Raw genomic sequence first — 124,909 nt, 5'->3', positions numbered from 1 at the left:
TCGACTCTTTGCTACCGTGCAAGGAGTGCAAATATCAACCATCTGGCTGGAGTAGTGAGAAGAGAACAACTGTTCCAGCACCAAACTGATGCCTGGCGGGGGTGGAGAGGGGAGTGAAGTGGAGTCACCAGAATGCCATGCCCCACCATGAGGGCATGCACTGATCAATAAGTTCAATCCATTACAGGGCTGATTTAAAAAAATACTTTGCAGAAGGTGGTGGCTTGGCACACGTTTGCTGGGAGTCTGTTCCCGGCATGAAAGGGTGAGGCTCAGGAGGCATGCAGTGGGCATTAGGCAAAAAAGGTGTGCAGCATCAGATGAGCAAAGGGAGCTGGGCTGGCAAGCTGTAAGAGAAGATCAGGGTAGACTTGTTAATACAACTTTGGAATCTTAAAAATCCACCTGTTCAGCATGGGATTTTCTGCCCTGAAAGATGAATTCTAGTAAATAGAGCAGAAGAAAGTAACTTACTTCCTGTAGGGCAGCTGGTATTTTAGCCTGATTCATATATCTGCCATGATAGTAGCTCACCACCTTGTGCAGTAACACAAAGGTAGGGAGACATCTCATCATGCTAACTGTATTGTCACTAACAGTATGATAAGAGTCAGCTGAGCCCCTGGAGCTTTGGGGAGAGGTTTGAAAATAGGAAAAGAAACTTTAATGCATGAAAACAGAGGAAGCCAGGCCAAACTGCCAAGAAATTGGGGGAGATGGACAAGGCTAGAGATTTTTGCCCTTTGACTTTCACTGGCGTCCATGAGAACTATATGGCTAAATCTCTGAATACAGCTCTTAAAACTGCACCCCTTGTTCGTTTCATGCCAGATGGCAGTGTATACATTCTCTTAATTACTCCCAGCCAGTGAGCTGTTCCATGTTACTCTGATCTTTTCTGATTGTCATCACAGAGTAAGCTATTTGTAAAGGCAGAGAGTTGTCTCATCTAGCAAAAGCTAATATCCTGAAAGGCTTCAAATGGTCCAAACATATCACAGAGTGACAGCTTAAAAAAAAACTTGGGGAAAACAATTGTCAAGATTTTTAAGCTAACAACTTCATATAATGTAGTACATTTAGGGTCAGTTTCTATGTTATGTTCTGGCCCCTTTGCACCACCTGCACAAAATACAAAGTCTGGATTTAATTCTCCAGCAGTGGAACTCCCCTCTGCTGTAAAGCTAGCTGGACCTGCCTCCTGTGCCATGTGCCGCTAGCACCAGGGCTCCACTACATTACACTGCTCCTCCACTCATGTAACGTCTGACAGCAGTGGTGTGAGCTAGGGCAGTCATTATGCTGATATAAATCATCTTGGGATCGAGCCAGTGCAGACCTATTTGGATTCTGGGTCACCCGCCCATGGCTAAAAGCCCCTCCCTCAGCCTAAGGGGAGGAGCTATTGAGCCAGGACAAGCAAGTGCAGAGCCAGGGAGGTATAACTGGCTCCTTGACAGCCCCCTCCTCCTTTGTTGTGTAGAGATTGACACATGGGAGACTATAATCCTATGAGTTGAATGCCTGAATTTGTCCTCTAGGTGTTCCACTTGCCCTGCAGCCTTTGGCAGAGACCTGAACACAATCCAGGAGCATAGCTAGTGATTTGAAATGTGTACACACGCTGCGGGGTCTATTTTCTTCCTCCACCACAGTATAAATACAAAAAGGCCTGATGAAGAAAATCCTTTGCTACAAATACGACAATGGTTGTCTCATAGGAAATGGTGTGCTGTCAGAGGCAGATGTGTGCCATGTAGATTAAAGATAAAGTCAACTGAAACCCCTGACATGCTGGGGGGATCAGCCTAAAAGTGAGAGGGCAGCTCAGCTCCAGGCCCATTTAGTTGGCAGTTGCAGCAGAAGCCAAGAACAAGTGGGCTAGTTAAACTGAGTGTCAGCTGTGGTGTTTGAGCTCACTAGTGATTGCATTTAGGCCACCAAACTGCTGTCCAGTGCTGACAATGTTGGATCACTACTGACCGGATCTGAACCAGAGACCTGGAATCACATGTGTAATTGAGAAGCAGGCTCCAGGTACAGCTAGGTTTATAGATGAGGAAAAAAAGTAAATCTTATGATTATCAAACCTCAGAAGAAGATTTAGAGGGGACTTCATGGAAATAATTATGTGTATGAAGTCTGCAGTGACTACCACTCAGTACCATCTTTTTACCATATCCCATAGAACAAGGAGAAGGAGTTCCCTCCAAATCTACAGGAATATTTATGACAAATAAAAGGAAATACGGCTTCACGCATCGCTGAATTTAGTCACAGGCAATCAGAATTCAGTACAGCAGTGGAATTTAAAGAGAAGTTGAATAATGTAACACCCAATACTATGTGTAGTTATACTGAGTAGGAAGGAGAGTAACCACATTTCATGCTTCGTGAGGGAAGCTGAGTGCTATGTGTCTGGAGGGTATCTTCCCCTCACCTCCTTCCCCACCCTGCCCAACGACAGTGCTGCACAAATAATCAGGTGAATTATGGGCTGTTTTTTTTTCCACATTCTGCTAGAGCATCTGGTATAAACCAGGGCTAGAAATAGGAGAGAGAATAGGATGGCCCATTGGTCTTCTATAACACAGAAAATCTTGTTTTCCTGTGTATGTTTATAACAAGGTGGCTTGCCCTGGTGCTGGAGAGCTTGAGACCTGCCAACCCTGATTACGAAGCTCCCTCAGAGGGGAATCAGGCAATTTCCTATAAAGAGCGGAAGGTGGCTGCAATAAGGGAGGGGGCTGGAGTGAGAGAAGCTTCCACAGGGAAGATGTTGAGAGCAGGGGAATTACTTCAGCTCGAAAGGGCTGGGAGAAGCCTGCTAAGGCAGGGACTCTGACCAGAGTGGGGGAGCTGCTGGAGGGAAGACTTTTTGTGTTTGGTTTTGAACTTTAAATGAATAACAGCCCTCCTTAGGTTTGATTTGTAAGTGGAGTGGAAAAGCCTGTGTAGAGTTTATTTGGGGATCCAAGAAGGGAAACTGAGGTGAGGGGCTGAATGCAGGGCTGCCCTGAGGCTACCAGAGGGCACTACCAAGTGACCACTCATCTACAGCGATGTATAACAAATAGGTGAAAAGGCATTTCAAAGAAAAATGTCCCAGCACATTTGAAAAAAGCTCTGCTCCCTTATGAGGTTCCTGGCTACTTCACTGTGGGGACTGCTGGATGGGAGACAGAGAGCTAATATGGAGCTGCTGCACATCCCTTTCTCCACCCCACACTACCCTCGTGAACTGTCCCTAAGCAAAGGACACCCTGACTCAGTTTGACTTGAATGGATAAAGCAAGGCAAGTTTTGCCTTTTTTTAAAAAAAGTGATATGATGCTTTGGTTTTAAAAACATCCTTCCTCCTGTCTTAAGAGACACCCACAAGTCACCCTTCCCCTTCTTTTCCCAAGGAGAGTAAGGCTCTTCCCTAGCTCAGCCACTCCGTGCTCCCCACCTGAGCTTGTGTGGCTGGAGTATGAAACGAACACCCACCAGAAGGGAGAAGTAAGGGAATCTCTGCTCACTGAGCTTGGAAGGAGACCCTAGAACCCCAAGAGGGAGAGAGGATGCTGACCAGGTAGTGAGAAGAGCAGGGAGTCCCTATGTGCCCAGGAGATGATGAGCCCTGCCTGACAGTGAGTGACCAGTGAAGTCTGTCTTTATAAACTACCGTATATATGTTTTCTGCAAAGAAGGGAAGTCGGAGAAGAAACTTCCATTCACCAGTTTGTCATTGATGCTGGCTCGTGACCTAGGCTGGCTCAGTGATCAATAGGGACTCTATGATGTAATGGAGGGTTGTGACATCAGGGGGCTGCTGGTTGGCTTGCCAGCAGGGGGTGCTTGTCGAGCCAATCATCCCTCACTCATTTAAGTAACACTCAGAATTAAGGTCATGCTGCTGCGCCTCAGACACCCTTGCATGAAAGTTTAAGATTTAAGGACCCAAAACAAGAATTGGGGGGGGAGGTTCTGTGTGGAGGAGGATTCTCCAAGCTGTCCTTCCCACATCGCTCCCCTCCATGCCATTAATTGAAGATGTCTGACAGGAGGGATTCAGAAAAAGAAAAACTCAGTACGCTTTCTGATGTGGCACAATTCAATTATGCCTTGAATCAGTTTCAGACACTGATTGGAAAAACAGTAGCCCAGAAGAGGGAGGAAAGATTAGGGATGTACATTAAAGATCAGGGTAAGAACCACTGTCTTTCTGATTGAAAAATTGTGTGATTTTGGAGTGGAGGCTGGGTGGCTACATGGGAGGGGACAGGATTCTACAGAAGACCCAAACTGGCATACAAGCCAGGGTTTGCCTTCCCCACTTTTAAGGGAAATATACAGATTGCGCTAAAAAAATATTTTTCCTAGCAAGCTAAAACCGACAGCAGTCTTATTATGGGCAGATTTTGTTACTGTGCCCTTTGCCCATCAAAACTTATTCTGGCTGGTGGCATCGCCTCCTGGTGATTCTCCATAATGTACTTAATTAATCTTTATGTAATGCTTTGTTTTTGAAGGAACCATGAATATGAACCAATTAATTGTGCAAGTCAATCAATCTCCATTATAATAAGTAACTCAACCTCAAGCAGCTTTTGGAGCACAAAAAATTCAGCTTTATCACAAAACTTCCTTTAGCCAGGACTGGGTGGAAAGTTAGCAGAATGCTGTCTTAACATCTCTAGGAGTGAGCCAGAATAGGGGAAGGAAAGTTTCTATGCCATACAAGTTGCCTCTCTCCCTGCAGATTTTCTAGGCTGCACTCTTTGGTTGTAAATTACTTGCCAACCCATGAGATTTTTGGAAATTAAGAAGGTTAAACAATTTTTGGCAGGGACGCTATAATAAATACAAGAAGAAAAATGGGAGCTTGAACATTAGTGATGCTGAAGGTAAAATAAGGACAGGAAACAGATGTGGTATCATAGAAATGTAGAGCTGAAATAGACCTCAAGAGGTCATTTAATCCAGTCACCTGTGCTGAGGACCAAGGAAACCTAGACCATCCCTGACAGCTGTCTGTCTAACCCAGTGTTTCTCAACCTGGGGGTTTAGAGGGGTCGCAAGTGCAGAGCTGGTATTGGGGGTGGCAAGAAAGGCAATTGCCTGGAGCCACAGGGGCGCCATGAAACTAAGTTACATGCCTCAGCCCCGTGGGGGTGGGACTCAGGCTTCAGGGGTACAGTAGTTTGGAAAGGTTAAGAACCACTGGTCTAACCTGTTCTCAAAAATCTCCAATTACAGAGATTCCATAGCCTCCCTTGGAAGCCTATTCCTGAGATTAATTACCCTTATCGTTAGAAAGTTTTTTATATTATATAATCTAAATCTTCTTTGCTGTAGATTAAGCCCATTACTTCTTGTCCTACCTTCAGTGGACATGGAGAATAATTCACCACCATCCTTTTTATAACAGCCTTTAACATATTTAAAGAGTGTTATCAAGTCCCCCCCTTTCTCAGTCTTCTTTCCTTAAGGATGAACAAGTCCAATTTTTGTTGTTTTTTAAACCTTTCCTCAAAGGTCAGGTTTTCTAAAGCTTTTATCATTTTTGTTGTTCTCTTGTCATCTATTTCTAATTTGTCCACATCTTTCCTAAAGTGTAGCACCCAGAATTAGACATAGTATGCCACGTTAGGCCTCACTAGTGCTGAGTACAGCAGGAAAATTGCCTTCCATGTCTTACATATGGCATTTCTGTTGATACACCCCAGAATGATATTAGCCTTTTTTGCAACTGCATAACATTGTTGACTCATATTCAATTTGTGATCCACTATAAATCCCAGATCCTTTTCAGGCGTACTACTGCCTACCCAGTTATTCCCCATTTTATAATTGGGCATTTGATTTTTCCTTCCTAAATTTGGTATTTTGTGCTTGTCTTTACTGAATTTCATCTTGTTGAATTCAGACCAATTCTCCAATTTGTCAAGGTAGTTTTGAATTCTTGTCCTCCAAAGTGCTTGTGACCCTTCCCAGCTTGGTGGTGTCATCTGCAAATTTTATAATCACACTCCCTACTCCATTTTTCCAAATCATTAATGAAAATATTGGTTAGTACTGGACCCAGGACTGACCTTGCGGCATCCCACTAGATATGCCCTTCCAGTTTGACAGCGAACCATTGGTAACTACCTCTTTGAGTACAGTCTTTAAATGACTTGTACATCCATCTTATTGTATTTTCAACTAGACCACATTTCCCTCGTTCACTTATGAAAATGTCATGTGTCAAAAGCCTTCCTAAAATCAAGATCTATCTCATCTACTGCCTTCTCCCATCCACTGGGACAGTAACCTTGTCAAGGAAGGAAATATGAAGAGAAACAACCATTCTCTAGTGTTCAACTTTTTTTTTTTTCTTCTTATTCTTGTCCCAATACAGATGAAATAGATTATGATAAGTTCTATGAGACAGTACAAAATCTCTTTGGTCCAGAAGTGAAGGATCAAGATGTTAAGACCTTTTTCAGGAAGATTAGCAACAACCCTGATGGAAGGATAGAATGGTGTGAGGTAAGGTGGGTTTTGTGTGTGCATGTGTGAGTGAGTGAGAGAGAAAAATGCCAGGTTAATTTATGCAAGTATGTAATCACTGATGCCATGGAATGAGAGTGGATTAATGGGGAATGCACATAATCAGAGTGACATTTCCATGTCATTCATTACTGCTTTTATAATTCTTTCATCTGCTAAAGGACAAAACACTTTTTTAAAAAAAGTATATGGCTTAGATGGAAAATTAGCTGAAGGTATTGTTCTGGTAGGTTTAGCGAATAAGGGATAGGTAAAATGAGGACTGGTTTAGGGCATCTTGTTTGTACTAATACAAACCTTTATCCAGGGTTCATAAAACCCAATAATAAATACAATTTTAACAAGCTGAGAAGGAAAGAGGAAGTATTTATTATTAATTTGGTAAAATACATTTACAGCCAACAGTCTTTTTTGCCTTTGGAAGAATGTCCCTAATGAAAACATGCACATTTCAGGTGAGGGGAAGGGAGCTGAATCTGTCCCTTGGAATTTTTCCCCTGTAAAATCTGCTATCACTTGAGGAGTTATTAAATATATCAGGGTCAGTTTCTCCAAAATGCTGAGCACCTGCTGCAAGATACTGACCAGCTAGCTCTCACTGATTGGGAGGGGTCAGGATCAGTTCTTTGCAAGTTTTGACCCTTTTGGTGTGGTGTGTAGGGGTACACTCATCATTGTTCAGGGTAGAATTTAACTGAGAAATACCGTGCTCCTAGGGGCAAAAATTAAGGCCAGGCTCTGGCTTCAAAAAAAATCTGGCTTCAATGGGAGTGGTACCTGTGTATGAGAATGCAAGGTGGGCCCACACTGACGTCCCTGAATGAGGATGTTAGTGCCCAAATGCCACTTGTAAAGGACTGGCCAGTTCTTGAGGGCCACCGCTGTTGATGCTAATCTGAGTGTTCAGAGGCAGATGTTTACGTTTCCTTTTAAGACACGTAGTTGAAAACAGGTTTACTGGGCCAAATTCGACCCTCTTTATAAACATATGAAAACCCTTTGGCATTGGAGGCGGCAGCTGTGGGGAGCCAGTTGCAGCTCCCCGACTCAGGGCCACACAGCCCCAGCTGTCTCTGTGCAGCCCTAATGTATACGCTGATGTGAAGCTTTTCAAGGACTTTATCCCAGTGAAGGATCAAGCATAGTGGATCTCCACTCAGCCCTGCCCTTCTCTTCTCTGTCCCACCCATGCTTTGTCCCTGATGTACCCCTTTCTTCCCCATTGTTGGAAGAGGGCAACTGGTGCAGGAGGTGATGGAGCTGTTTCCATCAGCTTTCTGCTGAGAGTTTTCCTGTGAGGAGAAAATTCTCCACTGACTATCTCCAGCCAATTTAAGGCCACTTAGCATGTCTTACTTGGCACAAAGTAGCCTTAGGGCTTGTCTACACTTAAACATGCTACAGCAGCACAGCTGCACCGCTGAAACACTTTAGTGTAGATACTACCTATGCTGATGGAAGGGGTTCTCACATCGGCATAGGTAATCCACCTACCTGAGAGTTGGTAGCTAGTTCAACAGAAGATTTCTTCCATCGACCTACCACTGGCTACACGAGACTTAGGTTGGCTTAACAACGCTTGCTCGGGGTGTGGATTTTTCACATTCCTGACCAATGTAGTTAAATCAACCTAATTTTCCAATTCCAGAGTGGTAGCCATGTTAGTCTGTATACAGCAAAAACAACGAGAGTCCTGTAGCACCTTAAAGACTAACACATTTCTGCGGGCATAAGCTTTCGTGGGCTGCAACTAACGTAGTGGGTTGCAGCCCATGAAAGCTTATGCCCGCAGAAATGTGTTAGTCTTTAAGGTGCTACAGGACTCTCGTAATGTTCTAGTGTGGACCAGGCCATAGTGGACTGCAGAATCCAGCGCTCTGACTCTAATAGGTTTGCATGACTGTATCTAAGGGCAAAATTTGGCTCACATTGTGTGTGCAATTCACAAAATCAGTCCCAGTGTTTGAGCAAATAGAGATGGCTCTTCAACCCCATCATGTATGATCATCCTGTTCCTCCATTTCAAATTCTCTGTGGTATCTGTCCATATAAAGACATGCCACTGTAGTGCTGATGAAAAAGATAAATTGGGAATGGATCACATGAAGACTGGGTGAGTTACAGTTGTGATATTTGTTCTGTTTGTGGTACAACAATAAGTCAGCTGAGTTTACGAACTAAACACCTTGGGCCATTGAAGTCAATGGTGCTACACTGTTTGAGACTTGCAGAGGAGCTAGCTTCTTGTCTGCTGGTCTTATTGAACCAAGACACGAGTCCATTGCATAGACACACACAGACACATATCACGTGTGCATCCTAATTGGCCAAATTCAAAAGCTCTGGTTTTTAAATGTCCGGTTTGCTTTCTTGTGTTGGGAGAGACTGCAGAGCTAGGATGCTATTCCTTTCCGAACTGCTATCCTCAAGCAGAGTTTCAGACGCTAGATTTTATACAATACAGCTTGATGTGATGTGTAGAGCTTGAAGCTGAAAGGCCTGAGTTCTATTCTTGACTCTTTCACTGACTTGCATTGTGCCCTTGGGCAAGTTGGCAAGCTTCATGAGCTCTGTAGCTCAGGTCTCCCATTTATGAAATGGGGATAAATCCTCCTTTAGTTACCTTAGGGGTGTCAGGAGGATTCATTAACTCTTATAGCAGGGATGAATTTGACTCTATAATTTGTAAATGGAAAGTATTATAGAAGTGGTGGCATTTTAACTGAAAAGTGCTTAATCATTTAATTGTAATGGTTATTACTGAGCCTATAGCAAAGTAGTATATGATTCTAAATAAAAATATGCATGGAAAATAGCTTTACAAGCAGCCATTCTGTGTAGGATGTCTAGCTTTTATGCTGCTGCAGCCAATCTATACCAACTGTACCCAGGACATCCTTTTACCATAAGATTTTTATCTTCCACTTGGACAACTACCAGACATGGGCATTAGGGACCTGATAATCTCCAGCAGTACAATGCCTTTCCTTGGATTGCACTGTCAACATTGGCTATATAGCCGCAGACTGCCCTTGTAGCCCAGAGCGACAGTGTTAAAAACTAAACCATATTATAAATTCAAGAGGCAGACTTCCTAGGAACCACTTTACTTTTGGGAACATCAAATGATGTTTAGTGACCTCTGAGCTACCTAGCTTTTAGCCTTTGATAAATTATTTGAAGATGTTCTGTATGCATTTCTATCTACCACCTTAGTGGCAATGCATTTGGTCCTGAGAGTCTGATAAAGAGCTTCCTACTTAGATTGATTCTATCACTGCCTGTCTTAAATATAAAATGATTTTGGTCAAAATTTTCTAGGTGCTTTTTTGTTTTTTGGGGGTTTTTTTTGGTGTTTTGTTTTGGCTGTCATTGACAAAAAATGGAAAAAAATACAGAAATATTTGGGGGGAAAAGAAACATTTAAATTTTTTTCTACAAAAAATAATGAGCATTTTTCAACCAGCTCTAACAGTAAGTGCTTGGGAAAGAATCCGGGTAGAAGTTGTCTAGAGAACTCTCTTCTTACCACTGAGAAGTATCAAAGGAGTGGAAAGGACTGGTTAGCATCTGGAAATAACCATTAGCAGGGGACAGCAGCCTGGTGGCATGACATAGAGTCATAGAGTTTAAGGCCAGAAGGGACCATTAGATCATTTGGTCTGACTTTCTGTATAACTCAGGCCATTACATTTCCCTTAGCTACCTCTGTATTGAGCTCGTCCTCCACAGTTATCCCTCTGCTGTACACCATAGTAGCTGGTGGCAGTGGGGAATAGTACTTCCTGTTCCAGAAAAGCACAGGCTCTGTACCATTCCAGCTGGAGGAGAATCTCTATTGTCTTTTGACAATAGAAGGTCTGTAACACAGTTGAGCCATTCCCAGTCCATCCCAGTAAAGGACAGCGGTATGCATAATACTTGCCAGTTCATTACAAGATATTGGGATTACCAAAGAAGCATGAGAATGTGACAAACTTGGGATAATTAATCAAAACTGTGTCCAATTGCAACCTGGGATAGAGGGTGTGACCCGTCCATGCCTAGGATAGCCCACCTGGAAATGCCAAGGTCAGGGCAGGCTGCAAAAAATAAAGCAGATTCTCCCAAACTAGGGCTAATACTGCCATTAGATTCACCAACCAGTCACAAACAGTTCTCCTGATTCCCCACACTGGTCACCAAGAAGCTAAAACAAAAAAATTACACAGCCCCCTTTACTACATTTCAGTCTCCAGTCTCCAATCAGCAACTAGGTTCAGTAAAGAGATAAGTTATTTAAAACTCTATTCCCTTTACCAAAATGTCCTCCTGACCCCAAAGGTCAATCACATTGCCAGGTCAATGTAAGTTTGGATCTTATCCAAAATACCACGCTGTCAGCCAATTCTTTAGTAACTAAAACTAAAGGTTTATTATAAAAGGAAAGAAACAAATGATAAGAAATGTGAAATGGTCAAAGCAATCAGATACATGCAAATGACTTTAAAAGTCCATATATATCAGATCTTCAGCAGAATTGTGGAGTTTGCAGGCTTGTACAGTCACTCTGCTGTACCTCCAGTACCTGGATGTGTCTTGGTCCTTTCTTTCACAGCTTCAGTTGCAGATGTGTTTATACAGAGGTAGGAAGCAGGAATGAAGACCATATGGGGAGGATGCAGTTCCCTTTTATAACCCTTTGTCATGTGGCTTGTCTCAAACACAGCCATGCAGCACATGGCATGGAAAAGCCTCAGAGTCTCCTGTCCCTACATGCCCTGGTGACTCATAAGGTGTAGCCCCTGGGTTCTGTCACTACCTTTGAGTTCCCTTGATGGGCCATTAAGCAGGCTTAGTGCTGCTGCCATAATCTGCGATGTCACCCAGAAACACAGCACAAGTGTTTGGATACAGCTGCATCATACATATTGAGAACTCAGTACAACACTGATACATACATATAATGTGCTTATCAATCTTAGCAAATTATAACCTTTCCATCGGTATCTGACATGGCATATCTCATACGAATTATTGTAATTTTGCAATAATGATATCAATAATATTATCAATTTACATTCCACCCAGTGTCACAGAGGGGAGGGTATATTTTATTGTGATTGCTGGTCACTATGCAGTTTATAGCTGCTTACTTGATCAGGGATACTCTGAAAGAGCATCTGGCCCTCTGGCTGCAGTTGAAGCAAGAGTACAAAAACCCTTGCTGGATGCAGATTTTAAACATCTATGCTACCCAATTAGTGTGCCACCAGCACAACTGCTGTCTGAAGGTCCCAGACCTACAAGCATTCCTCAGGAACATTATAGTTAATGCCAGCATTTGAATTCATTGTGTGAGAGCAGACATTCATAAAAAACTACCAACTGGAGAACACAGGATCTGGTGACTTGTATATTTGTACCTAGGATTCTTAAGATTCCTGTTAATCTGGGGTAAAGTAGTATAATGTAAAATTGAATTAACAGCTCATTTCATAGACAGCACTTGGAGATGGAGATCACAAATTGTACAGGATACTGTGGGAGGAAAATTTGAGATTTTAAAATGTCTCCACTCTTAAAAGAAGGTTTATTTTTCCTTGCAAGAAATTATGTGCTGACTAATAATACAGAATAGCTAGAAAGTCACCCCAGCAATCAACTATGAAAGTGGCTATTTGTAATTATGTGATAACTGGAAATTGAAGGAATTAGAGAAATGAAAGTCCTCTTGGTGCTATTTCATCCAGGTTCAGCCATAAGCAGCATTCTTTGAAATATAACACTGCACTGAAAAGCTGCAGTGAAGTCTAGCCTGAAATCTGCTGATAATGTGAATGATACGCTATCTGTACACCTTGGAGGACTTTATAAATGATAGCGCATACCAGGACAATAATGTAGGAAAAGTATCATGTGGAGACTGGGTAAAAAATGGAAGCAAGAGTATTACCATTGTAATGACCTTCAGTTTATTGTCTGAGCCCAACCCTCCTTATGTCCACTGTAACCCATTCTTAACTGAGTTAAGCCAAACTAGAGTTATAGCCAAAGGAATCCACAGTCATTTTTGATCTCTCATCATCATGTTTAAAATGATAGGACCAACTCATAAACATTTCTCGGTTGATTTAAACAGGTTGGATACGGCTTTAGTAGGGTCCAATGATTTGGGCATCGTTCCAACATTATTAGGCATAGGAGGTATTGTTTGTTTTGTTTTGATTGACATCAGCTGTTTAGGGATGGCTGTAAGGCAGGTAATTCTGGAGAGAGGCAGTGTTCTCTAGTGATTAGAGAAGGGGACTGGAAACCACAACTCTTGGGTTCTCCTCCTAGTTCTACCACTGGCTTGCTCTGTGACCTTTCACAACCCTGGCTCCTGTTCTGTCTCCACTCTGTCCACCTCCCACACCTTTCACAGTCACCCCTCCATCCTTTTGCACTCTCCCCTTCAAGTCTCACATCCACCCCCAGCTTTCTCCTCTTCCTTCTATAGCTGCTTCGTCTCTTTCTCCCTGCAGGTTCTGGCTCTCAGTGAAATATGGATGGCCCTCTGTTGCCATCCAGGGACACAGGGACCATCACTCTTTGCATCCTCTCTCTCAGCAGTGATTTCACTGTGACAGGATCCCCAGGGTACAACCTGGAACTGTGGGACCACTGTGCCCTCTTAACTCACCAGCCTGGGCTGGCTTTCACAAAGCTATGTCAGTGACAAGCAGCCAACCCCTCCAGGCATTGTGATCACTCAGCCATCAGCAGGTGGAACCCCACACCCAGGAAAATTGCATGAATGCTCTCTAAGCCACTCGTGAATAATAATACAGCGAGAGGCACCAGCAGATCACCCCAGCCTTGCACCCCAGAAATAGACCATCTTGCATTGCTCAAGACTCCCTGGGGCAGTGCAAGCTCATTAATTAGTTTACCACTTCGTCAAAGGAAAGTGGACATGCACCAGCCTTTGTAATCTGAACCGAGATTTTCTGAGCACTTCAACCAAAAATACACTGTTTTAGGTAAAATATAAAAAAGATAGATTTTAACTGATTATAAGTAATAAGCATGGAGATCAAAGTTGATTACATAAGAAATAAAAATAAATTCTACTGACTCAGCAAGATTTGAATCAAGCAGTCTCTTGCCCCAATAGATGTTACAGGGAGCTCACAATTCTTGATACACAGGCTGGATTCCCTTCCCAGTCTGGGACCAATCTCCCCAGCTCAAAGTCTTTGTCTTCCAGACATTCTTCCAGGTGTTGTGATGGAGGAGGAGAGAGGTAAGTGATGATGTCACTGCCCCTCTTTTATACTTTCATCTAGCTGCTAGAAAGATCATTGCTTTAGCATGGGGGTTAGGCCGCCCCCATTGCGGATCTGCGCTCTCTGAGGATTCTCTGGGAGAGTTGATTCATCTTGACGGGCCATCAGCATCTGTATGGCCAGCGATAGTTGTTCCTTTGTTGCCAGTGAAAGGCTGGCTGTGGGTGTTCCCCCTCATGCCTATTTCAGTACAAAACATATAGCAATACTTCATAACTTCACATACAATGATAGTATACACAATCGTACAGGATAGCAATGTTCAGTGGATCAAGACATTTTAAATGATACCTCACAAGGCATACTTTGTACCAAACATATCATAATCATATCACAGTGGTGAATATGGGAGTTCAGGGTGCTACTTTGAGGTATAGAGTGTCACATTTACACATTCAGATAGTCTCTACTATCAATGACTCTCCAGTCTACCGCTGCACTTCTAATCTGTCTCTGACATCCCCTCCTGGTTGCATTCCCATCAGCTTCAATTTTGCCTTGACAAAACAGAGCACCTTCCCTCCCAACTCCTTCCTTTCTCAGTCTCTGACAACCTCACCATCCTCCCTGTCACTCAAGCCTACAGTCTGGGATTCTGTCTTTGACTCCTACTCTCCCTCAGGTTGAGGGGTAGAAGTGGAGAATTGGCACTTGAAACCCCTCATTTGAACAGTAGTGAATGTGTACACAAATTGTATGTGTGAGGTTTGTCCCTCTTTGTATGTCACTTGCAAGCACTTTGAGGTGGGCATTGGGTGTTTGTATGTGTTTGGACAGCATCTTACCACAAATCCTAATCTACACTAATATTTGTTGCCATGCTAGCATGGGTAAGGCTACTACGGGGATGTCTACATGTGCTGTAAGCAGACCTTGGACTGCAATGTAGATGTAGCTAAAAGGGGGCCCAGCTGGGATTGGGACCTCTGAGAGCTACTGCCATATAAATATTAAATAAATCAACACATTCAGTTATAGCTCTTCAGCCTGAAACAAGTCTTTCCATGTTTCCTGGAAAGGTTGTACTCCAGTACTGGAAATAATCAAGGGATTTAATCAATTTTTAAAAGTGGCAAGAATCAACCATTTGTGCTGTTTTAGCATCGGTTTATTTATAAGAATTATTGGCAATGCTAAGGTTGATTTACTTCAGAGAGCAAGGGAAGACAGTGATGCTATGACATTGCAAAAGGACTCAAGAGGGTGTGACTGCCAAGTATCACTTAAGAAAACCTTTCAGGTAAAAGGAACTTTAATTCATGGGTAGTTACAAGAAAGAGAGACAACTGCAGAGCAGCAGTAAGAGGAGTCAGAAGGAAGAATGTAAAGGGCTGTGTCTGACAGTTGATTTCAGTGTCATTAAGAGTGTGAATGACTGAGGTTACAGCTATGGCATGAAAGATGAGTGCTCTGAAGCAGCCCTGCAGGAATATGCAGAACGTTCTGTACGTGGCACTGAAGGACATAAATTGGAATTGTCGGGATGGATAATTGATGTAATAAAAAAGAAATAGGTGAGGGAAAGGTGCAAAGATGTGACTAGCATCCTAATAGACTAGTGAGAGAAATTAAATGACGAGACTCTGACGGGGTATATGACCTATTTTGGTCCTGAGAGACCCTGTGGATGCTAAAGTAGAGCCAAGACTTCAAATCCCATTTTTTTCCTCTCAAATTCAGAGATTTTTCAAACCAGACAGGAAGGGATTAGGTGGCTAGGTAGCAGAGACAGCTGGGTCTTCTTAGCCTACCAGGTCCTGGTGACATGCATAATGAGGAGAGGAGGGAAAGAGAAACAAGCTTTGCAGCACAATGAGATTGGAGTCACTGCATGAGGAAAGAGCTGCCCTGCTTCTGGACCCAGAGCATGGAGGGCTTTTCATTTTGGAGCCTCTTCTGACCCTGGAATAGAGAGGAACTAGAACTTTTGTTTCTGTTTCGGGGGTGCACTGCGCAGACAACCAAAGCAGGGCACCCACCTTGCCACACATGTCTGTGTAATGTATAAAACAACCTTGTTTCAAGGTCTTCCCTCTTCTCCTATGCCCCTGTTTCCATATAAAGTTGTACTGGGGAAAACCTCAAGGCTTCAAGATTGTGTGTTGCAAATCCAGAAGTTCAAATGTGTATTTCATCCTCTTTGACCAAAAATAGTTCTGGAGGTCTTAAAAGATTAGATTTTCTCACAAGGATACTAAGTAATATATTTCTAATTGTTTCACTACTTCCTCCAATCCGATCCTGTACCAGGAAGTGCAGAAGTGGGAAAATATAAAAGAAATGTAAGACTTTTGCATGTAAAATATCAATCAGAGTGCTACACTCTCTTTTGCATTTTAATTGAATTATTATTTGCAGTAGCTAGGTGCTTTCCAAACACTTCAGAAGAGCACAGAATCTAAGAACGAACAAGTAGACAGTGGTCAGAGGAAGAGGAATAACAGTAGGTGATTTGATAGAAAAGATGTTAAATAATACTGAGCAGAGTCAGGTGAATGTTTATCTTTATGCTTATCTACGTTTATCTATATTCAAGTATTTCAACATTTTTTTTCTTTTTCTTAGATCTTTGGCTATTTTATAGTAGAAGGTGATGCCCTTGCTTCCCAGCTAGATGAAGAAAACATGGTTTTCCTGGTGTCCCGAAGACAGCGGATTACAAAAGCAGGTGTCATCTTTAGTGCTAATTCCAAAATAAAAAAATCCCTGTATACTCTAGTGCTATATTATGCACACTTTATTGAGGATTAAATGATGAGGTCACATGGCTGTTTGTTTGTTATGTACACTTCTTGTTCTACCATGTTCCTAATATACCCCCTTTTTTAATCTTAGACCCCCATCACTGTCCTATTTGTATATGAAGATTTCTCACCTAACTCAGTGAGCACACAGGCCTTGCCTATTCACCCACTTTCTTAAATTCTTCCTGTTTTCTTCTTTTATGATTATTATTTTTAAATGAGTAGATCACTTGACTCAAAGTACCTCTTAACAAACCTCTTCTACTCCCCTCATCCCCATATTCCTCTGCAGCTTGCTGTATGGAACCAGCCCCACCCAAGATATTAACATATGAAAACTCAGTATGATTATTTAGAGCCAGTATAGAATAGTTTGCATTCTGATCCGTTACATCTCTGAACTCAGTCCCTTTATATTTTGGAGGGGGAAAGTGTTCCTAGCACCTTGTTCTTGATTATGTATTTTGCCTAATTTCCCTAAATTTTTATATGTGAGATAAAGAAAAATGTTATTACACTGGCAGGTGTCAAGAGACGAGACGTGATTAAGTGTATCGCAAAGGTGCCACAGCTGGATTTCATGGTAACAGCATCTCAGAAAGGAACCTTAACTATTTTCAACAGTCAGGTAATTTTGATTTATGCTAGCTTTTTCTTTATCCCCCTGGTTAGTATATATTATGAACTGAAAAAGTATAAAACAGAAGTGCATACTTGTATGTAGAATCTACCTGTCTCTTTAACAAAGTTAATTTTGCTATAATTTTTTAAGTGCTGAGGGAAATAGTTACTGAATATATTTTCAGTGAATCTTGCCTGTTTTCAAGCTTCCAATACTTGTCTGGAAGCATAGACACTTCACATTTCAAAAGGTGGTTCCTCTGGAAGTGTCTGGCTTTTTTCCAAAAACTGAGGTGGGCTTTTTTTATTTTTTTTTTTTATTTTTACAAAAAACACAATTAACTGCAGAACTCATTGCTGTCTATGTAATAGAGACCAAGGAATCCAAAAAGAATTGGCCACTTATATGGCTACTTGAAAATATCCAAAGCAAGTTTAGTAAGTTTGAAGGCTTGTTTGCAAGAAATAAATCCTTGTGCTTCAGGGCATTTACCAACCTCTTGAAGCTTTCCCTATAAACTGACAATTCCATTATTGTCTACTTTGGGATTATGTAACAGTGCAGGGCTTCTCCCCCGACCCCACAGCTGTCAGCCAGGTGCTGCCACACCCAGTCTCAAGCAGGTTTTTTTTTTTTTTTCACAAGCAAGTAAACGAACAGCAAGCAGTCTTTTAACTTGCTCTTTGCTCTCAGGCTTCAGAGTCACCTCTCCCAAGGGTCTCTAGTGCACTGCTCCTGGCAGCTCCCTGGTTCTAGTCAGCTTGGCCCCTTCCTGGAGCAGTAGCCCCAGGGCTGTCTCCTTGAGCACCTGGTTTCTTGCTTCAGGGACTGCTCACAGGGCTTAGCTCCCTTCCACCGTGGCATTCCTCCCCCAGGCACAGCCTGTCCCCATTGCTGCCTGGCCTCCAGCAGCCCTTTATAGCCCAGGTGTAACCCATACCTTTTAACTAATTGGATTGGGCTCGCCTGCTCTGACACCAGGGGATTGGGCCCAGTATACTCACCAGGACCAGATACCCTATGAGAGGTTTCCTTTCATTTCTCCTGCAGCATCTTCTATTGGCGGCCAGCTGAGACTGGATACTGGACTACCTGGGCCCTTGAGTCCTCCAAAAATTCACTCTTGGTTGATTTAATAGAGAATCAGATGCCAGGGGTCCTGTGATCCCATATCTGCCAGACTGGCCTTACTTCTTAGCACTTTCTCTATTATCATCAGGAAATTATGCATCGGTCGTGTACTAAAACAGAAAAGGTGTAGCTGTCACAGCATATTTCTGTCACTGAGCAACTTAACTTATCCTGATGTCTAAATGCTTTCATGGAATTAACCTCTTGACTGCATGTTGGAAGAGTCACTCATCTGAGGTGAAATTACATGCAGAAACTCCAGGTAGATGTGCTTTGTACAGGGAACTCCACAGGGACCTGCAGCCAAATCACAGGCCTGCGTCACAGCTGCTCCAAAGCCACTTCTCTAGGCTGTGGGCTACCAGAACATCTGCAGCCCCTCTTTATCCGGTTATGCAGGTGTTTTGTGTCTGTGCACTGCTATACGCAGTCCTCTCTTCAGGGAACCCACTTCTGCAGTGTGTGCGGGCACCTCCTCACCCCCAACCATGGGTAACACAGGGCTTATGTGGGTATGGAGGGTGTATTGTGAAATTCACCCAGATGTGCAGTATTTGATATTTGGGGCCAAATCCAGTGCTGGTGTAAAAAGACACAGCTCCACTCAAGTGAATAGAGTTATGTCAGGGTGGAATTTCCACCTTTTGAGAAATTTCTGGTATCAAAGACCTAGGAACTTTGAAGGGTTAGAAAAGTGTGTTTGCTTAGTTCTCTCCAGTCACCAGCTTAGCAGCAGTTCAGACTCTAAATGCTATTAAAGAGACGTGTGCTAACGAGTCTCAGACACTCTATGAATGGTTAAAGACATATACTCTAGCCAGGCTATAAAGTACAGTGACCATAAATCACACATCTGAGCAGATTGTCACTTCCGTGATTGTAATGCAACCAGTCGATCACAAAGTTGTAAAAATGCAGCTAGGTTTTAAAGCAGCAATAACACTCTCCAGGGGTTTCAACTAATTAGGGCATAATGCTCATGAAAGGAGTGAACTAGGCAACCAAAGACTCACGTGGGTAATTAAATGCCAAAGCAAAACTGAGGCATTTGGTAACAACTGAAATAATTTATTTGAAAGCCCCGTCCTCTGTCCTCAGGAACATTATCCCTTTTAGACATCAAGGCAAAATAATTCCACAAAGCACAGCAATAAAAATAAAATTTTCTCTGTGCTGTTCAGAAAGTTCTGTGCTGCTGCCTCCTCCGAGTTTCCATTGACGTCATTTTGACATCAGTGTCTCTATTTCATTTCCAGAGTTTAAATGATTTTACATCTTGCTGTTTGAAGCTGTGCATGGAGATTTTGAGTCATGCTGTTTGGAAAAGGATGAAGGCATTACAGTAGTTAGCACCTTGCTATATCAAGACAGTGGGTCACACTCTGATTTCACTTACTATGGATTTAAACCTGTCTAATTCCATTGACTTCATGGGAATAGGTCTGAGCTTACCCCAGTCCCAGTGGATGTCTACACTGCTGTCGGAGATGTGATTGCAGCACCTGTACGCATACACACACACTAGCTTTAATCTAGCTAGTGAGAGTCCCAATAGCCATCAAATCACAACAGCACGGGCTTCAGCACAGGCTGTACAAACCCACTTGTGACCCTGAGTACTTACCACATGGCTAGCCTGCTGACTGCAGCCCATGCTGCCATGGTTTCTCTGCTATCAGTACTCAGGCTAGCTGGATCAAAGCTAGCTCATGTATGTCTACATGCACTGCAATCATATTTCCAATTGCAGTGTAGATAGACAGCAAGTGGGAGCAGAATTCGTCTCTTTAGCTGTGAAATCAGTTGGTCTGAATCCAGTTACTAGAAGAGGCGCCCACATCAAAGCCAACAACAGAGTTAGCACTTTTTCAGCAGCCTTGGTCCAGAGACCAAAGATTGAAAAGTAATGGACTCTACTGTCTTATCTTTAGGTGTTTCCTTCAGGGCAGCTCTGCAGCATATTGGCATATGATAGGAGGACGATTGCATCGTAGCTACCCTTATGGGACTTGAACGTGGCTTATAGACAGAACTAGTCTCCTGGGTTGTCAGTTCACAAGCACTACATTCATGAATAGATCCGTGTTTATTTTATTTTAAGGTTCTGTTTATGCATGATGAGACACTTGAACAGGTGCTGGCTTTTGGATGCATGTATTTCCCACTCGAGTCAGTGGCAGCCATGAGCATGAATCCATGGACAATGCTAGATCTGACGTGAGTGGTGAATTTTTGGATCTTAATCACGCCCCTTTTGGGTGCTTGTCTAAGAGGAAACATACCTCCTGGTATAATAGACTTGAGGACAAATTCTGCACCTGGTACTGGTGTAAATCCAACATGCCTCCATCCAAATCATTACACTGGTGTGCATAAGTTTGATTTAGTGGTCTCCTGACACCACTTACACAAAGTGGCCTTCAGGAGTCAAATTTGACTAAGTGGGATCTTGTAGCCCTTCCAGGTCAATTCCTTCAAAAAGCGTGTTCTCCTCATGTAGATTTTTTGGGAGACTAGGGTCTGGAACTGAGAATAATTGGAAGCCAGGAGAGGTGGAAATGGCCATAAAGAGAAAAATTGTTTTACAAATAAAAATAAAAATAGTAAAGAGGATTCTAGTCATCCCACAGCATATCTGAGTGGAAAATAATTGATTTCCAGCAAATTATTACTTTGACAGCTGCATGTGTCATTTATATTAAACATTCTGAATGATTGATTCATACTGGATCGGTTAGGACAGCTTTCAGCATCATTGTTTAACTTATCAAGTGACAAACTTCCATCATCCAAATGTACTGTGTAAATTGTTCACGTATAATTATCTTCCAAAATAAATACAGTGTAGAGGCTTTTCTAAAGACTAAGTGCTGTAATGTAAATCCCGCACAGTGTCCCGCATGTCTGCAGCTATGAAAGTTCAAAGTAGAGGCAAAGGAAAATTAATTATTAATTTCTAAACCAGAAAATTGCTCTCTGAAGGCAAAATTTTGCTTCTTTCTGAGATGTATTTTGGCTCTCAGGCTGGCAGCATTTGCCTGAAGCACTCTGGATTGGCAGCAAATGTTGATCCTCCTGGGAAAGGGCTAAATTTAAAGCAGAACTCATTATCCATTCCATTACATATAAGGGAGGGGCTTTCTTCAGAGGGAGGATCTAGGGTGTGGGCTGATAAAGAACTATAGGAGCAGCCATGCCTGGACAGAATCCTGGAGGTGAAATCCGTGTTTAATTTTTTTGTTTTGTTAATAAAGCAAAACCTCAGGAAGCGAGTGGAATTTATTTTAGGGACGACTTGAAAAGGCAGCTTCCTGTTCAGTCTCTCACTGTAGCCAATGAGTGTTCCCTCCTTGCACCTCCAAAGGCAAAATTTGATCCTCGATTTTCTATGTCTGACTGAAGCTGCCAGTAGAGGGTTCTGAATACATCTGAGATGGAGCAGTGGCAAATGGGTGATGGTGAGCTTCTGGTTGGAGGAAGTGGTTGGCTGCGTGTGGGGTTGCAGGAGAGAAAAGGTTGGTCCAGGATTCTCATTCTTGCGAGCTAAATGTTTCTATGTATAAAGAAAGAAACTAACAGATCTTCTTGGGAGCCAGGTTGCAGCAGCCTTGCATCAGGACAAGACTTACCATGAATGCCGTTATAAAAATGGACATATTGCACTTCTCTCTGTCCCACAAGGATCTCAGAGTGTATTTAAAACATTAAATAAGCCTCACAACAACCTTGTGAGATAGATGGCAGTTATTGTTTCCCATTGTACAGATACCGCATCTCTCTCTTTGTTGCTCTAAGTCACTGGCAGGGTGAACAATTGAAGCCAATAGTCCTAACTCTAAGTCTCCCCCATTCAGATGAAGAGAAACAAATCTCTATAACTTGAAGTCTTTAAATCAAAATTTGAGGACTTCAGTAACTCAGACAGGAGTGGATGAGTAGAGTTCTGTGGCCTGAGATGTGCAGGATGTTGGACTAGATGATCATGATGGTCCCTTCTGGTATATGAGACACCGTTATTCCATTTGGTTCCAGATCCTTGAAGAAGCACAGTGACTAACTCGCTGTCTGTGATGATTGTTGAGCTGACTGTGCTCAGATTTTTAATTTCATTGCCAGCTACTGATTATCTTTTTTTGTTTTTTGTTTTATTTTCAGATGAGGGTTCTAACAAGCACAAACATTGCAGTAAGTTCATTTTATTTCTTTCTAATTAGAAAAACTTTTCAATTAAAAATCAACAGTTAATGAAGTGAAATAATTAGAAAGTAAACATTATTCTAGCACTCCTCCTATCCTTGAGTCTCTTGCATAATTTTGCATAGTGCTGCGTGATGGGTCAGACAAGTTCAATTTTTTCCTTTCAATTACAGAGAAGCTTGGGTTTTTGGTTCCCCTGGTGGAAGGATGCCTAAGATAAGTACTTCTTCCACCAAATTCCTCTTCCCTCCCACTCCCTATACATCTTTCCATCATCTTTTCTGGAGCTGCAGGGTAAGAGGTGACATTCAGTTGACACTTTACAATTTTAGTAAGGAAAATGTGGCAGGCTGAGTAGGGAAATACAATTCTACAGATTCCTAATTGGATCATATGGCTGATTGACTGACATACATGAATACCCTCGAAGGCTAAATTTTACCCTGAGAATAGCACTGCAGATCTTCAGAAAGGACATTACCTCCAGTGATTTGAGGACCAGAGTGTGTCATCAGTCTGAACAGCTGACGTGACCCCGTGCTGCAGTTCTGTTCCTCAGGGCCAGTGCATTTATGCTGATGGATACCCCCAAGGATGTGTCATTTAAGAGAAAAGAAAGATATTTTAGGCCATACGCCCAACTTCTCCAATTACCACGCACCTAAAAAGGCAGCTCTTTTGCCAGATTGTGCATCAAAACTTTCCAACAGATGTTGCAAGGACTAACTTGACCTCTGTAGTCACTGCAGGGATGTATTTTAAAATAGACACACAACTGTGAAGAGAAAGTAGAAACAGCCTACTATGCACAAGTAGGTGTGTATTATTTTCCTCAGGATGTGGAAAACCAGCTATGGCTTGTGTTATCTGTTACTGTTTGAGCATTGACACACTCCTAACTTAATGGTTAGCTGCATTAATATCCTTATATCAGATCCCCATATAACTGTGAAGTTTTTATAGACATTGATAGAAGTGGTCAAAACAGTTTGTCAGTGAAGTGGAAATTGCACTAGATGTCTGGCTGTGCCAAGCCACAAGCTAGCATTAACGTGTCACAACCAAAACATGGGTTGCATGTCTTGCATAAATCCTATGCTTGTCTGACATGGGCCTCAAATTTCTGTATGCCCCAGTGCTTTTTACTGAAGGAGTCCCCTGTGACAGTAAACGTGATTTGAAGGAAGGTCCAACATACAGTAGGCACAAGGTCCACTTTGACTCTTTTTAAATGTAACAAGTCTGGAAAATATTGTTTAGGAAAGGAAATACTACATCATGGCAGGTTTTTGTTTGTTTTGTTTAAGTTGTGAATCTGGTTTTCCTAAACAAGGACGAATTGCTTTCAGTATTGTTGGAAATGTTTAGGATGATTTTGTTGCCTGCTGGTTGGAGAACATAATCAAAGAACCCATTCAGTATTTTGCAGTGATGAGGTACTTTGTCATGTAGAACTGGCCTTAGTGTCAAACCTTTGTTTTGGTTTAAAGTTGTGCTGGCACAGCTATGTTAGTTATGTGAAAAAAATCACTCTCTTTCCTGATTTAGCTGTGCTGGCAAATGCCCCCATGTAGATGCAGTTTATACGGGCAAAAGAGTCCTTTTGCCAGTACAGTTTATGCCATTTGGGGAGGTGGTTTAAGTATCCCGGTGTAAGCGGTTTCTCCAGTAGGAGGCTTTGTCAGTATAGCTATACTAGCAAAGTCTTTGTAGTATAAACTAGCCCTAATCTTTAATCTCTGGGATTAGCTATTGGTCACTGCCTTTTGAATACAAATATTAACAATAACTTTTAACAACTTCTCTTTGTTTTGAGTTTAATAAACCAACAAGATTTAAGGAGCTAAAGTTAAGGGGTAAACCCCTTTAAGCTTTTTCCTCCTCCTCGGCGACATCAGTGGCAGGCTGGTTCCCGAAGCAACAACTTGGCTGAGCAACGGCTGTGTAGCCTTGGCCCTCCACTTCAGCAATGCCTCATGCGGCTCCATCTATCAGGTGTGGCGACACGCTTGTGCCTACCCCTCTCTTTTGTGGGCCACTCCCGCAGAACCCCAGAGCGAGCCTACAGCTCCTCCCTCTGTCCTCCCACAGAGGAGAGAGCAGCTTGGTAGCCTGCTCCCTCGTGGCTTGCAGGTGCAGACATGCTTGGTCCTACTCTGCAAGGACAAGATCCAGGTTAGGTGTTGGGGAATGTACCGGGTGGTGCCAGAGACTGGGGATGGGGAGCCATCCTAATGTTGTGTTGGGCAACAGGTAGCTGTTGCCTCCAGGACAGGGCCCTTGGTGCATCCTCCAAAACCCCTGGGTGTCTCCTCCAGAGATGGCACCGCAGGGTACTGTTTCCAGACTGCCTCTCCCTGGGGACAAGGGCCCACCCTTTGCAGTGGTGGCAGTCAGCCACTGAGAACTGCTCTCAGATGTTGGAGCACCTCCTTGACCAGTGAACGGTCCCTCCCTTCTACCCTTCATCTCCCATCCTAGGGACCGGATGTTTTTATTTATTTAAGTAGGTATGTTAGACAGTCCTCCCCTCATTATCCAGCCTGCCCTCCTCTTGCCTTTCTACTGACTGACTGACGCACTGCAAATTGAACTCAAAATGGCCACTAGTGGACTTCCTGTTCTGGGCTGGAAAAGGTCAGAATGATTGGTTTCAACATTATTGAAATGAAATGTTTTGATAGTTCATTCTTCAAAAAGACTTTGAGATTTTGACTTTTTCTCCTAAATCAGGATGAAAGAAAATTTCAATATCCTGATATTCCTGATAATCCAGAAATTCCATTTTCCAGGCAGCTCAATTATGTGCTGTTCTAAAATGAGTCATTTTGGAACTCCTTGGGAACCAAAGATAGGTTTTAAAAAATAAAGAATGCTTATTAAAATTGTAGTTTTCCTTTCAATCGTCTGTATCTGAACTCTTAGTAAAATTCAAGGGCCAAATCCTCAGCTGGTGTACATCTATGCATCTCCAAGAATGTTAGGAGTGCTATGACAAATTACACCACTAAGTCATAGCCCCCAGCAGCTAAATTAGTGTTCAAATGAAGAGCTGTGAAGAATGTGTTGCTGTATCGCCTGATTAATTTCTGGATAGTTGCTAGATAAAGCTATCTTTGCTTTGCAAGGCTTATATTTCTGTTCCCAGATCTTCAGAAACTGCATGGTAGAATTAACAATCCATTCTTCTCTGTCTGAAATTAAGACATTTTCAGCTGATTTAATATGGTCTCTGATGCCACTTTTAGATTATCTATCAAGCTGTACCTTTTATGCAAATGAAATGAGACTGGATGCCGAGTTAAGAGAGAAATATGCACTCTCCGAACTCTCCATCTGCTGATGGATAATTCTCAGCAGCAGTACTCTTGCTACTGTACTGTAGAATAACACTTTATACTTCTTCCAATCAGAGTTCTCATAGCATTCTAAAAAAACTGAGATTCATGAAACCATGATTGATAGGAAAGGAATTATCCCATTTAAATGACAGGAAAGTCAAGGATCAGAGAGGGTGTGAGTTTGACCAATATAACACAGCAATTGTGTGGCAGAGCCAGGAATAAAAGCCAAGTCTCCTGGAATACCTGTACAATCTGAACCTTTCCAAATACCTGATAATGAAAGAGAACATTAATTATCAGTAGATCCTTTCCTGTTTTGCTTTATGATTTTATGGAAAATAGGTCTTGACAAACAAACCTGATTTGATTCTTTGATGAGATTACATATTTGGTTAATAACGATAACTACCTAGATGTAATATATCTTGACTTTTGTATGGCACTTGACTTAGTACTGCCCAACACGCTGATTAAAACATTAGCACTATCCAATAGCAATAAAATGCATTGTTAAATGGCTTAAAAACTAGCTAATTAACAGGTCTTAAAGTAGTGGTAAATTAAGAATCTTCACTGAATGAGCATGTTTCTAGTAGGGTTCCACAGGGATCTGTACTAGGCCTGATGCTATTCATCTTTTTCATCAATAATCTTGAAGTAGATATAAAATCACTGATGATGAAATCTGTAGATGACACAAAGATTGGGTGGAGTGGTAAATAATGATCAGGACAGGGCAATCACACAGAGTGATCTGGAATGCTTGGTAAACTGGGCCCCTTCAAACAAAATGCATTTTAATACAGCCAAGTGCAGACTTGTACATCTAGTCACAAGGAATGCAGGCCATACCTACAGAACGGAGGACTGCATCCTGGAAAGCAGTGAGTCTGAAAAGAATATAGGGGTCACGGTGCCCAAATAATTCAACCTGTGTAAACAGGGGAGTAGTAAGTAGGAGTAGGGAGATGAATTTATCTCTGTATCTGGTGTTGATCCGGTAAGACCAACACTAGAATATTGCATGCAGTTCTGGTGTTCATATTTTGAAAAAGATGTTGAAAAATTGGAGAGGGTGCAGAAAAGAGCCACAGATTATTTGAGGACTAGAGAAAATGCCTTAAATTGAAAGACCTAAAGAAATAAATATGTTTATCTTCCTTGAAAGAGGATTGAGAGGTAACTTGATTATGGTTTATAAGTACCTTCATGGGGAGAATATACTGGTCACTAAAGGCCTCTAATCTAGCAGAGAAAGGCATAACAAGAATCAGTGGCTGGAAACTGAAGCCAGACAAATTGAAATTAGAAATAAGGCACAGATTTTTAACAGTGAAGCTGATAAAAGATTGGAACAAATACCATGTAGATCTGTTGGTGAAAATTGAAGATTCAGCGACACCAAAACATTGCACGAACTTGTGTCTATTTTGCTGATAAAACAAACAAAGAAAAAGGTTCTGGAAAAATTGAAAGATTTTGTTTTGACATTTTAAAATGAAAATTTTCAGTTTGAAACGACTTTATTTCAAAACATTTTTTAAATTAAAAAATGTTTAAAAATGGTTGAAATTGAATATACTTTGTTGAAACAAAACATTTAGTTTGATCTGAAACAAAACCTGTTTTGACTCTTTGATTCACCCAAAAATTGAAAAGTTTTCAATCTAACCCAAAATGATTTTTTTCTGACTTTTTGAAATTGCCAACCTACTGCAATCTGTTATTCATCAGGAGAAACGGTGGATTCTCTATCTCTTGATGTCTTCAAATCAAGATTGAATGCCCTTCTGGAAGATCTGCTTCAGTCAGACACAAGTTATTGGGCTTAATATGGGATAACTGGATGAAATTATATGGCCTGTGTTATACAGGAGGTCAGACTAGATGATCTAAGGTCTCTTCTGACCAAAAAGTCTTTGAATCTGCGATTTATGACTTTGCCAAAAAAATGGGAAACTTCATTACAGTTGATTGCATATACTGAAGGTAGAACACGCACCACATTATCATGCAAAGTTTAGTGATTTTCCATAGTAATTGGTGATTTCTAAATGACTTTCAGTGTAAAAATAAAATATCAAAATAAAAGCTATCAGTTTACTCAGCTGTCACCTCTGAATGAACACACTATGAATATGCTGACATCTCACAGTGCAACGAGATAGCACATTTGGCTATTGTACTACTTCTCATTATTCCTGAGGGGCAAATTTTTCTGTTAAATATGTGTACGTATGTCATGTAGATTAGTGGCTGCATTGCACGCATGCACACACACACAGGAGTGTATAATCTGGCCCTGATTTTTGAAATCAGTAGTCTGCTTGCTCTTATCTTATTTCTGCTCACTCTTGTCACTCTTTTGCACTCCTCTGCACTAACCATCTTGTTCAGGAATTCATTTGCACCAAGATGAGAAACGACTTGAGACTTCATCTTGCTGCTTGGTTGAATGAGAGCAGAGGTGGGTGTAAGCAGGAGATAGCGTGGGCAGCTCTGCTGTAGCATCATGGAGCCATGGATGGGGAACTGAGTGGGAGAAGGGGACTGGCACAGAAGCAGAGAACTGGAGAGGTTTGGGTGGAGTGGTGAATATTGTATTCAAGGCATGGCCTGGTAATGAGGGAAGAGGGATCAAGGGCTGTCTATTGTAATGAGACTGGAGGGGAAAGGTTAGCAAGAGGGAGGTGTGAGAGTGAGAGTGAGGCAGAAGCTCCAGGGAACTATGGCAGGATGTAGAGGCGGAGCTAAGATACAGGACCAGCTTAGGTTTGACATCCACTTGCAGGAGTAAGAAAGTGGTGCTAGAGGGTGGGGTGAGGGTATGAGACAGAGAGAGTCAAAGGGAGTAGTGGACGCGGTTAGGCTGGTCTGGCAGCTGCCTCTCACTGAAGGATTTCAGTGTCAGTAGGAGTGCTGCCTCAAAGCCACTCATTTATAGCAAGAGTTTTGCCATGAGTTAGAACTCATGCTGTTGCTTGATGGTGTAGTGACCACTGAATGCATTATGTGCTGTCCTAAATGAAGTCTGGCACATTACGAGGTAGGATGACTGTGAGGGACACATATTGGACACCATCCAGCCATCATGTTTTAGGTCTTCCAGTGGTCTCTTCCATCCTGCTCTCACTGGGTCAAAGTCGAAGATGATTCTCACTGGAAAGCTGGTAGGTATTCAGAGCAGATGACCATACCACTTTAGAGTGTTTTGGGTGATGGTTTGAGAAAGTTGGACCTATTTAGTTAAGAAGCAGATCTCTTCATTTGACCTGAATTCATGCCATTTGATGTTTTTGATCATTCAGAGATGCTTGGTCTGAATTGTGTGAAACTATTCAATCTTGACAGTAAGGGGCCATGTTTGAGTCCCATAGATCAAATATTGACCCCAAAAGCATTATATATTCTCAGCTTTCTTCTCATTTATGAAGGTGTCCAGTTTGCAAAAGACATTCTTGATGAAGTGCCCCATGTCTGACTATGCTTTTAGGTGAAATAATTGACAATCTTGACTGGATGGTCACATGCTAAGATGCTAGAGCCCACAGTGTGTTTGAAATTGCTAACTGGAAGAATTTTGGTTTTATTCCAATTAATTGGCTGACTTTTGCTGCTAAGCTTTCAAGGGCTTCAAGTGCTACAACTAGCTTGTTCATTGATTTAAAAACTAGAACTTTGCTGTCAGCAAAATTGACGTCGGTAAGGTTCTTGTCAAAGCATATGACTAAAATACACTTACTGAGTGTCAACATAGTCTAAGACTGCAATGAAGAGTTCTGGGGCAGCAACACATTCTTGTTGAACATCTGACCTAATTCGGAAGAAGTTGATTCTTTTCCCATTTACAAGAATGCAGCTTGAGGAGTCGTCATATATGAGATGGAACATTCCACAGAGCTTGTCAGGAAGACCTGCAAGTTTCAAGATCATCCAAAGCGATTCCCTGTCAACAGAGTCAAATGCAGCCTTGATATCCAGAAATGTGAATGAGGGGACACCTGAATTCTCATGCCTTCTCAATAAGCTGACACATTGTGAAGATTTGTTCTGTCATGGTATGGCTGGGAGTGAAGACCATTTGTTGTAGTCTTCTCTTGGTCCTTATGATATAAGCAGGTTGGGCCAACAAGACTGAAGCAAAAAAACTTTCCCCAGGACAGATAGAGTAATGCCACAATAGTTACAACAGTCTTTTTTGCTGCCTTTACATTTCCAAAGCAGTAAAATTATGCTTTTTTCACCAGTTGGACAGGATTGACTCTGTTCTCCAGGTAATAATGAACAGCATCTGCAGCCACAAAAGAATAGCTGGTCCAATACTTTTTCCACGGATGCCTGCCACATAGCTATAGATAATCTCTACTGCCAGGAGGTTTACCTGCATGAGCTACTTTTCAGTATGTAAAGCTAATCTGTCAACTTGCTGAAGCCTTCTTCAGGGCTTGGTATGATTAGTTTCCGAGTACTCGTAAATCCTAGGCTTTTTAATAGAAGTTATGTTGACTGTGTTATGTTTCTTGTGTTTGGGGCTTTCATTTTGGGCCATATCACCTTTCAAAGTGTACAGCACTGTGTGTTCTTGTTTATCTTTATTGGCAGTGCTGATGCTTTTGTTCTTACAAATCCCTCCATGAAGTTGGTCTTGGCTATTTCATGGAAGGAATACCTCTCTCTCTCTCTCTCTCTCTCGGAAGGAAACTTTCTCTGTCATGTGTGTGCAATGACTTTCCACCTAGAGTATAATGGTCACTTCTAGCCTTAATATTCATGAATCCCTGCAGTAACCAGTAATTTCAGTGGAGTTATGAAAGGTGAATTTGGTACAGATAATTTTAAAATGTGAATCCTCAACTCATATGTGTTAAAAAAAAAAAATTGTTCTTACAGTGCTCTTTCCAGGGCCCACTTGTTTCTGTGAATTTCTCCATGGCAAATTTCTTCCTGACAGACAATTTTTAATAAATTGATGCAGCACACATCTTTGTATCCATTTTTGCTGTTCCATTATGCAAAAATGAATCTGCATATAAATAACATTTTAAGGCAATAAGGGGCACATTTGGAGTTCAGATTGTTTTGTTAACACTTGCTATCTGATGTTGTATACACAAATAGCAGATGACGTGTGTTATGACTGAATTTTTCTGATACTTTTTTTAGACGGTCAGTCAGTAACAGCTTATCTCTTCAAAACAGGGAAATCTTAAAGGAGAAATGATGTCTTGGTTGGTGTCCTTGGTCAAAATTCCTTTCTGTTGTACCAGGGACTGTGCACCAATTTTCTGTCTGTCTGCCTTCTTCCACCCACCCAGAGTGGTTGCATTGCAGTGGGCTATGAAATGATTCCTGGAGATGGACAGGGGGTGCTTTGTGTGAATGTATGTTTAGATATACACTAGTATATATCGTTCTTGTGATGCCTATTGGAGTCTTCAGAAATGATAGGCGCTATGTCAATATAAAATCATTATAGTTCATTAGGAATAATCTTGATGTGCTTTTAGTATAACAATATTTTTACTAAAGGAAAAATATACTTGTGTGTGTGTGTGTGTGTGTGTGTGCATGCTTGCTCGCTCACTCAAACAAGGCAATTAATTCACAAAAGGAGGAGGATTTGGAAGGCTATGGCCTATGTATTACTCTGTGTTCTGAACTATCATATTCCCCTACACTCCCAAAAAACCCATCACTTTCTCTCTCTCTCTCTCTCTCTCTCAACCATCAAACCTACTGCTATGAAATGGCTCTTAAATTTGTCAGCTGTGGCCGTGTCTTTCTCCTTGTTAGACTAAGTAATGCTCAGTCCTCAGATAAACATCTTGGCTTATATAATAAAATGGATGGACTGTTGCCCACACTGTACTGTAGCCAAGAAAGCTCTGCCTAATATTACTTAGTATCAACTCTTTGCAGGCCTTCCCCTTTACTGAATGATTATGGAGACTTAAGTCTGGTTGCAAATAGTTTTGTTCTCTGCCTAACTGGGGGAAAGGATCCTGAGGTCTCAGAACTGGGTCCTGTTTCACTGCTAGTCCATTAGGGGATTAATAGTCATAGACCTTGTAACGCAGAAGGGTTTCACTGAGGTGCTGCAGAGTATTAAGCTAAATTTATATAGCAATGCAGGGATGCATATTCCTTATAGCATTTGCCTAGGGACTACTGCTGCCAAGTTCTATTTTGAGAGTATCTAGTTTTCTGGTTAAGAGTTTAGTGCTGAAATCTACATTCAGCAGCTGTTTAGTAGTTCTGCATCTTAGGTAGGAGTAAAAAATGAAGAGGGTTACATGAAGATATCAGAATAGCCTAATAAAAATGGAGTTAAACTTTTCCTTTCTTAGTCAAGTGGGGAGAATAAAATGGTAGGTGTTGACAAATTCACACAGTTTAAGTCAATACTCAGTATGCAATTTGAGAATCTAACTACTCCTAGATTCAATATTTCAGGTGTGGGTAGTTTAATGAGTATTTCCAGATTTTCTGACAGTAAAAGCTCTAAATTCTGCTTATTTTTGCTAGTGTAAATCTGAAATAAGTCCACTGACACTAGGTCTTCACAGGTGTAAATTGGAGCAGAATTCAGCTGTAAGATTTTTAGAACAAGACTTCAATTCCTGTTTCTGGAAGCTTTCTTTTTTTAAATCTTAGATCTGAATTTTTCTGACTTTCTAACATCTTTATTTTACAGTAGTAGGATATTTGTTTTAAATGATCCACTTACAAACTTAAAGGCAATGTTGCAATAGAATTGACTTGGAACAGTACATATGTAGTGTAACTCTTGAAATTTCTATAACCCCTTGGGATTTTGCACATACAGTACTTAGCTGTAAGTATTATAAGTAGGAATAAACAAGCTCTTTACCTTTCACTTTTCTTTTCTTTCAAACAAACAAACAAACAGAAGTGAAGGGAAGATAGCTATCTAATCTGAGTGGGTTTAAGTTGCTTTCAATCTTCATTGCCTTTGCATAAATCCTGTTCTTCTCTCCCCATCATGATTACTAGGCTGAGACTTAGCGAAAAGTGAATCTAATATTTCTCCCTTGTTCTGTAATGTCAACTCTCCTCTGCCTTTGGGACTTTGATGCGAAAATGGTAGGTGCCTTCTAAAAACCATAGGGAAAGAGAGGGAGCACCCTCAAAACGTGCTACCCCTACATTTGGAGAAGAAAATCTTCAAGAAAAACCTGAAATGTTTTTATTTATGGTCTGGATTTTGAGTGTGCAGGAGCTGACTGTGATAGTTTCTATTTAATCAAAATTTGTCACTCTCCCCCACACCATAGCTGCACAGATCAGCAATTTCCCTTGCTGAACAGCACTGGAGACCATTCTTGTCCCTTGTAATGTTTTAGCTGCTTGTCCACCACCTTCCTGATTCCATAAAGCATAGATTTTTGCCTTCCAAAACTGTACCTTTCTCCCTTCCTGAAATGGCAGGGTAGTTTTTCCTCATTAAACTGATCCCCTCTTATTTCCAAATGGTGAAGCAAACAATAAACTGAGTTTACACCTTATGGTAGGACTGGATTCCAGCTCTTCAGCTTTATTAGTCACTTCCCAAAGCGAGAGCATCTGACCCTCAGAAACAAATAAACAGAAGGCAGTGTGCCACCCCATGTTCAGTGCCTCTTATAGACTAACTGTACCACTACCCAATTACTAAGACCAGAGTGTTGGCCGTGGGAACTAATGCCTCCCATGCTGTGTGTTACTCATACAACATTAGCTACACCACTCAACATACACTCCATTATACACTCGGCTATTCTGTACTTCTCAGCTTAATCCTCTGATTCCTTCCACCTGCATAATGATGCAGAACCTCTAAATGTCCTCTCAGCATGGGTTTCGATCCTAAACTCTAAACCACAAACGGGACACTCATATATGGCTGCCCTGCTCTGAGAAAGACAAGGTGAGTGAGGTAATATCTTTAACTGGACCAATGTCTGTTGGCAAGAGAGACGAGAAGAGCTCTATGTGAGCTTGAAAGCTTCTCTCTCTCTAGTTGGTCCAATAAAAAATATTACCTCACCCACCTTGTCTCTCTAATATACTGGAACCAACACAACTACAACAACACTGCCCTGCTTTTGTAACTCAGTACAATTGGGGGTCCCAGCTAATTTATGTAACCCCAAATTTATGGGCCAATTGTTTCTTTTGTTCTTGAGCAAAAAGCAGTTGCTTCCAGTTGTGATGTCTGTCAGCTTTGGTCTAGTTATTAGGCAGATACAGGGTCCATGGTTATTACATAATCGTACCCTGTAGCCCTAGGTGCGGTATGTCACAGACAAATCTGTGAAAGAACACAGTTTTGCCTGAACCATGGCTACCTTCTGACATACCCCAGGGAAAGAGATTTGTTCCCTGGATATAACCTGCACAACTTGCATAATGCTTGAAATCTCCAATGAATCGTTAGTTGGCCATTACCACAAGAGAGTTCCCTTCCTCTAACATCTTCCCAATTCTCATCCTTCTCAAACTGGCCTCTGTAGAATCAGATCCTTAGGCTTCCTCTGTGACTTTAGCTTAGCTGAACTCCCCTCCATAACTGACTGCCAGTGACTTGCCTCAGTTTAAGACAAGAGCTACAGCCAACAGCAGCAGCTAAGTCCACCTCTCTTTTAATATTTAATATTTATCCATATTTAGCCCTCTATAAATTTTTCAAGCAGTCAACGAAATCTGAAACTGATTCTCTGCCTTTCTTGTGTCTGAGAAGCAGACAAACAACTTTTGCAGCAGTTTACTCTTCCTAGATTTGTAATGTATTTGAAATGTCTAACAACTGCTGGTGTAATTCAGAGTGACAGGTCACTTTACAAAGGAAAATACTTCTTGCCTTCTAAGTGCAGGAGCACCATCCTCTGCTTCTTGTCTGACTGCACTTGCTTTACAATCAAATTACTTGACCTTTATTCACACGAAACACGTGCTTTTCAACCTTTTGCAATGATGGGGCCAGGAACCTTCATATGCAACAAAAAAGAAAGCTGGATATGTGATTGAAAGGTCCGGTCAGGAAAGAATATCTGCTTGTCTCTGCCATCTCTGTCCTGTCTTTTATTTATAATCACATACTGACACAAGCTGCTGATAGCTGGGCATAACCCTCTCATTGCCCATGTTGTTCTGGAAGCTGAAGGTATTTATACACTCAGTAAAATACCCACAGTACATCTGTGGCTGGTCCAGGTCAGCTGACTCGAGCGCATGGGCCTCGGGTTCCTGGGCTATAAAATTGCAGTGTAGATGTTTGCACTCAGGCTGGAGCTAGGATTCTGAGATTGCACAAGAGGTGTGGGTCTCAGAGCCTTGGCTCCAGTCCAAGCCCAAATGTCTACATGGCAATTTTATTGCCCCGCAGTGCAAGCCTGAGTCAGCTGACCCAGACGCTGAGACTTGGTGCCCTGGTTTTTATTGCAGTGCAAACAACCCCAGCGGCATGCACGAGTGGGAGCAAGCTGGGGCATGGGCTGCCAAATAATCATCCGGGGCACAGAACTCCTCCCGGACCCATGGCCGTGGCAGGAGCTGATAGTTTCTCTAGTCCCAGGCCTTGGCAGGGGCCCCTCCATGAGGAGTCACATTTAAATTCCTGTGCATGTTCCTGCATACCTCTATTGTCTACACAGAACCTGGGTTTTTTAAATCTTTTCTAAGCAACACTCAGTAATTAAGTTTTAGTTGCTTTATCAGGCAGTATGGCATGTTGGATAGGGTAGTGGAATAGGTATATGGAGATCTATGTTCTATTCCCAGTTCTGCTACTTGCTATGTGGACTTGGGAAAAGCCTCTACATTCTCTGTGCCTATACCACCCATCTGTGAAATGGTGTTATGTTAATGATACTTACTCACTTTTGTAAATAATTTTAAGGTCTGCAGATAAAAAATGCAAAGTAGTATTATCTTGTTGAAGTTCCTATGTTGAAGTCTGAGCAACATAGCAATCATTTCCCTTTAAATTGCACAAAATCGGTGGGAAGAGAATTATATCTCTTCTGAATTACCAAATACTTGTGAATTCCAACATAAAGTGAACAGTGATTTAACAAAAGTAAAGGCATTCATAACCTCTGTCTCTTGCTCTTACCCACAGACAAAGGGTGCATAGATTATATGCTTTGTAAAGAAAAACTCCATATTTCTTAATAACAAAAATAGCTATAGAAAGCTCTAATATATTCCCATGCGACATCCCTCTTATTTCTTAATAAATGGTCTAACTCTGAATGCTAAAAAACAGTCAAGATTGCATTCAATCAGAGGTAAAAATGAATACATAGATCTAAGATGCTACTAAAAATTCCTCTTTCAACTCCACTGAATACAAATGACTCATAATTTATTAGATTTCTCATTCTTACTCTACGTAAGGTGCATACACCAGCTGATTGTGATTGTAAAACAAATGTAAAATTGTATTATCAGCTACTTTACATTAGCAGGTGGAAAGGAGTCTGAAATCTGTATGAACACACTGTAGAGTAGGAACCAGAACTAAAAATATTTTTCTTTTGGGTAATGGAGTGAGTAATGTCTGGTAAAACATGCTCTGGAAAAATAGCCTCTACACTTTGTGTCAGTCTAAATATCCATTTCTGAGCCAGTGGCATAAACAACATGTATAAATGTCTGACTATCTTTTTATATCACCAAGGATGTTATATCTTTTCCATAAAAAGGGAAGTAGGGATAGAATTTCAAAGTGGTGTATCAAATATTTTAGCTACAGGAGATGACAACTTCTGATTGCCAAAAATTCTTAACATTCTAATTTAAGTGATTTAGGGACACACATCCCATTGATTTTGGAATTTGTGCACCTAAGTCATTCATGCTTTTTTAAAATTCCACCCCAGAATTAATTATCCTGGACAACAATGTGTAACGTATTTGTCTCCATCTCTTTAGTATTATAAGACTTCTTCCACTGAGCAGTGGATTGGGGTAACATCTTCTTAAACATCAGGTTTCTCATCCCCTGATTGAGTTAGGAAGGTCCAATTACCTAGAGATTGAGTGTCCCAAGAGAATGTAAATGAACAGAATTTCTCGCAGGAGGGAGACAATTGATTTAGAAGTAATCAGATAATGCCTAGCTAGTGTTATTCAAATCATGAGAATTCTCCTGTCGCCCTAGCTACCGCCTCTTGGGGAGGTGGATTAGCTACCCAGATGGGGAACATCAACAGGAGAACCCTCCTATCGGCGGGTATTGTCTTCACTGAAACACTGCACCAGCGCAACTGCGCTACTGCAACGTTTTAGGTGTAGATATGCCTGTAGTTATAGTGTATGTTCTTTCTTTTACTTTTCCTAGATACGCTTAAATGCAACTGTAAGCTACTCAGCAATTTCACCAGCCAGAGAAGAGAAATAAGGCTTCAGGCATTCTTTTAAGGCCCTTTCTTTGGGGCTTTTATGGCCCACACAACAATTGCAATATGAAAAGCAAATAAATTGAAAAACACTGGTCAATAATTCCCAGAGGCTTTCTCTGCTCATGATGGGAGAAGACACACCTTTCTTCTTAGTTCTCCTTTGATTCAGCTTCCCTTTTCTTTTATACTGTGCCTTGAGCAGTCATCTGACAGTCTGTTAACACTTTACAGGCTGCAGTGCCTTTACCTTGTCACAGCAGCCCAGGCTCAGTACTATAAATATTGAATAATAAACCTAACCTTAAAGGAGATACTTTCTTTACCTGTTAATGTAGTAGTTGGCTAGGGTACTGGAGTAGGCTGTAAGAGATCTGGGTTCTAGTACCAGCTCAGCCACTGGATCAGTTTGGGCAAGTCACTTCATTTCCCCATGCCTCAGTTTCCTCATCTGTAAAATGGAGATACTGATACCTCCTTTGTAAAGTGCTGTGTGATCTGCTGATTAAAAGAGCTGTATATGAGCCAGGTATTATTTATTATAAATGTCTACAATGACCCCACATACACATGCTATTCCCGGGTAACAAGACCTTCTGTGAAAATTATCAAACAATAATTAGAACCTGTGAAACATCAATATTTCCCAGTGCTGGTGGTAATCCATTTCTGAGCATTACTGATGTTTTATATTTAAACATCAGTAATGCTCAGAAATGGGTTACCACTAGCGCATGCACACACACACATTTAATAGCTGATCTTTGGTAGGCAGGTTGAAGGATAAACATTCTCCATCCACAAGGTCTGAAGGTTGAATCAGAAGCAGTAGCACTTTTCAGGAAAGTGGAAAGGGAAGAAGATCCCTCAGGCATATTCAAAGCTACATCACTCTGACAGGTGTTGGTTGAATCCTTTAAAATAACAGCAAAATCAAATAATCTGACCAGCAGTGGAAATTGGGGAGCTAGCAGCAACAGAATTAAGAGCTTTCACAGAACCCTTGGTGCTGATCTTATGCATCTTCTTCCTAAGTCAATTCTTGGATAGGGACTGTTTCCTCAGAAACATGAGTCCCAGCAGTAGCAGCAGCTGCCTACCAAACACTTCCAGTGCAATTAACATTTTCTAGAGGTTGTCCCAAATCCATGTTATAGGTCAGGTGCTCAGCTAGTTCAAATCAGCAGAGCTCCCTTTGAAGCCAGTGGGAACTATGCTGAATAACACCAGCCAAGGATCTGACCTGATGTTTTTCAAGTGCTGTTGTTTGCATTGGGACTGGTACAATGGTAGACTTGCTTGACATGTGATGGAGATGGAAATGGAAAGGTGTACTGAATATCTATCTAGCTACTGGTTTCACATGTAAGGAGGCTTCTGTGGAATATATATGTGTGTGAGAGAGTGGCCTCACATGCCCATAGCTCATTTTCATTGGCATCCTCTGTGCTGTTATGCAAGGAGTCTCTGCACAGCTGGCTTCCACACCTCTTAAGAGGTGCACATCCCCATCTTTCCTCTTCTGTTGCAAAACAGAATTGCACTGGTTCCACCTCCAGAGGGACCTCTGCAACACCAAAGGGGGATGATTGATTTGCCCCCAGATAAAAAAATGTATGAACCTATTAACCTACTCCATAATGGTCACTGGCCCTCATTACCAAACCACTGCACAATCTTCAATTTCTAGCCCAGAACTGCAACAACAGGTCAAACAGAAGTCATTGGCAAGACTACATTACACAGGCTTGGTCTACACTGGTGGCAAATTCGGCAGCAGTTGATGGGAGACACACAAACTACATAGAGTAGCTTGCGAAGTAGCTTGTGTATCTCCCGTCAACTTCCTAACTTCTACTTACCACAGCATTCCCACTGTGCTACGCGAACTGGATGCAGCGTTAATCTTTTTGTGGGGCTGGATTAATGCACTGACTTCCAGATCAACTGAGCGGGTCTCCATTGCCACTCAATCGATCCTGCAGAATCAATCTGGTGGCACCAATGGAGAGTCTACTGACACTCTCTCTGGTTTTAACAAATTTACAAGCTGTAAATTCTTCACTTTCATGAAATCAAATGTCAAGAAACTTTAAAATAGTGGGCCCATATCCTATGATTATTTGTATTATCGTAGCACCTAGGAGTCCTACTCATGGACCAAATCTTTTAACTATCCCTTTTCTATTATCAGGATAGTTCCTGGGTTACTGGATGTGATTACCTTACTCAGCTCAAACGGGTTGTTGCTGTAACTGAAAGGACTGTTATCGTCTGGGATTATAAATCACAAGGCAGCTGCCAGGTACTGTTTTGGATCGTGCAAAATGAAAACCTAAAGAAAGAAAGAAAGAAAACCTAACATACTAAAAAGTCCTCTGTGTTCACATTTTACAATCCTGTTCCAACTGTCCGGTAGGGTGAATTCCATTGAAGGGCAATGAGTTCCTGCAGAATATTTAGTAAATAAATAAATAAAATGACCTTCCCTCTGGGACAAGTGGAATTTTTAAGGCTGCAGGACTAGTGGACAAGTCTTCAAAAGAAGTTTAATGCAGGCTTTTGGAGTACCTTGATAGTATGATGGATCTACTAAGCAGGGGACTACAACTCCTATCAGCCCCTTACTCATTACTCATCCTCTTCCTCCTGGTCAGTAGTCAGTCTATATCTGATACAGAATCCTGGCCTGCTACTAGCAGCTCTGCAATCTACTGTGTACAAGAAGTACATGCCATGGTGTTAGCAGTGGGATTAGTGCCAGGGGAGAACAAGAAACAGAAGGAAACAGCAATAAAGGTTGCAAACAGAAGGAAAAAAAATCAATAAAGGCTGCAGGATCTCATCAACATGCCACTCTTCAATGCCCCCAGAGAACTTCAGCTTTGACAACCTTCACAGTGGACAGACTGGAAGCAGTATTCTACAAGATTTTGAATTTCTACAAAGCTCCACCAGGAAACCGGAGATATTCAGGTATCTTCTTTAATTTATGCTATGGGGAAGCAGAAAGAGTATATATTAAAATCCTTTGACTGTACTGAAGACAGTCACAAAGACTATGAAACTGTTCTGGCTATGTTTGATGAATACTTTATACCTCAGAGAAATATGGTTTGTGAAAGAGCATATTTTCACCAGAGAATTCAAAACTCAGGGACAGTGTTGAATGTTTTAAGAGCTCTGCATGCATTGGCTGAAAACTGTGCTCTTGGAATTGCAAAACATGAAAATATCAGAGATAGGCTGGTTACTGGGTTAAGATAAAAATATTTCATAGCAGCTACTATTAAAAACAAACCTAGCCCTATCCACAATTATACAGATAGCAAAGCAAATCTGTCAAACAGCAGAAAAAAGGCAAAAGCAACTTGAAAAAATTGAATGTAGCTTAAAATCTGTGAACGTGAAGGCTAAAAGTCAATATTATAATACCTCTGAGGCAAGGAGAGAAAACTCTCAGCCTAAGAGGGACAAATTCCAGTCAAACTCCAAACCTTTCAGCCTACTTACACAAGATGTAGAAAAATTCATAGCCCAACAGAGTGCCAACAGGGTGCAAGCTATAATAAATGCACAAAATATGGTCATTTTGAAGATGTTTACCTCACCAAAGCAGACAGGGAGTTGACTCATATTACAGACAATCAAGAGCCATTGTTTCTAGGTCTATCATATGTGATGACGCACAGCTTGCCTGGAGAGTGAAACTGAATATTCATGGAAAAGGCTATTGACTTTAAAAATAACTCAGGAGCAGACATCACAGTCATCTCAGAAGGGATTTACAATCATCTTCAACCCTCCTTGAGCTGAAATCACCTGACACAGCTCTAAGTAGCTTTGGAGGTATTCTGAACTGCATGGGCCAGTTCACCATAGAACAACTTACAAAGACAGAAGCTTTGCATTCAGAGTGTATATGATAAAAGAATCACACTCCAACAGCCTTCTCACCTGCAGTTTGGCAGCCATTATGGGCCTAGTGAAAAAGGTGGAAGAACTCAGGGGAATATTTGGTGATATTGGACTTTTGAAAGATGATCAAGTACAAATAAAGAGACAATGATGAACCATATGTATCCATACACCTCACAGGATTCCTATTTCATTACTTAATAAGGTGGAAACCTAGTTAAAGAGAAAAGAACAGATTGGCATAATTGAGAAGATCTCTGAGCCAACAGCATGGTGTGCTCCAGTGGTACCAGCTACAAAGAAAAATGGAAAAATATGAATCTGTGAGGATCTTAAAAGATTTAATGAAGCAGTTGTGAGAAATATATCCTCCGAACACTGTATGATATCCTCCCCAAAGTGAAGGGAGCTATAGTATTCACCAAAATGGATGCCACACCCTTTGGGAGATTTTGCGTTTGAAGATTACCTTTTGTTGTGTTCTTCCATCAAAGACCCATTTGTGTTAGTTAACAGTTCTCTCATGTTTTCTTTAGAAAATGTGGTTGTCTTGAACAATATTTTGATATATGGGTCTTTGATTTCTGAGAACTGGATTGGATCTGTATACACTGATAACAGATCATAAACCATTTGTAACCCTCATCAATGGAAAAGACCTGGATCAAGCACTTCTGAGATGCCAATGTATACTGATAAGGTTAATGTGATTCAACCCAATTACTAAATACATTCCTGGGAAAAATCTGGTAGTAGCAGATACTGTGCAATGGACCCCAGAATTGCACTCAACTACTTGGGAGCTCGAAGATGATACAGAGATGCTGTAGATATGCATACACCAGTGTCAGAAAAAAAGACTACACAAGCTACAAAAAGCAATTCAATAGGCATGCAACTTCAAGGAAGTCTAACTTCCATTAGGGCCAGCTGGCCCAAGTATCTAAAGCACATTAAGGAAGTGACAGTAGACTTGGGGTACGTGGACAATTAGGCGAGTCAAATGGATTTATGATTAAAGATGATTGCATCGTAATTCCAAACTATGGGAGGAGAAATCCTAAACCTCATCCATGAAGGACATCAAGGATTAACTAAATGCTAAAAGCAGGCCAACAAGTCAGTGTGCTGTCTAGGCATCAGCAAGGACATAAACAATAAGGTAAACATTGCAGAACTAACAGACCACCACAGCACAAAGAAACCTTAACAACAATACCCCTACTGGTTAGACCTCGGAAAAGATTAGCTGCATATTTATGTGAATTCAGAGGACATCATTACCTGGTTGTTGTGGTCTATTTTTCAAGGTATATAAAAATAATGTATTTGAAAGACATAACATGTTGCAATGTTATCGAGAAATTGAAGTGAACTTTTGCTCATTTAGGTATTCCAGAACAACTGATGATGGACAATGGATTCACTGCAGCAGAATTTAAATATATCAGAATGAAATATGATTTTTATCATATTACTAGCAGCCCACACTACCCACAAGTGAATGGAGAGGCTGAGAGAGCTATACAGACAGCCAGGTCGCAACACCACTCACTCAGATTTGGCCTATCATGACGGAGGGGCAGCTAGGCTAAATCTGAGTAGAGTTGTGGTCCCATGTGCCAGATTGCGATGCCTGGAGCAGGAAGTCAGGCCCAACCCCATGTGACAGGAGATACCACTGTGGGGTGAATTCAGGGTGGGCTCACTCTCCAAAAAACCCCTTAGGGCCTCAGATTAAGGTGAGGTGGGTAGGTAGTCTCAGTTTCAGATTTTGCTCCAGGCCACCAAAACCTCTGTGCAGCACTGCAAATTTATCCCTTTGCAAAATGGACAACAGTTCTATCCCCAAACCCCCAGGGGGATATATAGGGAGGTGCTGTGCCTCAGTTCCATCTTGGTACTACCTGGCAGCATGGCTCCCACCCACCCCTACCCTCAAGTGTGTTTCGCCCATGCAGAGAGGGCCACAGAACAATTAATTCTTAGAGAACATGAACAGTGTTACAGGTAGGCATGGCAAGGACATTATCTATTGAATATCAAAGTGAGGCAATAATGCCAATGAACAGTAGAATCCAGATCATCCAAAATCCCACTATAGAACCTGCCCCAGACTCATCCCCAATCTAACAGGCTTCCAGCATGTCTCCCACTTCTGCTGACTCCCTGTCTCTTGACTTCTGATAATGTACCCTTCACATTTTTCCTATACAAAGAAACAACAAGCTTTTAAACAAACAAGAGCCTAATTCACAATGTACTGGCACACCATACACTTCATACCATTTAGCATGGTGAATCTGCCCCGTTATATTTATCATTAATATTTCCTAAACCCAACAAAACATCTTTAATAGTCAGGTGTTGGAGACTTTGGGTGAAATCCAGTCTCCAGTGAAGTCCATGGCAAAACTCCCTTCATTTCCCAGTCTATGGTATCAGGAAACAACTGGAATGACAAGACTGTGAAAACCCTGGACAAGAATTAAATGTTGGTATAAATGGATGAGTATGGTAGAGACTATGCTCAGTTACTCTAAGGGCTTGTATGCAGTATCAAATAAACTCTTTACTGTATTTCACAGGATAATTGCTTTATCATCAAACCAATGGAACATTGTCTGCTCTGTGTTTGTACGGTGAATTTAGGAGATCAGCTGGCTAAGGATGACATCCTGATGGGAGATGATGGTGGTCATGTCAATCTTTTCACAGTGACCAGTGATGACTTTGGACTAAAACAATCCAAAGCCAAAAAGAAATCACAATTGCAGATCCTGGACTCCAGGAAATTCAAGAAGTAAGTTGTTTGTTGTAAAATACTATCATGTTAGCAGTTTTCATCACATAATGGAACTCTGGTTGTCTATGACCTTTGCTTCTAAATGTGCTTAAAAATGGATCATGCCTAACATAATGAAAACAGCTTTTAAAAAACTGAGTCTGATTTTCTAGCTGTTGTGTAAAGGCAACTCCATTGTTCTCAGTGGGAGATCTGCACACAGCTACAGAATAAAAACCAGTGGGCCCAATTCACCTCTGCTTTAGTTCAATTTTATCCTGGTGTAACTCCATTGTCCTCTGTTAGATGGAATCTGAACTGCCCAGTTGTGTGCCGCAAGCCCTATTCTGTACTCATCTGAAAGAAATGTGTCATTATGTGTAGTATCAGGAGCCTGTGGCTTTGGAGCTGGTGGCTCTAGGGTTTCTCACCACTCTTCCTATGAATTGCAAGTGTTCATGGCGTTCATTTTTAATGACAACCCTGGAATCCCTATTTAGCTGTTCATTTATTACAATATACACTGCATGTCTTATACAATAACCACTTAATTTTTCTCCCCAGTATTAAACGAAAACTCCATGATGACTGGGTTGTGAAGGTTAAGTTTTTCTCTGCCCTGAATTGTTTTGGATCCTGTTCCTTAGACAGTGTTCATTCATTCGTTTTGGATGACTTAAAGAGACTAGAAGACAATATGTAAGTAGAGCCATGTATGGCACAGTGGAACACAAACGCTTTATTGAAAAAGAGCCACATGGGAGATTAGTACATTTTAAAATTCTACATTTACAGTATCCATGTCCTTTGTAAAAGATGGCTAATTAAAACTATGATACAATTGGAATCAGTCATGCAAAGCTCTCCAGAATGAACCCTCGTAAAAGTATATTGGTTTTTGCTCATTAACTTTTAAATGCCAAGGACCATCCATATGTTATTTTATTTCATGTAACCTTTAAAAATAAATTCTGTTAGCAAGAGCTGTCTGCTTTGGGTTCTCATCAGTAGGCAAAGTTACCAAGCAAACAAAACAATTGGATGATGTACCTGAACTGCTGTAATAACATATTTTGTAGAATAATACTTTCCTACATAAAGTAGGAATGTACTCATTATGAAAATACATATGAATATATGAAAAAAAAGATGAGGAATTAAATATTTTTGTGGTGTTGTTTAACGTGCAGTTGAACTTATAAAAGAAAATCACTAATGAAGCTATACAAGCCATGGTTAAATCGGCTCTACTATTTCGACAGATACCAGACTGTGATTTTGGGGAAAGTGAGTTATTACAAAATTAAGAAATGAAAAATATGGACATACAAAATTTGACATGAGTAGAAACTATAAATAATATTTTTCATTCAAAGATCTCTAAACATTATAAAGATTATATCAGCTTCATAGCCTCTTTGTCAGGTACAATTTTAAAGTCAGAAGCAACAGTTATGATCATATAGTCTTACCTGCTAATTCCTGCATCAAACCCATATCTTCTTGTTTTATGAGTATTCTGTATATTTTTTAGATGAGAGAAAGTAAAATGTAGAATGGCCAAATCAACCAAAGTCACTCACTGGGTCACTAGCAGAGCCTGGAAATGCTATTTGAAGTTGTTAAGATATTTAGAAAATTGGAAATAAACCCAAGAAAGATGAGAAGGGACGGGGGAGAGAAAGTGCCAAAAATGTAGTTAGAGGTGAATGAACCACCACTGCATACTGTGTTATATATCATTTAAATGCAAAGGTTCCTTTAGGTTTTTTTCATTAAACATGTGTTATACATGTGTCTCCAGCTGTTAGAAGAAGTACATTTCTCTAAGGAGCTTCAGACAGGAGCTAGATGAAATTATATTTAAACATTTGCAGAATACATAAACGTTAAAATGAAATTGATAACTCTGTATAAGTAATTGTGGCTCAAACATGTAATTACATGATGCAAACAAAATGTCTATCCTAATTAACTATGGAACCACTGTTCCTATTTGGTTTGGGAAGAGAGCTTGGTGATCAGTGTAGGTTTTAGTTATCTTAATCCTTATGGAACGGTGCAGTTTCTAGGTGGCTAATGCCTGGAAAGTGGTTGTCTTCTTTCTTTACAAATGGGCTAAGAAGGGGAATGTATGGTGGGGATTAGATAGGCTTCCTGGTTGCAAGGATGTGGGATGGATCTGGAATCACATCTGGAGTGAGTGGTACCAGACTCCTAGTTGCAGACCATCCTCATTCCTCTAGGAGAAGGTTGGAATCACTCCTTGAAGAATCAAGGAAGGATTATTTAAAAAAAAAAAAAAAAAAACCTCTCTATTTTAACAATTAAAAAAGAAAGAAACTGCAAAATCCTACAATAAACAATTTGTAGCTCAGGTAAGGAGTTGTCTGCTATTTTACTCCAGAACCAAGCATTCAGACTCTTCTAATAGATTGTAATCCTGCAATGAGCTCCACACACTCACATGGGATCTGACTGCTCAGAGCTTATTGCAGGATTTGGGATTTAGAGTTTACTGCTACACCCAGACCTCTGTTATTGGTGACACTACCTAAACTGCACTTAAAAAAGCCTCTCTTAGCTCTTTGTTTTAACCATTTTAATAGGAAATTGTCTTCCCAAAACAATTAAATTCTTCCTTTCTATTAGCAAAAACCAGCCAGCCACCCAACATATATCCCCAAAAAGCTCTCGTGCTGCACAAAGAACTTATTTTTAATACAAAAATTTCTTTAGGAAGACTACATTCTTTATTTTAGCAAATCACAAGAGCCATACCTGAAACCAAATGGCTACCCAGTTACTAAACTATGTTTCCCAAAGGTCTTAAGTTCAAAACTCATGCTTCCCTTCTAGGTATAAAAGTCTCCCTTCTTTCAGTGTTTTCTTGGAGTCCAGAACTCCTTGTTAGGAGGGAGTAAGGTAAGTCCAGCATTAGTTGATCTTACTATTGATGTGTAAGCAAACTGATAATTTGCAAACAGCTGGTAATAATATAAGGTGCCTTTAGAAACATGAAAGTCATTGCATTATACATAATCTCTCTGGGTTGCATAACAACATTAATTTATAGTCACTCTCTTCTATACTCCTGCCCAGAAAGTACAACCTATTTCTTTTGAACTCAAAAGTCATCCTATAGGGTCAGAATCTTTAAACATATCTTCTTCAAATTTACCCCTGGCCCAAGTTAATGTTTCATGGTCCATGATTATTCTAAGCCATTCAAAAATAAATGGAAAAGTCTGATAGCCAGAATACAAAGGAAAAAAATATTCACACCTGTTGACTTCTGTACACGCTGGACATAGTGGCCAGAAGCATTATTTCCTGTCTTGCCTTAACTAGGCATTTGTTGGATTCAGATTTTTAAGAAAACATTCACACTGTAGCAATCTGCATGGCACTTGGAGGGAGGAGTTTGGAGAAGACACAATGAAGCCAGTCTGTGGTACTAGGTACTCCCTGTGTTATATATATAGAAATACTTTAGTACTGTGGAAAATAACCAGTTAAATATGGTATGATACTGTCTGTCTGTTTTGGCCAAGAGTGTCCACCACAGACAGTCTCTTGTTCACATCCATACTGATTTTCATATCAGTTCAACCTGTGTGTCTGGATAAAACAGTCCTTGCTAACCACAGCACAGTATCAAATGTTTAGGAAAACAAATTGGAATTGCTAGAAATTCTTTAAAGACCCTGATCAAATAATGTGTTAATAATTACAGACCTGTCAGGGAGTTTTCTGTCCCAAGAGGAGTTAATGCATTCACATACTGCGGAAAAGCAAATATCATTGTTACTGGAGGTAAGTAAAATGTTTATATTATATATGAAGACCCAGTGATGTTTGTCAATATTCTCCATCAAAAAGATTCTTTGGTTGTATTTATATTCACTAAATAAACTCTAATAATAATCATTTTAACAGGTTGGTAGTTATAATAAGTACTTAAATTGTAAACTCTTGGAGACAGGGACTTTGTTAAATGAGTGTACAGTACCTAGTACAACGGGGCCATGGTACCTGATTAGCAAAGTGGTGTGTGCTCAGTCTGGATTTGATTCACACATTGAGAGAGAGATAGCGCGCTCTCTCACTCGCTCTCTCTCTCTCTCTATATATATATATATACACACACACACCCTCACCTTCTCCCAGTCACTATTCCTTATGACCTCAGGATTGCATCTGCATCCTTCCACAGTGACTCCTCTCCTGCTGACCTGAGAAATGCTCCCAGACCTGTTCTTCATGGTTTCCTTTTGCCACCCTTTCTGACCCAAGAATCATAGGCACCAACCACTGATGTGACTCCCCCAGTTTCCTCTTAATTTCTATGTCCCCTTAAACAAGGCTGCAGGACTAATGCATTCTCCAGTCCATTTCTTCCCCAACCCCCAACCTTATTTTACGGTGTTGTTTCATTGCCTCGAACTACTCCTTCCACTCTGCTCTGTCTGCCACTGCTCCCCCGCAGACCCTATCTGCTTCATCCCACTGTGGCTCCCTGTCTCTCTTGTCCAGCTTTCTTGGTGTCAAGGTTAAGCTCATCCATAGGGTATGCCTACATACTGAAAAGGGTGCTTTTTACAATCCATCTAATGAAAATGTACTTTGCTGATGGGAGAGAGCTCTCCTGTCTGCATAATAAATCCACCTCCGTAAGAGGCAGTAGCTATGTCGGCATAGCGCTGTCCACACCGGTGCTGAGGTCGGTGTAAGTTATGTCACTCAGGGGGTGGCTTATTCACACTCCTGAATGACGTAAGTTATACCGAACTAAGTGGTAGTGGAGACCTGGCCTTAAACTCTAATTAGAGGTGTGCAAAGAACTGATTTTGTTGTTCAGTGGCCAAACTGAAAAATTAAAGAAAAACAAAACAGATTGACCTAGGACATTGGGCCTAATCTATTAAAAGTATCAGGAGTATCTAACATCCACCTAGAGCAAACAGGTCTCATCAATGCACCCGTCTGTATTTTATTTATCTTGGAAGTGTGAAGAGCTGAGCTGAACTGAACCTACTGGTGTACAAACCATTGGTTCCCTGGAGTCTAGGTATTTCCAAGCTAATGTTTGGATATCTGATACTTCCCCTCCCACCTCATCCTTTCTTATGATTGTGCTTAATCCCCATGAATTGCATGCCAGGGTCTTTGCTCCTAGAAGCATAACTAGACCATAGAGAGAACTAATCATTCTTCCCAGGATTTCTATAACTCTGCTGTAGCAGCAGGGTTAGCAAATATCTCTTTGATGCCAAGGATCAGTACAGCAGTAGTTCACAAAAAGGGGAGATAACAACCTAAAAAAACAATAAACACCAATCTTCTTATTTAACATAAGCAAAAAAAAAAAAAAAACTGTAACTGACCAATTGAAAATAAACAGTAAAGAAAACCTCTGCACTTAAGCAAACACAACAAAACTGAATGTATTTTATTGATGGGCTGTTCTATGACACTTGCTCTTCATGGTAATATCTGACTGCATAATAGACATCAATGATTTTAGCCTTGTGCAACTCTCTGTTTTAGGGGCCCTGGATACACATAGCACTTCTTCCTCCCTTCCCTTCATCTGCTATCACTTTCAGAGCATAAAGAGAAGAGGTGTTAGAAAGCCCCATTCCCGTTCACCTTCAGAAATGTCAGGGGAGGGGCACTCTTCCTGCTCCGAGACAGTCCACTGTCTCCCATCCACTGTCACTTTAAAGCATTTATTTTTCCACATTTCCATTTTTCCTAAGGTACACACAGTTGGGGTGCTCTTTGCTCCCTCTGTGACACCTGATCGACTGTGCCACTCACTGAAGGCTGACAGCAGCCAGACTCCCTCCTGTTCTCCTCCTGCAATCTGAGAGCTCCACTTCTGAGCATGTCATAAACAAGGCCTCTTGTGCTCTATGGCAGGGTGGACCGAAAACCTATGACAAGGTCCCTGGTTCTGCAGCTTGCTGGGACTTCAGCTGCAGAACTCAATAAACTCAAAACTGGAAGTTTTAAGGAAATCAACATAAGCAGCTTGCTTTTCAGGGAAGGATGATCTTGTGGTTAGGTATTGGCTTTGTCCTTGGGAAAGTGCGGTTCAACTCCCAGTTCTGCCACAGACTGACTGTGTGGCCTCTAGTCAAGTCACTTAGGGCCAGATTTTCAAAAGAACTATTAAATTAACTTGTACGGGGTAATTTCTGCGATGCAGATAGACAAAGAGAGAGGGAGTTATAAAGGGACAAATGGCAACTATTTGCCTAACTCCCATTGATCATCAGTGGGAGAGGGGCTTCTAACTGCCATTTGCGCTTTTCAAAATCTCTGGAAATGCTATTAGCTATTCGCGAATTCCCACTGAGAACAATGAGAGCTTCTGGGCACTTGATGTGCTTCATGGGAGCTGAGCTCTCTTTAAAATCTGGCACCAGCTGCAGAGGCTTTGGAAAATTTGACCCTTAGTCTCTCTCTGTCTCTGTTTCCTATCTGTAAAATGGGCAGCATGCTTTCTTTCTCTGATCCATTGTCTGCCTTGTCTATTTAGACCATGAGCACTTCAGGACCGGAATTTATATACGGGTGGCCAAAACCTCATACAATGAGACCCTAGTCTAGGTTGGTGCTTCTAGCCACTACCATAAAACAAACAATGATTTGCGGTGTTTTGATAGTCAGATCCATTTATTTTATAGTTCTCTCAGATTTCCACTATACTGCAAACATTGGTCTTGCAATCGCATAGCTCCACCAGAGAAGTCCCTAGGGAAGGATGCTGGTGTTTTGACAGATGGGAGGATAGATGCTGATGTTTGGCATTCAAAAAAAGGGAGGAAGGTGACATTGGTACTAGGAAGCAGTGACATCTCCTCTTTCCTTCCCCATTTTGGGCAGGGGCAGAGACCAGTTTAAATTCAGTGGTAAGGACTGACTTCCTCCCCAGTAACCCTTGAAAACAACTAGCTGCCCCATTGCATCCTGCATCACTATGTCACTGCATCAACAATAGTGGATAAGCCAAATAGCTTGATGTTTCTGATACCACAACTAGAAGTGAAATAGCTAACGTAGACTTTTGAACTGTTGTTTTAGGGCTTCAGAGTTAGCCCATTGAGATGGATGGGATCAGTTCCTTTTGCTCTGAGACCTTTTGTTTCAGGGTGTTTGCACACCGAGTCAGCCATCGCTGCATCAGCTTATACTTGCTTCACATTTTGTGCCTGAAGACAAGAGACTTAACTTCTCAAAAATGAAATCCTAGATTGTGGAGCACAGCTAAGTGGTGACTTAAAGGAAAGGGGCAATTGCAGTCATTTGTGGGACCGCATCATTGCATTATATGCCAGTGTTTATTATTACCAACAGCTAAGATCTGACTGTTCCCTGATGAACCAGGAAAAATGACCAGATTTATCCCTTCATGTATCTCCAAACTGGACCTACTAATTTAATGATAAATACTGCTTTCCACATGCACAACACCTTTTATCTGAAAATAATTTACAAAGTTACATTACCTTCTCCATTTTAACAGGTGGCTTCCTTTTGCCTCATTTTCCTTACCCAAAACTGCATACTGTCCAAATCAAGAACTGATCCCTGTTCTCCTCACCTTCTAGTCCCTGACTCTAAGGCAGTGAGAGACTAAAGAAAGGATCAGTATGATGTAACAAACCCAAACTGGCCTAATTTAAGATCTGAAAAGCCACAGCTGAAAGACCTCAGCATTAACAACACTGATTCATTACCAGATGACAGATTTTTTTTCCCTTTTGATTTTTTGTGGGCCAGAATATCTGTCTTCTGTGATTTGCATTTTATTGGGTTACAGCTGTTAGGAGACTTATAACATATATTTTACTGAAAACTTTAAACCAGTTTATCTTTAAAATTGTGTGTCTTCTCATCCAGATTGTTTTGTATAATTTAGCAATTTGGTGCATTATTTCAAACAATGCCAAAATGAATGCTTTGGAATACTCCAATAGAGCTGGAACTATATTTGTGTAGGTTGACAAGCATTGACCCTGCTGTGAAAGGATTATATGCATTCTGTTGACTCACTGAGGCAGATGATTTATTACCCCACCTGGCTATAAAAGGGGAAAGGAGTCCCTCTCCAGAGGGAGGGAGAATACGGTAGTCTACAGGGAAGAACCTTGAGAAGATTTGAGCTGACTTTTATCCTTTTGTTTTCTTTGTTAATAAAACCAAATCCAGGCAGAGAGTGAGTGTGCATTGTAGTTCTCTATGGGCTGTTTGTAGAGCAGGTTGAGAGATACTATTGACTGTCTATTAGATACAGGTCTCTAGGACTTAAAGTATGTAACAAATAAAGTTGCAGGGAACATTACTGACTTGCTTCTGAGGTTTGTGTGAATGTCCTCTGGTTTTGATCCATGTGTTCTTGCCCACTGAGTTTTGCTTTAAGTTTGGAGCAAATAAAAAAATCAAAGCAAAACAGTGATAACTGTCAAGTTGTAATTTGTTTCATACAAAAAACAAAACAAAACTAGGTCTTAAGCTATTCAGTGAGGATATGTTGATATTTATGTGGTGTTAAGAGCTTCTCAGTATTTAACTGTTGATCATAAAGCCACAAATTTGGCCAATGATTTTGATGCCAAACCATAAATATATTCATGGTGGTTTGAAATTGGGCCCAGGTTCTCTTAAAAGGCTTGGGGGAAAAATAGCAAATCTTTCAATGCAGCTGGAAAAGCTTTGTGTTTGTATCAGAACCAAAACTCAAGTGTTCTTGGTGTTGCTTCGTGTTTTTCTGGAAATGTTTGAAATAATTAGCAGCAAAAGATTACTATATAATAAAAGATGACCAAATTTCAGAAGTGGCTTCCTGAATTATTGCAAATATCACATTTGCACAGATGGGCACAAAAGGCTCGATTCTCATTTACACCACCCCTTTGCACCCCTCTGGCAATATAAGAGGGCTTAAAGAATGAGTCAAGTACACTTTAAGCAGTGTAAAGCAGTCTTCCTGTAACTAAGACTCAAGCCCTTGATATGAAACATACAATGACTTATTCAGGATTTGTGTTTGTAGTCTAGGTAAACACTTGAAAATTCAGTTGTCTATTGAGAATCTATTTTGTGATATTCTGTAAGTGAGAGACACAGAATGGATCATGGATATCTTCTATTCACAGGTGATGATAAAGTTCTCCGTTTATGGCATCCCAATATAAACACCAAGCCAGTGGGGAAGCTGTTGGGACACTTGTTTAGTATCATGGAGATTGCCACAAATGAAAAAGATCAGCACATTATTAGCCTTTCCACTGCAAAGGTAAAGTATGGTGACTTAACCTCATGCAAACCACTGTTGTGAACGCTTGTAAAAGTTACATTTTGAGTTACCTCTGCTGATGTTATTAGGTTTTAATTATTACCACATTTTATTAGTTGTTTACATTATATACAATATACTGTAACTCTTATAATTGCTTCATAAAGGACTTTCCTGCAACAAAATAAGTATCTATATTTAAAATAGTCAAATTATTTTATACTGAGAACCAAGGCTGACATGGATTTATGCATATTTCTGTGTACATTGACAGATGGTTTGTTGGCTTTTTTTAGTTTCATTCTTATATGCTGATGGTAAGAGAAGATAATTACTGCATTAGATTTAACATTCTGATAACTGAGGTATTAATGTGCCACAAGTGAAAACTGCAACACAACTGTTCCACATATCTTTATTCAGAGATGATTATGCATATTACAGGCATGTAGAAGCTTCTTCCACCCTCCTTCCTTCTTTTTGATGGTTTATTACATTCACTTATTGCATTTGTCTTAATTAGACTGTCAGTTCTTCAGGTCAGGCCCCATCTTTTCCTCTCTGTGCACAATGCCTAGCACAGCATGGCCCTGCTCCAAAATGCAAGATAAAAACAAATAGGATCAGTAATATGAATTTAAGTGGAACCTAAGCACCTGCTTACAGTGAAACATGAGCATAAATGCTTTGCTGAATGGGGATGGACTTTTACGCACTTGCTTAATTAATCAGTGATTAATCCCATTAGCTTCATTGAGACTACTCGGGGGAGTAAAAGTTGCATGATCAGACCAGATCCCTTAGTTTATCCCAGTTTATTCAAAAGCCATAAGTGTAATCTAAAAATGAAGTTCTATATTGGAATTATCTAATGAAAATCTCCTCTCCTGTGTGTGATTTCTGGGGTGCCACAATGCTGGCTATTTTGGCATCAGTAAAGAGTGAAGTGCAGCTAGAAAATCCCAGTTTTATGGCCAAGAATGGAGTGAATGGTAGAAAAAGCTGTTTGACTTTTTATTTCATAATCTAGACCAAGGGTAGTCAATTATTTTTGTCAAGGTCCAAATTTTTTGGTCAAGGTGTAGTCAAGGTTCAGACTCCAGAGAAAATAATAAAAAAACTAATGATAAGTAAATAAAGATTTTGGGGGTCCATTCAGAAGCATCTGGCAGACTGGATTTGGCCCACAGACTACCCCGATGTAGACAAACTAAAAATAAAATTGTAAATAAACAAGGCAAAGGCCAGAAACAGAGGTGAGAAGAACAGTATTATTCTTATTTTAAAGGGTTCTGTAAGAGTTCATGGTGCTTTGATATTTTAAAAATGTACTAAGAAAAATCTCTGCCCTTCAGCTTTTACCATCTATAAGCATGAATAGGTAAAACCTAGTTTATTGAATTTCCACTGCAATGTGCTATACTACATTATTTCAAATTTAGTCAATCTCATTGAGCTCAGTGAGGCTGAAGAGTTGGATCAGAGCTTTTCTTTCTTCTACGAAAGATTACAAATCTTTTTTCAATGTGCCTGTGCTATTCCTCTAACTGAAACTATAATCATCCACTTGTGACATAATAATTTTCACAACCAATTATTCTGCCTGATGAGGAATAAGAAACAGAATACAATCAGGACAAAAGTTCTTCTTTTCATGTAATTCCTAAAAGAATAAAATAAAGGAGACATTTGCAGATATTTATAGTATTCTTGATCCTGCAAAGTCTTACACACCTCAAAGCTAAAATTCAGCCAGCGCTGTCTGGAGTGGAGCCCGGTATATATTTTCAAACCCACATGAGCTCTGAGCCCTGGTGCTTCCCGTGGGGCTGAAGCCTCGACACCTGGGACTCTGAGAAATAGTCTGTGAGAATTTAAGCCCTGACATACATGCTTAACTTTATTCACTCTTAGTAGTCCAATATATGCTTGCACCACATACAATTAAGCACTCAGAATTTCCATCCACGGGGAAACTCTGATATTTCAACTTTTGCTTTTGTTGTAAGTTGGGATGAGAAGTTGAGACCAAAATTTTTGTCTCAACAAAATATTCTGAAAAAATTCTTCAATATGGAAATGTTTCATTCTCCATTTTCAATCAACACAAAACATTTTGACATTCTGAATCAAAATATTTTCATTTTGTTTGTTGAATGGACCTGAAATGCTTAGTTTTGAGTCAGTTGAACATTAAACTGCATTCCCCTGTTATTGTACAAGTGACTCATGGGAGTTATAGTTTAGGTTGCCTGGGTCCCCCATTCTCTCCTGTGGGCCTGGTTGGACTATGCCTCCCATGATGCCCCTGCAGCTATATAACTTCCATGATGCACCACACAGCTTGGTCAGAGGAGAATTCATATTACATCATGGGAGATGTAATATTCCCAGGAGCCCAGTCCATAGGTGAGAAAGGTGGCTCAAAGCACAATTACCACATGGCAATGTGCCACTATAGGGAAATGCAATTTAATATTGAGCTGATTCAGAATGAAGGGTTTCAGATCAGTTCAACAAACCAAAATATTCCAGTTTGGATTGAACCCCACTGAAATGAAATAATTTGTTTCATTTTGTCCAATGGAAAATCAAAATTTTGGCAAAATTGGAATTTTCCTATGAAAGATTGTGATTTTGTGGAAATTACATTTTCTGTTGGAAAATAATTTTGATGGAAAATTCCCAACCAGCTCTAATTCTTAGCCTGTGTGTATTGATCTGTTAATTAGCAATGGAATGAGAAAAAATAAAGAATACATCACTAGTCACCACTTGGTGTAAAGGCAAGATTTAAAGGAAATCTCTTGAAAGGGATTAATGGAGCAAAGTATTGATTAAGTGGAAAACAGACCTTCTCTTTGATGTCAAACATTACATGCTGGCTAAACAAGTTTGAACTCTCAAAGGAAAAAGCCATCAAAAATATCAAAAGTAAAAATGTTAGGCTTGTTCCCGCTTTCATTGGAAGTTTACTGATTGACTTCAAAGGGAGCAGGATTGGGCCTTTTCAGTATAATTCTTGGAGATTTAGTAAGATGATGCAAAATCAGACACAATAGGCTTCAAATGTTATATCTTTGTCTGAACCAATCAAGCCTCTCTTCCACAAACCCTAGGTTGTGCCAGCATAAAAACCTAGAGTCAAGACTTAGAGATCCCATTACTTTCCTCTACTGACAGCAAATGACATTGCGACTGTCCTGTTTCCAGCCATATATTCTAAAAAGAGCAAGCTTGTTCTTTAATGTGTACTTGATTACTGCCCTTCAGCTTGATTAATGTGATTACTTTTGTCTTCTGGGCTTGTTTCCCTGGATATTTTTCCTTTGAAAAGAAATGAGACCCTGTCTCCTGACCTCCATTGTGATACAGTCCTTAGCTCAAACAAAAGTGAGCCATAAGAGGTATCTTAGAATCTCACTTATATTGATTCCCCATTCTAAAGACTTATTTCAATATAGAAAGGAGAATCAGTCTCCTTCTGAAGAGATTACATCTGGAAGGATGAAATTCATCTATCTCTGCCTCTTTGCATAGACTAACACGCAAAGGTTACAGATTTTCACACAGTATTCAGAAAGTCTAACAAGGGGAAAGCTAGTGAAATCTGAAAGTGAGAGGCAACCGTGACCCTTACTCCTCCCTAACGTAAAGAAACGTGAGAAAGTTCAGAATTCACATGGGAGGCACCAGGTTTTCTCTTAGAAGAAAAAATAATACTATTCAAAAATTAATACTGTTTATTTTCCCTTTACGTTATGTTGCTTTCTTTTTTGTGAAGCCCCTTCTCCCCCCAAATGGTTGGTGTCTCACTCAGTCTGCCAAAATTGCCTGGGCTTTGGCTACCCTGAGCAGCCTGCACTGCCTCTCACTTCTGGTGCAACAAGGTATTTCCTTTGAGCACTTCTATAAGGACATTAGTTCCTTCCTCCTGCAATTACAAATCTTTCTCTATTTTTTCCCTCTCCAACTTTGTACACTGCCTTTTGATTAATAGCATTTTATTATTTCTAAATCAGCTGAGTGAAATCCTGGCACCACTGAGTTTTGCCATTGGCTTTACTGGGACCAGATTGTCACCCCTTCAGATGACAAATATCAAATTTTGTCTGGAGTTTCATACATAGTTGTACATATTCCAGTCTCCCTACCTCTGAAGTTGAGGTAGATTGAGTTTGCTAGTGTCTAAAGCTGCATGCCTTTTAGTTTCTACAGCTATTAAAACCAACAATGATGAGGCAGCCTTGGAATCTGCCGTCAGCTGCCATCTGCCTTTTTTTTGTCAGAGACATTTGAGGAAAACATTTCTCCAGTGCACTAGCCTCAGGCTTTTCTTTATGACATTTCTTTGAAGCCTCTTTTTACACAGCACATACATTCTTTCATATAAAGTTAATAACTCCAGAGTAGGCCAAGAAAAATAGCCCATGAAATAACAAATAAGTCTGTGCTGATGGACACATGGGAAAGAATGGCCTTCAAACATGGAGCTGGTGAGACATTCAAAACTTTGGACCCAGTTCTATACTTTCAGGCTGAAATGCTGCATGGCCAATAATAAAACGTTCATTGTAATATGGACTTCAGAAAGGTTTTGGGTTAAACTTAATTTGGGGATATCAGGAGAAATCATTCATTTTCCTTAGTATTTCCCCAGCACTGTCACTCCATCAGCTACCTGCAGCAATATCTCTTGAGCATTTACCAATCTGCTTGCACCTCTCCCATAAGCTTTTGGTGCCTCCTACACTCCGACTGCCTGGTAATGGTCTTTGGGCACTTAGTTGCACTGTGGTGACTCTCCTCAGCAGGGTCATTTCATGTTAGGACAAAAAAAGGAAGAGGGAAACAGCCCTCTCTGTTATCCTCCTATGACAATGTCTGGCAGACAGATAAAAGGTGGCTTGGTTGCTTTGTAGCTGGGAGCAAACTGTGTTTTAACTCTGTCCTCAAAAAACGTAGCCCATTCTGCCCCAGGCATTAGTGTCCTTTGGGACGATGGTTCGTTTTAGTATACACTACAAGACTGAAGCATGTTTTATCTATGTTGGGAGCAACCATTTTATAACTCAGCTTCCTAGGTTGCTGTTTGTACAGTGTAAACTGTAAATTCTACGGTGCAGGGAATGCATCCTACTCTTTTGTAAAATCTATTGGATTTTTTTCAACTTCTCCGAGAGATCACCTGTTCTTTTTAAGCTTTTTAGACTTGTATCACAAGACCTAAGTTTATCCATTTAGAAAGACTGGGGATTAGTCAGATGTGTCGCTAGCACATTATTTCTCTATTAGAGTTTTCCTTCAGTTCTTCCAAAAGGAAAAATCTAACCACTCATTCATACCTCAGTTCAGCTGCAGTACTATTTCATGACACTGTCTTAGGCTTTGATCCATATAATACTTACATGTATTTTAATTTTATGTACAAGTAATCTCACTGATGCTAATGGGACTACTCAAATGCATATTGTTATGCACATGTGTGAGTTTTCAGGATCAATGCCTTCCACAGTAGATAAAGTTCCCACCTAACAAATGATATGGAAAGGGAGACAAGTTTTCAAGGCTGAATTTCCAAGTTATTAACAATTGTATTGAATGACTAGGTAATTCATAGGTGGTCAAAATGAGATTGCTGGATCAAAGCTAGCCTGAATTTGTATAATGTGGTCTGCATCTGCTCCATGTTCAATGCAGAGATGCAATCCATAGAAACTACAAATCCCAGCATGCAATGCTCCAGGATCCTGGTTTAGTTTTCTAGTCTCTATGGAGTGTAATTCTGTATTAAAGATGAGTGGATGCAATCTGCTCTGTTTAGAGAAAATTAGGTGCCTGGATTCCGAATGTTGTCAATGTAATCCCCAGGGATAGTTGTGATAGAGATAATTACTAGAGGACATCTGTCTTAAGAAAAATTTAATGAAAGTAAATCAACAGCAGGCAAGATGTTTTGTTTTTAATTTTTAAAGCTACACACCTAGTTCTGCCAAAAGCCTGAGGGCTTTTGGGTAGGCAGTTATTTCTGATAGAAGATTTGGGAGGTTGCTGTATCCTACTGCTAATTAAATGAAAGCCGTTCTCTGATGTTAAAATTGTACCTGACAGTGAATGAGACTTTTTTTTTTTCCTTGCTAACTTTCTCCAAAGGCTGTTTTCTTGGATTTGTGTAATCTGTATAGCCTTGCCATCCACTGATCTTTAATTCACTTGGATATTTTATTATTCCAGGATCATTGTACCTTAAGACAAAGCAACTGAGGGATTTTTGTGTAGGATAAATAATGTTAAATATGATTGTGCTTTTTGTTTGCCAATTGGTGACTCACATTCTGGGGATAATTTATCCACCAGCATAATTAAAATGGTGATAAATTTCCCCTTAGTTAAATTTTGAAAAGATGTAAGGTTTGGGGGGTAGGAGGTTGAGAGAGACTTAAGGGACAATCCAGATATATTTTGTTCTATACAAAAACAAAAAATACAAATCGTAAGGCCATTGATATCGTAAGGATGTGGCGGGTCCACTTTTTTGACAGTCCAACTGAATGCCAAGTGATGGCTCTTGTTCATTGGCCTGTGAATACAAATCAGAATTAATCACATAGGTATGTGTGACAATGAAAATGTATTCTAGAAATTCTTCATAAGTAAAATTTGAGTGAAATACAAATTAATGCAATGTATGTGTAACCCATTAATGGTTTTAGCTCAACTGAGAGAGGTTCAAGCTTTTAGTGCTGCAAGTACAAGGTTCAACCTTTGCTGTTAGCTCACGTGGGGTCACTTTTATATAGGCAGAAACTATTAATTAGGTGTATATAGAAATGTCATTAGATAAATATATGAAGAGCTTCTTCATTCCTTTCATAGCTTGCTCTTGAGCAGGAGATAGGAAACGAGATTCCATTCGGTTTATGATCAATTCTTCTGTCAGGACGATGGAGATTTCCTCCTCTTCCCACAGAAGAAGCAGGGGTTTTGTTCCAGTAAACCAGTGGATCCCTAAGATTAAGAAGATTGGTAATGGTAATATAGGTGTTGGACTTCAGATCACAAATTCTATCTAGAGGCTATCTTTAGAGCTGGTGGAAACTCAGAATTTCTATTCTGAAAGAAGAGCTGACATCTTGAAATTTCCTTTCATCCTGAATCAGAATAAAAAAATGAAATTTCCCACAATACAAAATGTCCACACAAAAAATCATTTCAGAAATATTGAAATGACCTTACCAAAATCTTTCATATTGATAAGATCAAAACACTTTGTTTTCATAAGTCTGAAGTCCTTTGTTTTCACTGTCATTTCAACCTACAATACATTTTAATTTTATTATACTATAATACAATATAACATTAAAATTGAAATGATAAAGTCAAAACAAAATGCTTTAAAGTGCCCTAACTGCTGGGTTAGAGGGTCGCTCTCTCTTGTCTGAGCCCAATTAAAATCAATTGGAATATCACCAAGAGGACAAGCTGAGACAGAGATTGACTCTATAGCCCAGTGGCTAAAGTATTCCCTGGGGATGTGGGAGACCTGCAGGCAGGTCTACACTACAAATTTACATTGGCGCAGTTGTGTTGATGCAGCTGTGCTCCTGTAGCACTTCTAGTGAAGATGTTCTAAGCTGATGGTAGAGAGCTCTCCCATCAGCTTAATAACTCCACCTCCGTGAGAGGCGGTAGCTATATCGGTGGGAGAAGCTCTGACAAGCACCATCTACACAAGGGGTGTGGATTATTCACACACTGAGCAACTTAGTTTACTGAAGGAAGTATATAGTGTAGACCAAACCTAAGTTCAAGTCCCTGCACCAAAGGAAGCAGAAGAGGGACTTAAAAATAGATTTCCCACATCCCAAGTGAGTCCCTGCTCTACCTTCTTTGGTGCAGGGTCTTGAAACGTAGTGTTCTATGTCCCACGTGGGTGCCCTAACCATTAGGATATTCTTGCATGGCCTCATGCTCTCTTGGGGGGTTTTTTTTTGGGGGGGGGGGTAACATTTTCTTTTTTCAAAAGGTCTTGATTTCCCTCTGCATTGAACCAGAAACAAACTCACGATTTTTTACAAAGTGGAGTTTTTGTTTTCCAACTGTAACATGCCCTTCTGTAACATGGCTCTCTCCAGCCTATTCCTGCAGTAGTGCAACCTGAGAATTCCGGTACTGATGGAGTTTAATTTAGTGCAGGAATTGTTAGTGTGAAGGAAACTGCTGGAAATCTGCTAACAGAGCATTAACCTTGTACCTGTGTTCATGCTTGGCTTGACGTCTCATAAGACACTGCAGATATAGACTGAATAAATATTGGATTTTAAACAGATTTCATTTAGTCTTAGCCACCAAGGAAAAGCTTCCATATATAGTGCAAAGAAGGAAAGGAGTTGACAGCTTGAAGTTCTGAGAATGTTTTCAGCAGTTTACTTAAATTAAATGGATCAAATGGAAACTAAATTAAACTATCCCAAATTAAGCAGCTCCAGTAGTGTTAAAATCATAAATGTATCTTCACTCCTTATTTACATTACCACAGCAACTTGGAATCCCAGTCATAGACCAGAACCCTATTGGGCTAGTCTTTGTACAAACGCAGGACAAATAGATAGCTCCTGCCCCAAAGAGCTTACAATCTGAATACATTTTAATTTAAATTCATACATTGTCGGTCACTGTCACATCTGTTTATGCATAGAATGTGTATTGCTCGGTGCCTGGTCTGTTTTATAAATCTTATGTGGCAAACAGAGAGAAAAGAATCCAGGCATGTAGTTTGGCACAGCTTTGCTTGAGTGGCAGTTACTGCTCAAGAGTGGCCCAGGGCTAGAATATCTGTGGGGATCAGGATAGAAAAGAGGTTGAGTGGCACAACTGGCTTGGGGAAGCTTGCACAGCAGCTGCAGGCAGGGGCGTGCATAGAATAAAAATGTGACCACCTTTGGAGAGTCACTTTCTGGGCCCCGCACAACTGGAGGAGGTGGCCTCCCTCCCTCCCTCAGTGTCCGATGGAGCTCGCTCTCCCCCTGGGGCCAGAGGAGCTGTTATCTCCCGTCCTGGCCTGGGGCAAGAGGACCTTGCTCTCCCCACCCTGGCCGCAGAGGAGTTCTGTGCCCCTGCCTTCTCGTGCGCATGCCCCGGCTGCAGGCATCATGTCAGGCTACAAGTAGTGCTGTAAAGTCTTCACTTTCATGAGCAATAAATTGGCCCACAAAATTAAAATGCAAAACTAATAAACAGACTTATTATTAAAAATACATTTCTCCCTGCTCTTGTCTCGTATTCAATACGACTGCAGGAAATATGGAAATGCTTTTGTAAAAAGTCAGATTAGTGCAGCAAATACATGCCTCTGTAGCAATTCTGTCCCTTTTGGGCAGATGTAAGGCTATCTTTAACATGTGGCTTATCATCCATCTGTGCCTCACATAAAAGCTATGTTATGGATAATGCAGAAGTGCCTGAGATGTCATGCTATTTCAGGGCTATGCTGCTGTACAGTTTACAGTCTGGAGATAGACTCAGAATCAGGTTTGAGTATCCAAAAATTTGCTGAATGATTTTCAAAAAAATCTTGGGAATGAGATATATTTACTGATATGTGGGAGGGAACATTTATCACAGTTCCAGGTTGGTTGCTTCATTTACAGTAGTAATTAATACAGAAAAAATTAAAATAAACCAAAATACTGCACCATCACTCAATGGAAAATTAGTGACCATTCACAGCCTACACACTACAGTAATAATCTTTGTACAAAATATCCCCCGTGAGGATCATTTGAAAATTAATAACTCACTGGTCAATAATATCCTGGTGACATGTATGTAGCAACATTATATGTAAAGTTATGAACATAAACTGAACTTCTGACTGAAATGTGTTTACCAGACAAGTCTGGGGAGGGGGTAAACCTGTTTCTCTTTATTTCTCTTGTAACCAGTTCTGACTCTAACATCTTGCACTTGTTTTCACTTACAATCTTTCTCTTTGTAGCTAAATAAACTTGTTTTATTCTTTAGAATCATAGAAGATTAGGGTTGGAAGGGACCTCAGAAAGTCATTTAATCCAACCCCCTGCTCAAAGCAGGACCAACCCCAACTAAATCATCCCAGCCAGGGCTTTCAAGCCGGGCCTTAAAAACCTCTAAGGATGGAGATTCCACCACCTTCTTAGGTAACTCATTCCAGTGCTTCACCACCGTCCTTGTGAAACGTTTTTCCTAATATCCAACCTAGACCTCCCCCACTGCAACTTGAGACCATTGCTCCTAGTTCTGTCATCTGCTACCACTGAGAACAGCCTAGCTCCATCCTCCCTGGAACCCACTTTCAGGTAGTTGAAGGCTGCTATCAAATCCCCCCTCATTGTTCTCTTTAATCAAAACTAATCCAGTGTTTGCATTTGAAGGGAATTGTTTGCTACTTTAATTGAAGTTACCAAACTATTGTGTATATTGACCCCTTACAGGAACAATGGACCTCTAATATATGAACTGTCCAGGAGAGGCCTGGACAGTGCAGAACACGTTTTTAAGGAAAATCCAAGACTGAGAGTGTGTTTGGGTCACCCTGCAAGTGGTAACCAAGGCTGATGGAAGCCTGAGTGTTGACTGGAGCGTTGCTTGCAAGCTGCCACTATAAATGGATACTAAGGGTGTGACCTGCATGCTGTTAGGCTGTTTGTGAGGGGCCCAGGTTGGAAGCTACAGCAGAAAAGCATTGTGAGGCACCCAAGGTTGCAAGACTGGTGGTGACACAACCCCTCCAGAATGTGATAATGAGCAGTAGCGATTTGTGCTACAATGGAAAAGCAAGTTTACAAAATCATTAACTGTAATAGTCTGAACCTCCCAAAACTGGGACATGAAACTAGTGTAGCCAGTTGTGTTTGGGAATTCGAAGACCTAATCTCATATCAAAAGGGAAACCATGGCTATGTCTACACTTCGATCTGGGGATGTAATTCCCACCTCAAGGAGTCCTACTTGCGCTAGCTAAAAATAGAATGTAGCCATGGCAGCGCTTGGAGCTAGTTGCCCTGACTGCATGCCAGTCAGCTGGTGTAGATAGTATAACTCCATCCTCAGCAGGTGTAGAGGGGGGATAACTCCATTGATTTCAAATGTGCACAAACACAACCATGCAAATGCAGGTGCAATTGCCTCTTTGTTTTGTGAACAGTTGCCTCTGTTGTACACGTATTTATTTGTACTCATGTGCATATGGCTTATCAGTTCAGATATTTAGTTGCAGGTGTGTGTTGCAGGTGCAGTTTAGGCCTGTTTCTCTCTGACATTGGGATGAGGGGGAGCTGGCTTTCTTAACAGTGGAAGTAATATAACTTTTTTATCCAACAGCAGGGGCTGCAGAGTGCCATTTAAAGTTCAGGGGTCCACGTGGGAGTCATGGTTGGGTTCTGCCCCTGGGGGTGGATGGCCTGACATGGGGTGGGGTAGAGTGGATTGGAGAGATCACTCCTCTCTGTGACTCCTGTCCCACGAGGTTGGCCCAGCTCCCGGCTCCAGCCTGTTGGCACTCACCATAGCATGGAGGTAGGCCTTCCCTTCTGATGCCCTATGCCCTTCTTGGATCTAGAGCAGCTATATTGCCTGACCAAGCTGGGCCATGAGGGGCCAAAAAGTTGTCAGGCTATGACTTGGGTGCCCTGCTCTAGTCTGTGTCCTGTGCTCAATATAATTTTCACTTTTAAAAAAACCTGATAAACTTCATGTGCATTTGGCATGAAAAACATTACCCATCTGGCAACTCGTTCTACAGGAAGCTTCCTTTATGCAGAGACTCATTTCTTAATTGTCATGTACAGTGTGTACAGCTTGATATGAGAGGTGGCCTGAGATTCAATGGAGTGAGCACAAGCCAGGAGCTCCTGAGTTCTAATCCTGACTATTGATGATGTTAAACCCTCTGTGTTCTTGGGCAAGAATCTCATCCTCCCTGCTTCAGTTTCCCATTTTTAAATATGGGGATAAAAAAGAAATGTCGCTAGCATACCCTCTCCTGGCTGTTATGCAGCTGGAATGATTTGTATGTAGACCTTAAAGTTGAAAAGTGCTATAAAAACGTAGTGTATCATTATTGCTTCGTTTTAATTACTTTAATGGTAGCAACATAGATTTCAGTCTTCACACAACAGGACCAGTTTATTTCATTGGTTGTTTGTTTTGTTTGAAAGTCCAGCTTTGCTTACTTTTTGGTGTGTTGCTGATAGGACTGGATTCAAAGTGACCTCTTCTCACACTGATCAACTCTGTTCACATGACTTGACTGCATTAGACAGATGGTTCCAATAGCACAGCTAACTCAGCAGGTCACTCGTGTCTGCACAGAATTCCTTGGTGGGGAGGGAGCCAAGGGGGTTGGGAGGGCTTGAACTGAGGACTATATAGCTTGTCAGTAAACTCAAGTCTCCAGTGTAAAGAGGCTTACTGAATACAGCAGTCCTTAAACAGGCTATCTCTCCAGGTGGAGGAATGACTTATATTTACAGAGGAACCTTGCTAAATCATGGTAACTGGAACATAAATTGCAAGTACTAAATTTTGCATGTAAAAATATCATGGATGCTGCATCAGATAATGTACTTTTATTTTGACAAGTGTAGTTCAGCTTGAATTTATGATGATTCTCCATATTGTACCAGTGAATTCACTGAAGTATAACACAAGGCCTTATGACACCATATGTTGTTGCTTTGCTAAGAAGGGACGTGAGAAGGGTGTGGGTGTGGGTGTGGTGTAGAGAGTTTCGTTCTAATTAAGTGCCTAAGCACCACACCCATCACTCTGGTATCTGAGCACCTTTTGATGATAGTTATTGAGTCTGCACATTAGCAAAATGAGAACTAGCAATATTCTCCTTTACTTGCTGATGCTGTTAAATAACAGTCGTACAAACTGTGTTCACAAAACTTCTGGTTGTGGTGGAAGATCCTTCTGACAGGCTAGGTATGCACACTTTCCAAAAAACCTCTGGCAATATTTCCTCTGGCAATTCCCTTCACTTGCACTGTACCTAAAAGGAGCTCAGTGGAAGGTATAACTTATTTCCCTCCTATTGTACACTAGTTTAAGAATCAGAAAAATAGCTCTAGTATATAAATACTAATTGGAGAAGGTAATTTGGAATGTCTAACCATCAACTTGCCAACAGCTGCACTTCCCTGAGGCCACAGGCAAGGTTAATAGGACTTTTCATCCTTCTTAAGTAGACATGCAACCTGATATCAAGGGGAATAGGTGAACCTCTGTTTTTAAGCTCTTCTTCAAAAGATGCAACACTGTAAAGATCCTCGTGTCAAAAGTTTGGAAACAAGGGGCACAGCGTTTTAGCAAACTGAAGATGGAAGACATTTCTCTCCACTATTGCTAAGTAAGTATTGAGAATTAGTGATGAGTCAAGAAAGATGTGGGCACTAATCAGATCACAAGTTATTACCATTAATGTTGAGGAAGTTTCTTTCATGGAGGGGCAGTATTGTCTTGGGCTAGAATCTCAATGTGTTTCCTTATTCTTCTTAGCATCCCTTCAGTGTCAGTTTGAGCCAGCTGCCTTCCAGACCGGTGCTGATTTGTTGCAGGCATCCTGGCTTATTTGTGACTGGGACTCTGTTTATCAGGTCTGCAGAGGGGAAATATACATGTGGTTCACCAGTATATTGTTTTAAATGGTTTTCAGTAGATTTCTTTAGATCCAATAGGAAGCCCCAGCCAATGAGCAATAAGTTAAATAAACCATAGCCAGTGGTTTCCATACAAATAGTATAATTGCACTGCGTTAGGATGCTCTTTTGAGTTCAAACTCAAGTGGTAGTTCAGTCTAAAACTATGGAAGATTTCACTAATTAGTCCATAATATGGGTAGCTTGTTGTTTAAACCCTCTTTTTTGTGATATGCTCCCACAATATGTTGAAATCCAGCAATCTGACATTTCAGGCTATTAAAAGGATTTCTTGAATGAAAGGATTACAACTGTCCATCTCAAACAAACTGTTCAAAATAATGTGTATTGAATTCTCTTAGCACAAAAATAAAACTGGTTTTCTGTCTCTTTAACAGAATGTTTTCTATAAATTCAACAGATTGCTAGATTTGTAAATAATTGGTATAGGTGCCTTTTGGCACAGGAGTTTGGCATTTCCATGGCAGCAGGACCGGAAAGGCCACAGAACTTGGTGTAGTACGTAAACTTTCATCTGAAGCTTTTTTTCCTAGCCCACGTGGTTGTGAAAACTTAATAGGGAACTGTGTAAACTGATGCAGTGGTGGCTGCAGACAGGTGGAGTAGGGTCAATTGCCTCCATTTAGTTCTGTGGTTTTACTGGGAAATCTAATAGTGGCCACTGAAATGCCAACTCATGTGACAAAAGACATTGATACCAATAGGCTTTTGGCTTTATTATTACAGGCGTAGGAGCCCCAATCATGATCTAGGACCCCATTGTACTAGTCGTACACACACAGAAGAAAAATATGGTCACTGTCCCAAAGATTACGATCTAAGGCTAGATACTTCTTGTGGTGTCTCGAGTACAGGAACTACATGTGTAGCTACTCACTGCTGGGAAAGGTAGGCTGTGTTCACACTTGTCACTGTACTGTGACAGAGTAAAAGGCTCTGGCAGTGGGATATTGCACTGCTAAAAATAGCAGTGTAGATGTGGGAAGCATTGCTTGGGTGTGTAGAGAGCCCATATTGGGTTTATACCCTTTGGGGTTCAGGCATCTAGGCATTCTCTCGCCTAAGCTGTGTCTCACTATCTACACTATTTATACCCATGATAGCTGGGCATGAGGTGTCTGTACTCTGCACACCACCAAAAGAGTAGATTACCTTATCTAATTCCCATATTTTATTTGTCAAGTTTTTCACTATAAGCATATGAGTCATCTGCAGCAACTTTCCTCCGCAAGTTTTCCTAAGGTTTATCACAATACGCTATATATAATATGCAAACTCACATGTAACTATTGGAAATGTTGCAATCTCTTTCGCAGTAGATTGGCTTAGACGTATGAATGTCTGAAGCACCTTTAAAGATGGCATTAGCCCAGTTTCATGTGCAGCCTTTTTGGATTGCTCAGTTTATGGTTTCTTGAAAATGGCTGCAACATTTTTTCTCTTGATTTATGTATGGAATTCCCAATATTAATAGAATTTGAGCGTTACCAAGAACAGAATGAGAGAGAGAAAGTTTTACAGTGTCTGAGTTTATATCTGGCCTTTTAAATCTAAAATAAAATGGAATGTAAAACAAAATGGCTTATCCAAGGCTGAAGCAACCTCCTAGGACACTTACTAAAAACCTCTTTATGGAAGGAAGATTCTGACAATACATATATATTTCTAGAAGAAATGCCACGTCAGGTTTCAGAATTACAGCTGAGTGATAGCCCCTGCTGCTTCAGGATATACTGGTAGATAATGATCCATGATGTGAGTTAGGCATTGTAAACCAAAGGTGAGAACACACAGTAGAAAGGTTATTAATCTGCCTGTATAGCCCCCAGCACAGTAGAACACATTTCTAAAAATATTAATAATTTTCTTAAAATTGCTAGGGTTTTTTAAATGTGTCCAGTCCTGCTGCGTCTGAAAGCTATGGCAAATATTCCAATTGACTTGAGTGGAAGCATGATTAGGCCTAGACTTAATTATAGAGAGGTGATACTGTTTCCATAATTAAAGGCCTTGATTCTTCAATATACAATGCATGGGTGTAGCAGTCCATTTGCACTTTGTAGGAATGGGGCTATGGTTGCAATCACGTTCCCATTGAATTCCCTTTTAAGACCAGAACCAAGTCTGTATGCTTTCAAATACATGAGGTTTATTTATTGGTAGCAAGTATATTAAAAAAACTGATGAAGTATTTGGGGATTCAAATGCCTTAAATGACTGACAATTTTATTTTGTGCAAATGTGTATAATGCTTCTGGCTCTCTTTATCTACCCGGCAATCTCCTAATCCCACAAACTACACACATACAGCTAGATTTTGACACTGGTGGTTGTAGAAGTCAGTTTTCAGGAGCAAGAATTGTCAAAAGTTTCAGAAATTAACGTAAGTAAATTCTGCAGGATACTCTGTAACAGTGACCAGAGAATGTAGCTGACACCCACACACCAGGAATGGCTCTGTAAGCCTGAAGCTTCACCCCTAAACCAATCATCCAGCCCCTCAGCAGTCAGTAGCTCAGTCCCAGGAGGTCTGCACTGGGGCTGTCTGGTGCTGGGAGATAAAATACCTCTTTCTGAGCTGGCTGTGCTCCTGCATCCTGTAGGCTCCTCCTGACCTCTTATTCCCTTGTGGCAACTGCTTCCTGCAGTCTCTGTCTGCCTATAAATTGATCTTCTGTGATTTCAGGAATGGACAGCAGTGACAAATGGACGCATGGGCCCAAACCCCAAGCGCAGTGTGTAATCCTGTCGTGAGTGGGCCGTACCTGCCCATGTCAGATACCTGAGGGCATTTCTCTTTTTCTTACACTTTGCCAACTCTTGTACAACTGGCCATGCCAATGTAGTCTCACTGAATTCACTTCTGCTCCCCTTCACTCACAATTTACCCACCATCTCCCAACTCTTCTAAACCCTGGAACAACTCCCACATCATGCCCTGCCTGTACCAGTGTGACTAGTACCCCCTGCTGCTGTACCCCCCCACCACACTAACCCTGTAACAACCCAGTGCCAACCCCCATGGAAAGCAGAATCCATCCCAGTGTGTGCAGAACCTCAGGTGCTCTGGTGGAGAATGGCTAGGAAACTGAGTACTTTATCATCTTGATTAACATTAGTATTTCATGGCTTTGGTCTGTTTTCACTCAAACCTTAATGTTATTGAAGTCCAGTCCCCTCTGACTAACTGCCTTTGATGCTGAGCTTGCTTTGTGATGCCACAGTGCATGCCATGTGAGATTGTCAAACGTCTCCTGAAAAGCTGAATGGAGCTGGTGCATGCCTGCCTGAGAGGATTAGTGCTGATACTTACTCTAACCTACTTTGAAGTCAAATGCCTTTGTTTTAAGGATGTATTTATAATGTAGTCATTAGATTGTCCCAAAATATAAGGGCAGTTGAGCTGTAAGCATGATGTTAAATTAACTAAAAATGTAATCCAGGATTGTTACTGAATGATGTTACATCATTAAATTTAATCAAGATAATTGGAACAAAGACATTTGGGACAACTGATCCAGTCATCCATTTATTATACTTTCATGGAAATTGCATAGCTACATGTTTATCAGATGTATTTTATCATATACTGCTTAGAGAATAAAAATTAATCCTTCTCTTGCTGACGTAGCTTTCATAACAGTTATTTATAGCTATTTGTTTTCCTTTGAGATTTAGGAGCTTTATTCACATTTTGGGGTTAATTAGTGCTTCAAGAATTCTGAGCATTTGTTCTTGGTAAGTTAGATCAAAGTCTCGATTTTCCTGCTTTTTAGTTTCTTCACCCTTTTCCAATATGCAAGTTATTCAGCCTCTTGGTTATTTTGCCACTGGAAGGTGCAAAGCCCACAAAGGAACTGGAGTTAATTGAAAATTATATATTTCTGGACCATGTATCTGCTTTACCTCTCTTTTATTTATATAACACATACTTGAAATACATGCCTAGAGCCAGTGTGTGACTGCAGAGCTTGAGGGAAAGCTTTGTACTAGTTGGTATGTTAAATAATTTAACAGGTATCTTAAAAAATGCAGTCCTTCCTGTTGTGGTCTCTGAAGGTGATGATTCAACAGATATTGAGACACTGAATAGGCATCTGATGATTAAGAGATTTAGTATATAAATATGAAGAAGGTGGGAATTTATCTAGTTTCTTAGACCCTTGTTGTTTCCACAACTCTGCTGCTACAGAATTGAGCTCCAGAATCAAAGCTTTTATTTAAACACAACAAAAAGTATCTAGAACTTATGGCTGTGTGATTTGCAGAGGAGGGAGTCCTTCCAAATATGAATACCAAGTTGTCTTCCTTAATCTGCAAACCGCTTCAGACAGTAGGTCCAAGTTGTGAACTCTTCACACTTGACCCAATATGATGATTTTTCTGAAGCCTAAAAAGAAACTGATGACAATTCTTAGGCCACTTGTTACCCAGCCTTTCCTCCCTGGTCATCTTTCAGCCTACTGTTTCTGCTCCTACACAGCACTTGAACCCGATCTCCTAAAACATCATAATATTACCTTTCTTGTACATCAGTGATTATGGAGCCTTCTACTGACAATAGATTGAACTGTGTAACCCAGTGCACCCTACTGGCTAGATCCTTTCCCTCCAGCTCAATTGGAGGGGTCCAGTACCCACTAATAAGCCAGCAGGTTCATTCGAGTACTATTAGATCCACATTGCCTATGTCCCTGCTTGGTTTCTCTCCAGCATAACTTCATAATCCGGAGATGGGAATCAATTTATAGTGATATCTGTGAAGCAGGTTGTGACAAAACCCCTGTGCTCACACCTTACACACTATTGTAGTAATTTTGTACAAGTCAGGTCTTGTAAGATATCATTTGAAAACTCATAATTTGCTGGTCAGTACCGTCCCGATAAAATGTGTGGCAACATTGTACGTAAAGTTATAAGATTTCCTTGTATGGCATTAACAACATATGTTCCAAACCCCACAGCTCTGCCCAAACTGAGGTTGGCAAACAGGTTTGTCCTAAACAAAGGTGTGTGTGTTCTATCTAATTTGCATTTTAAGAAGTAAATAGTCATCAGTCAGGAAGGGACACAAAGAAAGCTCAAACAGGTGAGAAGCCAGCAGGGGAACATCCTTCCACATAGATTCTTTGTCTCCTAGTGCCCAGCTGGAAAAGTTTTTCAAGAGAAGGACTGAAACCATAAAAAGGAGGGACAAACACACTAAGGGATTCCTCTCACTCTTCCTGCCCTTCACATTCTCTGCACTTGAAGTGACAAAGGAAGCATTAGTTGAAGTGGGGGAGGGGTCTTGACCTCCAGGGTTTGGTCAATAGGTGTACTGAAAGCATATGATGAGAAACTTTTACTTAAATCTGATATAGTTTGTTAGGTATTGGTAAATGTCTTTTTATTTTCCTTGTAACCATTTCTGACTTTTATGCCTCATTACACACAATGCCCAGCCAACCTGTGGAACTCATTGCCAGGTGATGTTATGAAGGCCAAAACTGTAATGGGGTTCAAAAAATAATTGGATAAGTTCATGGAATAGGTCTATCAATGGCTAATTAGCCAAGATGGTCAGAGATGCAACCCCTTGCTCTGGATGTCCCTAGCCTCTGATTGCTAGAAGCTGGGAGTAGATGACAGGGGATGGATCACTTGATGGTTGCCTGTTCTGTTCATTCCCTCTGAAGCACCTGGCATCAGCCACTGTCAGAAGACAGGATATCGGACTAGATGGACCATCAGTTTGACCAAGTATGGCTGTTCTTAGGTACTTGTACTCACTCAAAATCTCTCTTCATAATTAATAAACTTGTCTTTACCATTTTATCTAACCCACTGTGTTTAAACTGAAGTGTCTAAATAATTATTTGAGATTATAAACTGGTGTATTATTTCCTTTTATGAATAATGGATTTAATATATTTTGTACTGTCCAGGAGAGGGCTGGGTGGTACAGGACATACATTTCTCTGGGGAAGTCTGAGACCGGGGGCGTGTTGGGGTCACCCTGCAATGTAACCAAGCCTGGTGAGAGCCAGGGTGTAGCTGGCAGGCTGCAGTTATACAGAGACACTTAGTGTGTGGCTTGCACACTGGAAGGTGGTTTGTGCAGCCCGGGCAGGAACTACTTCAGCAAGGCATTAAAGGCAGTTGCAGGGCAAGGGTGACACAGCTGCTCATTAGTCTGGATTGTGCCCTGATATATCACACAGGTTAATACTACTAGTTGGATATTTGATTCTGAAATGTAATAGATAATTTGGTGAAATTCAAGATCACCTATCTCATAAGGCACTAGTTGCTCAGTGAGCATTACATTAATATATTGGGGCTAAATCCTCCTTGCCTGAGCCTCCTGAATAATCCCACTGATAATTTGTTCCTGCATCTTCTAATAATTAGCTAGAGCTGCAGTACCTGCCTAGATCACCTTCAAGGATCACAAGAGACACAGCTGCATTCTCTCTAGATAACTTACTCTGTTAAACAGCATGGTAAGCAGAACTGCAGCTTTACCTCAGCCTTATGCCTAGTGACCTTGTCCACCCTTTGAGTGTGCTGGCACTGGCCACGCATTTCATGCACACTTTTCACACAGCTCCCTTCTTTGTGAACCTCGCATCACTATGTCTCTATAGCCTTCGATTAACACTTTAAAACAGTTGAGCCATGCAATAATTGGGAGTGGGGGAAATCAACACTTCAGCCTAAAAGCAGTTTTTATTCTTCACATCTCCTAGTCCTGCCTCAGTGCACAGGACTGGACTAGATGACCTCTCAAGGGCCCTTTTAGCCCTACATTTCTGTGATTCTCTGTTTATTTGTTGAATGTGTAATGTGGTGGCTGGCACAGAATGACTACTTTGTGCTGCCCCAGAGATGGCTGGAGCCTCATTTGTGCAGTCAATAAGGTCCTGTAGCATCATTCATCCCCAAAGATCCTGAAAAGGCTACTGTCCCTTATGTGAAATCAAGTGACTTGAACTAACTTATAAAACATATTAACCAGGAGGATGGAAATTTTAAAGCATAAAAAGGAAGTTTGTCAAGTACTCTTAAGAGGGGTTCTTAAGGTGGTTCTCTAGGATCCCTGCAATTTCATTTCCTTCCCCCCATAAAAACCAGTGGAGCAATAAACTTTTCTCTGATAAGCAAATGCGGGACACATCGAAGTATGATGCAAGATGATCTTGCCTTTCTCTTTCCTCACAGAGGCTGAGCAAACTACCACCATTGCCAATAGTTGTCAAGAAGATGAGCCAGAGTCCTGGGATCCATGCATGAGCCAGTGCATTATGCACATCAGAAAGAGGTGTCTTAGTTTCAGTGCTTAGATGACCAGCCCTGTTGATATGCAGACAAGAGACAATACTTTAAAACATTTGCTTAAATTAATGAGAGATGTTTAAAATAGAGATAAGCCCTGCAAATTTGGTGGAAACAGCTTAAAGTAAAAGTTAGCTAATTTCAGGTACTTTGGAGTTGAAGCTTGAGTCACCTTTCTCCCACTCCTCCCCAGTGTTTTCAAATTGATATGGTTTTTGTGTATGTTCACAGGGCAGAGCCTCGTGGCATTTTATCATGAGTGATGCATGCACAGAGGATGCGGGGCAGCTGGAGCATGTCAGTTTGTTGAGAGAAGCTCTTTAATATATAACTAGAACAGCAAAGTTACTATGAATAACAGTCCCTAAGGCAATTACCACTAGTCACCTCCTGAAGTCCATAGTAAATGTGCTTGCATTTGCCTGCTGTCAATGTTTGTTGTGTATGAGTTCATACACAGTCATGTGCATATGTAAATCCACAGCAATGGCAATGTGCCTCTCAGCAGTGCTTTTGACACATTGTGTTCAGGTTACTAGTGTGAAACAGTGGCTTGCGTAATCTCTCCGGCCCACTGCCACAGGATGGAAAAGGAATAAAGGTGAAGGGAGAGGAAGGCAAGACAGATTTATGAATGCTGTTCTGCTGTTGTCTGAGCGTATGTTGTCTCTTTTAAATCACTGCATTCCCTTCATGTGACACGGAGATCGGAGGCAGAGCAAACAAGGAGCCAGCATGAAAGTATTTGACTTTCAATCATTCCTATTACTAAATCATTATTGTAAAGAGCTTTGAGATGCCTTGTGTGTGAAGGATGTGATGTAAAATTAAACTCTCTCCTATGGGCAGTATTAGGACTTGTAAAGCTGACTCTAAGGGGAGATGCAGAACCAATTTGATTCAGGTCCTGGAGGCATTTTGTGAACTTGGGTATACACAATGCCTCCTGGACCTCTAGGGGAGGGCAGGCAGCAGTGCATTTTTATAGTCCTGGGTGTGTGCCAATGTGTGTTGCCCACCATGCCTAGCAACATCTTCTCTGGGGTCTCTAGTGCTGTTGATGGAACACCCACACCTTGTTAAGCTCCAGTCTAGCAAAACACTTAATGTCATCAAGGGCTTTGCTGGAATAGGGCTGCGGAGCTGAAGCATCAGAATTCCGGCTGCCCCTGTGCAGGTGCTCTGGGCTGAGAAGCATTACTTTTTCACGGCCTTTGTCCCGCAGTAGCTAAAATGTTTTCCTTCATGGGGATATTGCATTGTAACCAATGGTCACTTCCTTGGCAAATGAGTCCCTCAGCATCTCCAACATTGCACTTTGCTGTGCTTTCTGGCTTCTACTAGAATTGATCTGTTAATTGGTTTTAAATTTGTCTTCGTCTAGCGGGTTCCAACCCTTGTCTTTATGCCATGCTGGTACTCAGGCTGTGTGCTGTGTTCCTTTTCCCTCTGGTGACTAGTCATATATGGATTTGCATAATTTAATGTAATGTTTAATACCTGAAATATCAGGTTTCCAGCATTAACATCTGAGTTGGAAAGAGAACAGTCTTGCAGGGCTTGCTTTTTCCTTGCTCTCATTTTCTGACTTGTTCTTCAACATAATATTCTCCTAGAAGAGCCTGAAAAATTGCTGGCAATTAACACTTCATTCAGGCATTCCAACCTGTGGTATCTTCCCTGCAGAAGCATAGAGCACAGTTCTGAAAGTAGATAATACCTCAGACTCAGTCAGCAGACATAAAGCAACTTAATCTTTAAAACCTGTCTTCCCTTCATTGAGAGGATTCATAGAGGTTGGTTTGTTTGTTTTAAGGCCAGAAAGGATAATTAGTTTATCTGATCTGACCTCCTGTATAACGCAGGATGGAAGCTGCACCTTCACTAGACGCTTCCCAGAATTCCCACTTACAATTTAATTTGAGGAATTCATGGGAAACCAGAATCACCTGTCTTCAGTTTGATTTTTATCTATTCTACAGACTTTGGAACAGATCATATATGAAACTAGAGTTTCTGAAAAAAAAATTTTTAAGCTTTTTCTCTTTATTATCTGCAACAGATTTCTTTTCAAGTCTCTGCTGTGATTCCCTAACTACCTGGTTTTGGACGATTACGTTCTTCAGTTCTTCCAGCTGTTTCTTGTGGCGTTCTTGTGATTCCACTACATTTCCACACGATGCTTGGAGTTGGTCCTGCAAAGTTACCTTTACTTCTGGCACTTTCATTCCCAATTTGTCTTTCCATTTTTGCTGATCCAATTCAGTCAGCTTCATAAATTTTTTCCACTCACATAAATTTCCTGCTTCAAGTCTTCTCTCAGCCTTGCTATTTCCGTCCAATGCTCCTCCTGAAAGCTTTCAAAGTCACATGTGTTTACCAAAACCCTAGATAGATAACCTGACATTTTAGATTAGTCTTCATCTAACTTTCCAATTTCTGTAGTCTTCCTGAATGGAGAGTTTAGTAAATACAATTGACCTGGTTCCTCTGGCCTCTATACTATCTCAGAGAAACATGTATCTGAATGAAAAATTCTTTCCATCCACAAATTCTTCCTCAAAACAAATTAAATCTTCAGTAAGCATTTTCCTTTATAGGAACATTTCCTACAGTTTCTTAGTAGGCTTCTGTATAATCGTACACCATGCCAGATGTAACCAGCATAAGCCAGGTCCCTTTTCTGGCCCCACAATTCTGTAATTGCTCCAGACACCTTGGAATTCCATAAGAATTGGTTTGGTTTGTTTTCTTTTTTCTTCAGGCATCAAACAGATGGTTTGTTTGGTGGTGATAGAAATTTCCAACAACCTTCAGGTCCATCACCAGGACAGGAGAATTCCATTCTACTTTTTGATCTTGTATAACCCTGAATATTTTCAGTCTCAGCATTGCTATCTACCTTTATTTTACTAGCAAATACACCAGGTTCTAAGTTCTTGCTGCCTTTTCTTTTTAGCAACATTTTCAAAACCAAGACCTCTACATTAACAAATTTAGTTAATATTCCCTTATACTTTTATAATGTTAAAAATACTCAATAGTTCTTCTTAACTGAATGTATAAGCAGTTAGCTTTTGAAGAAATGCTTACTGTCACTTGTGATACATTTCCTTTTAGATGCTGAGCTTATCACTAGTGAAGACTGTTGTCTCTAACTGAATCAGGGTTCTTTTTAGGTATGGAGCTGCTGCCTACACTACATGGTGCCAAAACATTTTAAAAAATCAAACGAACTTTCAAAAGAAGCAAGTAGTATGATATGGTGCTTGGAACAGAGGGAGACATTTTCCTGGGTTCTATCTTAGACTCTAACTCCAACATGCTGTGTAGCCTTAAGGAAGTTACTTAAGTTCTGTAGCCCAGATCCTCAAAGGTATTTAGGTTTCTAATTTCCATTGACATACCTTTTGAGGATATGAGTCTCTGTGCTGATGTTTACTCAGCTACAAAATGGAAAGAATACCTACTGTGTTTACCTTACAGAGGTGTTGAGAGGCTTAAAGGCTGTCAAGTGATCAGATGTTCAGACTAAAGGTGCTCTTCTGCAGAATCTAGGCACATTTAAAACTTTATCTAATAGTAAGTTTGCAAAAGGAGCATTTCCAACAACTGTCTTAAGATTTCAAGGTTTAGTATAAGGTGCTACTTCTTCTGAATCATCAGTAATCGATTTGATCCTAATGGCTCTCCCTTATGAAGTTGACAGATGTCATGTTTTTGGGTTTTTTCCTAGATGTTCTTCCTGTCATTTTTTTTTTCTTGATACTAGGAAGGATAAACTAAAGAGCAATTGCTTTAGAGCTCCAACTGACTTTCATTAAAGTTTAATCTGCCCTCTCCCTACAAGTCATAGAGGTTTCTAAGTGATTAGCATCCTGGGAATGGTGAACTCGAGTTTCACATAGAATAATGGTTTGGGTCACTTCTCATGTAATACTGGCTGAAAGTAATTTCCTCTTGGCATAATTTATTGGCAACCTCAATATGTAGCATGTCATTAAAAAGCTTTACGAAAATATATCTCTGCAGTGAGCAGAAAGAGATCGAATAAATATTTTCTGTCTAATCTCTTTTAGGTATTTATAGGGTGCCAATCAGTATAGTGTCTAATACAATAATCAGGAAAGCATTTGGAAATAAACTCTGTTCTTCTTGTTCTAGATATTTGTACTTTTAACTCTGTTGGTTTCTTTCTTTTCTTTTGGTTTTTCAGTTCCTATTATGGGCTGGTGCTTATGGGTGGCTTCCACAAGGCTTATGGCTCCAATGTGCAAACAGTGAGTTTTAGGTCCCTCTCTCATGTTGCTGAGATCAGTGCCCTTGGGATTGCATGTATTTAATTCAAGAATACCCTTAATCTAGCTACTAAATGGATCTTTGGTTTTTTAACCCTTCTCACCCACCCTCCCAAAAATGTGCAGCTCTATCCTGGAGATCCACTGCAGAATCTTATTTTGAATGGGAGTTCCCAAAAGTTTTATTTTCTTCTTACCAGATGTCACAGGGTGCCTGGCCCCTTTCCAGAGAGATGAGCCCAGCCCCATCTGGGCCTGATCAGTTGCTTCCAAGCTGAGGTTCTGAGATTAGGGTTCAGGTGATAATATGAAGAGCCTCTGGGTCTTAGAAAGCCAGCAAGAGCTCTTTTGATCTGGAGAGTTGTAGAGAAGCTCTTGCATGAGTTCTTGGATTAGGGCAAGGGCCAGGAAAGGCTGAGAGGGGAGGAAAAAGCCGCTGAATTGGAGCCTATGTGGGCAGAGGAAATAACTTTGCAAGGACACAGAAACAGACTATGGCACAGAATTGCTCCCTCCTGGATTGGTGCGGCATCCCCGTAGCTTTCGGCATATCTGTGCCTGCAGCTACTCCTGGCTGTGCTGCAGCTGCACTGAAAATGGTAGGTATCTGGACTTTGTATACTTTTATAGCTGTGGACATGGATTCCCTGTTTTTCAAAGTCTCTTACGTTATCATGTACATCGATACAAGAGATGAGGAGCTATTTAAGCATGTGCTGCATAGCATGAGTAAAACCCATTTGAATATACAAAATAAATATGGTCCTGCTGAGGAGCTCCCTTTTGGGGAAAGACTAAATGAAACCTGATCCTGGCACATTTATTTGGAAGATTTTCATGCTCTTCACCCAATTGCCTCTGAGCTTCTCAGAAATCATTAATTTAGTCTCAGTATTTCTGTGGGGGAGGGAAGTATTGTTATCCTCACTTTACAGGTCAAGGCACAGAGGTGAAATCGGCTGCCTAAGGTCACACTGGAAATCTGTGGGAGAGCTGGAAACAGAACCTAGGTTTCCTAAGTCCCAATTCAGAGTTTTAGGCACAAGATCATCCTTTCTCATTCGATAGATGTAATTGCTTGTAGCAAATGAGGACAGTGTAATGTGTTCCCCTTCAAAATGGTTTGGTTTTGCGTGCATTACATCACTTTCCTTCTGTGTTTCTTTCTAAATTGTGGGAGTTTGGTGTGAGTGAGTGACATTTCTATAACTTGACCAACACTCCAAGAGAGTTGAGGAAGGGGCTGCCCAGCCCTGACCATGGTGTTGCATAACCCAGAATGGAGATGGCAGCATGGCTATGGTGTTTGCCTCTCTCTTACATACAAACTAGTTAGTGGATGCAGAGCAGCTTGCCAACAGTATAGATGTAGCAACTGTTAGTATGTGCACTTCCCCTAGTGCCTCTGGGGTATTATATCTGCCTCTGCACTGTGCAATTACAATGCCCTCAGCATCCCCAGACAGAAAGGCCTGCTCCTTCCTTCCCAGCTCCAAGCATGAGGGATAAATTCAGATTTCAAGGCTAGAAGGGACCAATATGATCACAAGCTCCGTAACGATACGGGACACAGACTTTCACCCACTGTCGTATTATCAACCTCAGATATTTAAAAATCATGAGTCACCCTCCTTGCAAAATATTGTTTTAAAATTCATGAGGTATGTTTTTTAAAGAAACAAAAAAAATCTCAGCTTCTTTCTGTTAACCTTCTGGAGATTTTCTGAGCTTTTACGGTGCATGGCTTCACATTTTCAAGCTTTTCTTGTAACCATGAGGGTGAGAAACTTAATTTTTTTTTAAAATGAAAGTTTAGATGCCCATGCAGGCTCCTGACCCCAGCAGATGGGGTGTTAAGAAAGCCACCAGATATTGAAAGATTCACAATAAAACCTTGAGAGTTGGCAGTACTAGAGTTATTCCATAGTTCTGGCTCATGGACCCATCTCTGTGGTGGTGGTGTCATTAGGCCACTGAATATGGATTATTTGACACCATTTATACAGAGAAAATAGGATACTGATCATTGGTGGAGAGTGGCCACAACTGAAGATCTTGCAGGTGAGATGTGTTTGTGTGTATAAAATAGATGCATTGGATGTAGCTTCATAGTTCCATAAAAAAATCTTTGGATATCTTGAATTTTAAATGTATGTTCTGCAGGTGAAATGCTGTTTCTTCTGCGGATTGAGCTCTGATAATCTAAACTCCAATAATCTGAATTCCTTTGGTCCCATGGGATTGTGTATAGGGTGGAAGAGCAAGCAGTCACAAGTATTGCACAATGCATGTGATATTAAATGATCTCAAAAAGGCATTAGGCAGCCATCTGGCTCACAACGTACATCGGGAGCCCCAGCGAATCCTAATCAGATTATTTCTATTTTTGGCACAGGCAGGAGTCTCCTGGAACTTCTGTGAGTCAATAAATGGAATAGATAAAAAGTACTATTTACTTCTAACTTTTTCCTCTGGTCCTGTGAGATTTTTACAAATAGAAGGTATTTAAAATAAAGATTTTAAAAAGTCTGGTAGTTGCTGAATAATCAGTGTGCTTTTAATTGCTGTATCAAAAGGACTGATGTTTACAGTGCATTTCATCCAAAAATCCTAAATCACTTGACACAAACAGAACCTTCCCAACCTTTTCTTCCAATGAAAAGATAAGGGTTAACGCATCTTGTCAGTATGTGTGTATGTATATTTAAACATCACCTTGCCATGCATCAAAGGTCAAAGCTAGGTGTAGCCAGTACAATCTAATGATGCTTTTCAATTACTCCAAGTAACTTGCATATACATGTAAGGATCACCATAGTTCGGCTGTTGAATGAGACTAGATGTGTATCTGTGCCTAAAAGTTGCTAGTGATGTTAGAATAACTTTTAGAGGCATCATATGTCTATTTTCTTGGAAATCCATTGTGCTAAAACATGGGATTGTGGCATAATATGTGACAGTATGAAAAGAATGTGTATGCACAGTAGGGGACTGGTCATGATTAGCTCCTCTGGGTGCTACATTTCAAAATTGCCAAAATGAAACGACCCAAACTGAAACAAAAAAAAAAGGGGGGGGGGGGAGGTTTGGTTCATAAGAACTTTTGAGATTTCAATTTTGTACCGAATTGAGACAGGAAATTTTGAACTCTTAAACATTTTTGTGAGATAGGAAATGATTTTCCCATCCAGTGTTTATCAGGAGATTCAGGTCCTGGCTTCGCCATAGACTACTTCTGAGACATTGGGCAATTCCATCTCTCTGATCAGTTTACCCTCTATAAAATGGGATAATGTTACTTTTTGTCTATCTTGTTTATTTAGATTGTAAATTCTTCAGGGCAGGGATTGTCTCATACTACGTGTTTGTACGTCACCTAATGTAATGGGGCCCTGACCTTTGTTGGAGCCGCTAAATGCTACAGTAATACAAATTAATAATAGTTGGAAATATAATAGTGACACACCATTCATCTTTCTATTTCCTCCAGGTTTTTAGAGTGTGGGATATACAGACCCTTTCGCTGCTGCAGATCTTCCACGATAGTCAGGGGAAACCAGGAGAAATGCAGATCTATGCCATGGTATTTGACAATAACCATGGCACACTTATTACAGGTACATAGACCTACTTAATACATTTTTTGATTTTTCCATATTATGAGAAATGCATACAGAAGGGGATGGCAGCATGGCTTGGCAGTGGAGGAAGTTAGATACAGGGGATGTGCAGAAATCTAGGACATGAGAGAGCAATTTTCTACACTGTGCTAATGAAGGCTATTTGGGAACCCTACGTTTGAAGTGGTGGGGGAGTTTCATTTTATATATAAAATGTGGTGTTCCTTTTAATTTGGCATATGCTTGAAAATGTAAGGTGACAGTCACAGAAGATGATCTTTCTCAAGCCAAGTTTCCCAAATTTTTGAAAGCTGAGCCCTTCTTCAGGAAAATGAAACCAGTTGCACCCTGTTTCAGCCCTGCCATCTGTTGTTAAAGACCAATTCGTCTTAATTTTTTTTATTTTCCCTGGCATCCAAGTAGTCCTTTGCATTCTCCCCCACTTTACAAAATGCTGCTCTGAGAACTTGGGGTCTTTGAAGTTCAACCAGCAGGCCTATTGTAGGCCTTAAACAAAGATTTATTTAAATCCCTTGAAAGGGATCTCGCCCCATGTCCCTCTTCTTCAGAGAATGTTACAACCACAGTCAATTCCCAAGTCACTCCAGTTCAGAGTCTCTTGCCCTCCACGCTGCTCAGTTAAGAGTTCTGTAGGCAGGATCCTGTCAGTCTGAGCCTCAGGAAAAGTGTGTTCTTGCCTGAGTACAACAGCTTTGCCCATGGCCTACGCTTTTCCTTTTAAAGGTTCCTGACTAACATAATATGCTCCAGCTGTCAGCCTCTCTCTCCTGGCCTGGCAGCTCGTAAACTCTCTTTGTGATGTGGCAGGTTCTCTTCCCATCTTCTAGGGAAACTTATTAACATCTCCCTGCTTTTGTTGGGGGAAGGATGTGAACAGCTTATCATAGAAGCAAAGAGGAATGGAAGGCTGCCCATTTCAACATATTCATAAATGATCTGGAGAAAGGAATAAACAGTGAGGTGGCAAAGTTTGCAGATGATACAAAATGAATCAAGATAGTTAAATCTGAAGCAGACTGTGAAGAGTTACAAAGGGATCTGACAAAACTGGGTGACTGGGCAACAAAATGGCAGATGAAATTCAGTGTTGATAAATGCAAAGAAATACATATTGGAAAACATAAGCATCGCTGGGATTACAAAATGATTAGGTCTAAATTAGCTGTTACCACTCAAGAAAGAGATCTTGGAGTCATTGTGAATAGTTCTCTGAAAACATCTGGTCAATATGCAGCAGCAGTCAAAAATGCTAACACAATGTTAGGAAAGGAATAGATAATAAAACATTAAATACCATAATGCCACTATATAAATCCATGGTATACCCACACCTTGAATACTGCATGCAGTTCTTGTCACCCCATATCAAAAAGATACATTAGAAATGGAAAAGGTACAAAGAAGGGCAACAAAAATGATTAAGGATATGAGACAGCTTCCATATGAGGAGAGATTAAGAAGACTGGGACTATTCATCTTGGAAAAGAGACAACTAAGGAGGAATATGATAGACGTCTATAAAATCATGAATGCTGTGGAGAAAGTGAATAAGGAAGTGTTATACCTCTTCCTGTAATACAAGAACCAGTGGTCACCCAATGACATTAATAGGCAATAGGTTTAAAACAAAAGGAAGTACTTCACACAATGCACAGGCAACCAGTGGAACTTGTTGCCAAAGGATGTTGTGAAGGCCAAAACTATAACAGGATTAAAAAAAGAATTAGATAAGTTCATAGAGGATAGGTCCATCATTGGCTATTTGCCAAGATGGTCAGGGATGCAACCCATGCTCTTAGGTGTCTCTAAGCTTCTGACTGCAAGATGCTGGGACTAGATGACGGGATGGATCACTTGATGATTGCCTTGTTCTGTTCATCCCTTTTGAAGCATTTAGCATTGGCCATTGTCAGAAGACATGATTCTGGGCTATATGGACCAATGGTCTGACCCAGTATGGCCATTCTTATTTAGATACTTAGTTCACTATATCATGCAGTTGCATCCTCACTGAAAAAAGGTATGTTCTTATCTCATGTTAGCTAACATTGTAACTAAGACAAGATAAATCCTAGTGAAGACATGGCAATTTGTAGTTTTAAGATTAGCAGTCAAGGTAAACTCTAGATCCCCCTGTGATTTTTACCTCAACCTGCTAATGTGTTAAAACTACAAACTGCTTTGTCTTCATGAGGGTTTTACCTTGTTTTAGTTAACATGAGATAAGAACTTTTTTTTTCCTTACAGAAGACAAGGCCTTTGTGGTGATAGATGCTCACTGACTGTATGTGTCTAAAAGTTTTTTGTTTTTTAAAAGCAGACAAATTGTATAGAAAACAGAACAGTGATCATGGAGCCAACACTATTTTCTCCACCGTCTCTTGGAGAGAGGAAACTTATTTCATATTTCTGCAGCTTTGAAGTGACAGAGGACAGTGGAGATTCCAACAGCAGCCTGAGTGTTTCTGCAGAGCTGGAAATTCACTGCTTAGATGTTCTGGACCTGTTTTGGAAGTGTTAGCTAAGAACGCAACAGGACGCCTGCCTCCCATTTTGCACCCAAACCAGAATATTCTTAATGCACTATTGAGCACTGTAATGAAGACCTCTTTTCAGTTCTGTATATGGAAGAAAATAAATAGTTATGTCCTTTTAAAAGGTTTCAGTTGAGTGATCACACAATTTGGAGTTTATTAAAGAGGTCCACGTTCAGCTCTGTTACATGAACATAACTCTAGAGTAACTCCAATGAAGTCACTGTGAGTTACATGGGAGATGTGTGGCATTTGGCCCTGATTCTTCCTCCCAGTATGCACCTCATGTAGCTGAGTTGGGCGCTGGGCATCTTCACAGGTGCAGATATGTGAGGATTTCTCCCTTTCCCAGGCTGTGGAGCTTTAGCAGGCCTGCTCTATGGTTGCTATTCAAGCTTCAGCATTAGCAGTAGTTTGAAAACTGTGGCTGAGCTGAAAGTAGACATACTGGCTCCAAGGAAGAACCCCAATCTACTGCAGCCCAGTGTTGCATGTGTTGTGTTTTCTTTAAAACTCTACCATAAGGAGTGTTGTTCATATGTGGGTCGGGCAGGCGGGGCCAGGAAGACTTAGTTTTCAAATTAAGCCTTTACAGAATTTGAACTGTATAAAACTATTAAGTGTCCATCTATTCTATTGTTTCCCATATTTCACATGTCTTTGGATCCCAGAGTACTTGTTACTTGCCCAAGGTTGTATAGTTAATTAATGGCAGCATTAGGGAATAGAAACTCACTCAGTTGATTCCAAACGTGGTGTTTTAACCACAAGACCATATTGCCTAATTAAACACCTACTGTGAAAGGGCTGCCCCCTTTAGAGTGCACAGACTCTTTCTGTAGTTTGGTTTAGCTGGTAAATCAAACAATGACTCAATAATATAAACTGCAGCTGAGCTTCCTCCCCAAACTTTGGCCACTTATAGGGGGTTCCCTCAAAAGAGAGGATACCACCCCTTTTACCTCAAAATTTGAGATAACTGGAGCCATCTGCGAGCCTGATTTTGTCAATGATTACCCTGAGCTTCCTTGAAGGGGAAGTGGTCACTCAGCAGAAGAGCCTGTACAGGATCTTAGTCTGCCTCACCTTTCTTTTTAGTCTGGCATTTGATTGAGTCTTTTAAAGTTTGTTATCCTATTCTAAAGGCCAGTGAAATAGCTATATGTGAAAAGAGTCATTTAAAGTTTTAAATCCTATAGAATTAGCAGATACATTTCGGGATATTTCCTCAGCTGAGAACTGTGTGTGAGATGAATTGTCTCAATTCAGTTTCGACAAACTGTTCTATAATCCATACAAGGATGATTGACTAAACACAAGGCCCTGCTAGTGATTCTGTTAAAAGGTAAAATTAGTTCCTCCTCACTACCGGAGAGGGCAAGAGATCCAAGTTATGCATAGGAGAACTAATCTTCCCTGCCATCTACCTGAAATGTATTTTCACAAAAGGCTTTAGGTTTTAATCCTCTCATCCTAAATCATTGAGGACACAAATGTTAATGGATAAGCTCTGCTCGCTATCATGCTCCATTTGCATATTTTGACAGAAACACCCTGATGCTTTCTCCAAAATTAGCACATATGTCTGGAATCATACCCTGGGCCACGAAGATGCCTTCTCCTCCTACAAATGCACTACTGATCCTAAGCCTTTTACCAGTTCAGTTATGTTACAATAAATAAAATGGGAACTTGGATGCACACACAGCACAAATAGGCTTGTGAGTTTATGTAGTTGAAAACTTTGAAACTTACTCAACCTTGTCTCACTTCCCTATGCCATGATTCATTTTGACTGTAAATGCTTCTGATCAAAGAGCTGTATGTTTTATTCGTCTGTAAAGTGCCAGGCACTCCTATAGCATGAACATATATGCATGAACTCCTATATGCGTGAACAAAGATATTGAAAAGATATCATTGTTTACAGATAGATTTGCTTTATTCAGTGGGAATTGAATTCTGGAATTGCTGTACTTAGTGAGATTGCTATCAGTTAGGATGACATTTATTTGTTCACTCTTACCCTGGCCCACTGTGGAACTGTAAATCCCCTAGTTCCTATTGATCTTGGGGCTAGGAGTGCCTCTCCCATAAAAACTGGGTAGGCGATTGTCTAAGGCCGCAAAACATGATAAACTTTCCTATTTAGTTACTGTTTGTTGTGCTAGGAGAGGTGACTATTTTCTACTTTTCTTCAGATAACAGAAATTCTCCAGAACTAATGCTGGCCATAGGTATTTCTTTATATTCTCTTGCAGAATTCAAATCAAACACTATGGTTTATATAGAGTTTATCCATTTCCTCAAAAAGCAATTTGCACAGTCACATATATGTTCTATATTAGTACCTCTTTTGCCATGTACAGGGTCTTCTGTCATTGATATTTATCCTCTAACCCGGATGATACAAGACACCAAACAGGTTCCGCAAACGCATGAAAGAAACATCAACGTACTGGTTTACAACAGGGCTTTTCACCAAGTTCTCACTGTCTGTGCTGAATCTGTTGTAAAGGTGAGCATAAACTTGCACCCTTTAAACTCGGAGAGAAAAGGACTGTTTTGCTTTTATCACAGATAAAATGTTGAGCATTTAGGCAAGAGTTAATAGTATTTGTTATGCGAGTCATCATCTTTGAAGCTATTTTTATGCTGTAATTCTCTAGGGAAGTGGTATTCCATGATAAATAAGCCATTTAACGTCACAGCAGCATTATTTATCTCAAGTGATCCTTTCAGCTGAACTGCAGAATCAATGTAATTAGTCCCATCTTTCACATTAGGCATTAGAAGTATGTGTAAGGGAGTGGAAGGTGCTGTTCTTGTTGGTGAATTCCTTTTCCTTCACTTGGGTTTTGTTACTCCCTTCACCTACAGAAATGGACCTTTGTATATAAATTTAATTCAGTCTATGGAACAATGGTCATTGGTTATTTAGTGGCTACAAAAAGCTGTTTAATAGATTGATTGATAAGAATGCTCCGGAACAGCAATATAAGCACGTACACATAGTAGGCCTTGATTCAGGAGCATATTCCTATTTAAGACACCACTTAGGCATCTGTTTAAAGTCAAGCATGTGCTCTTGGAGTATTGCTACTCAAGGGCTTCCTGAATTGGGACGTAAACCATGGGGATTTTTGTAGGACGGACTGCAAATAATTTTTTTTTTCTAGGTCTGGGAACTAGAATCCGGGCATCAAATATACCAGATTGAAGATGCCCATGGGGCTAATGTTGAAGTGACCTGTGCAGCAATTGATAAAAATGGGTTTCACCTTGCTACAGGGGCATGTGATGGTAAACAATTAAATAATCCCTACTATCCTATTATCTCTCTATAGAATGAGATACTATAGTGTGACCAGGGCTGTGAGAACAGTTTCCTTGGAACCCTCCTGAAACCACATTGGAGGGGGGGGTTCAATTTCAAGAAGCATCTGCAAACCTGGACTGGTGCGGTTTTGTGTTTCCCTAGCTCCAACCACCCCTTTATATTAAATGCTTACATTAATAACAGTAAATTTGAGACATGGCATAACATAAAAGAAAAACCACAGACTAAGCTTCCCAATGCAATGTTGACTCCACCATGTAGCACATCCTACCTCTTTGGGTGTATCTACACTTCGAGCTGGAAGTGTACGTTCTAGCTCTGGTTGACATACCTGGGCTAGGTCTGATTGAATTAGCATCCTAAAAATTGAGTGTGACTGCAGCGGCACAAGCGATGGAAGAGGCTATCTGCCTCAAGTACATGCCTAGTGTATTGGACAGAATGGTACTTGGGGCAGCTAGCCGCTCCTGCCATTGGCACTGCCACAGTGATGCTCTATTTTTAGCACGCCAGCTCAACCCGTGCTAGTGCAGGTATGTCTCCTCAAGCTGGAATTTACACCTCCAGCTCAAAGTATGGACATGCCTCTTGTGTAACAGGGTCTCTTATCCCGCCTCCAATCAGAGAAGGAAGAGGTTAGTAAGCTTCCTTGCAGGACAAGAAAAATATCTGACTGTCCTGAAAGGAGTATGCAAGTTGTCAGTACTGGAAAGAGAATCACAGTTAGGTCTAGTTTGGGAATCGGGCCTTTCAAAGGCAATGGTCTTTGGTTCTGTCTGCCTGGTTTCTAGTCCAAGAAGCTCTTTCCCTCAAAGCTGAGGAGCTAGAGGTGATGGACAAGAGACTGTAGTAGTCTGCACTGGACTCAATGGACTGTTGTTCCATGATGTAATTAACTTCTCTGAGAAGTCTGGAATAAACACCCTGAGAATATCTAAATGCATAAACCCTGAGGCAGTGTAGACCCCCTCAGCCCTGCTGTGGCAGCAACACTCTGACCTACGTTGCCTACAATGAACAGTATTAGGATAAATAAGTGTGACACTGAATTGAATACCTGAAGAAAATACATCCTCTGTGCAGTGTGGCAGTTATTTTGGCATTAGAAATCTTGATATCTTCTTGGAATTTCCTGACTCCTGTGTGCTTGAATTCTCACTGTTAACAGTGTTTTTGTCATAGATTTTTGCTTTCAAATTCCCTTGCTGGTCTTATTTTAAGAAAGGGAAGAAGGGATGAAACTGAGCTGCCCTTTACTCAGGAGGACTCACTTAGGTAGCATTAGCTCAACATGCCTCCAATCAGCCATCTTTCACTCAGCTGTCCTTAACATTCTAAAACCTGTAACTCAAGAATGCTACATCAAAATATATAGAAAATATGGTAGTATGTGTGCACACTCCAAATTTAAATGTCCACCACTTTAAAAATACCGAACTGACCTTCAAGTTGGACATGCATTTCTCTCCTCAAGGAAAGCTCTAAAACAAGCCATGGTTTGAGTTTCTAACTTAAAGTGTTATGGATATGCAAGAGCAAAACTTATTCTAGGAACATGTGGGCTAAGTGTTTGGATTTTTTTTCAGTCTTGTATAATTCAAAAATAGCAAAACCAATTTTGCTCAAACTTTCAGAAAATTGAATTATGGTGGGCTAAGCCCAAGAATGAATATCTTCAGCCCAGAAGGCATTTTAATAAGAAAACTGTGAACAACTGGAAAAAAGCAGTTAAAATGGAAAGTGGAACTCAGTTTTATAGCATTTGCTGACTCTGAACACTAAACTATAGATCTATACATAGTTGGTATATTTTTCCAATATGCAACTCCCCATGTAGCATATGGCATATTAGTTTGAGATTGTATAATAAGGCCTCTCAATTTATTTACCAGAGATGCACTGAATTCTGAAGTAACTTTTAATAATGGATTAATCAATTAGCATGGCTGCATAATTTTCAAACATCAGGGTTTATTGAAATGTTTAGAAATGCAGTACCAAGTAAATTTTAAGATAATCCAGAAATATACAGGGTGCTCATGAAGAAGACACAGCCCCTACCACAAAGCATGCAGGTCAGATTAATTCCACTTGAGCATCCTGGCATTTATTTGCATTGTTCAGCAGAGATACTTTGCCCACAGGGCGTAGGGGCTACTCAGAAAGGGAAAACTGTTGTCATGAGGAGCTGCTGACCCTGAAAGGGGTGGACCCAGATGGTAGCTGCTTCTTCAGTGAGTGCATCATCTTTTTCCACCCCTTCACTCTGAAAGAAGGTCTGGTGGTGAGCCACGTCACTCTCAACCTTGCTGCTCTCTCAGCTCGAAAGATCTCTGTCTTGCTGGCTCCTTTTCTGCCCTTTTGTGGGCTTGGTACACAAGCAGGAAACTCAAAACAGGCATGGAGAAAGACAGCAAAATGGTAGGCTAATGGTGATGGCAACATCTGATAAATCCTATATAATCGTGCTCACAGAGGAGAGGTGAGGGACGGGAGAATCTACTCCATTGTTCTCCCATTTAAGCAAAAATGCTTTTACATGCCCATCATCAAGGAAAGAGGCAACCTTGCTTGGCAATCCAACTTAACACCCTTATGATTTTCTATGGGCTTTGGATCAGGCCTAAGTGTGCTTAGTTGGACGTGTTTGTACTGCATGTATTCCTGAAATCAATTAAGTTATTGCTAGAAAAGCACAGTATTGAATTTACATGATTTGAAATGTGAACAGACACCGTTGGCAGACTGTGTCCTGCCCCATGGAATATTTCTGAAAAATATCTGATGGTTATGGCCTTTGTAAAAGCATCAATGCTAAGCAGGTGCCCATTGTACAAACTCACATAAATAAAATCCCTGCCAAACAGAGCTTACGTTTGACTTTGAAATAACTCAGCCCGCCCATGTGAGAAATGGAAGGAAGGGGTTTTGAGCCCCAAGATAAGTTATCTCAAGCATGGAAGATTTTAGCAGTGTCCAGAAAGAGAGAGGGTTCATCTAAGGCAGGGAAATCCCACCAATCTTCCCTGCAATTGGGTGATGGAATATTTGTAAGGGATCCCTACATACACACTTCCCGGCAACCCCCCACAGCAAGTAGATTAATTCACAAATACCATGTGTCCCAACCACATGCTTCTGTGAAGCTGTATTAAAAATACCAAACATCAGACTTGTAGAAATGGGAAACGTGATGCAGCTGTTTGTTTGGTTTTTTTCCTTTAGCTACTTGGAACTTGTCGGGTTTCTGAGTGGAAAATACGTGTTTTGTGTTAACAGTTCTTGTCCTTGTGTTTCTTGCCTTTGCCCCATATTCAGGAACGATGAAAATCTGGGATTTTGGAAGTGGGCAGGAAATTAAAGCTTTGCCTATAGCAAATGAGAGTAAAGATGACGAGCAGTGGCTGCTGCAGCTTGTTTATCTGAAGGCTAGTGAAAGTCGGCATGTGATTCTGGCTTTGGAGCACAGTGGAAAAATCAAAATCATTCAGGTTTTTGATATCTTACATGTGATTTATTTCATTCTGTAGCTACTAATTGTGATGTTCAAAAAGACAACTTTCACAGATCAGTAGGTGAACTCTGTGCAACTGTTAATGTAAAGTCATTTTCCAGTATGTCACCAAAGTAACTCTTTAATATTTGAAGTGTCGGTGTGTTCAGTGTTACATGGCTAGATTTCCAGCATTCTGCTCACCTCTTTCCATGTATCCACTACACTGGAACATTAGTATTTTTCTCATTGCAGTTAGGCTTCAGTGGGGGTCGGGGTTAAATTTCCTATCCCTCAGTCATTTTGCTCACTGAATAAGAGCTGGAGCCTGCCATTAACTTGCAGGATCTGCATAACTTTACTCATTGAAGTAAACGGGAATACTCCAGTGCAAGTGCATGTGCATGTGCAAGTTGTTGTAGGATCAAGTCCCAAGACTAAAGAACTCTTTCCCTTCCCCTCTCCTTCAGAAGTTAAAATCAGAGGTCCATGCTCTCCCCTTTGATGACATGATGTGAGGGGAAGAGCATGATCTGAATCCTGCATAGGGAGGTTGCAAAGGGATATGCAAAAGTGGCTCCTGCTCTATGGTTCTCTCCTTCCTCTTGAGTTGCTGCAGTGCAGCTCTCTATCCCTCTTAATAACCAGCTTAAATAGCTTGTGTGCGCGCGCGCACACACACACACACACACAAAATAACTGGAAGCCAATTTGGGGCTACTCCTCTGCCACAATGCATTCATCCAGTCAAGTTACATAATCATAATCCCAAAACATACAACCAAAGGCTTGCAAACAGAACATACACTCTTAGGCATAGCAAGGCCATGGACAAGAGAGCCGTTTTCTGATTGCATCTGGATGAAATTTCTGTAACAAAGTTATATATTATGGTTATTATGAATATGAAAATATCAAATGTTTGGAAAAATAAGCATTTATGCAGCCTTCTTTATCTCGCAGAGTGTTTCTATGGAGGAAAGTAACCAGTGTATGGAGCTGCTTTACAAACTAACCTTGTACTATAAAATTTGAAATAATCAGTTCATTGAATTTGATATTTTTTATTAATTAAAATAACTCTAAATTTAATTTACTAACAGCTTAGTTAAATGTAGCCACATGAGCTTACATTTCACTGTTCCTCCCAAACAGTATTGTGAACCAAATTTAAATCTGAAAGGTGCTAAATAAATAGTAGATTAGCATGTTTTACAGTAATTTTTTTTCCAAATTGTTCTTGTTCAATATATTGAAATGGTTTAAAAAAAATAACACCTCTCTTCTGTACTGCTCCATTTTCAAATATAAGGCCTCTATGAAAAGAGTATTTAAACCCAAGCACATTTTAAATAACATTGAGTCTGTCCTAAAGCCAAAAAGTAGAGACATTGAAGTTAAGGCTGGAAGCTAGTTAGTGGAATATGTTCTATATGTGGAGAATCTGTTAAAAGAACCCCTCTTATCAACTAGGCACAATGGGCAAGGATCAAAGATGCTAAATTTCCCTAGGTTGAACCAAATGCTTGTTCTTTTCAGGTAAGCCCGATGTCCACCATCTCTGGTGGCACACCAGGGATTGCACTGAGGACCTCCAGAGCTAAATGTATGAGCTGCTACAATCTGAGTTAAAGAGCCAAGAGGTTGTAGTATGGGGTGTGCTAGACTCATATCCTCTGTGGACCAGCCTGGAGGGGGACCTGTAATGTACTCTGACTAGTGGAGTACATGCATGAATTGATTATATGTATTTTTGTCTTTGGTTAAATGGATCATTTTACCAGGGTAATGAAGATGAACCTCATCTGACTGTTACATGGGAGCTCCCTGAGGCTGTGTCACTTGTTCTGCAAGGGAATCCAGCCATGTCTCTGTGTCTGAATCCCAATGCCAGAAGAACAAATGGATTTTTTCCTGATGTTCAGCTGTTGCCTGACACAGGTCCTAAGAGTAATAAAGAAACCCAGGTGAGAACACTTCTTAAATTTCCACATTGTTCACAAAAGATCAGGTAGTAAGAGATTTAAATGCAGTCTAAGAAACAAATATTCCAAAGTCTCCACTGCACTGAAGTCCACAAATATTTTATTTAAGGGGTGACTATTTCTATGAGATTTAGCTGCATGACACCCATTGGTATTAATAATTGATGCTGTGATTAAATAAATAAGGATTGCTCTGACAATATGCTCCAGATTATTGTTGTACAAGTTGGAAATACTAAATTAAGATTTTTGGATGGACAGCTCTGTAGCAATGTAAAGCACTTAGCCAATATTCATGAATTAATCCTCTCAACAACAAAGGGAGGTAGAGAATAATGTATTTTGGCTATTTGAGATGAGGCACTTAGATGGAGAGAAATTGAGACTTGTCCCAGGTCAAACAGCAAGTCTGTGACAGACCTAAGCCTAGAAATGAGATCTCTTGATTGCCAGTCCTGTGATCTAGCCACCAGACACTGCAACCCATTCTAAATGACATGGCCATGGTGATGTGAGTTACCTGTACACTTCTCATGAAACGAGGCACATTTAACATAGGCTTGCCAAATCCCTCTTGCCATGGCAAATAGTTTCCCAGTGACCAATATTACGGACCTTTGCAGAATCAGCTTTCACTAATGTTTTTTAAGTATGTTTCTAGCCCTGATGGTTGAGAAGAAAAATGTGGTGAGTCACATATAGCTACTGCTGCCGGGTGGTGAGAGCAATGGCTGACCAGGTGCGGTCAGGCCTGACTCTGTGTGAGCTCTACTCATTCTGCCTCCATTCAGTGTGAGGAGGAGCCAGTACAATGGGATCAACTGACTGCTTTATGCTCCACTTTTCCTTACCGTGGGCAAAGGGGAGAGGGGTAAAGATCAACAGTATCCCTTTCCTCCTTGCTGCCACTCACCTGAAGGCAGTTCCAGAGGAGTCCTGCTCTGACCTTAACAGCCTTCTTATGTGGCTGGGCAGCTCCTCATTGTTTTTGCCCAGCTCCAGTGAGTCTCCCACCCATCTCCCACCAGGCTTGGGGGAATAGAAAATACCACTCTCATCACGGGAGAACCCATGTTTGCCAGCAGCTCTAGGGGTCCATCCTGTGAGCACATTGCTGAATACTTGCCAGAACAGCGCTTTAGCTACTGCACATTCTGTCATAATAACCCAAGAACAAGGAGACACACAATGAAACTGAAAGGTGGCAGGTTCAAGGCTGATAAAAGGAAATTCTCTTTCACACACCGTGTGGCTAGACTGTGGAATTTATTGCCACAGGAATTTGTTGAGGCCAAGAATTTAGCAAGATTTTAAGATGGATTGGATGTCTATATGGATACCAAAAATCTTCAGAGGTGCAATAGTTAATGACAGCAAAAAAAGGATTATTGGAAGGAATGTAAACCTCCTGCTTCCGGGGAGTCTCAAAATATTTGGGATTAGAATGAGATTTTCATGAAGGCAGATTATGCCACAGCTGCCTATTTTGTGATTTATTTTTTTTTCCACCATCCTTTGAATCGTTTGATGCGGGCCAGTGTCGGAGACAGAATGCTGGACTAGATGGTCTATGGCTCAGATCTAGTATCTCAATGCACTGTTCAGTCGCTCTTGCTGTTAATTTTGTTTGGATATTTGTGATGTGTTAACGGGCTAAGCATTGTTAACAAGTTACATCAAACCATTAACACGGTGCAATGCTTATTCTGCTAATACTGACAAAAGTAGTTACAAAGCATCTCAGTTCAAGTGTGTTCATGTTGGTATTAATATCTGGTGCAAAGAGCGTAATGCAGAGAGAGGAAGAATTGATCCTGTGTTTAAAGCCCAGAGTTGAGAGCCAGACAGGGTGTTCTTCCAGGTTCTACCAAGGACTTCCTATCTGATCTTGAACAAATATCCCCCTCCATAAAATGGGCATAATAATACTTAGACTGGTTGCCATCTAAAATGTCAGCATTTGCCAGTGGTTGGTCTCTGAGATACTGAGTGTTCCCTCCCACTTCATCCTCAGACCTTAAAAGAGAAAAATACTCTGGGATCTCAGGTACCCTTGTATAGTTAATGCTGACTTTAATAGTGACCACAGCTCTTACCTCAGAGGGATGTTGAGATCTTTGAATGGAAGGCACCATAGGAATGGCAAATATTACAATGTATAACTTTAATAAAATGCATTCAATTTACAACTATATGCAATGCCATTTTCTGTACATGACACATCTGTTAAAAACATTTCACTAGCCAATGTTATGTTCTTTTTAATGAAAGTCTTCTTTATTCTTCCTTTAGAATTTCCCACCTGATGTAGAAATGAAGTGCTTTGATGTGTTAAAAGTAGAGGGATACAGCTTGATAGCAACTGGAAATGCATATGGTGCAATAATCTTATGGGATTTTGAGTCTGCCACTGTCAGATACTTGTAAGTAATAAATACTGTTTGTGACAGCTATGATAATATCCTGCAATATCGTGGACAAACCTTACAAAATTAAGTCATACCTTGTTGAATTAAGTTTAAGTATTTTGGGAGTACATTGCATTGAAAATGCAAATGTTTATGTAATATTGTGGGGATTGTACAGAACTTCTTGAGGAGGAAGAACAAGATTAATGCAATCTCTGGAAGATATTGGGACTTCAAAGGACTTCTTTGGATTATACATCTGATACTGGGGTCAGGGAAATGCAAAGGACCAACCTGGAATCCATCCTTTTGAAGCTGCACTTTGAGCAGAGACTTATTGTCTGGCTGATTATCTATTCATGATCTCTTCAAAGAACCAGACTGGATAAATGAATGACTCACAAAGTTCTGGGTTGTTCTCATTCGGAGCAAAGAGTGTGGTGAATTTGAAACCACCGGGAAATTCCTGCGTGGTGGGCTGCGTTGAAGGACTGTTCCTGCCAGAGCCCATTTTGGAGTCAGGGAGTGATCTCTCTAAGGAGGTAAGACAATGATTAGGTGAATTCACCTCATGTAAAATGGTAAGGGCCTAAATCTATTTAATCATGTATTTGATGGATCATACATATAGGTATAGATCACATATTAGCTAGTAACATACATATAAGCAAGTGCATAGTCAGTATAAGTCTAGGCCTAGTTTAGTTTGGTTCATCACACCTTTTAATCTCTTTTGGGAAATAGTGCTTATCACAGGGGGGCTTGAGAGCTTGTTTCACCCTGCCATACCCTGGCCCCAGAAAAGGGTAGTGGAGAGGGTCTGCCTCGAGCACCTAGAAGCTGCCTAGCAGGGCTAGCATAAGAAGAGCTGCAGGACCAGAATGAGATCAGTTCCTTGCTGCAGCTGGTAGAGCGTGAATGATGTGCCTGGCTGGCTGAGGGAGCTACCGGACCTCGGACAGAGCAGTACTGGCAGAGTCTGGTCAAAGCAAGAAAGAGCTGGTGGCTGGGACTCAACCAGGTCAAGGTCCTGCGGGAAGGATGAAGAACATGCTGGGGCCACGGGAAAGTGGCCCAGGAATCATAGCAGCATGCAGTTTAGTTAAAGGGACATGGCCCCATGCCAGGACCGAGACCGTTTGAAGAGCAGGGACAAGTTAAGAGAGCCCAGAAGGGGCTGAGAAACGTTGCTAACCGGGGTACTGGGATAGGCCCTGCTGGACTGATTGAGGACCTGAGCCCAGGGAGGCTGCAGGTGAAAAAGTGCGATGCTGCTGCTTCCCTGGATCCTTCCTGCCAGTCCCCTCTTTCCCAGCACACAAAGACAAGACATTAAATGACTGAAATAAAGGTAAAGCCTCAGACCCGAGTGCTGTGAGTTCCTTCTCTGTGGGTTTGGTGAAGTCACCATGACCAGAGGCCTCCGGTGACAGGACATCCGATCGTGCTGCTTCCCAGGAGCTGAGAATGTATGCCAGTTCACTTCTACTGTCTGCCCTCCTACTGATCTGGTCTGTTCTCCTTTCTGAGCTCTTCTTCCAAGCCATGCATGCATTGCACCTTCTCAACTACTTCCTTACAGGTCTGGTGTTTGCATAGTGTGATGGGGAAGACGTGAGGAAGTAGCAGGCCAGCCAGTCACCTTCTCCTGAGCTGGGACTAGGAGACAAAACCAGCTGGTTGCCCTTTGAAGATGACAGAAGTGGAGCTGTAGAAACCCCTCTTATCTCCAGATGACGTGGTAAAGGAAGACAACACCTTTTTACATTAAGGTGCCAAGTGTGGATGGTGGTGAGTAGGCAGATGCAGGGAATGGCTGGAACTCTCCCCATTTCTTCTGGAAGAGAATCCTTAACTGAATTCCTCCAGACACCAGTGCCTTTTGTTTAAAAGAAGAGGAGAAAGTTTGGAGAGAATTGCTACAGTATTGATCATCAGTACATTGCTAATATCTAACTTTGCTAGGAGAACTCTTCCTTTCATCTGGTTGCTGGTTTGCTCTCTGACCTTCATGCTGGGGCCCAGTGCTACTAATATAGTGTTTGTTTTAGACTCCATATTTGTTTTGCATTCACCTGTCTTTCGGTGGTGCTCCTCTTGATCCTCAGTTTCTTTTCAATATTTCTTATTTTTGTGCCTGTGACCCGTCGGTGCCTAGGATAGCCACCTGAAAATGCCAAGGTCAGGGCAGAATACAGAAAGGATGTGGACAAATTGGAGAGAGTCCAGCAAAGAGCAACAAAAATCATTAGGGGGCTGGAGCACGACTTATGAAGGAACTGGGCTTATTTAGTTTGCAGAAGAGAAGAATGAGGGGGGATTTGATAGCAGCCTTCAACTACCTGAAGGGAGGTTCCAAAGAGGATGGAGTTAGGCTGTTTTCAGTGGTGGTAGATGACAGAACGAGGAGCAATGGACTCAAGTTGTAGTGGGGAGGTCTAGATTGGATATTAGGAAAATCTTTTTCACTGGGAGGGTGGTGAAGCACTGGAATGGGTTACCTAGGGAGGTGGTGGAATCTCCATCCTTAGAGGTTCTTAAGGCCCAGCTTGACAAAGCCCTGGCTGGGATGATTTAGTTGAGATCAGTCCTACTTTGAGCAGCAGTTTGGACTAGATGATCTCCTGAGCTCCCTTCCAACCATAATATTCCTCCTCTCCTTGCACAAGGGGAGGGCTGTTAGTGTGGCTGAATGGAAGAGAGAGAAAGGGGAAATGGGGGAGGAAGGTGGGGCATTGTACCCAGGGCTCACATGACTGGACTGAATGCCAAGATGAATGGCAATTTTCTGCTTCAGTTAAATTATTTTTCTTCTATGTCTTAAATGCTATCTCTTGGGGGGAGGCCTTGCTGACTGGGATTCTTTTGCTGAGCCATTCCATCAACTTCCAGGCTCCTAGTTATTTGCATCCCTGCCCATGCTAGCTAAGAGCCATTGATTGACCTATCCTCCATTAACTCCATTAACTATCCTCCATTTTCCAGTTCTTTTTTGAACCATGTTATAGTTTTAGCCTTCACAACATCTCCTGGCAAGGAGTTCCACAGGTTAACTGTGAGTTGTGTGAAATATACTTCCTTTTGTTTGTTTTAAACCTGTTGCCTATTATTTTCATTGGATGACCTGTAGTTATTGTGCTATGTGAAGGAATAAATAACATTTCCTTATTCACTTTCTCCACACAAGTCAAGATTTTATAGACCTCTATCATATTCCTCCTTAGTTGTCTCTTTTACAAGCTAAAAAGATCCCAGTCTTTTTAATCTCTCCTCATACGGAAACTGTCCAATACCCCTAATCATTTTAGTTGCCATTCTCTGTACCTTTTATCAATTCCAATATATCTTTTTTGAGATGGGGCAACCAGATCTGCACATAGTATTCAAGATGTGGGCGTACCATAGATTTATATAGAGGCATTATGATATATTCTGTCTTGTTCTCTATCCTTTTCCTAATGGTTCCTAATGTTAGCTTTTATGACTGGCACTGCAATTGAACAGATGTTTTCAGAGAACTATCCACAATGACTCCAAGATCTTTCTTGAATGGTAACAGCTAATTTAGACACCATCATTTTTGTATGTATAGTTGGGATTATGTTTTTGAATGTGCATTACTTTGCATCTATTTATATCACTTTGCATGCAGGTGGGGATGCTTACAGTGGTACAGCACACACTAATCCTGCTCTGTTGGTTTTAAAAAACAAACTGTACTTTCTGGAGATGTAAAGCCAGCATCATTCATGAACAATAAACTGACTTTGCAAAATTATTTATAGAACCCAGACTACTTACATGTAAAATAAGACCCAGGAAAGAAAAAATGTTTAATTCTTAAGAGTTTATGTATTTCAGTCTATAACTTTATATAAGAACAATGTACTGCTATAAATGTAATAGGCATTGATGTATATGACAAATCCTGTACAAAAATATTTTATTTCCAGGTATAAAACTGATCAGGCCCATCAAAATGCTATCACTCAAGTATCTGGCGTCAATGCTGTGCTATTCCTTTTCCGGAGTGCATTCTCTTCCAGGTAACTGAATTACATGCTCTACATTATGAATCTTGCTCTGTTAAACTGGCGTAATTTTTCCCCAATACCACACATTTCCACCAGGATAACCTAGAGCTGAATTGTGCTGTGCTAACTGTGTTTGATAAATCCATTTGCAAGTCCAAGCTGGTGAATAGCTTTCCTATTCCTTCCTCAGTGTCTCTCTACATGTTGATCCTTACATGTGAGATGCTCTCTCTATACCACTTCACTAAGCCACTTCCCCTTCCTCATTCAAAAGCATCCTAAGCCTCACTGCTGCTCCATAAGAAGTTAATATAACAAAAATCTATTTAACACTCCAAATGGCTCCCTCGTCTGAGTTTTGCAGTGGCTCTTCCCTTCTTTTAATCTGTTTTGTAGACTGTACATTCTTTGGAGCAGGAGCTGTTTTTTATTTCTGTGACCTGTACAACCCTTGAGTCCATAGTCAGCTCTTAACAAACAACAGTAGTGGCAGGCCAATGGTCCTTAAAAATTAACTAGGAATTAACGTATGCAGGACAGACTCTTAGTCATAAAGCCCCTATATCTAAAGTGAAGGGCTGAGCATGTGGGCCTTTTCACAAGTGTGCATTTTCCAATGTATGTCCATAGACACCTGGCTGCCTGAAGGACTTAATTTGGATTAAATACTTATGCAGTATTAAGGAGTTAAGCAATTTTAAGTAGCTTTATGCCCCCTTGAATCTGTAGGGTGGTTTGTGGACTTGTCATTTTAAATCCTTAAAACAGCTTACATACTTACTACACCTAAATGTGCCCTAACCACTTAATAAATGTTAATCAGCCTTTCAATCTTAAACCTTACTGATAGCATTTTGGCTCTTTCTTTTCAAAGAGACCCAGGTAAATTAAATTAAATGCAATGATTGGGCTTCACAGTTTGCACGTTTTTGTCAGGAAACGTTATAACCGTATCTAAAGGAGTCCTTGCAATGATATTGAATCATACATGTTTCACATGGGTCATATTTTCTATGACTATTTCTGATTAAATGGAAGTTTATTGCTATTATCACACACAAAAAACATACATTAAAAGAATATTGCTAAGTTTGCAAAGTCAAGCACTCAAAGGTAGGAAGTGCCAGAATTAAGGAGGCTCCCTTGTGCTTATGCATTATGATAGTCTTTAATTACATGATCACACACCACTTGTTCCATAGGACTCCTGCCTCATTCGATGCACAGGATGGATGGATGGATGGATTCAATATTTTGTTTAATCCCCATTGTTCAATGTGTGGCCTCAGGCCTTATTTATTGCACACTATCAAACCCTGCTCTGAAAACAGAATTATTAATTTCCTCATGGACTTTTCTGTGGTGCTCATCACTGTAGTATCTGAGTGCTTCACAGACATTCATTTATTTTCACAACATCTCTGTGAGATGACAGGGTATTATTCCTATTTTCCAGATGGAGAATTGATGTACAGAAGAAGGCCAAAAGTATCCATTAATTTTGGGTGTTCAATCTGAGACCACTACCATCTGATTTTTTAGAGTTCTTAGCATTGTTATACGTTCAAAGCATAGTGCCCATATTAATTTCAGCTGCAGCTGTGAGTGCTCAGCCCGTCTGCAAATCAGACTGTAGGTTCTCAAAATGGGCATCCAGAAAATGAGGAACACACAATTTAGTGATCACCTGTGAAATGTTCGGTTCAAGTGACTTGCCCAGCATCACACATTAATTCTATGGCATAGGCAGGGATAGAATCCAATTCTCCATATTCAACCACTTTAACCGGGAGGCCCTTCTTTCTCTTTCCTGCAATTCCCTGCCTCGTTCACTACACACCTTCCAACTTCTGTAACAGTCTCCTTCATTACTCAACCCTGATTCACTCCCAGTACAAGTCCACCCATTGCCCTGAATGAAGCAGGGGTGTTCCGGAAAAAATACCATGTGATCATGTAATTAATGGCTGTATCAATGCATAAGCTCAGGGGACCTGAACTGAGGTTGCATAGGCAACCTCATTTTCTAACTTTTGAGTGCTTGTGTTTGCAACCTTAACAATGCTATTTTAGAGTGTGCGTGCGTGCGTGCGTGTGTGTGTGTGTGATTTCCTAGTTTTTTTTTAAAAGAGGAAACCTGGAAAAGAGAAATTCTATCACAGAGCAGCACAGAGATACCTGTGTGTGTGATCTGCAGGGCTGGAGCCTTTGGATCCACGGCACAGATCTTTGCCACTTGAGCTAATGGAGTAACTGACAGCAGTGGTAGATTGTCATCCTCTGTGTGGATCTGCACTGTGGGGGATAGGACACTTTAGCAGTGGGTTTCTTAGATATTTGCTGACAGAAGAAGCATGGTGAGACTCAAGGATCTTAGGTTCCATTCCAGGCTATGGAATGTGCTCTGGTGGGCACAGACTCTTCTGCCTGTTTCCTACAAGTGAAACATCTTTTGCCCTGTCTCTTCCATACTCTCCTCTCCCAGTCTTATCCCTTCCATATCCCTGACACCTCATCCCAATCAGTTTGCCCAGCAAGTCCTACTTTCACCCCTCCTTATCCCAGTCTTACTCTCCTCCTCACTCCCAGTGTCCACCCCCAATTGCTCTTAGTCCCAATTTCTTGCCCAGGCATTCCCAGTTCATACCCTATTGACTTCTTATCCAATATCTCTTCCTCTGCCCACGTTCCCCATTCCCACTGGCTCCCAGTCTGCCTGCCCAGCCAGTTCCAGTCTCCCTCCCCCAAGGCTCTTGTCCTCTTTGCATTTGAATCAGGCAGCTTCCTCCTCCATGATGGTTTGGTCCCAGCTGGGAGGGTCATCAAGTGCACAGGCAAGACAAGCTCCTTGTTCTCAGTTCAGGTGCCCAGCCCAGAGAAGTAATAGAGAAATTCCTGCTAACCCCTTGCATCTCTGTGTGGAGGTCAGCTAGCTGCTTGTGCTTTTTGTGCACCATCACTGGGAGATACTCTGTAGTGCTAGTAATTCCAAATAGTGCAGGGAAGGATTAGGGTCATGGCCCCACCCACTGGCCTTCACCCAAACTGTGTTGCTGAAGCTGAGCCAATAGGGGAGAAGGACAAGCTGCCCCAATGGAAAGGGTGTATCAGTGATCATTGCTATAGGAAGTGTCTCTAGTAGTAATGGACCTGCCATGATGAACAAAGCCTCCAGAAGATGACTCCCGAATTTCATCATCCTCCCCCTACTGCACACTCTTGGACTGTAATGTCACTTTTATGTAGTTTTATGCACTTAATTCAAAGCTAAGTAGAACATCAAACATCATGTACAGACAAACTGAAACAGACAGTTAGGAAGCTTGACCTCTCTCTCCTTTACTTAAAAAATCAATAAAGAGAAAACTAAGTTGTTTGCAAATACACCAACCTTCATGCAGCTCCATAGGATGAAAATAATTACGATCTTTGCAGATCTTGCTCACACACTTATGTCACTTTCTAAATTTGTTGAAAACTTAGTCTAACTACTTGAGACACTGCTTTTTTTCTTCAATGGCACTGGCTAATGTTAACTAGAGATCTCCAGTATGATCTCGGAGGACGTCAGTAGTCACCCATATTTTATTTTATATTTTATTTATATTTTTATTTATATTTTATTATGGCCCTCAGCCATATCTCTGGATTTTTTTTTCCATGCAGGAAACACAGTAACTTCTCTTCCACTTCATCCTTTGTAAGTGATATGACTGCCACACAGGGTGCAGAAGGCAGCCACGTGAGCCTAAACAAGGTATGTTGGCTGATTGGTTTCCACTTCATCCAAGCTAAATGTCTATATAGCAGCTTAAAGAAAACAGAGAAGCCAGTGGTTAGCCAAGAGCAGGGCGCTGCCACGCAGAGGCCTCATGCTCTATAGATGTCTGACTCATTTTGCTTCCCAGACTAGAGGGCAAGCACAGCACAAAGATGATTTCCATGGAAATGAAGATGGGATTTGGGAGTGTACACCATTCAGCAGCCTGCTGTCTGATACGTGGAGTGACTGATATCAAAGATCTTGTAGGATGAATATTACCAGCATTTCCTGCTTTGAGTGGAAAGGATAGAAGGCACAAAATGAGGAAACAGGGATTCTCTAGACTGAAATGTGAACACTGATGTCACATCTGTATTGTGTATTTTAAGAAAACTAACATGGGTGCCATGAATAATTCTGGCATATTTAAAGTACTTCCTTGTAAAGGCTGAAGCAATATATTTGAAATCTACCATATAGATTCCCGTATATAGAGGAGAGGATTTTCATTACAGCTAACTTTGTGGTTTTGTGGAAGTTTTGTCCTGCTCTTTCCTGTCAGAAGAATAGTGCCAGAGCTGCAGCGCATGGAAGGAAGGGGTGCAAAGTGGAAGAAAATGGGGAGAAATTCACAGATGGGGACTCCATTTTTTTTTTTAAATTGCAACTGTCTCATAATTTTTCTCAGCCTCTGTTTTTCTCAGAATAGTATGGTATATTTTTAAAATTCCCAGTTGGTATATGCATAGTTTAGATCTGCACAGTTGAGTGAAGTCATTGAGGTACTAAAAACAGAGACATGGCAACAAGCTGTGGTTATTGAAAAGGTCCCAAGGAGCTAGCATATGAAGATACACAGGCCACTAAGTATTTACTAGACTGAGGAAGCCTATCCTCTTCTATAACCCCCGAAGCACCCTATACTTCCTAGTCTCCCTCCTGACTCACTGAAATCTTCTGCTGCTTCCCTCCTTCACAGATTCTCCCTAACAACTGGACCCATCCCACCATAGCCCTTGAGACCCTTCAGTGGGTGCACCTCTCTGTAGTTGACAGATCCAGATAGATTGACATGGAGTGAAGTTTGGAGGCAACCCACGTGTCCATGTGGTTGAGGCTATGTGAAAGCACTGATTTTAGAGTGAAAAGCCACACACACGCAATTCCAGCAGGACTTTCTATTAGGAGTGGAATTAAGATGGAGTTGAAAACAGTGCTTGAGAGAAGCAGCTGACAGAATTTGACTGAAGTCTTCAAAAAGAGGTGTTTGTTTGCTGAAATGGGGCATTGCTGCTTTGCTGTTTTTATCCATTTTTGCTCAAGGCAATGACAAGAACCAGTGGGGAGGATCTGCAAAGGCACCAAACTCCCATTCATTTGTGCTTTTTGAAAATCTCCCCCATGGATTTATATTTTGTGTGTGTGTGTCCATTCATTATCCCAGGAATGAATTAACTTAGTCCAGACCCTTCTTGGGACCTGGGACAGTATAAGTGAAAGTTCCACATATATGTGTCACGGAATTAGTTCATTCCTTAAATGATGACAATCTAGAGAAACATTTCTCCAGACATGTCAAGGTCCAATACTGTGGGCATGCTCTTCTGCTTTCAATTTTCTGGCTCAAGTTCTGTTTTATATCTTGTTTTTAGGAAGATGTAAACAATGAACATGGAGAGTCTTCAGCAGTAGGTATGGAATGTGTTGCTTTTCATTATATTAGAAGATTTCCTGGTTGGTTGGGAAGGAGAAGGTGTTTAAACCTTGGAGAAGAAAAGTCCATTTTTCAAACTGTCTGCCTGTTGTCAGAGAGGTTTTAAGGAGCTGAGTAGCGGTATCAGTTAAAGCATATTGAAATCCCAGAGGGGGACACTGTTAAACAGCTGCTCACCACTTGTGTGGGGCTCCACAGGGATCTGTTTCATCAGGTCTGGTGGTCAGTGTGCATGGAAAGCAGCTGGGACAGACAGTGAGAGACTGGGGGGCTGAAATATCATCTATATGCAGCTGCCGCAGCTAGGAGCTTTTCATTACATCTAGACAGCAAATTGGGTTTCCCAGTGGCAGGCCAAGCTTGGGAGCATTGCAGCAGCATCCAAATAAAATGGAATTGGTACGGAAGCCAGTTGCAGAATTTGGCTACACGCACTATTGATGGTCCTGCTCGATGGGTGTGTCTCAGCATAACTGACACTGAGTCATTTCACATAGGCCCTTGAGCCTCGGTGACATAGTGGTGACTGTCAGAACCCACGTGGGTTCTAATGACCTAGGAGTGAAAGCAAAGGGACCCTTAAAATAAAGCTCTTGATTCATGCACATATCTTTAGAAATAGAGAACAAAGGGAAAAACATAGCAGGCCAAACTGTCAAGTGCTTAGGAGATAGGCTTTGCACAGCCATCGTGGTGGTTTTGAGAAGGATGGAACCTCCTCCCTGAGGCTGTAGAATATCAGCAGCGCCACTCCCTGGCTACATCTGCCACCTGAGGGCGGAACCAGTGGCCACTGACCCTACCCTGCACTTTTCCTCCCTGGAGGACTCTGACCCATCAATTTGCACATTGACGGGTCCTCGGGTCATATCTCTGCCCTGCACCCACAGTGAGCGATGCAGCAGAACACTGCTGTGAGGACCCAAGGGGAGCCCGGGCCCTCTGTGCAGCCTTTCTGAAATCTGTCCCTCTGCTGTAAGAAGGGCTCTTGGCACCTGTGCAGGAATGGTGCCGTTTGGCACGGAAAGTGTCCTGAGAATATTTCCTGAACAACCCGGCTCCGAGTTCTCCCAATTGTTCCTTGCCAGTATGGATGAAGTAGTTTCGCGGGAGGGGGTCTTCGTTTTATAATGAAGTTCCTTTTGTCAACGTTAATATTTTTCTTGGCGGGTTGTGCTGCGGCTTTGTGTGCCAAGAAAGCATCGTAAGAACTAGGGCAAGAAGATAACGTGGTCAATTATGTTCCAAAACAGAAGGGGAAGAGACCACCGCCAAGAAGGACGTGCAACCCTTTGAGACAAAAAAATCAGCCTCTGGCTTCTGCAAAACCAGAGCTGGACAAAAATGTTCACCAATACTGGCCTCTGCTCATGAAAATGGCTGTGTCTATATATGGACGATTGGGGTAATGTTTTTGATTGTATGTGGGAAAGGGTTGGGGGGAGAAAGTACAGGAAAATGCTCCACATCTTCAGCATCCTGCTCTCACCTAACATATGCAGTAGCAGGGTTTGTTTTTTCCCCCCCTGATGATCATTATTTAGTGCTCCTTGAATAGCTGTAGCAAAGGGAAGGGTTAAGTGGAAAAGGAGGAAAATCATGGCTTAGAATAATTGTAGCCACAACTGACTGAAAAGGTATGTTACGCCCTTGTGGTCCATCCTTTATCCACTGCCTCTGTCTTCTGAGATGGTGACACTGTCACAATGTGATGGGCAAGGCAGAGTCTGCTGCTCCAAATATAAGAGGAAATCTGCCGTTAACTGGCTTTCCTTGAAAAATAATGTAGCAATAAAGGGCTGTGCATCTGTATGAATGAATAGAGGATCATGTATGACTTGCATGTTGTGCAATCCAGTTGACATCAGTGGGGTTACAAGGCAGGGAAGAGTTTGATCCTAGATGTCTAAATTAAGATTTTATTATAAAAAGGTTGTAGGGACTTTAAAGATTTTAATTAACTGTGATATTAAACCCTCCAGGTATAATAAAGCAGCTCAACATATATTATTGATATAAAATCTAACTAATGTGGTTTGCTGTTTATTTAATGCATGAAAAAGCAAAGCAACAGAAAATATTGAATCATGTTAACATCAAATATTTTCTGCTGCTTTGATTTTTCATGATAAAGTATAGAGGAAAGAGGACTTTTTTTTTTTTTTTTTTTGCCTTAGGGAGATTTACTGAGGGAAGTGTTGCCCTTCACAAAGCATCCTGCAATTTCTCTGACTGCTCTGTGCACTGATATCTCTGCTAAAATGCTTTTGGCTGCCACTAAGGGTAAGTGACCATTTGTCAGTCACAGTTCTTATGACACTTTGTAGAAGTTGAGAAAGATAATTGTAAAAACATACTGGAAATGTAGCAATGAAGGGCCAAAGCCTGCTATCCTTTCTCAAGCAAAACTGCATTAAAATCAATGAAAAGGGAGTCTACGGGAGTAAAGAATGCAGGTTAAAGCCAGAAGCTAACAACACTGCCACTGTGGAGACTACTTTCAAGAGAGGTATGTTATATTTTGTATACACAAAGAACTCCCTTATACTTACCATCTAAATTCCCTCATTTTAGACTAAGGGCAAAAATGAAGAATAAGAATAAGCAAAAGTCACACATTCCCCATACAGGCTGCAGCAGCTAAAAGTAAATTAGATGCTGTTGTTGCACACAGACAGTTCATTATGGACAGTGTAAACTTCAGTATACAAAAATGACCTGAGTTTAATAAATACACAACAGTGTGAGAGAAAAGGCATTACTGATGCCTCTGCTAGCAGCCCTTTCTCTGATCATTTATTTAATGTTTAGTGAACCTCAAAAAGTTGAATGTGGCTTTCATTTGGCAAAACAGCCAAAAGTTTGAAACTTATCTAAATCTCTTGTGTCTTCAAACTTGGCCTGGAAATCTTCTTTGTCTCAGTCTGTCTCATGAGCCATCAGGTACTTACATTTCTGTTCCTGCTGGAAATCCAGTGAGAACAGAGCTTCTCTCAGTAATTCCACACTTCCTGCTCTGCTGCTGGGCAGAAGTGAGATGGAAAAGGCTTTTCCAAACATTTCAGAACTTCACAATGGTTTGAGGTTGACACCAAGGGTACATCTACATTCATACTCCTGGTTGCAATGGGGCAGCTTGTGTAGACATGGCCACACCCGCTGTACTCTAGCTAACTCACTAAAAACAGACATGAGTACTCCATGGCATGGGCTTCAGTACCAACTGTGCAAGCTGTGACCCTTCCGTGCCTAGAGCAACCATCTGAGAATGCCAAGGTCAGGGCAGGCTGTAAAAGGAGAGCAGATTCTCCCAGCACTGGTGGGTGGCACTGAAGTCAGACTTCCCAACCAGCCACAAACAGTGCTTCTGACTTCTCACACTGGTTATCAAGAAGCCCAAAATACAAATACACACAGCTCCCTTTATTGCATTCCAGTCTCCGGCTCCCAATCAGCCACTAAGTCCAGTAAAGAGACCAGTTGTTTAAACTCTATGCTCTTTACTAAAATGGTTCCCTCTGACCCCAAAGGGTCAGCCACAGTGTCAGATCAATATAAGTTTGGATCTTACCCAAAATACCATTCTGCCAGCCAATCCTTTAGTAACTAAAACTAAAGGTTTATAGTAAAAAGAAAGAAATAAACCATAAGAGAAATGTTAAAGGATTAGAGCAATCAGATACATACAAGTGATTGAAAGTCCATATACATCAAGTTTCTGGGAGAACTGTGGAGTTGCAGGCTTGTACAGTTCCTCTGGCATACATCCAGTATCTGGATGGGTTTCAGTCCTTTGGTTCAGTTGCAAGTGAATTGGTCCAGAGGCAGGTATGTGTCTGTAGCTGAACAGGAACAAAAGACAAAATGGTTTCCCAGACCACCGCCTTATATACCCCCTGACCCTGGCCATGCTGTTTGTGAAATTTTACAGGCACCAGAATGGAGTTCAGAGTCACATGAGCCAGTCCTGGTGCCTCATCAGATATGTCAGTAGTTCTTTCCCTGGGCCCCTTGCATCTGTGAAAGTTTCGATGGGCCATCAAGCGGGCCATTGTTCTGCCGCCATCCTGTCTGGGGTGTGTCTTATACAGCACAGTTTGAAACACAGGTACATCAAATATGTCCATAACTTCCATTACAGATATAACACATGAATGTACGTATTATCATTTTACTTAGCACATTACAGCCTTTTTGACAGTATCTGACATGGCATGTCTTACATGGATTATTACGATTCTGACACACTGATGTTAACCAATATGACAAATGCGCCCCCTCCCCCTCCATCCAGCCAGCGTGACACAAGCAAATGTGCACCCAGGGAGGTCAGGTGGGTTTGTGCAACTCATGCCGAAGTCCACACCTGTGGCATCCACACTTCTCTTTTTGGTGAACAAGCTAGAGTACAGCTGGCACGGGTGTATCTCCACCAAGCTTCAAATCATACCCCTGGCTGCAGTGTAGACATACCCTAAAAATGGACAGAGTTTCACGGGAAAGCTTTCTCTCTAATCAAATCCATTTGTGTACTTCAACTCTCCCGTATTGCACAGGACAACAAGGATTGCTATATTGCCGGGACTGCTTCTCTTATCCCACCTGCTGCTATCTCCGTCTCATCTGACCCTCTCATCCTTCCCGGCTAGGGCAAAGTCATCCCCCAGGTGGGGCTGCTCACATTTCTCTCTGCCCAAGTGCAGTTCTAGACATTAGGTCTGCCAAGGTGACTGTTGGGACTACCCAGAAGTCTCCTAGTGGGAGAGCAGCAAAGGGGAGATTTCAATGACAATGGAGGAACCAGAACATGGGAAGGAAAGTGGAGCAGGGAGCAGTGGAGGGACACTATGTCAATATAAATGCTCCCGTTTCAAGGGTCACTCTCCCTTATCTGGGACTGTGTATCCCACATGAGCGCACTAGAAAGGTGTGAGTTATTTTCCTTTTTGTTATGTGTGGGATTAATAAACCCTGTCCAGCTTGTCATTTTAAAATGAAAAATGTCACCCTTATGAAACTCCCTCATGTTTGGTCTATGCAGTAGGTAACTCTGTTTAGTAGGTTACTCTCCTTGTTGTATTGTAATTATTTACAATTCTTAGATGCTTTTAACAGTTAAATCTATGCTGTTAACATGAAAATCTTCATAAATAGACTGCAGATTAGTATTCCAGCATAACATATGGACTAACATTTTCTTTGTTATATTTACTAATTAAATAGTTAAGTGACCTATACGTTATCCTAAAAACTAACTTTCAATGTCCAGACCCTTGGCTTCCTTCTACCTTGTTCTTACCCAGGACACTTGGTAACATATCTAGCAACCAAAGGCACTTAAAGAGGTTTGAGTAATTTTGGAAATGATCCTGTTTTGTTTTTTAAACACAGAGGGGCATATCATGCGCTGGAATACTGGCTCATTCCTGGAAGATCCACAAGATAAAAATAAGGTGAGGAGAATGAAAAATCATTTTTCCACCTGAATAATTTACCATTCATATGTGACACGTAGAGAAAAATGGAGTCACGTTCACTATACTGAGACTAATTTGGTCCACTTTCTTCCCTTCCACCAAGAGTACACCTATACTTCTGGTCTGAATTGTCTATTTCAGACTAAGGACAACATGAAGAACAAAGGGAAAATGTCCCTGGTATAACCCATTGTGGTCAGTGTGGTCGTCTCTAGGGATGAACTTAGCCTCGTGTCTTCATGCAGTGCTTCTATTACACACTGCCTTCAGCCTGGGATATTATAATCTCACCTCTTTTGAGTCTGAGGACAGTCTGCTTCATAAGGACACTGGTAGTAACGATGCTGGAGTGCATAGCGGACTGAAATGTGGCCAATTATGTTTTTTGTTTGCTTTCCTCCCCTTAGCAAATAAAGCAGCAGCTCTACTGGCGAGCTCACTCCACCAAAGTGGTCAGCCTATTCTATGAGGAGGAGAAAAACCTGGTGGTGACAGCCTCTGTTGATGGTTCAGTCAGGTACAGACATGGCTAATGCTTGTTACTGATTTAACATATGGACTCTCTTTTCCCAGAGCCCCCATTTTTGTCTGACTTTTATCTAGCTCAGAACTGAAATAATTTGAGATCTCTTTTGGTGAGGAAAAAATCAGTTCTGTATGAGCACAGCTTAATTTAAGATGTAATACATCCACTTTTTTCACCCAGAGGTCTCAGACACATTTTTCTTTCTTTTTTTTTTTTTTTTAAGCTTGAATTCCACCAGTCTTACAAAATGTGCAAAGATGGAAGGCCAAGTTTTCTCCCAGTTGTGTGAAACTGAGCGCATAAAGAAAAGCCTCATCATTCTGGAAATTAGCTCCTTTTTTTTTTTTTTTTAATCCCATTTTAACTTTGTGCGGGTGCTTGTCAAATTAATATGCCAGGTTATTGTGCCTATATGTGGTATCTTGCAGATTAAACCATAGGAATCTCCTGGCTAAATGCGTTATAATCCAATATGCAATTTGCTCTCAACAAAAAAGTAAATGTCAAGTTTTTTAAACAAATCAATAAAATTCAGGAAATTTGACTTAAAAAAATCTGTTTTTGTTATGGTGGCAGCATCTCACTACAAAGACAGTTTACGTTGCTTGAAGTTTGAACTCTTTATTTCCATACATCCACATTTTTAGATTTAATTTTAACATTGGCTGTGAATGTTTTGGTTTTAATTATTTTTTAAAAATAATTCTAGCATTCTTCTAAGGTTTTTCCACCCTTAATTTACTGCTAGATACTCTCAACCTTATCTCTGATATCGTCTTATGACTAGCTTACTACACTGGTCAGGGAGTTATAAAATTACATAACATTGTTTCTGTTTCTAAACATACCTGCTTTTTCCATCTCTCCTTCTGCACCTGTAGGCTCTGGCATGCATCAGATGGACACTATGTTGGTTATTTCGGACAGCGCAGGGTGTTTGAATTATCAGAATCCAGTGATTTGATATTGCCCTGTGATGTTAATGAATTTCCCATTATAATAAAAGAAGACAGCAAGTACATGGAAAAGAAGCAGAAGTTTGAATATCCTCTAGTACTGGACAGGAAGAAGTAAGTTCATAAACATGTATTTATTATATGCATTGGGCACTAATAATACATACAGCACACTTATAGAATACCTTTCACCTGAAGCTATGTACTTTGCAAACAAGCTTTACAATACTCCCTGTGAGTTAGACCATTTTACACAGGAGTAAACTAAGGTACAGTGATTAAGTGAGTTACTCAAAGTCATATAGCAAGTGTCAGAGCCAGGACTGGAGCCCTGGCATTCTAACTACTCATCCTCTGCTCTGATAATTAGATAATCACTAACATTAATCAGAATGCATGTATTTAATGAACTCTGTTAAGTTTGGGAAATTGTTTCCCTCTCACCCCTCCCTACAAACTGACTTAACTTTCTCTATAAAAATTAAAAAAATCTTTTCATGATAAAAATGTTTGAATACCTGATCTCAACCCAAAGAAGAATCCTTTTGAAAGAGTAAAACCAGCTGAATCACAGAGTAATGGGTCTGTGGGAAAAAAAACTGCATTTTCTCTGTATCTTTTGGCTGGGAGCTTCGAAGTTTGCAGAAATGTTCGTAACCACTGGTGAGGAGGTGTTACAGGTCCCTGTCTGTGCCAATCCACAGAGGATTTGAGTGTCACTGCCCCAGCTTCAGCGCTTTGGCTCAAACTGTAGCAGCTCATGCTTTTAGCTCTGCTTCAATCCCCAGTGTGTTGGCTAAGACTGGCAGTTGTAGGTGCAGACATCAGATACTGAAGCTAGAAGTTTGAAAGTTGGCACAAATGTAGCCTTTAGTGAGGAAGGCAAGCAGTCCAAGTTGGACAAAATTTACTTTTGAACGTATGCACACTTAAACAATATGTCTGGTGCACAGTACAGCATCCTGTTCACTTTTAGGTTGCTTCTTTGCCAAAGCACTTTTGAACATTGGGAATGCTTCAGTATTAATGACCATAATCATTTAAGCTGTGTGTATCCTGCTCACACTTACCAATAAGCATTATTCTTCCAAGTGCAAGTAGTCCTACTGAAATCAGTTCAATAACTCATGAATAAAGAACTATTCCTGGCCGTGTTTACAGGACTGAGTGCTTAAGCTGTGTTGAATACAGGGCACCTCAGCTGAAGAACTTCTCAGTTAAAGATGTGCTAATTAAAGCCTGCTGAGGTAAGGAAGCTTTACTTAAGGATGCCTTTCTCAAATTGGGAATGTTTGTAAAGACAACTCACGCACCAGTAAGGAAGTCCTGCTACAGTAATTTTAAAACACAGTAATAAAATAAAAAAACTGAAAGCCAGTGCAGACTAGAGAGCACAAGAACATATGGATATGACCACACTGCAAATTAAAACCCACTCCCCCGAGTCTGAGTCTGGGTCAAACAGCTCAGGCTTTCGGGGCTCAGGCTACAGAGCTAAAAATAGCACTACAGACCTTCAGGCTCAGGCCCGAGACCCCGCTCCCACTGGGTTCCAGACCCCAGGCTCCAGCCCGAACTTGAACATCTACACTACTATTTTTAGCCCCGCAAGCCCAAGTCAGTTGACCCAGGTTCTCAGACTCTGTGTTGCGGGTTTGCTTTACTGTGTAGACATACCCTAAGTTAACAGATAGCTGCCACATGCTGTGTTAGATGAGGTTAGAGTAGCCATTGGATGTAACACCATAGAGACAGAGTACACTGCAGTAATTAGATTTGTGTGAATTAACTGTTGCAAGTAAATTATTAAACAATTAGCCTATTTTTGTGCACAAATATTTCTCCCAAAGACTACTTTTGGCATGTTTTCCCCTATGCATTATAACTGAAATAGATTATGCATGGAAAGTTCAATGTAGGGGGGAGGGGCGGTTACTGCACTTTTCACTTCAACTCTTCACTACTTTGGTCTAGTTGGTCACTTAATCCCCATGTATTATTTCTGCTTTTTTATTGGATAACTACTCTTCTTCATTCATTATACTAATGTTTTAAAAGTTTCAAATAAGGAATTTAGATAAAGGTATTCATACAAGGAACAGATGTTTCTCAAATGTTCATACACATAAAAAGAGTCCAAACGTGGTTGAACCGAGCAGACGTTCAGAATTGAAATGAATGTTTGCAAACACTGGGCCAGATTCCCAGCTGGTGAAAGTAGCCAGGGCTCCACTGACTTGCTGAAGAATTTCAGTGGGTAGCATGCTGTGTAAATTTGTCTCAACTCTTCTCAGCAGTGGAACAATAGGATGTAGATCCTTAGCTAGTATAAATCAACATGGCTGCATTAATTGTAAATGGGTCTAAGCTGATGCACTAGTTGAGGATCTAGCCCTACATGTTTTCTCCTTATGACCTGGGCTGAGGCCCACGTAGTCTGGCAACCAGTTGAATCAGCAGAACAGCCTTGCCAATTTGACATGCCTAGAACTTGGCGTACTGTCACTATGTTCTAGTTGGAAAGTAATGTTGAGTCATTTTGATACAGTGAATTGAAGCTTAGCCTTGATAACTAGTGATCCTTACATAAACATTCCTACCAGCCTGACGATGGCCAACACGTATGTGAAAGAAAGTTCTTCCCATCTGGATTGGAGAAGTGTTAATTAAGTAACATTTTATGATACTTATCAAGCACCTACTTTAAATTCTGCAGGGATATAGAATGAATTATAGTTCAAAGTAATCATATTTCTAAGCTAATTAAGTGTGTGATACTGCATGTTGCTCTCTGTTTAAAGACGTCAGGTTTTTTTCCCTTCCCATCTCTTGTGAACAGGTGGAAATCACTGACCAGATCATCCTTACTTTTAAAAAAGCCTAAGCCCTTGGAAGTGGATCAGGATTTCAAGTTTTTCAAAGCCCTAGCTTCTCCTAAGGTAGGTTAAGGGACATGATCAGTTTGTATCTGTTTTATGCAATATATTGGTAGATGTTTACATTTAAAAAATAGTCCAGAACAAACGTACAGGACCTCTTCTGTAGCAAAGGATAGAGATAACTAAAGGGATTCATGCAAACCTGCTGTTGGGTTTCAATTGACATGGTTTGACACTTCCAAGTATCACGTCTGAATGAAACTCAGTTGAACTTCCCTAGTTTGTATGAAACTTAAAATTTTGCCTGGTTCTGGTGCAAACCCTAAATATCACAGATTTGCTTGAAAGGTATGTGAGAACGTTGGCAAATTTCTTGATATGGTCTTCGTTTCAAGGTTTTAATTAAATCGAAAATCTGGAGAGTCTTTTGTGTCAGTTTTCATCTAACTGTGAACATTTTGCAGAGCTCTAGCTAAGTGGAAGCGCATTAGACATGCTCCTTTGTCTGGCTTGGTACGTGGCACTTTTGGCCATGCAAGGTGTACTGGAAAGGCAAAACCAAAAAGAGCCAGCCAGTGTGTGCTAAATGGCTTTTCACTATGTGAGCTCCTCTCTACACCTCCATGAAGTGGCATTCCTGTCCTTCAGACAGAATGGGCTGACAGGAAGTCCCACCCCTGGCTTCCTCCTGCCATCCTCCTGAAATTCCTGATATTGTGTGACCCCACTTTTACAGTCAGTCATTACCTTAATGTAACAGAACTGATCATTATCTACCAGACTGTATCTGGCAGACCAAAAATCTTTCTGGTAACCATGGCAGCAGAGTGCTAGAGCCCCACACTCGCAAGGCAGGTCTTGTTCATGCTCAACTACTCCACCCTCCCTGCCCCCGGTGTAATAAGGATGGGGTGAGGGTGATAAGCTTCTTTTTGATGCTTGTCCCTTTATATTGGCAGCCAGCTCCTCCTTTCTCCTAGTCCCTGTTCACTGGGACTCTGGGAGTGGCATGTTGGCTCTTACCCCTCCTGGCACCTTAACCAACTGGAGCTCAAGGGTGTGTGGCTCACTTCAGGGTGACAGCAACCATGTGGTTTTCTGCCACTTTAACCCCAAAAGCTATCAAATACACTTCCCATTAAGCTATGTTGGTCATGGACTACAGACATCATTTTTCCCTATTGCTTGCTTTTACATCAAAGAGAATGAATGTGGCTTTTGTGTGATAGTTAAATTTTCCCTACAAAGCGGTGATTATAACCCAGATCTGCTGTACTGCAGCTTTAGGTACAGTAGAGGGGAAAGCGATGGGGGAGAGAACAAGTGAGAAAAATATACTGAGTCACACTGATGGTGTTTAAAATTAAAATATACTGTATTACTGTAGCAAACAGTGGCAGAATAGAATGTGGGACAAGTCAACAGGTGTGTGCTCTGGTGACTTCTGATTTGTGGTTTTGGCTTCTGATTTGTACTACTTAAGTTAGTAATTTTGAAATTATGACTGGGCTGAGGGTCCTTGTAAGAGGAAACTGTTCTTAAGTTATGTTGATAATGGATATGCACATCTGAAAGCATTGTCTCAACCCTTCTTATCAGCAATCTTGCTTATCCTATAGGGCAGTGGTTTTCAAACTTTTTAGACTGCATATCCCTTTCCAAATAATGTAGTCTATCACATACCTCCATGTGTGATAGGGTCATAATATTCCTATGAAAACAGGAAAAAAGGGTCCATAAAGGATAACAAGATGCACTGTCCATCATTACAGGATTTTTCTCACATACCCCCTGACGAGAGCTCACATAACTGTAGAAGTATGCGTACCCCAGTTTGAAAACCACTGCTCTGAGGATCCATGTAAATCCATGTCTGTTAGCATATTTGCATATTCTTCAAGGTATGTGAAAGTACCTAGAGGTCTGCATAGGGGCACTTTCAAATCAAATGTAAGCACCTCACTGAATTAATGTTAATTCTGTGATGCTACCAGTGCTAGAGCTCAGAAACCTAGAAATGAAACCTGAGATATAGGGTGTAGCCGGGAGGGGTGGTCCCCCTCTGAGGAGGACCCAGAGAGGGAGCCAGACCCACCCTGGCTGACAGAAGCCTGCCCCAGGGAAACACCTGACTGGAAGCCAGGGGGCGGGAGTACGTCTTTAAAGGCCCCAGGGGCCACACCTGACCGGAAGCAGGGGGGCGGAGCTAGGCCTTTAAGAGTCAGGCCGGCAAGCTCAGTTGGAGGGAGGCGGCTGAAGGGGAAGGACGCGTCTCCTCCGGAGCTCCTAGCCAAGGCCGGGCCGGGGAGCCGGGCTGAGAGGGAGTGGCCGGCCTTAAACCCAGCTTGGGGATCGGCCGAGGCCTCCCCCAGGTACCCTGCAGCCTGGGAGTTGGAGGGACCACCAGAGACCCCCTCGGCCTGGGAGCCGGAGGAAGGCCCGTCGGGGCTCCCTGAGGACTACGAGCCTGAGGAGAACCCCCTGGAGACACCCGGGCCCTGGGAGCCGGAGGTGGATCCGCCAGAGCAGTGCCGAGCCTGGGACCCCGAGGACCTACCGGCCCTGCCCGAGGCCTGGGGACCGCAGGACCTGGAGGAGCTACCCTTCGAGGATGAGCCCATGGAGCTCCCGGAGCTGCCGCCCATGGACGAGGAGGGCCTAGCAGGTCTACCGAACCCCAGCGACCCAGAGGAGGCAGGTACCGGGGGTTTCGGGGAGGAAGAAGCCCAGGGATCACCACACGTTTGTGGCTGAGTCAGGGGCAACCTGGGCGGCGTGTTGCGGCAGGAGCCCCGCTGCCCCAGTGGCAAACGCTGTTGCCACTGCCAGGGCCCTGGGCTGGGACGCAGTGGAGACGGGCGGGCCTGCGTCCCCCTCCCCCCTTCCCTATCCTCCGTGAGGAAGCCTTCCCCGCCGTGCCGTTCCCGAGAGCAGCTTGCTCACCGGTCAGCCCTGCTCGAGGGCCTGGCCATAGACTGTTTACCTCGCCAGCCCTGCTTGAGGGCCTGGCCATAGACTGCTGCCTCGCCAGCCCTGCCTGAGGGCCTGGCCGTAGACTGCTTGCCCTGAAAGGGGCACAAGACTGCTCCCGGTGGGAGGTAGCCGGGAGGGGTGGTCCCCCTCTGAGGAGGACCCAGAGAGGGGAAAACCCGGACGCTGCTCCCCGGTTCCAGGGGCACGTCCACATAGGGGAAGAAATTAATAAAGGAATTTTTTTAATTTTGAGGATGTGAATTCTCTTAAACTATAACAGTTGAATATGCACTAAAATTATCTGTCAGAAGATGCTATAAAAGACCATTAATATAAAATCTAATTAGGGATTTTCTTTCAAATGCAATTTGATTTTGCAGAAAACTCGTATTTCAGCATTTTACGAAAACCTCACAGTAGTTCATTTTTAGATACTTTTCCCTGTTGCATGGTCATAAATTGTGTTCCCAGTGGGAAATCAGTACTATATCATATAAGGCTATTGATCACCACTACTAAATACATGACATCTAATAATCTAGGTAGGTTTCAGCAGTCATATTTTTGTATGGATGAATTATCATCAAAGTACATCCACCATTTGCATAAATTTGGCCTTTCCATCAACATACAGCAGAAATGTCATTTTGTTCCACCTATGTTTTTTCCTGACAGGCAGCTGAAGAGTGAATGGGTTGCATGGTCAAAGACCGGATCTCTTGGCTGACTGCTCTGAAATGAAGCTGTCAGTTGGGTGTGGGGCCCCTGGAAATTCCCCAACCCATCATCCTCTGGTGACTGCGGTCAGAACTCAGCCCTCCTTTAGCAATACCCACCAACCAACACACACCCTTACAACTGACTTGAAAATTAATTTTTTAAAACTGAGTTTATGCCTTTGTTAGCATATTTATTTTTGTAAAGAATGCCTGAAGGACTTTGAAAAAAACATTTTTCAAACTGTCACAATATTAGGAATGGCATGTCTGTTTTTCCCATGTCTCAGGTATTCATGAAGCAATGGAGTTAAGTTAAGTTTAAATAATCTGACTAAAAGTCCTCTTTTCCCCCCACTCGTTGACTCAGCTCTCTCTACCTTGTTAGGTCAGCATTTTACTAGTTCTCCATTTGCTATGAAACAAACAACCCTATCACTCTACTTTTGGACAAAAACTTCCCAGGCCATTTTTATATATGACAAAGAAGAAAAACTGGACACCCAGTTGTAGATGTTATTTGTAGATTTTATTGTTTTCCTTTAATAATAATAATAAGATGGAGTGAATGTTACCCGTGCGGTTTCATGAAAACTCCATTAGATGTCATTTCCACTATCTTGCTCTTTGTCTATAAGGGCTTATCTTCACTATATGGCCAGGTCGATGTAAGGTATGCAAGTTACATTACGTAAGTAACATAACTGAAGTCGACATACTTTACATCAAGTAGCCACATTCTCTTCACTATGCTATGTCAACAGGAGATGCTCTCCCATCAACATAGCTTATACTTCTCATTCCAGTAGAGTACCGGAGTCGATGGGAGAGTGCTCGGCAATCGACTGAGCGTGTCTTCACCAGACTGCTCAGTTGATGCTGCTGCATCTATGGCTGCAGCACCGACGGAACAGAGTAGTGAAGATAAGCCCTAAGTGGAAATATGTTGACTCCGTTTTCTATTTTTAAGGTTAATAGACAACCTTTGGAAAGTTTCAAGTCAGCAAACAAAGAGACTGGTGTTGTGTTTGGCTCTATACCTATATACAGGGTAGGTTCAAATTAATCTGCTTTTAAACCTCAAGCATTGTCATTGATATATCAAAAACTGTTAACATTAGAAAAAATTTTAAATCACATACCCTGTGACTTGCTATTATAAACTGTCTGCTTCTCAATTTAATTTCTTTTGACTTGGCTTGAATTACTCCCTATCCATCTCCATTCAACGGTAGTTAGCCTGATAACAGGGTGCCTCCTGTGAAGACTGATCAAAAGAGCATTCTGCAAGGTGAGTCTTTTTCAGCCTTGTACTTCTCCTATCAAAGCTCACAACTTTGAATTTATGCTCAATCTCTTTTCTTTCAATTAGCCCAATGACTAATGCTTCTATTTTCACAAGGTGTTGGGCAATATATGCTAATACCACATCCCACTGAGCATACAAATGCTAAAACTGCATGGGACTTTTCATTCCCAATTAAATGGCTTAATATTTATATAAACAACTGCATTTAGAGATATAGGCCCAAATTCTGCTCTCAGTCACACAGCTGCACATCTGTCCTCCCACTGATGGAAGAGAATTCTGATAGCTGGTAAAGAGCATTCAGATGATCTGGAGCACATGACATTCTTCTGCTTCCAGCTAATATGTTTTGGAAATTTGCATCCTGCTTTCTCACAGAAAAAGAAAATAAAATACAAGGGGGGAACTGATTCTGAACTCCCCTTTTTCTGTATTGGGAGCAATTGAACTGAAGTCAAGGGAGATAAATTTGATTTTTACAAGAGTCAGAAATCAGAATCAGAGATTATTGGTTTAGTGAGCTCAGAGTCTCAAACACTATTACACAGGCTGTTAGTAATCAATACAAACTGGTGTGCTCATTGGCACTGTAATTTCACTGCTCTAAATTACTTTTCAAAGGTTATCAGTCTAACAAGTCTGAGACCTCTTCACCAGTTGGGGTCAAAAGAGACTCAAGACTCAGTTGACACTATCTACAAAAGGAGTAAGCATCATGGACTTTATGAGGTAAGTGGATTGGCAATTTCTTCATTTTAGCCCCGGAATGTTTGCCCATTCTTACCATTATATAAATTCCTTTCCTCTTTCCATCTGGTTGACATGAATACACAGGAATCAAATATTTGCTACTTGAAACTAGAAGTCTGACCATGATCAATACAAGCTTGTCCAAAGGGTAAGGGCAATCACATCTGGGGACTTGTGTTAGACCCATCTATCTCAGAAATATTTAATGTAACATCCCATCATCTCCAGTTGTGATCCATAATGCCATGCCAAGCTGCATCCTGTCTGATCTGATATCACCTCCATAAGAAACAATCAGATTACCTAACAAAGCAAAAATGAATGAGTGCAAGCAAATGAGAGAGAAGATAAAAAAGCTTTAAGAGGTAAAGGCAAATAATTTAGCATACATATTGCAAATCAGGTCCACAAAAGGTAATCGGTTGCTACTGGCGGTACCATGTATGCCGGCTGGACAACAGATATTTCTCCTTCTGTATAGTGATAAGCCTAAACCAGAACCCTCAAATCTGCACTCTCAAGTGGTTCATATTCAAATGTAAGAATGGATTTGGATCCATGCAGTTTCAGATCTGTACTGAATTGCAAAATGACCAAGAAGGGCAAGTTTTCATTTGCTGTTTGAGATGCTGCTCAAAGTGGCAGAAATTATGGGATCGCCCAATGTCTCTTAATATTTATATTTAGAGAGAGATAAGCTGTTTAGCAATGTTAATGTTTATCTAAAAACTACTTTTTCTCACAGAAGGACCAAACCTGGAACAACTTCTCCTTCCCCCTGCTCTATGACTCTGATCAAACTAGCATACTAAAAATGGAAGTGCAGCCACAACAAAGAGAGCAGCAGCAGGGGTTAGATACCTCGAGTACATATCTAGGGTTTCAGATGCGATTGTACCTGGGTTGTTAGCCTATCCCGCTGCTTGCGCCACTGTGACTACATTTCTATTTTTAACACACAAGTTCGATCAGAGGTAGCAGAGGCATATCTACCCCAACTGGAAATTACACCACCAGCTCCAGTGTAGACATACCCTATGATTGGCAGGACTTGGCCTTTCCTATTCTGTTTCCCTAAAGCCGCCTCTTCCTAGAGGAGACAACTTTGGAAATTACGGGAGGTTAATCCCCCTGAGTTTATGGCCCTCTCTGGGTTTCCATTCTGAGTGAGGTAGTCCGGGTCCAGTCTTTTAACACTCAGCATATGAAACTCCAGCTGAAATCAGTGGGAGTTCTGCATATGAGAGTTTGCAAGAATTGGCACATAATGTACATATCAGTAAGCTTTTGGGACCAATTCTAATGACATTCAAGTAAATGACAACACTTCTCTTAAGTTAATCAGGAGCAGGATCCAGGACTATTATCACGTATGAGATATTTATAATGATAAAGCTGCATATGTTAAACTTTTTGGTGGCACCCTGGAGATGTCATGGAGCTATGGGTTATAATACAGTAGACGCTTATTAGTAGCAACATATTGCTGCCCTTTTGTTACGTTGCTTCTAAGCGGCTATTGCTGTTATGAGGATTGTCATCAATTCACAGGAGGGGAAGTGTTCCCAGAGGAAATGTTGCTCGTAAGCGGTAGTTGCTCTTACAAGGTGTTGCTGCAAACAAGCATCTACTGCAGTGTAAATAGCACAGAAAATTAAGCTGAACAGTTACTGAGATAAACATCATATATCCTAGAAAAGACAATGTAAAAATATTCAAAAGGAAATCTAACTCTTACTTTTTTCCTCCTAAGTCAGAGTAGTGAAGTTTCAAACAGTCATTTTAAAATGATCTTTTCTACTATGTCTGATTATTATTTTCTCAATCAGAAAAATTTCTAGTATAGAACTGTATAGAACTGACCCAGCATGTACACTAGCAAGAGTTAACATATGTAACTAAATGCTCTGCTCTGTCTTACAGCAATCACGTTTATCCAAGAGAAGAAGTGCAAAAAATAGCCAGGCTACAGTGGCAAATGTTGTTCAGTCCTTTGTCGCCCCCGCTTCCTTCCCAGGTGCAAAACACTAGAAACTGCCACTGCTGTTATCAAAAATAAACCCCTGATATCACTGCAAACCACATGTAGTCAAAGTAATCATTACTGGTAAGCAGACCAGCACAGCCTCTGTGAACATCTTTATTTTCAATGTTCCAGCAATATTGTGTTAATTCATATATCAGTAGCGTCTGTATCCTGGAAATCCACTGTTTTCCAGCCACAGATGATGGTGGGAAACACTCATTAGAGTAAATTACACTAGCAACTTGCCACTGCACAGAGTGATCAAAAATAGTTCATTGTTTTTGTGATCTCGGTCATTTGCGAACAGGTGACAAATGTGATTTTTTTTTTAAAGTGCATGTGTGTCTGAGTGTTCTGCATTATTATATATTTGTATTATGATCATGCCTGTGTGTGTGCATGTATGTATCTTCTGAGGCTTTTTTAAACCATGTACTCTTAAGAAAATGTGGTGCACTCTTATTTTAAGAACACCATCCTGTGGTGCTTATTGAGGGAAAACTCCCATTGACTTAAAAGTCTTCTCTGAGTTAGGAGTGCAGGGGTGAGAACCAAAAGTTGAATAAAATTAGCTATCACAGTAGACTCTCACTTAACTTTCATTTTGCTCTTTTGCAAATCCAGCAACTGACACACATCTATCTCTCTCACTACTTCTTCTCAGCAAAGACTTAATGGAAATATCTGATCTAAATACAGCACTTTGTAAAATTTCCTTTCTAAAATATCCTGTCCTGCAGAACATTACTAGGACTTCATCAGCTATTGTCATGGTGGTTTGTGTGCTAACTGGCAACATGTTTTGTTCCTGCAATTAGTGTGGCTTGTTGTACAGAAATTGAGCATAAAAGAAAATAAAACTGGGGAAAGATTAGACAGGTGCCACAACTGAATTTATCAATTAAATTGTGTGAAGAATTCAACTGAAGGGTTAACCAGCTGTGTCCAGTACTGCTGGTAATTTATAATTTAATATTTGTATTCTGACAGTGCCCATAACACACTAGCCACTTTTCAAAACTATTTTCCTACTCCATGATTTACTAATGAGCTTCTGCCCTGAGCACTGGTGCACCAATGCTTTCCTTTTCATGTTCATTCACCTGTGCTTACTGCAGCTCCTAATGGAGCTTGGGCCAACCTTGAATCTCGGCAGTGTGTGTGCCTGTGCAGTGTCCTCTCTACTTTGGAAGTGTATATCTAAGGGGCTGGCCTTATCTGGCCATCCTCCAGATACTGACACTTCCACAATATGATTCTGGGGAATGTCGTACAAAGATGAGCTGGCTACTTCACCGTGAGGTTCTTGGGGAAGAATAGTGAAGGGGTAGTGAGGGAAGGCCCCCAGAGAAGGATGAGTAAATTGAGGGGAACACAGTATAGGGAATGAAAGAGAAGGGGGGTGAAAGGAGATAGGAAAACAATTATTTTAAAAGATTAACTTGAGGGCAAACAGCGACAAGAGTATCAAAGAAGATAATGAATGGAAGAAGGGGAAGAGAAGAGAGGACAATTGGGGAGGTTTTTCATTGTTTCATAGAAAGTTTAATGCTAAAGAGTAACAATAAAACAAGTTTGATTTCCGTATATATTATACATTGTGTTGCCAGACAATGTACTATATTTATTATGCTTTGTGCTACCTGGAAAGCAATTGAACTCAGAAAGGTTCATAAAGAGATAGTTAAGAGTCAAGAAAAGAAGGGTTAAGAGCTATGAGACTCTTAACTGAACTGAGAGAAGGTCCTGGATTAGCCGTTCTCCTTTGGA

The 124,909-nt window shown here is 41.1% G+C and overlaps 1 protein-coding gene and 1 long non-coding RNA gene across 2 annotated transcripts; one reads left to right on the top strand and one right to left on the bottom strand.

The window, feature by feature from the left end:
• Nucleotides 1-4,035: 4,035 nt before the first annotated feature.
• On the top strand, nucleotides 4,036-123,724 carry WDR64 (WD repeat domain 64). The gene is made up of 28 exons (XM_067535893.1): nucleotides 4,036-4,189; nucleotides 6,386-6,516; nucleotides 16,413-16,515; nucleotides 17,116-17,219; nucleotides 22,500-22,529; nucleotides 39,482-39,592; nucleotides 43,794-44,008; nucleotides 44,555-44,689; nucleotides 47,727-47,806; nucleotides 53,158-53,297; nucleotides 82,106-82,232; nucleotides 87,160-87,308; nucleotides 87,970-88,093; nucleotides 91,449-91,621; nucleotides 93,408-93,590; nucleotides 95,901-96,031; nucleotides 99,970-100,062; nucleotides 103,717-103,807; nucleotides 105,466-105,505; nucleotides 106,781-106,932; nucleotides 107,705-107,810; nucleotides 110,919-110,980; nucleotides 111,412-111,521; nucleotides 112,412-112,600; nucleotides 115,326-115,425; nucleotides 120,025-120,105; nucleotides 120,985-121,092; nucleotides 123,037-123,724. The coding sequence occupies exons 1-28, from the start codon at nucleotides 4,036-4,038 to the stop codon at nucleotides 123,142-123,144; spliced, it is 3,330 nt and encodes a 1,109-aa protein (XP_067391994.1). The 3' UTR covers nucleotides 123,145-123,724.
• Nucleotides 39,891-41,307, bottom strand: LOC137145147 (uncharacterized). The gene is made up of 2 exons (XR_010917579.1): nucleotides 41,245-41,307; nucleotides 39,891-40,282 (listed from the first exon to the last, which is right to left on the bottom strand). It is a non-coding gene; the product is annotated as an uncharacterized lncRNA (long non-coding RNA).
• Nucleotides 123,725-124,909: the final 1,185 nt, after the last annotated feature.

This window comes from Emydura macquarii, unplaced genomic scaffold (assembly GCF_026122565.2).
Source record: "Emydura macquarii macquarii isolate MOO-44397 ecotype Brisbane River unplaced genomic scaffold, CSIRO-AGI_Emac_v2 contig_3517, whole genome shotgun sequence".
In the NCBI taxonomy this organism is placed as follows: domain Eukaryota; kingdom Metazoa; phylum Chordata; order Testudines; family Chelidae; genus Emydura; species Emydura macquarii.
Note: the sequence above shows the minus strand (reverse complement) of the source record. Positions and strands in the feature narration are given on the sequence as shown.

Excerpts from the sequence above, each read along its gene's own strand:
- WDR64 (XM_067535893.1), top strand. The coding sequence starts at position 4,036 with ATGTCTGACAGGAGGGATTCAGAAAAAGAAAAACTCAGTACGCTTTCT. Across the intron at positions 16,516-17,115 it reads ACAGCGGATTACAAAAGCAG|GTGTCAAGAGACGAGACGTG; the intron begins GTGTCATCTTTA and ends TTACACTGGCAG. Across the intron at positions 22,530-39,481 it reads TAACAAGCACAAACATTGCA|GATAGTTCCTGGGTTACTGG; the intron begins GTAAGTTCATTT and ends TTCTATTATCAG.